Source organism: Vigna umbellata, chromosome 3 (genome assembly GCF_029865625.1).
Source record: "Vigna umbellata cultivar VRB3 chromosome 3, Vumbellata_1.0, whole genome shotgun sequence".
In the NCBI taxonomy this organism is placed as follows: domain Eukaryota; kingdom Viridiplantae; phylum Streptophyta; class Magnoliopsida; order Fabales; family Fabaceae; genus Vigna; species Vigna umbellata.
This window is the reverse complement of record NC_142167.1, coordinates 50,668,872-50,813,050: the sequence shown is the minus strand read 5'-3', so window position 1 is coordinate 50,813,050 and position 144,179 is coordinate 50,668,872. Positions and strand designations below refer to the sequence as shown.

General features: G+C 31.4%; 11 protein-coding genes and 3 pseudogenes across 16 annotated transcripts; 6 read left to right on the top strand and 8 right to left on the bottom strand.

Moving 5' to 3' along the window:
* Positions 1-12,192: 12,192 nt before the first annotated feature.
* On the top strand, positions 12,193-13,620 carry LOC148202876 (2-oxoglutarate-dependent dioxygenase DAO-like; annotated as a pseudogene). The gene is made up of 3 exons (XR_015784820.1): positions 12,193-12,613; positions 12,712-13,028; positions 13,123-13,620. The product of XR_015784820.1 is annotated as a 2-oxoglutarate-dependent dioxygenase DAO-like (transcript).
* A 5,129-nt stretch (positions 13,621-18,749) lies between these two features.
* LOC148202875 (putative peroxygenase 4) lies at positions 18,750-21,869 on the bottom strand. Its single transcript, XM_088110379.1, has 6 exons — positions 21,797-21,869; positions 20,467-20,571; positions 19,779-19,864; positions 19,595-19,689; positions 19,282-19,407; positions 18,750-19,108 (listed from the first exon to the last, which is right to left on the bottom strand). Exons 1-6 carry the CDS (start codon positions 21,834-21,836, stop codon positions 18,961-18,963), a joined length of 600 nt encoding a protein of 199 aa, XP_087966505.1. The 5' UTR covers positions 21,837-21,869; the 3' UTR covers positions 18,750-18,960.
* Positions 21,870-27,111: 5,242 nt separating this feature from the next.
* On the top strand, positions 27,112-29,339 carry LOC124844656 (large ribosomal subunit protein uL10). The gene is made up of 5 exons (XM_088110980.1): positions 27,112-27,569; positions 27,706-27,774; positions 28,254-28,352; positions 28,565-28,957; positions 29,040-29,339. The coding sequence occupies exons 1-5, from the start codon at positions 27,312-27,314 to the stop codon at positions 29,181-29,183; spliced, it is 963 nt and encodes a 320-aa protein (XP_087967106.1). The 5' UTR covers positions 27,112-27,311; the 3' UTR covers positions 29,184-29,339.
* A 143-nt stretch (positions 29,340-29,482) lies between these two features.
* Positions 29,483-33,385, bottom strand: LOC148202874 (putative peroxygenase 4). Its single transcript, XM_088110981.1, has 6 exons — positions 33,099-33,385; positions 32,872-32,976; positions 31,942-32,027; positions 30,335-30,429; positions 30,060-30,185; positions 29,483-29,863 (listed from the first exon to the last, which is right to left on the bottom strand). The coding sequence occupies exons 1-6, from the start codon at positions 33,142-33,144 to the stop codon at positions 29,716-29,718; spliced, it is 606 nt and encodes a 201-aa protein (XP_087967107.1). The 5' UTR covers positions 33,145-33,385; the 3' UTR covers positions 29,483-29,715.
* A 10,073-nt stretch (positions 33,386-43,458) lies between these two features.
* LOC148202873 (ubiquitin-conjugating enzyme E2 variant 1B-like) lies at positions 43,459-48,100 on the bottom strand. Its single transcript, XM_088110979.1, has 5 exons — positions 47,933-48,100; positions 46,393-46,532; positions 44,936-45,061; positions 44,656-44,782; positions 43,459-43,742 (listed from the first exon to the last, which is right to left on the bottom strand). The coding sequence occupies exons 1-5, from the start codon at positions 47,958-47,960 to the stop codon at positions 43,684-43,686; spliced, it is 480 nt and encodes a 159-aa protein (XP_087967105.1). The 5' UTR covers positions 47,961-48,100; the 3' UTR covers positions 43,459-43,683.
* A 5,329-nt stretch (positions 48,101-53,429) lies between these two features.
* Positions 53,430-54,191, top strand: LOC148202872 (putative methyltransferase At1g29790 pseudogene; annotated as a pseudogene).
* A 1,492-nt stretch (positions 54,192-55,683) lies between these two features.
* On the top strand, positions 55,684-59,205 carry LOC148202871 (1-aminocyclopropane-1-carboxylate oxidase homolog 4-like). The gene is made up of 3 exons (XM_088110978.1): positions 55,684-56,253; positions 58,152-58,526; positions 58,846-59,205. The coding sequence occupies exons 1-3, from the start codon at positions 55,693-55,695 to the stop codon at positions 59,095-59,097; spliced, it is 1,188 nt and encodes a 395-aa protein (XP_087967104.1). The 5' UTR covers positions 55,684-55,692; the 3' UTR covers positions 59,098-59,205.
* A 3,114-nt stretch (positions 59,206-62,319) lies between these two features.
* LOC148202870 (uncharacterized) lies at positions 62,320-66,985 on the bottom strand. 2 transcript variants are annotated; one of them, XM_088110977.1, is made up of 6 exons: positions 66,554-66,985; positions 64,269-64,386; positions 63,792-64,129; positions 63,559-63,690; positions 63,190-63,288; positions 62,320-63,084 (listed from the first exon to the last, which is right to left on the bottom strand). In XM_088110977.1, exons 1-6 carry the CDS (start codon positions 66,874-66,876, stop codon positions 62,574-62,576), a joined length of 1,521 nt encoding a protein of 506 aa, XP_087967103.1. In that variant the 5' UTR covers positions 66,877-66,985; the 3' UTR covers positions 62,320-62,573. The 2 variants fall into 2 exon arrangements, with proteins under 2 accessions (XP_087967103.1, XP_087967102.1); XM_088110976.1 differs by having other exon boundaries at positions 62,320-63,288.
* A 4,487-nt stretch (positions 66,986-71,472) lies between these two features.
* LOC148202869 (nudix hydrolase 18, mitochondrial-like) lies at positions 71,473-73,826 on the top strand. The gene is made up of 5 exons (XM_088110059.1): positions 71,473-71,604; positions 72,035-72,140; positions 72,609-72,692; positions 72,866-72,994; positions 73,722-73,826. The coding sequence occupies exons 1-5, from the start codon at positions 71,531-71,533 to the stop codon at positions 73,824-73,826; spliced, it is 498 nt and encodes a 165-aa protein (XP_087966185.1). The 5' UTR covers positions 71,473-71,530.
* A 6,836-nt stretch (positions 73,827-80,662) lies between these two features.
* On the bottom strand, positions 80,663-82,823 carry LOC124824258 (tolB protein-like protein). The gene has a single exon (XM_047296671.2). The coding sequence runs from the start codon at positions 82,753-82,755 to the stop codon at positions 80,788-80,790; it is 1,968 nt and encodes a 655-aa protein (XP_047152627.2). The 5' UTR covers positions 82,756-82,823; the 3' UTR covers positions 80,663-80,787.
* An 8,672-nt stretch (positions 82,824-91,495) lies between these two features.
* Positions 91,496-92,690, bottom strand: LOC124824238 (putative calcium-binding protein CML25 pseudogene; annotated as a pseudogene).
* Positions 92,691-95,258: 2,568 nt separating this feature from the next.
* LOC124824228 (ankyrin repeat-containing protein At2g01680-like) lies at positions 95,259-99,161 on the top strand. The gene is made up of 3 exons (XM_047296642.2): positions 95,259-95,797; positions 96,845-97,254; positions 98,096-99,161. Exons 1-3 carry the CDS (start codon positions 95,491-95,493, stop codon positions 98,963-98,965), a joined length of 1,587 nt encoding a protein of 528 aa, XP_047152598.1. The 5' UTR covers positions 95,259-95,490; the 3' UTR covers positions 98,966-99,161.
* A 3,217-nt stretch (positions 99,162-102,378) lies between these two features.
* LOC124824220 (protein VAC14 homolog) lies at positions 102,379-118,207 on the bottom strand. 2 transcript variants are annotated; one of them, XM_047296628.2, is made up of 20 exons: positions 117,744-118,201; positions 117,502-117,615; positions 117,339-117,404; positions 116,437-116,526; positions 116,235-116,354; positions 116,041-116,069; positions 115,754-115,896; positions 115,570-115,664; positions 115,156-115,242; positions 114,905-115,012; positions 114,661-114,752; positions 114,458-114,539; positions 113,054-113,119; positions 111,065-111,180; positions 110,827-110,947; positions 109,733-109,894; positions 109,450-109,578; positions 105,674-105,742; positions 102,954-103,247; positions 102,379-102,756 (listed from the first exon to the last, which is right to left on the bottom strand). In XM_047296628.2, the coding sequence occupies exons 1-20, from the start codon at positions 117,831-117,833 to the stop codon at positions 102,658-102,660; spliced, it is 2,172 nt and encodes a 723-aa protein (XP_047152584.2). In that variant the 5' UTR covers positions 117,834-118,201; the 3' UTR covers positions 102,379-102,657. The 2 variants fall into 2 exon arrangements, with proteins under 2 accessions (XP_047152584.2, XP_087967101.1); XM_088110975.1 differs by lacking the exon at positions 102,379-102,756 and adding an exon at positions 105,863-105,912 and having other exon boundaries at positions 103,110-103,247; positions 117,744-118,207.
* Positions 118,208-123,270: 5,063 nt separating this feature from the next.
* On the bottom strand, positions 123,271-127,671 carry LOC124824202 (methyltransferase). 3 transcript variants are annotated; one of them, XM_088108405.1, is made up of 10 exons: positions 127,481-127,671; positions 126,789-126,964; positions 126,645-126,710; positions 126,219-126,554; positions 125,680-125,932; positions 125,478-125,535; positions 124,235-124,348; positions 124,027-124,158; positions 123,775-123,913; positions 123,271-123,659 (listed from the first exon to the last, which is right to left on the bottom strand). In XM_088108405.1, exons 2-10 carry the CDS (start codon positions 126,863-126,865, stop codon positions 123,434-123,436), a joined length of 1,401 nt encoding a protein of 466 aa, XP_087964531.1. In that variant the 5' UTR covers positions 126,866-126,964; positions 127,481-127,671; the 3' UTR covers positions 123,271-123,433. The 3 variants fall into 3 exon arrangements, with proteins under 3 accessions (XP_087964531.1, XP_047152572.1, XP_087964532.1); XM_047296616.2 differs by having other exon boundaries at positions 124,262-124,348; positions 127,481-127,669; XM_088108406.1 differs by lacking the exon at positions 124,027-124,158 and having other exon boundaries at positions 124,262-124,348.
* Between the last annotated feature and the right edge of the window lie 16,508 nt (positions 127,672-144,179).

Below are 144,179 nucleotides of genomic sequence, written 5' to 3'. Positions count from 1 at the left end.
TATATATATATATAAATTACGAGAGTTATGGGCGAAGGACCCTCCACGTGCCTAAGAGTACTTTTCTTCCTCTCTTCATAATTTAAGTAATAAATATCGGAGGTTTTATATTAACTGTATATGAACTTAATTTATAGTATATAAAAGTAAATAATATTATTCCATTATTTTGTGAAAATAAAATAGACTCAAACTTATTTTTTAATATAATATCATAATATTTTAACGAAATTTGTTAAATTTATTGTATCACCTATTATTCAATTATTTACAAATATCTAATATTATATACAAGATATTCATATCTCTACATATAAAATGATATTAAGAATCTAACAGAATTTAAAAATAAAAGTAATTTATAAATAAGAAAAAATTTTACCTTATTAATCTTATAAAAATAAGATATACTTAAATTTACATTTGAACTAACAGTGATCTTAAATTGTTTTAAAAGCATAATAATAACTTGTTTTAACTAACTTTTGAAATAGGTAATATGGTATTATTTTGACAGACACAACACATCCATCTATCACTAAACTGCATTGAATTTGTTATCATCTTTAGGTACTGACATAATGAAAGATATGAATGCACTTTGTTAGGTTTGTCACGACAAATTCAAAGAAAACGTGTTCAAGTTCTCGTTCCGCTTCTGCCACAAAATTATTGTATTTTTTCGTAAAAAGATAAAAAATTATCAGATAGTTGAGTTTACAAAATATTTATAAAGATAAAATAATAATATCACATGTTTCATAATGATTTTGTCGATTTTAATTTTCTTTTTTCTAATATTACTTACCATATATGCAATTGTTCCACTTTTTCTTAAGCAGAAAGATAAGATATAAAATTTTCTTTAAATTATTTTTCATTATCTCTCTAATATATTTTTAAAATATATTGATTTTAACATATATAAATAATTTTAATAGATTTTAACATATTATAAAACCAATTTATAATATATAAATGGATGCAAACATCACTTTACAAGTTAGTTTTGTGGAATTGAATTAGACTTAAAGTTTATTTCTTAACATGATATCAGAATTATGGTTAGAGTATATCCTAACGAGATTTGTGTGAACATGTTGTTTCATCTACTATCACGCCGAACCACTTATTCATGTTTAATCTCACATTCAAAATTATATTTATACCTTAGTGTAAAAAAGTATGTTGAAAGTTTTTTATTGATTAAAATTAAAATTAATTTATAATATATAAAATGAATGCAAATCTCCAATTCTATAAAGTTAAGTCAGTAATAATAGTTTATATTAATAATATTAGACAAGAATTCGTAATCGGAATTTTATTGTAAGAAAGAATGCCGAAAGTTGTGGCGTTTCCCTGTTTGGTTGGCCCAAAAGAGGAAATTTATAGAACATGTGATGCGAACTTGGTAAGACGACAAGCAACTAATTATTAAGCTATATATCATTTCAGTTAGGCTGTTGAATTGAAAGACCAAACAACGTTTTAGCTGGCATTAATCTAACAATTTTTTTCCTTTTATTTTTTTCTTTGTAAAAGAATAAAAATGAATGTTTTTTTTTTAAGTTAAAATTGTTTCAGCAAAAGTTAATGGTTGGAAGTTCTTATGTGAATTTTCTGACTTTTAAATTTTAAATTTATACATAAAGTAGTTTTAACTTATAAATATTTTTACTTTTTAGTTCTCTTTTTTAAAATTTCTTATAATTTGTCTAAATGTGTTCTTAATAGTAAAAAATCAATTATACATTTTTTAATTACGGAAATATATATTATTTATCGCTATAGTAATTTGTAAAAGTAATATATAACATCTTAATTTACGACTCTCACCATGTTATATTATTTTTAAGATAATTGTGTAATTTTTATTGAAATAACTTTATGAGACTTTCCCTTTTATCAATGTTTACAAGATAAAAGCAAAATACTTTTAACTCAAAATCTTATTATTTTTTAGTACTTTTGATTTGATATAGGATTTTTGAAGTTTTTAAGGAACTTTTTGGGATTTTGTTTAGTTCTTAACATTGCAAAGAAAATTTAGACAAAGCGGTGGTCTTATTTTCTTTTTTACATCAAATTTAAGTTGTAATTGAAGTTGAGGTATGTATTTTGTAAATACGGTGTAGTAGTTCATTTGTTTGAAGATTAAAAACCGCATAAGTGATTACAGTTGCGAGATCTTCAAGTCTTAATTAATTGATTTCTTTAATAGAGTAAATTGGTTTTTTGTTTCTTTCTTTGGTCAGTTTCATTTTTTTCTACATGCTAGCCTTCTTTGTTTTGCATGTTAAGTTTGAGTCTTCTATAATACTATATGTTTATCAGTGGTCATAACAATATATCTTGATAATGATTTCGTTGTTTGTGGACACAATTAGTGTCTTTTAATATGTGAAAGTTGGGGTTCTTTAGGATCGCTTGGTCCTAGTAGGTAAGGGAAGATAAAGATTTCTTTATTTTCGAATTAAGAAGTATGAATTGTGGTTGCTAGGCTATAAGGTTGATGTTCGATTGATTTTGTTATAATTTGAAACAGTTCTTATTTAGTGATAATTATGTTTTGATAAATGTGTGTGGCTAATTGATGCATGATACTATGAATGATTATGAATTGGTACTTGTATGATCTTTTGACTGCATCTATTTTGGAATGTAAATTGTATAAAAATGATGTGATATTGGGAAGTAGATAATAGGCTAAGTTATAGATTGATTTTTGGTTAAGTGTAAAAATTTTGGTATATTACATTGTTTCGGGTGTAGGGTTGATGATCGTCATAAAATTCTCCTTCACTCTTTCTCCTGTTTAGCTTTGGTTACCTTAAACACTTTTTAGTTAATTTCCTTCTGCTTTCTTGATGTTCGAACTCCAAACCATACAGGCGGGTACCTGTCAAAGGCATTGATGCTCAAATTAGTAATCTAACGGATCGGGGTCACAGTAAAATCTCAAATTCACAATAAATTCAATCACTTACCTTCTCCTTTGACTTTATTTATATGTGTTCGGATGAACTTATGATTAGCAAGATCATAATCACAACCCATCATCTTAATAAGCAAAACTTACCAATAAACTTGATTATATGTTATTCTTAAGGTTGTTTAAGACTACTATAGCGGTCTAGCTTTACTGCTTTCGTAGTCGACCGTTCACTTATGTGGAGACCATACAACCATACAATACATACATATTTTAAGTATAACTTCTTGAATTGAGTTTGAGCGATTAAGTGTGGGTTGTATCAACAGTGACTAAGTGTAAGCAAAAAGAAATATTGATATAATAATTATTTATAGAAAAAACTTTTGATTGTTATTATAATTGGTTGTTATGATGTATATGATTTTTGTTATTCTAAACTTTGTTTATGATTTGTTAATTATGTTGAAGTTTAGGTTAAATAATTTGAATTAGAAGTTGATTTATAAAGCGTGGTTTAGCCCAATGTATTGATAATTAATAGTGTGTTAATTTTGATTGAGATGTTATGTCTTATTTTATTTTTATATACTACTATAATAATATTTTAAAACAAGTATTAAGATATTTAAAAAGAAAATTTGATAACCAATTTTTGAACATAATTTAAAATTAATTGTGTGGTGGGTGAATGATAGAATTAATATGAAGAAATTGTTAAATTATTAAAGCTAAGAAAATGTAAGGGTTTAAAAAGAGAAAAAGAATATGTGGTTTGTATGTGTATTATTTACCAGAGTGTAGCCTGGAAGGCTTAGTACAGAACAGAAATGAGAATTTCAAGAAAGAGTCGATGGGAAGCATCTCCCTCCTTTAATTATTAAAATAAATTTATTAATTAATTTTAAATTAAAAAAGAAAATTTAGAAAAAATATGTTAAATAATTTTCGAAATCTGTTAAGATATGTTAAAGGTTTCCGAAAAACATTTAACATATTTTCTAAAATTTTATTTTTTAATTTAAAGTTTAATAAATAATTAATTTATTTTAATATTTTAATATAATTCTTTTTAATTTAACATATTTTTAAATCACTTTTATTATAAAATTTTAAAAAATTTTAAATTATTTTAAGATAATTTAATGTTATTATTTTAATAATTATTATGAAAATTATAATAATAATAATAATACCAAAAATAATTATAAAAATAATAGTAATAATAATCTAAAATCTGATTTAATATATTTTAATATAATAAATCATATTAAAATAAATTAATTATTTATTGATTTTAAATTAAAAAATAAAATTTAAAAAGATATACTTAAACGGTTTTGGTAATCGTTTAATTTAAATTTGAACAAATCAATTATTTATTTAAGTTTAAATTAAAAACAAAATTTAGAAAAATATGTTAAATCGTTAACGAACCGTTTTAATATATTTTTTTATTTTTTTAAATTTAAAATTAATAAGTAATTGATTTATTTTAATATTTTAATATGTTAAAATATATTAAATCAGTTTTTATATTATTACTATTATTTTTATTTTATTATTATTACAATTGAAATAATAATATTAAAATAATAACATATATTAAAATAAACTAAATATTTTTAAATTTTATAACAAAAGTAATTTTAAAAAATTGTTAAAATTTAAAATTTCAATTAAAATATTAAAATAAATTAATTATTTATTAAATTTTAAATTAAAAAATAAAATTTAAAAAATATGGTAAACAGATTTAAAAATCCATTAAAATAACCTTCAACTATTTTTGAAAATGGTTCAAGCTTTCCATGATTTTCAAAAACAATTCAAATATTTTCCATTCAAGCCAAAAAAAACTGTTGTGAATTTTTAATGTATATTTTTACAAAAATTATTAAAAAACAAAATCAGATTTATTCTTAGAAATCGAATTGTATAATATCTCTTCGCAAAAAATATTAATGAAAAAGTTAAATTCGATTTTCGAAAAACCAAATTTTAATTTCTTACAAAACCATACTGTCTAGGTAAATATTATTCAAAGTGTTATATTTTTGTAAATTAAAATAAAACTATAATATGTAAAAGAAAAATTACCAATCACATGCTGCATCCATAAGCAAAAGTAAACTAAAAAGACAGATGGGTAACAGAAAGAAGAAAGACGAAAGAATAGGACTACTTTTGACCAACAGGTGCTGGAGATATGGCTCAGCAAATTATGCCTATAAAGAAATTTAAAGTAAATTTTTTTTTTTCATTTGAACATATTTGAACGAGAATAATCGAAAAAATTTATAAAAATTAATATAGATTTAATTGAAGTGATAAACTATTCAAATAAACAATAAAAAAATTTATTCTTAAATCTCTTAAATTTTTTCAATTATTCTATCTCAAATCTATTCTTATAATCAAATTAAATTAATATGTAGATAATGTTGATCAATAATTGTGCTCGGCAGATTACATGTTGGACGAGTATTACAACTATATGCGTCAGAAAAGAGTAATCATTAAGATGCTAATGTAGGTCCATCATGTTTTCATCTGTTTTATATAATGTTTGTTTTGTGAATTTGTGAGCTGTTTATAGTTCGTATACATTTTTTAATAATTTTATTTTTATTTAATCAAATTAGTAAAATTAATAATTTCTATAAATTTATTTCTTAAAATAATTTTTAAATATAACTTTATTAAAAATATAAATGATTTTTAAGTGAATTGAAACAAGGAAAAGAAAGAGTAAATGAGTAAACTATTTTTGGATGAATTGAGTAGGAATGAATTTGGTGAATTAAAGAAGAAATGTAAATAAGTAAGTTGTTTAGAAAAAACAAACATGATTTGTTGGGTTGATATTGTTAGATTTTAGAAATTTGAATTAATGCAAGTTCTATGGGTGATGAATATTTATATCTTTATTTAAAGTTTAATTTTGAATTATTAATTGATATATTAACTTTAAAGATTTATTTAAATAGGTTTGGTATTAATTAGGTTTATTGAACTTTTGAGATAAAATTATCTTTTAAAAGTGTTTTTTTAGTTATAAAAATATTTTGTTTATTTGTTTATTGATGCAACTAAATTATATTTTGGTTTATTCAAAATCAGTCTCAAATAGAAACATGTGTAATCAATATATTTCTAAATTGATAGCGTTGTTATGGATGGATCAAATTATTACTACTAAACAATAGTAACCTTAGTATTATTAAGTTGAGTATAAAAAAGAATTAATAAGAGTAAAGTAATTCAAAGTCGTCTTCCAACAAACACGAAATTGATTTCAACAAATTAGTTTTAATAAAAAAAGATTAATTTGTAACATTCCTTTTTTTATGTCACAAGTAATTATAAGAAAAAATTTAATTTATTATAATGCCAAATAAAGGAAAACTTATTCCAATCTTGTAACTTTCAAATAAAATTTCAAAATAACTACTTCAAATTAAATGGAAATGTTTAAAAGTAAAACAATAAGAATTCTCTCAGTTGTTCTATTCATCAATTTGTGCATCTATAATAACATTAGCTCCCATATAACAATACGAGTTATACAATCATTGCAACACACAACAAATAATAAGAGTGAGCTACCAGAAAAATACATCCAACCAAAGAGTATAAACAATATCCAATATACATCAAACTAATGCAATTAACAAATCACACCACCTAGATTAGCTCAATCAGATGTCACACCTGGAATGTACCAATACCAACTACTTAGAACCCATGTGTCGTTCTAACCTTACCATACAAAACTTGTTCACCAAAACAAAACGTATTCACCAAAGTAGGATAGTTCAAGTCATCATCCATCGTAATTTCGGTCCTATCTTCCCAATTCCTCAAAGACTTGTGAGTAAAAACTTCGTTGCTGATCACAACAGACACTATACTCAACTCGAACTGAAAACCTACGAGTGAGACATCCATCTATTTCTACTCCCTCAGAAGAGGAAGGTGCAGTCGAACCTCTATCCTTTCCACTATCCTTTATAGGGGAAGAGACCCTTTTTCTACTGCCTCTTACAAGCAAATAAGACATTTTCGGTCTACTAAGTACGATAAGGAAGATCCCACACATAATCTGTATTTCACTCTCAAACGGCAAACATACATAGTAACATAACAACCTCCCCATCAACCCATGCTAACCCAACTCCAGCTACTACAACACACTAGCCTTACTTGGATCTCGAACAGTCCCTCCCTAAAATGCCAACCAACACTTACAATTTAACCAAAACAGTTAGGTTTCAATCACTAACCGAGCATCATTTTCACATAATTTACAAGGCAAACTATTGTCGTTGTGTTGATGCTAAGAACACATCAAAGCAGCACCTATACAAGTCTAATAACAAATTAGAAAACATTAAGACACTTGCTGTCAAACACCTGTCCCCAGATCTGGTCAAACTCACTCATTCCCCAACCGCCAAATGCAAACAACATTAAGCCACTGCTCTATATATATTAGTAACCTAAACCCATTTGTTCCAACACTTAAAACTGACATGTCATATTCATCATAACACTTAAAATAGAACCAAAAGCACTTCGGATAAATTTTTACCACCAACAGATTTAATTACATGTTTCACATGTTACTATTTTATTAGCCAACATAAATCATATATTAATGTGAATGAAATTATTGTTCGTTTCCAATGATTGCTCCACACTAACCTCTAGAATGAATGAAGAATGATGTCTTAATTTGCATTTTGAGGCTAATATTGTTTTGTTTATTCATCCCAAATTAATAGTTTACTTAGACGTCATTTCTTATTCAGTTATAGACAATAGTTAAACATTCCAAACCTACTTTTTCTTTATTTGTTATCATAGAATCATAAAAGGAAGGCTTTCACACTTATATCGCATTGTTTCTTGCATAAAACATTCGTGTTATACAGTAAAGGCGTATGGGAAACTATACATACATGAGTATGAGTGTTGGTGTTTGCGTTTCGTTTTAGACTTGCTACCTTTTTATTTTATTAGAGGTTCAATAGTTTCCCACTTTATTTGGGCGTAAAACATTCGTTCCATATAACGTGCTCTTTCAAGTAATTTATAAGTTGTAGTCACTAGTACAATCAAGGCATACCGCCTCGGTCATTTTCACTTATAGACACCGGTTCTACGACCGGTGCATATTCAGACGAAGTAAAAAGAATGGATTTTTTGGCTCGCTTATGAACCGAATCAAAATGATTCAGATTTTGACTCGGTTCACAAACAACCGAGGCAGTAAAGTTTTTTAATTTTTTTATTTTCAACCGACATCAGTGTTGTTATGTTTGTTTATTCTCTTTGTGGTTAAACTTATTTCTCTTTTCTGCAATTTTTTTCAACCATGTCTTTGGACAAAATTACGTTGACAAACAAACTCAGATGTCTAAGAAAGGGGAACAGGAAGCAGAGAGAGCAGACGGGAGATCCAAACCAAAATCAGAGATCCAAACCAAAAACAAAAAATTAGAGATCTATTTCGCCATCCACCTGCAAAGAAACAGAACCAAAAACCAAAAAACGCAGAAAAGGGTTTCCGCCATTGCAGCCGCTGTCGCGGGCTGTCTCGCCGCACCGTCGCGGGCTCCCGCCGCACCGTCACGGGTTCTCGCCGCACCGTCGCGATCTCCCTCGCCGCGCCGTCGAGATCTCTCTCGCCTCGCCGCGCCGTCGGAGCTCTCTCGCCTCGCCGCACCGTCGCGAGCTGTCTCGCCTTGCCGCACCGCACCGTCTCGTCACCGTCACCGCCTCGTCTCGTCAGATCTCGTCTCGTCTCGCCTCGCCACACCGTCGCCGCACCGTCCTGGGGATGCAGAGGGAGAAGTCATCTGGTGAGAGAATGATGGAGTTGAGGGAGAGGGGACTGGAGAATGGGAGGGGTTGCAGGAGAGGAGGGAGGGGATGAGGGAAAGTGAAACGTGAAATGGGAAATGAATAGGGTTTGAATAATGGAAAGCCTGGCTCACTGAAAAGGTGCAACACGTTACGCCTCGGTTCTGTTATTAACCGAGGTCGTAGCTCTCTGTCAGATGGAAACCCTGCTTTAGTGTAGGTCCTTGCGCCTCGGTCCTGCATCAACCGAAGCAGTATCAGATCCTTATGCCTCGGTCCTCCATCAGCCGGTGTCGTAAACTTTTTATGCCTCGGTTCTTTGTATACCCAAAGCATATAACTTCATCTTAATTTCCAAACTGCCACCGCGTCTTTAAATGCTTCGGTTTTTACAAAACCGCGGCATATATCACGAGTTAAAAAGGTGTTTTTTTACTAGTGAGTATAACTTTATTTGTTTTTTAGCTTTCCAAATTGCAACGTACATTTATAAGAAATTTATCATAGCCTTGGATAATTATTTTGTCTGTGTTATCTAGTCAACGTTTTTTACTAGTATAAAAAAGTTTTGACGTATATTATTTTTTATCTTTAACATCTGAAAAAACTTAACCTTATAAAAAAGGTTTTGATGTTTTTTATTTAGTCAATGTTTTTTACTAGTATATGAAGGTTTTGACGTATATTATTTTTGACCTTTACGTTAATGTTATAGTGGAATTGATGTGGAAAGGAAAAAAAACCTTGAATGGCATCTAAAATTGTCATTTTTTGTTATTAATTGACGTCATAAATGATCATTTTTCAACGCTAATTAACGATGAAAATAGTTATTTTCTGACATTAATTGACGTCAGAAATGGTCATTTTTAGATGTTAATTAACGTTTTTTTTTGCTATTTTTCGACGTGAATTATCTCCTTTATTTTTTTTAATAAATAGTGATTCATTTTTATAACTTTACAAAACTTTAAAAGTAGAAAATCAGCCCATGTAGATTAGTTTTGTCATTTCATATATCCAGAACTCATTTTCAAATTTGTATGATTTATAAATTTTTTGTTTTGATAGCTATGATTATTGTTTTTGGTTGAAATGTTTTTTTACCACCCCTCAAAACCCATGAGCCCTTACTTTGACTCTGTATGAAGTTTAAAAATTATTTGAAAAATCAATTAAAAAAGGTCTCTTTCTATTTTTCATCAGTTTATTTTATTTTTTCCAAACTTTGAAAAAATATTTCACATACTTAGACTTTGAATTTTGATATAAAATTTTTTTGGGGTCTTGTCATCATATTTTGGTTCTTTGAACAAATTTTCAAGTCATTTGGAGTTGTTTTGAATATACTCTCAGTTTTACCCTAAATTTGGGATGTATACGATGTATGAACAACAAACAAGTTCAAAAATATCAATATCAACAATATGAACAAGTTCAACCAATTTATAGCCCATAAAAAACGAAAATGGAAACGAGACCAACATTCTTGAAGGTGAGTTCGCCAAAATAAAGTGTTGTCGCTAATAAAGTAGAATGGATCTATGCTCCAAAGAGTACCTATGCACAAAATCAACCGGTCAAAATGAAAGAAAATCATAGGTAAAGTAGTTAATCAACATGCATTTGTGTAAAATGAAAAAAGATTACATTGAGTAGATGCGCAAAGATAAAGTAAATAAATTTTCAATCTTCCGTCCAAATTTTTAATGAATTCACTAACATACAATGTCTGAAAAGTGATATTCCGATGTGTTATAGCTTTTTGACGTTTGACACTAGGGCTTTCGACGTCATACTTGAGTACACACTAGTGCAAAAACAACATATAATGTCATGCGTTCAACGTCTAACCATTAAATAGCCAACGTTAAAAATGACCGATGACATTGTTGTAAATAAATGCATTTATTAGACGTCGATAGAATTGTAATTCGACATCAATTTATTATATTGGGTAAATTTTACGAAAATGTTTGTCACCAAGATGAAAATGTATTTACGTATGACGTTGAATTCCCTAGAATTAGACGTCAAAAAGATATAAAACATCGAATGTCCCAGTGTTAAATGTTAAAAGGTTAGTGAATTCAACAAAAAATTGAGTTGGAGATTGAAAATTCATTCATTCTATCTTAGCGTGCGATACTTTCTTCTCTGCTCAAACTTTTTATAACGAAGTTTGACGATCATCACATGTAATTTTTCTTTCATTTGTTACAAATGCATGTTAATTAACTACTTTATGTATGATTTTCGTTTGTTTTGACCGATTATATTCGTGTTCTTGTCTGTCATAGACGCATTCTGTTTTCTCTCTTACCGGTGGCATTACTTTATTTCGACGAAGCCACCTTTTGAAGGTTAGTTTTCGTTTTCGTTTTGAAGAACTTATTTGTTGAACTTGTTTGTTATTTTTTTTTTGTTGAACTTGGGTATTGTTGTTGTTTGGTTGAACTAGTTTGTTGTTGTTTGATTGAACTTGTTTGTTGTTTGTTATTTGTTATTGTTGTTTGTTGTTGATACTACACGTTCATAGTTCATGCTTTATAAAATATCAAAAACTGAATTTTGTTGTTTTTCTACTTTTTAGGTCTCGGAGAGTTATAAAAAAATATCACAATTAATTGAAAAAAACAAAAAAAAAATGATTAAGGTCGAATATTGACAAAATTCGACGTTAATTTGCTTAACGTTGAATTGTTTTATGTTCGACGTCAATTTAACGTCTCCCGATATGATGTCGACTTCGAATTCAACGTAAAAGCCCGAAAAACAACAACCTTATACGGTGTTTTCACCAAAAATTTTTGTGAAGTTTAACGTTAGAAATTGAGAATTTCGTCGTTTAATGAACATATGATTTCGGAAAATTATAAATTTTGACATCTAAATTGAATATCTATTAATAAAAATGTCATCAGTCATTTTTAATGTTTTTCTTTCTCACGTTAATCGTGAGACATTGAACTTTTACTTTGCACTGGTCTCATTTAAAAACTTTAATATTGGTAGCTTATGTGTCCAAAATTCACTTGAAATATATATAATGAACTAGATGGTAAAATAGTTAGAAAGAGAGGTCATTCAAATAAACCATAAGAAAACAAAGCCTTTATTTTCTTATAAAAGAAAAAAAAATTAGAACACTGTTAGCAGGAAACAAAAAAGGCTACTTTAATCTAATATTCGATAAGTAACAGATGAGCAACCAATGATTTTTTAGCAGGTCGAGTAACATTATCCTATCCGACCCAACCTATTACCATCTCTAATTATCATATTCATTTTTTTCAAAATTTAAATTTAAGTGAATTATTAAATTTACATTAGGGCACAATATATGTCTTGAAATTTACAAAACCTTAACAATAACAAGATACTTTTACCGAGGCAAGACACATTCTTCACTATATATACCAGTGAGTTAACTAATTCTTCACAAAAACTGAGAGTGATATCCAAGGCAGAGATGGAGGCTACTGTTCCTGTGGTGGATTTTCAGAAGCTTTCAGAAGGAGAGGAGTGGAAGAAGCTAAGAGAAGCATGTGAGAAATGTGGTATTTTCAGGGTCATCAACCACCCTATTCCAGAAACACTCATGAAAGAGATGAAATCAGCAGTCAAATTCTTGCATGATCTTCCTTCAGAGATAAAAATGCGCAACAAATCCATAATTCCTGACAGTGGTTATATTCCACCGCTTCCATCAAGTCCTCTATATGAGGCCATGGCGATATATGACTTTCATAAATCACCACAGGCACTTGAAGATTTCCTCTCCCAGCTCAATTTACCACCCCATCACAGGTTCCTTTCTTCAACCTCTCTCTTTATCTCATCCCATTTATGAAACTAACTAATTAAGTGCGTGAAAAGAAGATTTTTCAAATTTGTTTGCATGACAGGAAAATAGTAAAAGCTTATGGGAAAGCAATTCATGACTTGGCATCAACTATGGCAGAAAAGATGGGCAAGTGTTTGGGTATAGAGGATGTTGATTTCAAGGACTGGCCTTTCCTTTTAAGAAGTATTAAATACAATTTCAGCCCAGAAAATATAGGTGAAATGGGAGTAATGTTGCACTCAGATACAGGATTTATCACTCTACTTCAAGACTGATGAAAGTGTCAGTGGTCTTGAGCTGTTGGATGATTCTGGCTTATTTAAAGCAGTGACTCCCAAATCAGGGTCCTTCCTCTGTATTGTTGGAGATGTTGGACATGTGAGCATATATAGATTAACAAGTTTATATTTTGTTTCTTTTGAATTACATTAATATGCATAGTCTTGAAAATAAATATACCTTTTTGTGACAGGTTTGGAGCAATGAAAAATTTTGGAATGCGAGGCATCGTGTAATTTGCAAGGAAACATGTAGTCGTTATTCGTTTGGTGTATTTATGTTAGCAGCAAGGGATGGTATTGTTGAGGCGCATCCAAAGTTGGCGGAACTTAACGATGGTCCACGGTATCGACCATTTAAGTATGAAGATTTAAGGAAGTTCAGAATCCTCACAGGAAAGAGAAATGCTGAAGTTCTTCATCAATATCGCATTGCTTAGTCCTTTCTCTGCACGCAAACACATCAAACAACACCAATTTTCCATGCAAGTCTCAAAATGCTGTGATTCTATCATTGTTGTTTTGCGTTACTGTTGAACTTGTTAAATATCAGAATGAAATAAAGTTCTGATCAATTATGCTATGATTGATATCCATTGAAATAAATTCATTATAAACATCGATGTTACAGACGTTGATTGATGTGGAAAATAACAAAATTTCCATGAATGATTAAGGATGAGATTTGCGTATGATGGCATGATGCTTTTATTAACAACAAAATAGGGAATGCGTTTACGTCTGAAAGAAAAAGGAGTTTTAACTTAAACAACTTAATGTTTTTTGAAAAAGTAGAATTGCTTAAAAAGGAAATTATTGTTCGTTTCCAATGATTGCTCCACACTAACCTCTAGAATGAATGAAGAATGATGTCTTAATTTGCATTTTGAGGCTAATTGTTTTGTTTATTCATCCCAAATTAATAGTTTACTTAGACGTCATTTCTTATTCAGTTATAGACAATAGTTAAACATTCCAAACCTACTTTTTCTTTATTTGTTATCATAGAATCGTAAAAGGAAGGCTTTCACACTTATATCGCATTGTTTCTTGCATAAAACATTCGTGTTATATAGTAAAGGCGTATGGGAAACTTCACATACATGAGTATGAGTGTCGGTGTTTGCGTTTCGTTTTAGAATTGCTACCTTTTTATTTTATTAGAGGTTCAATAAAAAAAACTTTCCCACTTTATTTGGGGCTAAAATATTCGTATCATGTAACGTGCTCTTTCACGTAATTTATCAGTTGTAGTATAACTTTATTTTTTAGCTTTCTAAATTGCAACGTACATTTTATAAGAAAATTATGATAGCCTTCGATAATTCTTATGTCTATATGTTAGTTGTCTACAAATATAAAAGAGGGCTTTGATATATGTTAATTTCGAATGTTTATGATAAAAGTATATGATGAGGTTCTTCTAAAGACAAAGATTGTGGTTGCATGCTCTGCTATTCTCCAACAATATAGGGAACAGAAATGAGATCCAAAAGCTAAGGTTTTTCCTAACCCTTTCAAAATAAAAGAAACAAATGACGTAGAAAAAAACTTCTCTTTGTTTTTGTATTGTTACTACCTTCCAACTTTCAATTGCTCTCCTTTTGTTGTTTGGAGCTAAAGAAATATGCAAGCTACCAGTTTCATAGCAGGGATTCTCAGGTTCACATTTGCAATTCATGATTCAAATCTAGTAAATTTACAGTTTGTTTGGACTATATAACGTTTAATCCTGCAAAATAATGTATCTTGATTTAGCCTATGATATCTTCATCTCTTATCATTTAAATGTTTCTCACCCATTTCCTAACTTATTGGATAAGTTATGTCACGTCTTACACTATTTATGTCTATTACTCATTAAACGTATTTCCTATAACGTGGATGAATTGTAATAATTCTTCGACATTATAGTTCGACATTGTAATAATTGACATTATAGTTCTTATATTGTATATATATCGAATGAACTTCAAGTAACAAACTTAAACATTTTTTTTATATTTCAAATTGCACACATAATTTAAAAAAAAAAAACTTCAAAACACTACAATAATTCTCTTCAATTCGAAAACAAATGTCAACGTAAATCTATATATAATTCATAATACATAATACAAATTTCAAAATAAAATGAAAATCACAAATTTATATTAAATTAATTTGTACATGGTGTAATAAACCCTACACCCTAAACCCTAAACCCTAAACAATAAACCATAAACCCTAAACCTTAAATCTTAAACCCTAATCCTAAACCATAAACATTAAACCCTAATCCTAAACCCTAAACCCTAAACCATAAACCCTAAACATTAAACCATAAACCCTAAACCTAAATCATAAACCCTAAATCTAAACCCTAAATCCTAAAAGACTTGTTATTTAACTCATGTAATTGTTATTGAATTTTTTTTTTCGCAAATTTCTTTAAAAGTCTTGTATGAAAAACTTTCGGTAAGATGTTAGGATAAAAAATACATAAAAGTCAATATACTAAAAGAATATCGTTTTAGAGATTATAGAAAAGAAAACAACATTCACACTTAAAAAGAATGATTTTCAGAAACAATTTCCAAAGGATATGGATATTGTAACATCCTAAAAAAATATAGCATAAAACTATATACAAGTGTCAACATTTAACAATATAATAGAACAATTACTTACTGTATTAATAAAATTAAACTTACAGTTATTACAAAATAACCATAAAATTTAAAATTTTACATAAACTTCTTATACAACTACCAAACTAGATTCATATAATCGAACGGTTATATTTACAAAACAAAATAATGACCGAACGGTTTCACTAAAACTATTTACACTAATAACCTATTCACTAATGACCGAACGGTTTCACTAATAACCTATTCAGCAGGAGTCTCGCCGTCCAGCTCTTGTTCTAAAGTAAACTCTTCCCCTTCTGCTCACATCCAAAAAGGATGATCATCGCAATAGAAAAAATCGAACGGTAACATGGATAAAACAGAAAAATAAGGGTAAGCTACTACAATTTAATTGAACATGCATACATACAATTCATTCAAGTACAAACAATACAAAGCCGAACACTATAGCATACCAAAATCAATGTAAATAGACATATACGAATTTAACCCTATAATACATGCATAAACCGAACACCTGACTTGACCATCCGGATTGTATGAATACGTAGCTTGAGGTCGTTCATGCACTCGGGTGGTGTAGTAACTGGAAAACCATTAGTTGTCACCCGAGGTTAGTCCGTTATAACTCACCCAAGAACCTATGGGCTAGGACCTCCTGTCATTCTCACACAATGCATTACCCATCTCTACTCGAGAATTAGTAATCATCATAATATCAGGATGAACTCCGTGAATTTTACTATCCGTATTCATACTTTACCACATTACACTGAGACATTCCTCCTTGGAATTCTCTTCCACATTACTTGAAATATCAACTTTTACTTTAATATCATTAAGATTTTCCATACACATTAGATCCATACAATTATCTCAAATAATCAGAGTCACACTTTGAAAATATCATTTTAATATCAATATTTCATTCAGAGCAGAAGACCGAATGGTAACTACAAAAATCCCTGAATACTACCGAACAGAAACTCACCAACTTACGAAACCAAACACTAGAACTAAGACCGAACCTTTATAATTAATTGAACTATTGATGTAAAACCGAACGATATTTCACTATTCACAAATCATGACCCAACGATATTCCACTATCCCCAAAACAAGACCGAACGGTATTTCACTAATCAAAGATGAGAAATAGCTAACTACTAGAAACAACCAAATTACTACTACGAAACCGAACGACATAACCTAAGACGAATACTTACAACTTAATCTGAACACTTATAATTACTCCTACAAACTATTCATCAAACCTAATACTTTTAAAGAAACCGAACGTTAAGACATTATGGCTGAATTATACAAAAACTTGTATCCGATTATAAACGAACGTATTTTAAGCTTATTACAAGTACGAGGTCTACTAATACTATTATATGAACTATCACTAACCAAAATACCTAATCCAATAAGAGTGATCGTAAAGACATAATCATTAACACTTGATATATCAATCACTCCCTAAAAATCGAGCGGTCATGCACTAGTAAGGCTAAAATGCTAATTCTATTGATAACTTATTAACTGGCCATGACCAAATGGTCGAGACCGAACACACAGCTTTTCTGCATGATTCTGCAGGATCCCTACAGACTTATACAAAACCACCAAAACCCATGAATGTAACACTTTATACGAACATATTCAAATCATCAAATCATCAAATCATTCAATCTCACACATACACAGAATCATCACACCAACCATCAAATTGAATAGTTTCCCTTACCTCTTACCAGACCGAGCCGCTCATAGTACAGAATCTGCCCACCACCAAACCCGCAAAGCCAATATTCACTGTTTGAGGAAAACAGAACACCCAAAGAACCAGAAATGTGATCAGATTTGAAGAAGAAGACGAAGATAAACACATGCAAACAAAAACTTAGTTTGCATGTACCAGAAACTAGATTTTTCTTAGAAGTAGAAAGACCTACTAGCTCAAACCACAACTTGATCGTTTGAAAGGAGAACCCTTGCCACCAGCAACCCTCACACACGTTCTGATGAATGATCAGATGAAGGAAAACGTGAGAATCAATGGAGGAAAAGATGATAGTTTAGAGAGAAGTTAGAGATAAGGAGGAGAAAGTGAGGTTTCAGAAAGTTGGGGAAGAAAATGCATGCAGAAAGTGGCACCAGATTTAAAATTTTTACTTAAGTACTACCGTCAAAACCGATCGGTCCACTCTGCTGCTCACACCTGTCTTCCACTTTCTGAAGCTCTGAATTCCCACCCTTCCACCTGGCTTCCACTTTCTCTACAACATTTAAGGGTTCTGAGGGCATGTGACACTCGGGCACTAACGAGGGCGGGGAGTGATCGCCGATGCAAGAGACACAAACAAAGAGTGGCTCCTGGCAGGCTTCTAGTGGGAGGGACACATGGAAGAATCGAACATACACTGGAATGAGAGGGATCTAGAGACTGTATAGGTATGTGACTATACAGTTGAAGGATAGCTTAAAGGAATTGATTTGGCTACTCATATCACCATAATGCATTTGTTTTTCGGTAGCCTAACCCATAACAACTCCATGGTTAAGCGTCCTTAGCCTGGAGTAATTTAGGGATGTGTGACCTTCTGAAAATTTTTCTTTGGAAAGCCTCGTGTTGATGTGTGGGGACAGTCAATATTCTCTGTAAGTTGCCGGGACGTTACAGGCATACCAACAATTAATTATTTTATTTTTATGAAATTTTATAATTATTGAGAAAAGAAATATCAAAAGTTAACAAATTCGTAGCCTATTATATCTTTTAGGATAATGTTTTTACGACTAACTTGTTCCGGGGATGGTCTTGTAATGGTTGACAATAAGATAAAGTTCGCAATTTATATTTTAGAAAAAATTAATCTCTTCATAGGAAAATGGTTGTTTAATTAAAAAAATAAAATAAATAAATGCTATAGTGACATTACTTTTAATCAATTGATTATAGATGTTAATTACTTTAATTAGAAGTTCAATAATACTAAGAAAATTTCCTTGTTATTTTATTATATACACATCACAACAATTAATTTAATCTTAACATATATATATATATATATATATATATATATATATATATATATATATATATATATATATATATATATATATATATATATATATACACACATACCAAAAGACAAAAAACTTTGCTTTTTTTCACCACAAATTCCAAATATATATGGATATGACAGATGACATATATACATATAACTTGAACAAATACATCAAATGATAAACTAAATTCGAAATAAATAAAAACATTTTATGACCCTATATTCTTAAAAATCAACTTCACCACCATGAACAAATCCTTACTTTTACACATTATTGTGTCTATATATAATAGAAAAAGAAAATTATCACCAACAAAAGAATGAATCACTTTTTTGTGTGTGTAGAATGTTCCTTTTTCAACATTTCAAACAAGCTTCCATCATAAACACCTCGGATTGTTTCCTTTTGTAGTAAACCACTCTTGTCTTTGGCAACTTTGTAAAGGATCTTCCATTCTACCAAGCCACCAATCCTTTGATATACATGTTAATATTCTTTTATTAGAAAATAATAATAATAATAATAATTAAATATGTTTTTCAGTCAGAAATAAAAGACAATCTTTTGTAATTGTTGGAGATAAAAAATATATAACCCTAATAATAATGAACGGTCAAAATGTTAAATTAAAAGAGAAATTTATACCTTCCTTTGATATCTTTGGGTTCTCTATTTGCTTGTATCATCTGCATTAGCTCATCATATGTGAGGGCATTTGGTTGTGTATGTGCATGTTTGGTGAAAATGTCTTCAAATTTTGAAGGAAGAAACCTAAAACGTCATAAATTAACGATAATACGTGGAAAAATAAAAAACACGTTAATAGATAAGTTTCTTGATAAATAAATTTTAAATTTAATTCAATTTTACAAAATCATTTATAAAATAAAGTTTGTATTTATTTATCTTTAATCGATGTATATAAAATGTGAAATAGTATATGATTATAAATACCCACCTTCCTTCAGTATCATAGACTCCAGTGTCACTGCCATGTTTGCCCAAATGGATGTTCTTAATTTCAATTGGAAAAAGTAAAGATGGAAATTTTCCCTAAAAAAAAAAAACCTTTTTAAGGACTTTATTCATAAACATAAAAATTTAAGAAAATAAAAAATATTTTAAGGAATAAAGAGAAGTACTGGACGAGTAGTTTGACTAAGACCCAAATTGATGAACAGAGAAAGTCCAACCGACGAAAATATTCCATTTCCAATTTCACGTAACCCTGCATTTAATCATAAATAAAAACTTCTACACTGAAATGCTCGCACAATGACAAAATAATATTCTTTTCAATCAAACATGAGATGCATGTACCTAGTTCACATTTATTGAAAATTAATTAATTTGTTAATAATGTTAAATTTATATGAAATTACTATTTTTTATATTTTTCTCAAATAATTAATGCATCAAAATAATCATTTATAACAATAATAAAGAAATTACTTTGTCATTCTCTATTCAGCTTAGTAATTTAATCCTTATATTTACATTTATTATTCATTTTGATATTTATATATTTTTAAATAAAAAAAAGTTAATTTGTCTCTTACTTATTAATACTCTTATCTATCAAGATGGAAATGTAATAAGTAAAATAAAAGAGAGGGAATGTTTGGAGAAGTCTAGACTCACTATACATAATCACATTTGTATTAATATGAATTTAACAAAATAAATCTAATGATTTTTTAAAATTAAATAAAAGATAAACTGAGGGAAAAATTAAAAAAAAACCAAATGAACCCCTAAAATATTAGGAAAGAAAAGGTATTAAAAATTAGAATATATATAATGATGGTAATCATGAGTGAGGAAAGTAACCTTGAAAAGTTTCCCATGGATAAATGACACCATCGTGATTCTTGTCAAAGAAAGCAGCATGCTTCTGCAAAACGTTTTCGTGAAGTGGAATTGGTTTCTCACCACCTATTTAAAAAACACAACATAACTTATATGAATATTTTATGAAAATAAATATTCTTTTCATGGCATATATAACATTGGAGTGTCATTTATAAGTAATTATTTTTTAAGTACAGATGACAATATTAAATGTTGAAAAGTTATTTTGTGAATTAAATGAATTGTTAACAAATATTTGATAATTAGGTAAAAAATAACAAATTTAAATTTTAAAGGGATGAAAATCAAAGAAAATATTTTCTAGCATCTAAACTAAAAATGGTCTTAATTTATAGACTTTATAAATTTGGTTTAATCCTTTATACATCCCTATTTATGTACGAATGTCTCAATTGGGTCCTCGTTTTTTAAAGTGTATCAAAATGGTCCTTAATTTTGAAAATTCATATCAATTGAGTCCTTTCCGTTAAGTTGGCTGGACGGCGTTAAAAAAATTCATGAGTGGATGCTGAGATGACGAACGGACGCTCGTCCACCAGCGGACGAACGCTCGTCCATCAGCGAACGAACGCTCGTCGACCACCGAACGAACGCTCGTCGACCACCGAACGAACGGTCGTCCAGTGTGGAACGAACGGTCGTCCAGCAGTAAGAGGTCGACGAGCGTTCGTTTTCTGGTGGACGAGCGTTCGTTCTCTGGTGGACGAGCGTTCGTTCGCTGGTGAACGAGCGTTCGTTCGTCATCTCAGCATCCACTCATGAATTTTTTTAACGCCGTCCAGCCAACTTAACGGAAAGGACTCAATTGATATGAATTTTCAAAATTAAGGACCATTTTGATACACTTTAAAAAACGAGGACCCAATTGAGACATTCGTACATAGGGATGTACTAAAGGATTAAACCTATAAATTTTAAGTTTAATAACTTTTTTTGTTTTCTGTTATAAGATTTTTGTTTTCAATTTCGTCGTACTGTTTTAAATGTTCATCGTTTGATCTTAAATAAATGTTAATGTAATATTTTCTATCAAATTTGTTATAACTTCTTATAAAAGTGATGATATTTATTATTTGTATTACATATCAAAAATTTATTTTACTAGTGAAACAAATGACGTTACCATTAATGTAATATATTAAACCGGAACCAACTTATTAAAACCATTCAAAATAATAAATAAAGAGCTAAAGAAGTTATTAAATATAAATTTTGCAAGAGTAAATAAAAGCAGAAATATAAGAAAGAAAATATTTAATTTAAAAATATAGAGAATAGCATTGCATACCCCTTTGTTTTGTGTTTTCTAAGGAAGGAGACGAATCCATGTGATAGGAAAATTGGAAGAAAATAAGAGCTTTGATTTCTTGGTTTGAGTTATAAGTATTTGAGATGGTTAAATTCATATTTATATGTATATGCTAAAAATGGGGTGTGTTTGGCTTAGCGTGTAGGAAATGATCACCAACTTAGACACAACCCATTTGGAAAAGACATTTATTATTAATTTTATAAGTCAAACAAACATTGCTTCATCTTAAAAACACTTATCCTCTTTTGCAGGTAGGAACAAAAAAAGGTGACTGATCAATTCAAATAAACCACAAAAATCACCCTAAAAGAATAAAAAATTGATCAAATTAGTTATAAACATGGTTAATAAAAATTTAATAAATCCCAAGTTTAATAAAAAAAATTAAATTTACGTTTTAATTTATAACATTAAAAATTATGATATTATATTTCAGTATTATTTTATATGCTTTTATTATTAAAATGATTTTATTTATAACCGGTTTAATTTTAAAAATGTTATTACATATTTACCTCTAACATCATGTCAAAGCTAACAACACAAAACTAAACTAAAGCTAACTGGAAAATATTTGCCAATACTTTTTATTATTATTATTACTATAATTGGATATCACTTTTATTGGTGTTTTTATTATTTATTATAAATAACAGTAATAATCATTCTTTTCCTCCACGTTATCTATCTCCTTAAGTATGGGAAAATTTGGCGTGCACACAATGGTTATTATGAAGTCAATGGTTAAAACTTTCAAAGTGGTTTGCATATTTTTCATTCAGGCTTAAACATTATTTTGATTTTGATTTTAGTTTATTTTTTATTGTGGTATTCATTTTTTCTACATGTTGAATATGATTTTTATTTTGATAAATTTTGTTTATTTTGATTTTTTTTAGTGATATTCTATAATTTGTCAACGAAAGAGTGTAGGTACTGATTGAATGAGTTGTGCGGTTTTTGTTTATGTCTCATCATGCACTCTATGACTTGGAAATGTATGTTTATTGTATTTTGAAACCAAATTTGTCTATGTAGTGTAGGTTTGTATTAAGGCCTAATTAGTATAGGGTTATTCCTTAAGTTAGACATTCAAACCATGTGGAAAGTATGTGTCATGTGTCATGTTTCATTGGAGAGAATTTAGTTTTAGTAGTGATTATATGACACTCTAGGAATGAATATGATTTTGCTTTGTGAGTGACCACATATCCTCCCCTCATTGGAGAGGATTTATGGACACTTGTCCATTCCTTAAAAGGCCTCATTTTCGGCCAATGAGTGCAAATGTGGGAGATCATACTTTTAGAGTTTTTAGGATACACTATTGCCTATATATAGAGGTGTATCCTTTCTTGTAATAATCTTTGATGTTGAGTAAAGTTATGTTGCCCATTTTTGGCTATACTACTCATCTTAATATCAAAACTAGAGTAATCCATGAGGCCCCTCTAGTCACCTTTCTCTTTGTGTTGGTCTAACATCTCTTAGAGCATCATTAAACACCACCTTCATCACCATAAAACAACAAAAACTATGAGCTTAGCTCCCTTGTCCATCAAAGCTTTTCGCACTCATCATCCATTCACTCACCTTTGTGGCTTTTCTTCTAGTTTTGGCTCAACCTAACTAGGAGATCGTCGTCATTGTTGTTAACAAAACAAACAACACATGTTATTGAAAACAAATCTTCAACATAAGAGAATAATATAAAAGGAAACATTTCATTAGCAATTCATAAACAACTTTATTAATGAAACTCAAATCTACATTAATTATATAAACTCTACGTGGATCTAATATAGTAAAGATATTCAAACAAATTAAATATCGAAAGACATATTCTGGAAACTCGTATTAACCATATTTTACCAAAGACTAACATCTAATCCAATCTAAAAATTTGGATTTTCAAGCGAACCCAAGAATATAAGACCAATGCAAGTTCATTATAGTCCATACCATACATCCATATTAGTTGTGGTGTGTAAAAACTTCATCTACTTCTCACCACTTGATATCTCAGTCTTTAAGACTTAAGTTATGAGTGAAACAAGGGGATTTTTGTTACAATATAGGTGTTAATACTTAATTTTTCAATCAAAAAATAATTCACATATGACCTTACATATATGACCACAAATTCATATAAGTTTCATCATTCTCATGTCAATTTCAAATCATCACACATTCCATTTATAAATCTTATTACAATGAAAACTTATAAAACATTCACTTGCTCAACGAAATTTTTGCTCGATCAATGAATTAATTAAGCTCATGTTGAAATTCACTCAGTTTGAATTCTATTGCTTAGCCAAAAGACTTAGCATAACAAGTAAATTTTGGCTCACTAAGCAAAAATTATGCTTGTCCAGCGAATGACCAATAAGAGATTTTATAAACACAATTTTATTAACCAAGAATATGACTCACCCAACGATTCTAAACACTAAAAAAAGAAAAAGGAGATAATGGGGAGAGGTAGTGACATAAAAAAGTATAATATTTAATGGTCAAGTATTAATGCTATAAACAATAATAACAAAAGCTTTACCCTAAGACTTTTTAGGAAATGATGTCCTAATAATGAGAAAGAGGCTAATATTAACTATATGCCTATGTTTTCTTTTAATAAAGTCATTTTGGTGATGTGTGTGGATAAATGAGCCTATGTCTAATAATGTGAGTGTTGAGATATTTTGTAAGACATAAGAATTACTTAACATTATCCATTTGAATGACTTTTAATTTGTGATGATTTTGATGTTCAACAAATGTTTTAAAAATGATGAAAATTGTTGAAACTTGAGATTTAGAATGAAGAAGATAGATCCACATAAATTTATAACAAGCATATATAAAAGTTATGTAATATTTTGCACCGCTAGTACTAGGCATAGGGTAGGACCCAAATGTCAATGTAAACCAAATATAAAGGAGTATTATCAGATTTGGAAAAGGGAAGCTTGTTCATTTTTGCTTGAACACAAATATCACAAAAGATATTAGAAATAACATTATCAATTTTTGCAACATGAATATAGTTTTCTTTCAACACTTTTTAAACAGTATGATAGGAAACATGTCCAAGGCGGGAATGTCATAAAGAAACTATACAATTTACAGAAGTGTGATTAACATTCAAAGTGAGAGAAGAGCGGAAAGGGTAAAAAACATATAATCCATCTTTTAGGAAGCATTTAAGCATGATCTACTTTTTGTCCTGAGTTTTAACATAGTAGACATTAGAATGAAATTCAAAATACACATGATTGTCTTAGGCAAATTTGGAAACACTGATTAAATTTTTTGAAATGAGGAACATGCACAAGGTTTTTAAAAAGAACTATTTATTTTAGGTAGGTTGTGAAAAATAGTAGAACCAATAAGAGAAATAGATATACCTGTTCCATTACCTAGAGTGACCAAGTGATTTTCAATGTAGGAACACTTAGTTGTAACATTATTAGAGTTGTGAGTTATATGGTGTGTAACACCAATATCTGGATACAAAAGATGATAATTTAGAGTGGAGAGTGTTCCCAGAATAGAAGGAGTATAATCATGAATTTTCAACGAATAAAGTTGAGATTGGTTAGCAAAAATGAAAGGTTGAAAGTCATGTTCAAATCTATGCCAACAATTTGTGGAATTATCACCAAGCTTGTTGCAAATTTGACATTGCTACCAAGAACTTCTTAGAGCATTCTTGGTGTTGTTGAAATGTTGATTAATGACAAATGACTTATTTTGGTTTGTAAGATTACGAAACTTTGTTTCTACAGTTGTTGTTGGAACTTAAGATGACAATGTTGTTGATAACAACAAAAATCAATGGTTTTGCATTTTTCAAGACGCTTTTCATGGGACAAGAGCAAGGCCTCTATTTCTACAATGGTGTAGGGATTTGGGCGGGTGAAAATAAAAGTGACGAAATTGTCAGTCTTCTGAAAGATTATCAAGAATTGCTTCAACATGGACTTTTATGAAGATAAGAGATCCAATGGCTACTAGAGAGTCAACAATCTTGATATCAAAAAGATAAGTAGCAACGTTTCTATATTTTTTAGGTATTCTAAGCCTAATCTTTAAAGATTTTATCTAAGCTTTAGATTAAGATGCATGGTAAACATGTAGCTTGTTCCAGATTTGGGAAGTAATAGTGAGGCTAACCATTTGAGTGAGAACATACATGTCTATAGAAGCAAGAAGCCAAACAACCAAGAGTTGATTTTGTTGCTCATATTGGAGATAAGCGATATTAACTATGTTGTGAAGAACATCATCAGGATTAAGGTATTTGGGTGGACTATCTTGACCATATAAGAATTTGAAAATTTGTAATCCTTTAATCGTGGCAAACACCTATTGCAACCATAGCAAGAAATCTTCAATGGTAAGTTTAAAGGAGATGAATGTGTTGAAAGTGTGAAGGTGGTAGGAGAAGGGATTAGTAGTGGTTTCATAATTGTTAATATAAGAAGAATTTTCAGAAATCATGAAAATAGCTATGATGATCATGTGAAGAAAAGAAATAGAGAGAGAGGGGGAAGAATACAAAATAACTATGAAAAGTATTTTGCAAAAAATTGTTAAGCTAAGAAAAAACACAAATATATGAAAAAAATAGGAGAAAAAAATAAGATAATAAATTTCTTTGTGTCGTGTTATCATACACTTTATATAGTAAAAGGAGTAAAATATTGTCTCTTGTAATCCTGCACTATTATTATTGTCACCATCGATATTGCATGTTTGATCTCCTTTTGTTATTAAAGTTATTGATAGAAAAAAAAAGAATGAAACGTGTTTGATGGAAATCTTGTTTTAAGAAGTTTGTTATGAAATGTATCATACATAATTTTAAAAACTTGTATTGAAAATCTTGTTCCAAAAATTCAGTTTTGAAACTCATTTCATCAAAGTTTGCTTTGGAAACCTTACCTTAAAAAGATTATTCCAAACATCACGTGATGTATTTCAAAACATTTGTTCCAAAATACACTGCGGTATGTTCTTGAAAACGCTGTCCCAAAAATTCTAAAAGGTTTGTTCCTGCATATTTCGAGAGCAGTTACTCCAAAAGTCACCTTTATAAAAAATAAAATGGTCATTTTCAAAATAGAGAATTGCATTTAGAAATTACGGAGATGACGAAAGAAAAATCCCAGCAAAATAAATACTCGAAGCCTATTGGGCCTTTATATGAGCCGTCGGATTTTTGCACGAAATGATCCCAACCGTGGGATTTAGGTTTCTCAAAAACCCTAATCTAATAAATCCACCCGCCCCTCTGTTGTCGTTATTTCGCTTCCGTTCCTTCCTCTCCCACTCTTCTGCACCTCACCTCAACGAAGCAGAGGTTAAAGCGACGGCACCGTTTTGCTGTCCGCCTTGACTGAGCCAGAGCCCCGTCTTGGCCCTCGTTTTTGCCGCGCCGAACTTCCGGTCACAGACATCGTCGTCGTAATCACAATCATCATCATCAATGGCACCGAAACAAACCAAGGCAGAGAAGAAGATCGCTTACGATGGTAAGTTGTGCCAGCTTCTGGAAGAGTACGGCCAGATCCTCGTGGTGAACGCCGACAACGTGGGATCCAACCAGCTCCAGAACATTCGCAAGGGTCTCCGCGGTGACTCTATCGTACTCATGGGGAAGAACACCATGATGAAGCGCTCCGTCAGGATGCACGCTGAGAAGACCGGCAACAATGTCTATCTCAGCCTCATTCCTCTCCTTGTCGTGAGTTTCCCTTCCTCCTCAAACTGTTTAAGCTTTCGCCCTTGTGTTGTGTATATGCTTGTTGTGTTCTTTCAATCAATTTCAGTTTAGGTTTTGAATTGTTTGGCTGAGAGAACGTGTTTTTGCGTTAAATTAGGGCAATGTTGGATTGATTTTCACCAAGGGTGACCTTAAGGAGGTCAGTGAGGAGGTGGCCAAGTACAAGGTAAACTCATATTTTTGCTTCTGTATTTTTTTTTTGTATTTTATGTTATTATACTTATTTTATTGCATTCGGTATTTAATAATGTTTTTTTCTGTTTTTTTTTTATATAAAAGTGATCCTTTTTAATTAGATGATCATATTGCTAGTTTAGGGATTGGGTGAGTCTCTTTAGGCTGAAAAATGAGTGACCTAAAACAGTACTATTAAAGTAAATGATACTGATTACTCTGCTCCTAATTACTCTGCGATTGCAAGTTGCGAATCACAAGTTTGATTTTTGTACAATTTAAATGCATAAGGTTGGATTTATTTATCCAAATATGTTGGTTACGACTGGAGGAATTGGTCATTACGCTTGGTTGTGTTCTTTTGTATTTACAAATGATTACTTTTAGTTTTCTATTTCTCAATTGTGTCAATGTTAACCATGCACTTCAATTGAATGTTCATTAAAACTGTGCTGTATTTAATTTGCACAGGTCGGAGCTCCTGCCCGTGTTGGTTTGGTTGCCCCAATTGATGTCGTTGTTCCTCCTGGCAACACCGGTCTCGATCCATCTCAGACCTCTTTCTTCCAGGTTGGTATTGTTTTATAAACTATTTTTATAATGTAGAATTATGGTGAAAGTGCTAAAAAACCTTCACTTGTATACAACCAAAGTTATCTTTGAAGCTTTTTATTTAAAAAGACTGAGTAATCAATATTATTCTAAATACAGGTTTCACAAACTTATCCGGGAGTTAGCTTTGGTTAAAATATTAATGTTTAAGCGTATTCTCTTTATTTTAGGTGCTTAACATTCCAACCAAGATTAACAAAGGTACTGTGGAAATCATTACCCCTGTTGAACTCATTAGGAAGGGAGAAAAGGTTGGATCTTCTGAAGCTGCTTTGCTTGCCAAGCTTGGCATTAGGCCTTTCTCTTATGGGCTTGTGGTCCTTTCTGTTTATGATAATGGCTCTGTGTTTAGTCCCGAGGTCCTTGATCTCACTGAGGATGACCTCCTTGAGAAATTTGCTGCCGGTGTCTCCATGGTTACTTCTCTTTCGTTGGCTATCTCATACCCAACACTTGCGGCTGCACCACATATGTTTGTGAATGCCTACAAGAATGTTCTTGCAGTTGCGGTTGAGACAGATTATTCTTTCCCTGAGGCCGACAAGGTCAAGGAATATCTGAAGGTAATAATGTTCTTGACATTGTTATTATCTGAAGCTATGCTATCCTCATCGTTTTATTTATGATTTTTTATTTTAAATGCAGGACCCAAGTAAATTTGCTGTAGCTGCTGTTGCTGCTCCTGCTGCTGCTTCTGGGGCTCCAGCTGCTGCAGCTAAGGAAGAGGAAAAGAAGGAAGAGCCCGCAGAAGAATCTGATGATGACATGGGTTTTAGTCTGTTTGACTAATTATGTAATGCTCGTTGAGGTTGCTTTTCAGGTTTTTCCCATTTTGTTAGAATTAAGGAGTTGGTCTTTCGATTTAGTTATAGTTTGCTGTTTTTCCTTTTCAGTTTAAATTGTACTTCGGCTTTTAACTATAAAATTTCACAGTTTTAATGTTTAGCATATCTGTGCATCGTTGCTATTTTAAATTTCCATACCTGCTATTTTAAAATTTGGCTCTTAGTTGTTAAGTTTGAGTTGAAAAAATATTAGAATTTATAAATAATTTCTCTTCTATTATTATCAACCAAATACAGGAGAGATTGATGAAATAAATTATATACTTTTAAAATCATACAATGAAATTAGCATTAACTCAACAAATTTTGAAGGAATGAAAGCATATTGAATATTTTACAGTAAACACAACTTATTCCTAAAGTGAATATACTGTAAATTAGTACAGTACACTTCTATGGCACTCAGCAGACATTCAGAAAGGAATCGTATAGTTCGTATGAATCTATAAAAGAAAACGAATCTCTGGGTATTATGTTCATTTCTTTTTCTTCTGTGAATGTTCTCTTTCCATTTTTTCAAACAAGCTTCCATCGTAAACAGCTTGAATAGTCTCTCTGTGTAGTAAACCATTACTGTCTTTGCAGAGAACATAAAGGGCTTTCCACTCGGAGAAGCTGGCAAGCCTACACCAAATTGTAACAAATAATGTAATTTAAACGTTTATTGTATTTACCTAGTTGTAAAGGGTTCAACTTGATTACAGGTTGCATGATATTTTTTGGTCATTTAGAGTATGTTGAACAGTGGGTTATTAATATACTGTTTTTATAAATGAAAAGTTTATTGGATACCAAAAGAAGAAGAAAATAATTTTTATACCATCCGCTATAGTCCTTGGGTTCTCTATTTGCCTTGAGCATCTCTCTCAATTCATCAGATGTTAGAGCATCTGGGTGTGTTCGTGCATGCTTCCTGAAAATTTCCTCAAATTTTGAAGGAACAAACCTAAAAAACACAACCTCCACTTAGTAATTTCAAAAGTTTATAGGCAGTAAAATCAACATTTCTTTTGCTGTTTTCTGAATAGATACTTAAATAAGAATTGAAATAATATCAACTTTTTTTTTTGTGTAGAAAGCTTAAAAAATATGCACCTTCCTTCACTATCATAGACACTAGAATCACTTCCATGTTTTGCTTTCTGAATGTTTTTAACTTCAATTGGTAGCAGTGGAGAAGGAAATTTGCCCTACAACCAACTTAATGTCACTAAATTGTACCACAAATAAAGAAACTTATCAAAATCAATATTCAAACATAAAACCATTAATATAATAAAAATTATTTATAATTACATGAAAAATAAATTCATTTAAAATTATCCCAATATGATTTTCTTTCATTAAATCTTTATTATTTCTTTTTCATTCATAAAATTCTTATTGGAGACACTATTAAATACACAGTTGAATATCACCAAAACCAAATACTTATTGATACAACAAACAGTCTCTTGTATTTATAGTTTTCTTTTTTCCTCATCTAAAACAGATTACACAACTATTCAATGTTTTTTTATCATTTAAAAGTATAATTTGATTATTAAAAACCCGTGTTAAATAATTAAAATTTATTTCTAAATCATTTACTTTTTTCGTATATATAATAAATTTTCTATGTTTTTTGGAGAAAGCTTTCAAACGAAGCATATTCCATGGAATTAGAAAAAGATCATTAGCATCAGCATCAAGATAAAGTATAATTGATTGCGCCTTTACAGAAATAAAGTTTTATTCTACACGTACTTGAAAAAAATAAATATATTATCAATGACACGTTTATAAATTAATGATGCACGTATTCTTAAAATATAAATATTGTTTCTAAACTATTTATCTTAATTTATTAAAATATAAATCCTTATTCTCTGGTACATGTGATAGGAAAATTGTTTTCAAAATAAAATTTAATTATAATTTTGGTTTCTCTTTATCATTTTGAATTCTACTATCCGCGAATACGATCTGAAGTGTTTGTTAGTTTTTTTTTTCTCTTCTTTTAATTTTGTCTTTAAAAAATTTAATTAGATTTCAAGTATTTGATAAATTTAAATATTTTTAATATTATTTTTATTAATTTTTTTGATTGATTTTGTATTCAAAGTTTTTATTTTTTTAATTAAGTAAAATAATTGTTATTTTATTTATCATCTTATTTATTTGTCTTTAAAAATATGAGATTTTATTTGATTGATATCAAATTATGTTTTTGTTAATATAAATTAATAAATAAAAAATGTATTGTTCTAATTGAAAATATGGTAAATATCAATAAATATACTAGAAATTTTTTTCAATCACCATAAGTCATGATGAGGAAGTCATCAAATCATTGAAAAACATGACACCTTATTATTCAAGACATTTTAATTAGAGGAATGAAAATTACTAAACCCTAATATTGTTTTTATATTAATTATAAAACTAAATATTTATATATGCGAATAAATAAAAAATGAAAAAAATAACATAATAATTATAAAAAAAAAGAATAATAATTTAATTAAAAACACAAAAGTTTAAATATTTAATAAATTAAAAAAATTAAGAAAAACTCAATTAAAAATATCTAAACTTATCACAAAATTAAAATTTAATTAAATATTTAACTAAAGGATTAAAATTAGTATATTAGATATTTTAATGAGGAAACCTTAAATATCACCAAAAATTAATGAGAAAATTAAAATTTGAGAAAATACCGGGCGAGTTTTACTACTGAGACCAGCATTGATGAAAATAGCTGCAGCTGATGATAATAAATAGCCACAACCTATTGCACGAAATCCTGCAATTAAATCAAATTCACCAAAACTAAATTATATCCACTTATTTTTTAATTAACAAATACTATACTGGGTAGAAATAGTATTTTAATCTCTTTTTTTTTTTTACATTTGTAAATTGGTTTTTGTGTCAATATATCAGCACCTTTTAAAATCATTGTAAACATGATTTATTTATAAGAGTTTGTTATTATGAATAAGATTTATTAAAATATAGATTCATAAACTGTTCAAAACTAAATAACTTTTATATTTACAAACTTCAAATAAAAAATAATGTTTGTATTCATAGTTTCGTTACAGATTTTCAATTATAATACATTATTTTACGACAAGGATTCAATATTTTGAGCATGGAAATAAAAATAGTTTGATAGATCTAACAAATCTTATTAAAATAAATAAGGAAAACTGTAATAGTGTCTTAGAAATTAAATTCTAAGCTGAACATGTAAAATGATCATTGCGTTGATAAAAGATTACTTGGTTATAAGGAAATGAATGAAGATAATAATAGATGAGATAAATAACGACTTGACTTCAAACTTTTAAATATGTTTCTAAATTTTTATTCAGAATTTTTATATATTTTTATTTTAAAAACTTAAAAAAAATGAAAGGATAATTTTTTTTTAACCTAATTATTTAGATATTTTCTATTTCCAACCTATTTTATTGTAGCATTTGTTTACCTTTAAAATTTAATAATTAATATTTAATGATAAAAAAATCTGTTCTGAAAGCTTAACAGACAAGAGGTTGTATCTCATACATGGGTTAGATCTAAACAGCATTTAGTTTCATGAAAATATAGCAAAAATGCAAAAAGAAAACAAATTTAAAAACCTTGAAAAGTTTCCCATGGGTAAATGATTCCATCGTTGTTTCTGTCAAAGAACTCAACGTGCTTTTGCAGAACATTCTGATCGTGTGGTATTGGTTTCTCATCAACTGCACATTAAACTCATGAATCATTTGAAAAAAGTTGGCACAAACAAAAACACATGGTAATCAGCCATAGAAAAATGGAGCTAACATGAACGAAACAACAAAAAGCTAAGTTTTTTTGATACCCTTTGGATTGTTGTTATGATCTGTGGAAGAAGATAAGGTAGCCATGGTTGTTTGATGAAAGGGAAGAGTAAGGAAAAGTAGTAAAATGAGTATGAACAATGAGGAAGAAGAAAGAATAAAAAGAGAAAGAAATTAACAAGTTTTTGAAGATGAAGATGAGATAATGAACAAATTCCGTGTGTGAAGTCTGTTTTATAAGTTTTGGGAAAAGAACTTTTGGTTGGGAGAGAAAGCAAGATGAGATTCCTTCATCTTCTTCACACGTAATCACTTTTAGGTTTATTAAGTTCTCTAATTGATGAGTCTTAGTCCAAAATCTCAATATTTCAAATGTGAAAATTAAGTATGAATAGATAACGATGACAAAAAGGAGTACTTTGAAATCAATGAAAGGAGAATTTTTTGGTTAATTGCAAAAAGTGATGTGTGAAACGCATCAATAAATTGAGTTTTGTTGAAAAGAGTAGAAAACTTTCTTAAAATGTATATTTTCTTTTCTAGGTGATGAGATATGCGTGTTCTTATTACTCTTAATTAATGTGTTACTATGCAAAAAAATTAACAATAATAAAAAACAAGTGATACGTGGTTTAAAATTTAAGCATACGTGATTGGAAGGTAGGGTGGGTGACGTGATGTACTAAACATGTTTAACATTTATTTATGATAATAAATAGATAATTTATATGATTATCATATACATAATATTTATCCCAATTCACAATTTATTATTTTTAAGTCTATAATAATCAATAATTCGAAAAAAACTCTTACTTTTTAGTTTTATATTGACCTTTTTGCCTTTAGTTATTCGTGAAAAGCATTATTAAAGTTTTAGTTTTCACATTGCTTATTTTACCTTTCAACTTTACATTCTATTTTTTTAAAATGAATATTCTATTTTAATATACAACGTTAAATTGAAAAAAATAAAAATAAAACTTCTGAAAAGAGAAAATATTAAAGTTAATCATTTGTTTGTTTTTGGATGTGGATACGCGAGAAAAGAGAGGAGAAAATATGATTCTTTGAATTAAAAGAAAGATAATGAAAAATAAAGAAAAATAAGATTTTTTTTATAAAAGTTAATAAGTGATTTGATGACTTTAATAAATTAAAAAAATGTTCTATATGATAAAATTATATGATTATTATTTTAGCCTTGATTATAAAAATAATTTATACACCTTTCTTTTTATCCAAAGCAGATATTTTTTTTCTTTTTGAAACGCATATGTGGTCCTTCTTCCTCCTCCATGAAAGCTTCTTCTCTCTCCATTCACGTCGCATCACTGCTGGAGGCATCACCAAAACCGTTGCCGCAGACGTTTGTTTCTTCCTCCAAACCACATAAATAAACCACATTCTTCCTAAACAAAAATAGAGGAGAATCGATTCTCCCCATTCAATTTTCCAAAAATATCATCCGCTCTTCTTCATGGAACACAAAAGCAGAAAGGACAAATCGGTAATTATATTTGGAATGAGCTGACTCTCCTCTCAAAATCTCCTAACTTCACTCACTTGCATTTCCATCTCTCCTACGACACTCAACTGAAAACAAACACATGCTAAACAGATTTGTATCAGTCGAACTAAGACCTTGTTCACTTGAGTGGATTTGAGGGAGAGTAATTGAGGGGATTTGAGAGGATTTGAAAATAAATTTTTTTGTTGTTTATTTGAGTCAATTTGGAGGTAAGTGACAATGAATTTGGAAGTAAAGATTGTGAGAATTCGTGTAGGATTTGATTGACGTGACAGATTAAAAAAATTTACTTCCAAATCCAATCTCATTTACCTCCAAATTCATTCAAATAATCAACAAAAAAAATTATTTTTAAATCCTCTCAAATCCCCTCAATTACTCTCCCTCAAATCCACTCAAGTGAACAAGGCCTAAGGAACGATTGTATATATGTTTAAAATAAATTTTATTTTGACTTGAAAAAGAAAAAGAAATGATACTTTTTAACACACGTAACTTTTTCTCAATCTACACAACCCTTCTTTACCTTTTACTTTTTTATTTTAAATTATAAAAATTCACTCTTTTAAAACTATTTTATACTTTTTAGACGTGTCAAATGAATATTAATGTATGTCATGTTATTTTTACTCTTTAAAAAAATACTATCTATGTTATTAAGAAAACACTGATACATTGACACGCCTAAGTATCAATGACATTTATTTGACAGTCATTTTTAAGAAGTTTTACATTTTTTCTTTCAAAATTATCTTATCACCCTTAATGAATATTTAAAAAATTGGGATCAGTCCATGTCATTTGAATGTAAAAAGAAATGAGCGTGTCAAAATATTTATTTTGTTGTTGAAATATTGTGTAAATCTGACATTTGTCAAGGTACTTTGTAGATAAGAATTTTGATTTTTTTCTCTTTTTTGGATGATATATATATTATATGAAATGTACCAATCTTAATCAATGTGCTTGGCTCCCACAAACCCTATAAATTTTCAATTTATTTTTAAACATTATATTGCTATTTCTTTTTATCTTATACGTAAGTTATTTTTAAATTTTATAATCAGTATATTTAAACCTTCGATAAAGTTTCTCATAAGAAAAAACATATGATAGGTGTAATTTGATGAAAGTGTGTATAAAAGAAATGAAAAGCCAGAATTTAAAATGTTATATTGGCATGTGGATAAAATGTGTTGTTGCTTGAAGCAATTTACATGAATATAGAAACATGGTTTTCGTAATTAAGGTCACACGAAATGAATTTGGGTGGAAAGTGTCATCTTCATCATTACTAGACGGTTCTTTATCAACATAGCACTCTTCATTTTATTCCCAATATAGCATATCTCAAGATATCAAACTTCATTATTCATGGAATTTGGTGGCTGCCAGTTTTGTCTTTGGACAGGTAAGTAAGTTGGAATTTGGTTGTGGGAATTCAACCACACTTTTAAATTTTTATTTTTTATAAAAAATGGAAATTTAAATATAATAATAATAATAATTAATTAACATATAAATAAAGGCTATTCTATTAAAGGCTAGAGAATCATTAAAGCTATTCTATTAATATCAAGGATCCCAACATTTGTCAACTTACGTTAAGTTCAAAAACACGTTCAATACGATGTGTTGTCTACTCTAATTTTTCTCAATGTTTAATCTATAACTTTTTTCATAAGGGGGATTATTCTTGTTTTGTTAAAACGTAAACTCAAAATATTTCATATGATTACTAACTCGTAATTTTTAAATATTTAAATAAGTGGCATAAAGTTAACGTTTTACTAACTCGTAGTTTATATTGGACAAGCATGGTCTAAGAGCACATAGTTCCTATGATATAATATACAAATCTTGGAACGGTTTTAATATAGCATGGTTCAAGGAATTATTATACAACATTTATATACTCTCTCCCTTGAGGCCGTGGAATTCAATTAATATTGGCAAGTTCATCATCATTCCAAGATTCACAGAATTATTAAGCATATGAGGACCATACTATTCGGCAATCATGGTAAGTCTTTCATACAACATAGCATTCATCTCACAGAATAGGTATGATACAACGAGACACAAGCCAGAAAATAGCATCGTCATATCGCAATCACAACATGATCAGATCACACACACAGACTGAAAGTTTCAAGGTAAGCATACAAGTTCTATACAGAGTAAAATAGATGGTTTAGCTCCCTACATCTATTCCAGCAAAGATCTGTAAGTTCAGGGTGCTCTAAAGTCCACTGCTTATGATGTCGGATGTTTTTCTACGATGGCCTATGATGTCTTCAAAAGAAGAGACCTATTGATGCAACTTCTTCATAGTCTTGAAGAAATTTCAATATGAAGCCAAAACAAATATCTGATTCTACGGTGTAAAGGAGGAGACATACTGTGTGTGGGGGAAGGAGAACTTGTTTTATTCAAAAAGGAAGAAATGATAAGTTTGGACGTCTTTGTTTTACGTCAATAATGATGAAAGTGATAGTGTCTTCGTCTGAACATTCTCTACATACTTGGCCATCCAAACTTAGAAAAATCAAGTTTTCAGAAACTTAAACAAGTGACAAAATAATAAAAAGAAAATGGATGCAAACGTGAATCTTAGAAGAGAAAGTGCTAGTACACGTAAAAGTAAATTCTAACTTCAGAAAGTTTGTTTTCTAACCTATTCCACATCTAAAGCTAAAAAATAATTCAGAGCTACCTTACTAGTTTAACTTTGATTCAGAAAATAAATGGGTTGTAACCAATGATTTAGCTGCTGTAAATTTTGCTAGCACTGAGAGATAATGTATACACAGTCCAAATCAGTTTATAAAAAAACTGTACTAAGTGCTCTCTAATTTCAGTTGGCAAGATTATTATTATTATTTCAAGTTTTCACAATATCATCAATTAAATGAGAACCCTAAAATTTGGTAACCGTGGTAAATCTTTCATATAATATGCACCCAACAGAAAATACAAGATTCAACAAGAAATACTTATAACCAAGATATACATTATACATACATTATAGGTGAAAGAAGAAATTATATTAATCGCAATTATTTAAGGTTTTACAAAGAGCAGGAGGATCCCTTTCTTGGAGACATCAAATGCCTCAACAACTCATGTTTTGTGAAGTATTTGATGTCTGGGGTATTGATTTCATGGATCCTTCCCCGTCTCTTTTGGTTTCTCCTATATTCTCTTAGTTGTTGATTATGCTTCAAAATAGATGGAAGCAAAAGTCATTAAAACTAATGATGCGAGTTGTTGTCGATTTTGTTAGATCTCGCGTATTTTGCAAGTTTGGAGTGCCCAAAGCCATTATTAATGATCAAGGCACCCATTTTTGTAATAGATCCATACAGGCTTTGCTCAAGAAGTATAGGGTTGTGCACAAAGTCTCTACACCATATCACCCCAAACTAATGGACAGACCGAGATTTCAAACAGGGAAATCAAGAGAATTTTAGAGAAGATTGTTCACCCCAACAGAAAATATTGGAGTAACAGGTTGGATAATGCTCTTTGGACGCATAGGAATACCTATGGGTGATTTCTCCCTATTGGGTTGTTTTTGGAAAGGCATGTCATTTACCTGTATAGATAGAGCATCGAGCCTACTAGGCTCTGTAGACTTGCAACTTCTCTATGGATCAAGCTGTAGAGGAAAGGAAGTTGCAACTAAATGAACTTGATGAGATTCGTCTTGTAGCCTATGAGAACTCTAAGTTCTACAAGGAGAAAACCAAGAAGTTCCATGACAGCTTGATAGTTAGAAAGGACTTCGTGGTTGGGCAGAGAGTATTGTTATACAATTTTAGGCTCAGACTCATGGGTGGTAAGTTACGTTCAAAGTGGATTGAACCTTTTTGTTGTTACTAATGTTTATCCTTATGATATAGTTGAAATCAAAAGTGAATCCATAGACAAAAACTTCAAAGTTAATAGGCACCGGTTGAAGCCTTTCCTCAACACTCCTTCCTTGCTGGATACAGTTGTGGAGGAGACTTCTCTGCTCGATCCCACTTCTCTTCCCCCTTATTGCACTTGTCCAAATCTTTTGATTATTCTGATTACTCTAATCTTCTATTTATGACACATTGGGACAATGTGTAGTTTAAATGTGGGGCGAGACTATTCTTTGTTTAGGTTTTTCTAGGTTGTTTTTTGTTATTTTAAGCTTGTGTCTGGTGTATAGTTTTACATGCTTCTATTGATTTTTGGGTTTTGTTTAGGTTGTAGGCTCTTACTTCACTCTTGGATAGGATTTGATTGATATCGTATGGTTTGAAAACCATGCTTTTCTCTACTTGGAAAGATGATTGAGGTTAAAGAGGTCGATTTAATTGTGACAGAAATGCTTTGTGTGAGCATTTGAGCAACTTTATGTTCTTTCTTGTGTGTGTTATATCTCTTGATTGCTTGCACATGTGCCTTGGCTTGACTCTTTTTGATGATTCTTGACTGATATGCATGTTTGGAAGTGATAAAGACACTTTTGTTCTTGAGCCTCTAGCCAAATAAACCTACCTTGATATAATCATTTGATAATCCCTTTGAACCTATGTTTTTTCCCTTTTCTTTGTTTTGAAGCTCAAAAATTAGCCTTAAGTGAAAAACCATGATCACCTTAACCTTATGAATTTTTGGAGCTTTAGAATTGTTTTGGGAATAAGTGTGGAGGTGTGTGTGCGTTCATTGGATTCTTATGAATTGGCTAGTTGGTTTTCTTGGTTCCTCTTATTATTTGTTATGTAAATACGTTATGTATCTTATCTCTTGTTGTATGATTGAAGAAAAAAAAGACAAGGCAAGAAAAGAAAAATAAAAAATGAATGGTGGAGTCAAGAAGAGGATTGAAATTAGAGGTTTTGGGTGTGCTTGTATTGTATTTTCACTTGTTTCTCATTGCTCCTTTATTCCTTTTGGTTTGTAGATTCTCATCTATATTTTATCCTCCCTTGTCCTTGGCCCCATTAAAACCCTGAAAAGACCTTTTGATCTGAACATGCATATGTTTTGAATGTTGATTTTAGAGGCTTGCCAATTCTATTTGTTGTTTTCTTTCTTAAGTGTATTGAGTTGAAATTGTTTACCCTAGACACTTGAGGGATACAGTGATACAGTGCATTGTGAGGTTTTGTTGCTTTTGATTCACCTCTTAAGCTGATTGATTATTTTGTCATGTCTTGAAATGCTTGGATGATTTCCATGAGTATCTGGTTTCTCTGACTCTTTGTGTGTTTGATGTTGTCTACTCATTTTCTTTTTTCAATATTCATTGAGGATTGTGTAAATCTTTTTTTTTACTTGTATGTCTTTTTGTTTCTGTTTCCTTATGTTGTGTCACTCTCTTGATATCTTTCGAATTGTTTCTTGATCTGCTTCTTGATTTTGTCCAAAAGTGCAAAAGACTAAGTGTGGTCTAATTTGATGAATCATTATTTTCTCCTATTTACTAATCTTTTTATAGTAGACTTAATTATTGAATTGTGCTTAACTATCTATTATTGTCTCAATTTTCCTATTTGGGTTTAATTTGACTAGTAATTCATATTTTAATTAATTTGAATTTTCTAAGCTTAATTATTTCCATTATTATTTTCAAGGCAGTTTTAGAATTTTATTCTAGACTTCAAAAGGATTTGTCACGTCATTTGCCACGTCAACACAACATCATTCTCCACCTCAACAATTTTTTTATTTCTTTTGTATTTTATTTCATTGTAATTTTGGGTCAGATTTATGACTTGGGCCCATTTTTAGAATGGAGAGGGCAAACTTGCCGAGGTTTTTGGACCCATGCAGCCTGAATTTAAAACTTTCCTCTGGGAAAAGAGAGGAGGTCTAAGGCTTTTGTTCTCATTTTTCCTCTCTTTCTGAGTCATTTTTGCTTTTCTTATTTTCAGACCTCCATTGTTGATCAATGAATTACAGTTTGTGTTCTTCTGTGTGTTGCAATTCATTTTAATGGAAAGTTAAATCTGTTGGGTTGGTAACTAGGAATATTTTAATGTTTCCTTGAGATTAATGTACCATTATTTTTGTGCTCCTCTTTCCTCTGCATCATATTTAATCTCGTTGTGTGCGTTACAAATTGGTTCATGCTTAGTGGTCTAATTTGTATACATTTAAAGTTGCATTTACTTAATTTGTGGTGCAGAAGTGATTAAATATGTGTGTGCATTTGCTTAATTTGCAATCATGAAAACCATATTAATCTCCGCTTAGTTGATTGATTCGTGTTGGATTGGGGGTGAGAGGAGCGAATGATTTATTATTAATTCGATATTGGAGGCATTGCAATCTAACTGGTAGTAAACTTGTTCTTAATCATTGTTTAATATACATTATTTGCTCAGTTTATTTTAATTCGTATAATCTGCTCAAACCCTCCCACTACGTGTTCGATCCTTTGACAGAGAGAATTGATCTTTGGAAGACGACCTAGGAGTCACTTCCTGGTACTACACTTAATTGCATTTATTTAACCGAGTATGGCATCAGGATCTTCTCAAGAGGCTTTGGTCACACTCTAGGTTCAAAGAAGTGATAACATTATGTCCTCTTATTATGGCAGTAGGTTTTCTACTTCGAATTTGAATGCATGTGTTTAGCTACATTATGGTTGATAGGCTTTTGTGGGTATGTAAAATTTGTTTAGGAGTGGCTTTATGATGGAATCCTCTCCTAGCATTAAGCACGCAAGAAGAAGCTCTAAAACAGATGCACAGCGGAATGAGATTTGGTGCAGTGAAATGGATGCATAGAAGGTGTTTGATGAAAGTTTGGATGAAGATGTGGTGTGTGTATGATGCCTCCAAGCTCAGAAGGCCTTCCTACTAAGGAAGGAAGCTAGAGGAGAGTGAGAGAATTCGGAATTCTCAGGTGACTGAAGAGTATAAAAGGATGGAACAAATTCTACAGTATTTCATTACACTCCAAAGTGAAAATTTACAAAGACCAAGCACCTATATTTATAGTTACAGGAGGTCTCAATGTCTGACCCATTTTCCCTCCCAAATTCAAATAATAATCAGCTAGGTAGGTCAGCTAGCTAAGCACAGAATTCACGCTGCCTCACAAGATCTGCCAAACCTTCACATGGAAAGTGTCACTCGCGCGGCTGGGCTTCAGCGGGTTTCGGCTAGGCGCAGATAAAATCCAGAAGGCATTTTCTTTTGTATTTCCAATCCGGAAGGCAACTAGAATCTTGCCTGCTTTTTTCTCTTTTGTTTCCTTTGATCAAAGGTGTTCTTGGCTAGTTAGTCAATGATCTCGTAGCCTTATTGGACCCTACAAAACAACATATAAACATATTAGAAGAGAATCCTTCCAAGACTTAGAGAAAGAAAATCTAGAAAGCCTTTAAAAGTTCTTTTTTAACTTCCCTTTCTTAGCCTTAGCTTGAGTTGATACTCCTTTGAATGAAAATCCCTAAATGAGTTTCATCACTTTATGAAAGGGATATCAAGGATAACATATTGTTGATAAGGAAAAAAAAACCTACAAACTGTACTTCAATAAATGTATTTTTTTTTCTTTCTAAAAAGTTAAATCTATAACAACACAAAACCTACACCTTTTATTTTGAATTGTCCAATTTCAAATACCAATAAATAGCACAATTTGAAAGAAAAATATATATTAAAACGAATGAATGTAAAACTTTTTTTCTTTTTTCTTTAATGGTGCTTTTCAAACTACATCTTAAAACTTACTATACAATTATGTTCAATACAATGGGTTCTACCAACACTCTTTGAAAGCGATGGAGCATCCATTGTCACCCGTTACCAAAAGAAAACAATGGGATCCCAATAACAGCAATTGCTTCCTCCACCCATCAATTTCTACCTGCATTCCATCATCTTTTGGAATTCTTTTTTCACCCTTGATTGTTTTATAGGAAAGTTATCTCCTTCAAGGTGAACAGGTTTGCCGTATGTTTGTGTGGGTTTTCCGGGAAAGTTTGGTGAAGGTGTTGGTGATTTGCAAAACTAAGAGTTAGGTATATAAAAGTGTATTTTGTGGGGCATAATGGGTGAACCTGTGAAGGTAAGGTCCCTGAAAAGTAAAATCTAGAAATAAGCCTCCGGAACATGTAATTCAGGATAGGTATGAAAGGTGACAAATAACTTTTCGGATTTCCATTTCTGGAAGAGTAAAGTGTTCTGGAAAATTTATTCCGGAAGTATTGAGGGACCATGACTTAAGGAAAACAAAATCCACAATGTATTGTTGATATGATATGTGTTTCGGACAAGTTCCAGATTAAATATGGTGTGAATTCCGAGAACCAAAATTCGAAAGCATAAATATGCTTTTCGGAAAGGTCATTCCAGAAGTGTGGAATTTTCATTCCGGAAGCAACGAAATGCCATAATTAGCTTTTCGAATATATCTTTAGCACGATGTTTAGATTTTAAAATAAATTCTACTTAGAATATACCATGCAACATTTTTAATGTTTTAATTCGGTTTCCTTGTTGTATTCCTTTTCAGAACAGTTTATTTTATGACGAATACAAAATTCTAACGTTGCACCACTTAATTAAAAATCATGACATACTACCACATCATATGTGCCAACTAATGTTTAATACGCGAGACATTTTATCAAGTTTTGTAAAGAAATGGAATTTAAGATCAAAGTGTAGGTTAAAAGATCAGTCATTTCGGGGTTTAAAATGTTTTCTGTTGGGTAATATATTTATCTCATGTGAAAGCACCTGAACCTAACATAACCAATACAGGTGAAAAACATAATTTAACCAAACATTCAACTTCGAAATTGGTATTTGATGATAAGTCAAATGTTATCTCGTAAAGACAGAAGTATACATATATGGGTTCACACAAGCAAAGACAAAAAAAAAGGATTTTAAACTGCGAAATTAGAGTCCGCTGTATAAACAGCCTCAGTACAATAAAAGGATTCACAAGACCTGCTATGATAGTCACTACTATATCTTGGAATTGTTCCAAATGGTCCATAATTACATTATAAATGCATTATGCATGCGTCCGTGAACGTGGATCATCTATTGAATATAGTTATTTACATTATTATTCTTGGATTCTCCACTGAATTACACAATACAACATCTCACCACCAGACCCTTTTGATCAATTCTAGCTTCTTCATTACCTACATTCATAAAATAACCATTCAGTATGCTCAAGGGCATTAAAGATTCGTCACAAAAATAAATGATCCAACAGCTAACCTACAAAGGTAAGCTAGTGCCGACATCTGATCAAAATTGCTTATAAACTAGTAAGAACAGGCAAGGTAAAATGGAAAAAATAAATGGAGATACGAAAAAATATATCTTCAGGAGGGGAAGTTACTCCATTCCCAGCTTCAATGATAAGCTCACAAAAATTCTCAGATTTCAAAGATCTATATTTGTAAACGAGATTTTTTTTTATCAGCAAAAACAAATATATTAAACAAGGACAATAGGGTTGTCTCAACCTATGCATAAAGTAATATATACAAAAAAGGAAAAATAAAAGGCAGCAATATTTGCAAACGAGTGATATTTTATGTACCAAATATATAATTTACTTCCTCAATTTAATTAAGATGAACCGAGATTCAAGAAAAAAAAATAATGTGGGGATTATAATTACAAATATAACACTATTTCATCTTCAAGCTTTTAACAAAGACACAACAAACAAAAGCACTTCCTAAGATTACTTGGAGAAAGAACTAGCCAAAATCTAACAAATTTAGATTCTAACTTTGTTGTAAGTGATTTGGCATCTTCATATTTCACAATCACCGACTTCCTTATTACAAGTTCAAAAAAGTTAATTCTGTCAACAATCTCTGATGCTTAACTTTCAATCACTAACCAAAAGACGAAGTAAACTTATATATATTTTGGCTACAACTTTAGACTATGACAAGACACACAAATAATGAAAGCACATATTGACAAGTAAACCAAACAGATTATAGATCCTACTAACAATTATGAAAGATATCTATCAATATAGCAATTTATAAAATATATAAACAAATAGCAACAATAAAAATATGATAGATGCACCTTCAGGAGGCTGAGTTAGCTTCCGATTTTGGGCTGACATCATTTCTTTCTTCAATTGCAACAAAATGTCTTCCATTGTTCGCTCACGTTTCCAATTGGCAAGCATAGGAAACAAATGTGGCTCAACCTGGTAATTTGGTGATTAATGAGTTCAATTTCAATCACGCCAGAGTAACATGTCATGTTAATCCTAAAACTCCAGTCCAGTGAGTGTAGTGAGTTCAATTTCAATTTAGTGATTAACGAGCTCAATTCCAATTACGCAAAAATTGTCTCTTACCACTCCACTTTCTTGATTGACACATGTCATGTTAATCCTTGTTTGAAATCGAACAGATGGAGGATTGTCTGGATAATCCTTGCCACAAAACAATTTCAACTGGTAGATTCGTCCTTCATGAACAGTCTGGTAAAATGATATGACAGGAGAAACAAGCCATATCAATATATTATTTGATAGATGCAAGTCTCAGTTTTGCTTACCAGCTACAAAGTGAAATGCGTTATTTAAAAATTAAAAATAATCGGTGAACACAATAGGAAATGGAGTAAAAATAAGATGAGATGAAAGAAAATGGGATTTAATTATTTAGAAATAATTTATTATTCATTTAATTTCTATCATCATAAAACCAATTATTTCACTACACATTTGCATGTTACTTGAAGTGAAACAAACGCAACCAAAGCCTTTTATTACAGGTAGGTTGACAACTTGAATCAAATGATACCGTTGTGTTCTGTCAAAACCAATCCTCCCTAGAGTCCAATCCTTATAACGGTTTCAACTCATTTTCTAGTCTTCACCCTCTAATTATTGGGCTATTCTTCATTGATGTTGTCACATCTACACTCCATCTTTTCCGTGACAATCATCTTGGCAACAAAGTACCAACTCCGGCACAATGCTGACATGGACTCTAAAACAGGTTTAATGTCTAAAATATAGGACACGCCACCACCAATAATATACATACATAACACACACACACACATATACTCACTTTCATTACTCATGCTCAAATTGTGTAGAAAAAATGTCTAAGATGTGTTGAAGTGTCTGAGCATAAAATGAAAATTTAATTGTAACACGAGTATCTAACACTTGCCGAATACTTATTGGACACTTGTCACAAACATGTCTAACAATAAATGTATCAAACACATCAATGTTATGATATCATTAATGTAGAAAACCTTATCCAATAAGAAAAGGCTTCTGTTGTCATATGTATAAAGCTCACTCCAACCCTAAACCTTGAAATTCTTCTTTTTGGTTCATTGACGAGTCCATTTTTTTTAAACATGTGTATGTACCATCTGGCCACTAAAAATAGCAGCCAACCAAAAAATATGTACAAAATAGAAAACACATTCATTCCATACACCTATTGAGTAGCACGACATCAATCAACTAAAAGGGAGCTGGTTTTACTGAAATATCTATATAATTGAGCTATTAGTTATACTAGTGGAACCTTTATTTGTGACTTGTCATCCAACATTTCAATCCATATGACCTTTTTGCATGTCTGAAGAACATATATATCAGTTTACAGATTATTGATCTATAATATTTTACTGAAAAATGTTCAACAACTCCCAGTTTCCCACTGAAGTTCAAAGTATTTACTTAGTCTAAGAAACAGATAAGGACGTTAGTTGGGGTTCCAAGTGTCAAAAATAACTAATAAAAGAAAAAGACAGTATTATTCCAGAAAAGCAGAGACAGCTTACACCAGGAGGGCCAATAATAGTCCCTGTCCAAGACTGCATGTATATGTCATCAGCATCATCCATTCCATAGCTAACAGTTCCATCCCCGATTCCCTTTTCACCTCTCTCAAGCTCTTCCAATAATCTGAAATTCCTAGGAACTGCAGAGGACCAAATAATTTAAGAGTAAATTTCAAATCTAAGTTCTACTAAGTTCATCAAAACTGCTTAAATGAAATAGTTACAAGAGAAATGCAAGAAACAACTTTCTAACACAGTTCTAAACACACTCTGTTCTATTTGGGAAATTCTATTCCATATCACAAAATTTTGAGGGTACCATGTCTATTTCATGAATCTCTCTCGTGATATAGTAGTTTTCAACAAATGTTAACCAATGAGAGAGTGTTAGAAAGAGTGTGTAACTAGAACTCCTCATAGTTGTGATGACAGATGAAGGCAGGCGTTAACAATTGATAAATTACATTATCATAGAAAAATTATAAAGGGGGATTTTATAAGAAATTTTAAAGGAAAAATACAATTTGAAAGAGTACGAACCAATATAGGAAATAAAAAACACTTTCCAGGTTCTCAACAACAATTAAAATTGTCACTCACAAGCAATGCGTACACGCATGTTGTGATAAACGTAAGATGACTTAAAACATAAATTAACTCCACAATACTCTGTATGACAAGGAGGATGCCATAATCATTGTACCACCACAGCATAATTTAAATTTGTCCAATAAGTCGATAAAACATAATTCCACCACTATATTACTATATTCATAACTTCACAAAAAGAGAAATACATAAACAGATGGCAGCACAAGAACTTCAGCTGCGATAGGTAGCAAAAGTAAAAACAAAGAACCACAATTGAGCTACAACATCAAGGGTTTTGTGGTCTCCGCAACCCTGTTGCAGCCACCTCGGCCCCAATATCAAGGAATACAAATTCAAAATTTGAAAAGAAAAAATCACAACTGCAACCGCAAGCACCATTTTGAAACCCCGCATGGACTGCCCACAGCAACTCAATTGCCACGTGCAGCAAGCTTTATACTAGCATAGCAGACACAACATTGGCTAAAAATTCCACCAATTACAAAATCTTGAAGTAAAAATCTGTGTAACTCCCTTTTCATTTATTTCAGAATTGGTTATAAAATGTGGTGACTATTTTCCGGAGAAAAATGAAAGAAAGGAATCACCCCCTCTCCAATCACCATAACAATAAATAAAAAGCCAATAACCATACACCTCCAAAATAAAAAGTCATTTATAAGTTACGGTTGTTTTGTAACCAACTCATCATAACCCAACACAAGCACCCAATTCAAAACTTAACAAATTTCTAAAGTGAAACCCAATCAAAAAAAAAAGAACGCAACTAGAAACAGTGGAGTATGGCCAGAGCAAGCACAAAGGCTCCTTCCTCAATTAGGTAACCACAAGATCAGAAACAATATGAAGAGTCCGAAAGCAATTAAGGATTGTAAAATTGAAGAATTGGAAAGGCAAATAACGATTGGGAAAAGGAATGAGTGCTCACCGACGACGCTGGATCCTTCAGAACCCATCACGATTGTGCGAAATTGGAAGACAGAAAACGGGTAGGGTTTGTTTGGAGAATCGATAGAGAGAAGAAAGAAAGGCACCGAGTTTTATATATTTGGTGATGTTCCAGTTAGTTGTACTCCAATCCAACTACTGTAGAGGCTGGGAATATTTGTACATTTAACCTAACATAGTTTCCACTTAAAAGGGGAAAAATGTTTTTCTAAATTTTATTTTATTCCTTTCGAATAAACATATTCTATGTCTTCATAAAAAAATGTATAAATAACTTAATTTTTTAAATTTTGATTATGTCTAAAATACTAATTTAGTTTCTTATTTTCGTTAAATATATTTTATTTTATTTTATTTTTTTTAATCAAAGTTTTAATTTTTGTTCATTTTTGTCAATTTAGTTTTTTTTGGTAATGTCCTTTAAACATAATAGTATAGTGGTTAAGGTGATCCAGTTCATCTGACATTACTTAACGTTTCTCAAAAAAACAGAATTTATTATCTTCACTTTAGATGATAGATGGTTTAAGATTAACATTCTTACATTTTTTTTTATTGATCCAAGCTTGGATGCAACTACTTTTGGATGTTTAAATAAACTTACTTTCATCAAATGATTATTCTTAATGTGTATGTTTAATGAAAGTTTATTTTCTTCAACGTAGATCGCCTGTCCATATTAATGAAAATCTATTTTCTTCCAAATTATTTCATCTTACCTTCAAGTGCCTCCAAAGTCTATCAAACGAAACCCTTAGTAGAATTTGCTATTTTACTACATTACACGGAATGTTAGGTTCTTCTATCTTGTATGAAATACTTTATTGCAATGGTAGAAATTTACAAATGTTACAAATAACACCTGGATTACCAAACCAGTAAGGGTTTCCTGAAACTTCATGGTACCTAGTCCTATAATTCTACTTTTAATGCGTTAAAAGATAAATGAAGTTTTAGTTCAACTTGTACCACAGTACGAACATCATTAAAAATTCAATCAACTTCTAACTCCATGTGATCTTCTTGTTCCTATTCAGACTTTGAGGAATCCAAGTCCTCCTAGATACTCATGAGTAACTTTTTCTTATCCTTTATGGGATAGACAACCTTCTTCTCACTCAGACTTAAAAGTGATCTGACTTCTTGCACTTGTAGCAAACGATAGATCCTTCCTTTCATTTCTCCTTTCACATGGATTGGATTTTTCCTCGACATGAATGATAATTCATCTTCTTCTTCCTTTTCCATAGAGTCTTCTTTAGTGTTTGACTCTTGTAAGGATTTCTCGACCTTCAAGGATTTTATGAGTGTCCTCATAGTTGGATTTTGAACTTTAAGGACAATACTCTTTTCTTTTCTCAGAACTCCGTCCCACTGAAGCTCTAGCTCATGGATTTTTAGGCCAACAAGATCCTCTTAACTCATACCATCAAGATTTTTTTAGGTTTTTAGAGCAATAACTTTTTGTCTCCATTGCCTGGGAAGGTTGTGAAGAATTTTGTCAATATTATCAAAATTTTCGTAAACCTTACCTAACGATCTTTTTTTGTTTAAGATAGTTTGAAACCTATTAAACATAGCTTGGATGTTTTCGTTGTCCAGCATGGAGAATAACTTGTATTGTTGGGTTAACAAGCTTAGTTTGTTTCTTTTTACTTCACTCGAGCCTTCATATATGACGATCAAGGTGTTCCACATTTCTTTGGCTCCATTGAAGGCATAGACTTTCCTGTATTATTCTTTTGAAAGAGCACACATTAGTGAAATTTTAGCTTTAGAGTTTAAGAGATACCTTTGCTTTTGGTCGTCTAACTAATTACTTTTGAGTAGTGCTTCACCCTTCTCGTCAAGAGGAATATAGTTCCCATTTCTAACCACGTCCCACATATCTATATGGCATGACTCAAAGAAAGTAATCATTCATTACTTGCAGTAATTGGACTTCTCTCCCTTGAACAAGGGAGGGCGATTGACTGTGTATCCTTCATTTTTCATTTGGATCTTTTCCTTCATTCCGACTAAGGATTAACCCTAAAGGTTAACTATGATACCAACTAAAACACAGGAAAACACTAGAGGGAGGGGGGGTTGAATAGTGTTTTAAAACATTTGTTCAAAACAACGTTTAATGACTTTAGCATAGGTTAGACGATCTGCTATAGTTGTTAGACACTTGTGTGTTTTAAAGGAGCGTTTAAGAAAACGTTTAAAATGAAAAACAATAACATATGATTTTTTATACCGGTTTGCTCCAACCTGAGCTACATTTAATTCTCTCTTAAGACCTCTTAAGGGGTTCTACTAATCTTTAAAAAGATTACACGAGTTTCACCCCTTCTGGTATACAATAAGTATTATCAATCACTCCTGGATTCCCTACAATGGAAGAAGATTGATGAAACATTTCCAAAATTTGGTGCAGAGCCAAGAAACTTAAGACTTGCACTTACTACCGATGACATGAATCCTTATGGCAACTTAAGTAGCAAACATAGTTCATGGCTAATTTTGTTGATGATTTACAATCTATCTCCTTTGTCGTGCATAAAGAGAAAATATATAATGTTGTTTGTGATGATATTGAGTCCTAGACAATCTAAAAATGAAATTGATGTGTATATGAAACCATTAATTGATGACTTGAAAATGTTGTGGGAAGAGGTCGTCTAGGTCTTCAGTTCATATTCAGAAAAAAAAACTTTCATTTGCGTACAATGTTGATTTTCACTAACTTGAAATCCTTTTTTCAATAGTTGTAAGTATACATTTTTTTCATATCAATTCATTATGATATTAATATATTAACTTATGTTTCAAATTTAATTAGAGAGTTGGGTAGACCTAGAGGATAGCAAATTGAAATAATCTATCCAAAGATTAGCATTCAATGATCTTTAATTTATTAATTTTTGTGTGTAAAATTTAGACAATTATATTTGACTATTTTCTTTGTCATGTTTGGTGTAACAAGCAGTCAAAATCCTGAGCATACATGTATTACATAATGTCATGGATTAAGACCATCATCCAAGCAAAAATTAGAGATGACTGGACTGAGGTAATAATATCTTTGAAATCTTACAAATCACATTTAACTTTGAACATTAGAATGCAAATAATAGTCAAGTTTTCATGTTTTTGCAATGGTTCAACAATCTATCTCCATTAACAGAGACCACAATGAAATTAGGCTACAATAATAATTAGTTTCAATTATGTGTTTTGATATTTACAGTTTTAGTTTTCAGTTTCATTTGTCATAACTAAATTTTAGTTATAGTTTCAATTGTGAAAATATGAATTTTACATATGAAATGCCAAAACTGGTTTTATCCCTTTTCAGGTTTGATAAATTTGTAAAAATAATCTTCTATAAAAAGACTAAAAGAACGTGGGAAAATATGCTTTTACAAAATCTTATATCTTTTCCGATTTTCTCAAACATCTAATTGTTTTTAAATTTTATTTACATCTTAAAAGTATTAGATTATCATATTTTTATATTATAAATGCAGTTCTTTAATTTCTAAAAATATTATACTTATATTCCTTATAGAAATGTCAGTGTAATAGTTAAAAAAAGAAATTAGAAAATAAATTTAATTTTAAAATTTTCAATTTTGTCACTGCAATTTTGTTTACTCTACAACATCTCAAAGTTCAGTAAAAATTAAAACGTAATGTGAGTCACCAAATTTAAAAAGAAAATGTTTAAGCCATTAATATATTTTTATTACATATGGTTTTTTTAATTTTGATTCTTATAAAAAAAGTTAATAATAATTTAGTTACTAGTTTTCTGAATAATTTTGGCCTAATATCAATATATTATTTAATTACTAATTTAAACACACGACGTGGTGATTAGCCATTATTTACTCATATTATATATAAAAGTTCATCATACATATAACGTGTTAAAACTTATTTTTAAAAACTGAATAATCAGAAAATAAAAGGTAATTTTATCATAAAAAAGTAAATTTTTTCATAACTCAATTGACAAGACTTTTTTTATATAACTTCTTTAAAATTATCTTTTTATTTTTAGCTTTATATAAATTAACTTTAATTTATAAAATATTTGATTTCATTCTTTTCGTGTAAGTTCTTTTAAAAAAATTCGTCCAAACAGACTTAATATAGTAGGATAAAAAATTGATATAAAAATGTAACTATAATTAAATATTTTCACGAAATTAAATAAATTAAATGAATTTAAACTATACTTTAATATGTTTTAGACAAAGATGAGACCGCTGCTCTGGCGTAACGTGTGGGAACTTCCGAATTGAACTGTCTGGTTCAGAGGCTGCCACGTCAATACAAAACAAAAACAAACAGTGTTCTTGCCTTTCACGACTTATTGTTTATAGTTTTAACGAAATTGATTATTCGTTCAGCTTCAATATAATTAATTTAAAAATTTTGAGTTAAACTTAAATTTTATTTCTTAACTACTGAAAAAATATTTATATAAAAATTTATTTTCAAAAGACTATTCGACGAAAATTAAGTCAGAATGAGATCTTAATATATATAAAAGAGTAATTATAAGTTTCAGTGCCGATGAAATACATACATATTTATAGAGTCTCGAGGCTCTATGTGATTTATGTAGTAAAGACATGTTTATAGTATTTACAAATAGTTTGTTAATACTATTATTTTTAATTTTTATAAAATATATATTAAAATGTATTAACTTATTACAACATTTACGTAATATTTTTTAATAAAAAAATTAATAAAATATGTGAGTGTTATTTTATTAAATAAGTGAATTTATATTTAAAAAGAAAAATAGAAATTTAATTTAATTAGTCCAATTTACTCTTGTGAACGATTTTATTTTTATGTTTTTGAAATATCAACGATGCATTCATATTTAAGTGTATTATTTATATTAAGTTTACTATTATTAAAATAACACATATATTTAAATACTTTCTATAATAATAATGTGCTGTTATACTAAAAGTATGTAGAACACTAAGTGAAAAATTGTATTCTGGAACGAAGATATATCTCCTTTGGTCAGTTATAAATTCTTTGAAGATGAATTCTGGTGGCGATGTGTAAGTATTAAATAATAACTTATTTGTAGTAGTTTTCTTTATAATTAAATTAGTACGAATACTTATTATTAGTAATAACATAATTATGAGTAAGGAGTAGAAATTATATTTCTTTGTTAAATAGTTATATTTATATGTATTTGGGTATTCGTAAATGGGTTAGGTATAGGGATCACAACAGGTTGGGACAGACATTGATAGTGTGATATCCTAAGTCGATTCGCATGCAAAAAACGTACATGTTATTCATCCTGTTACTTGTCGGATATTTACATAAGAAAAATCCTCGGTTCTTTTTTTCAACTCACGGACACTCATTGGATACCCGTTTTCAACCCGCAAATATTTAAAAAAAAATATTTTATGATTTTTATAAAAAGGTCCTGCTTCGATTATTTTATGCCACTCACTCCTCGCCGTTGCTGCTTCTCCCAAACGCCACAGAAACCCGTTTCCCCAAATTCCCTCCTGGGAAACTCCTTCCCCTTCTTCCTCCCTCGACAACGCCGCCGTTTGGAACCAAATCCTTTGATTGCCTCAACGGGCAAAACCCTAACCTCTCGACTTTGAACCCTCACACAATGTTTCCAAGTTCAATTCTTACAAAAGCAACTTGGATCTCCTGATTCACTAGTTGTTCTAGATCGCTAAGGCGGCAAAGCCGGTTCTCCAGCTCGGCCTCGATATAGGCGGCGACACCGGATCATTTGTCGCCGCCATGAAACTAAGAAACGTGACGATGGCGACCACAACGATGAACGTTGCGGTGTCGAACAACAAGGTCATGGAGCTGTGGGGACTAATGTTGCTGCACCTGCCGCTATTCGATGGAGTGGTGGATCTAGTGTGGTGTGGGCGTGCCATGAACCGTGGATCTCAGTGACAGTGTTGTAGTTTCTACTGTTTGATGCTGATAGGGTGCTGAGGGGTGGATGGTACCTTTGGGTGGATAACTTTTTCAGCAAATAGGTGGATCTTGAGACTATTGCAAGGCAGAGAGAGTGAATGAGAAAAAAATAGTGAGATTTAGGGTTTGCTTTTTCTTTAACGGCAAAGAGAGAATAAGTAATAAAACTGGGACAAAATTGTAATTTTATTTTTCAAACGGGTAACGAGAGTATCTGCAAGTACGGATAGTATGATACCCGAACTCGACCTGTTAACAACCGAGTATTAAAATATCTATTACTCACTACTCCCGAATATTTCTTACTCACAGATACTAAATATCTGAAACAGATTTTACATATTTAATTACCCGATAATCACTAGAGAAAACCTATTTTTTCTTACCTAGACACTTTCAACTTTATTCAACTTATTTTACTTATTATGTACTTAATTTGGTTCTATTATTTAAGATAGTTAAGTAATACTAATGTTTCCAAAAGTTCACGAGTGCATAGATATTTTTACAAGGGTATCATTTAGGCATTCTCATATGAAATTATGTTCTATTGATTTTGATATTTCTAAAATTATATTCTATTTTGTTAGTTTATTCAATTGGGTTTTTTATTTTTTAAAGCTCTAATCTAAAAGTCTCATATGAATGGGATTAGGACATTATTTAGATGGGACTACTTTTAATATTAATTTATCTCAACTTTTCATATCAATATATATATATATATATATATATATATATATATATATATATATATATATATTGTTTCAAGCTATACTATTAGTTATTAAATTTTATATATATTATTGCAATATTTAAAAAAATAATTTTATATTTATAAACTTTTATATATGCTTATTATTATATATAAATCATAACTTTAATATAAATATTAATAAAATATTTAACATTACTAATATATCATTTATGTCACTTATGTATACATATAAAATTATGTATTTTGTTATAAATTTATTATATTTAAATCAATACTTTTATATTATATTTATTATTATTTTATTAAATAAATATATAGTTATTGATTATAATTTATTTATTTATTTTTATAATTTTTTTAAAAAGTAAAATTTATAATACTTAATAAAATAATATGTAATATACTGTGATAAATTTTTAAACACCACAAAAGAACTATGAAGTCTAGTTAAAATATAAAAATACTAAATCAATTCTAATAAAATTCACATTTTTTTTTTATAATTACTAAATTATATATATTGATTATTAAAAAGGATAAATAATTGATAAAATTTAAGTATAAATTTAAATCATATATTATAGAAAAAAGAAAATAAAAAGTGAAAAGGATTTTAAAGTAAAAAATGAAAAAAAAATTACTTAAATTAAAAGTCTAAACTCATTCACAAAATTCGCGTCTCTTGCCAAAAGAGTTCTAAATTATACTTTTATTTAAACCACCTAAAATAACATTAAGAATTCGATTTTCAAAAATCTAAATTTTGAACATAATAAAAATCGTGTTGTAAATATAATGTTTATTGTGTTATTTCTGAAATTAAAAATGATTTCTGTGTCATTAATAAAAAATTCCCGTTAACAGATTATTTTAATTACATGAAATTTTCATTTAATATTTTATTTTTGAGTTGTGTAAATAAGAAATATAATCAGAATAAAAATATGCCCGGAATTAGTCAAGTTTCTTGACTTATCTAAAATAGTACTATTTTTGTTATTTTATATATTGTCACCGCTTGAGAAAACTGCACTTCAATGTTGTCATTTCATTGTTCACTGAATTTGAACATCCTAGAAACAAGCAGACCCTTCACCCATTCCTATTCTCGCTTCCCTATGTCATCGCCGGTGGCCACCGCGGTCAGCGCCGCCGCGCCCTACGATCGCGCGAAAGCGGTGAAGGAGTTCGACGAAACCAAGGTCGGAGTCAAAGGTTTGATCGATTCGGGAATCAAGCTCATCCCCCCTATCTTCGTTCACCCGCCAGAAACCCTAGCGGAGCTGAAGCGCGGGGCAGAACCCGGTTCCGCTCCAGAAATTCCTACGGTGGACCTGGCCGCCGTGCAGGAGTCGCGTGCCGCCGTGGTCGAGCAGATCCGGCAGGCGGCGAGCACGGTGGGGTTCTTCCAGGTGGTCAACCACGGCGTCCCGGAAGAGTTACTCCGGCGAACTCTAGCGGCGGTGAAGGCGTTCCACGAGCAGCCCGCGGAAAAGAGGGTGCCGGTGTACCGTAGGGAGATCGGGAAGGGTGTATCGTACATTTCAAACGTGGATCTCTTCCAATCAAAAGCTGCCAGCTGGCGCGACACAATCCAGGTAAGTAACATAATTTTACAATCTTAAATTATATACGCATTGAATTTTAATGTTTACGGGAGTTTTTAGCTCAGATTCCAAAAACGAAAACCCTTCTAATCATAATTCACCACACGTAACAAATTAATGATAATTATCTTAAACATTATATTAAGACTATTTTTATTAGTTAGCAATATATATGGTATCTTCATCGCTATCCCGCTAAGTTACGTAATACAAAAGTATTAGGACTTGTGTTCCTTGGGCCACTTGGTTGAAATTATGTTTTTTTATTCATAAAATAAATCATGTTGAGGGAAGAATAGTACAACAAGGAATTTCGGTGATAATTAAATAATTTTTATTAATATTAACAAAATTAGGTTATCGGTTATGAAACACAATGTTAGAATCATGCAATTTTTAATAGGCTAAATTACAATTTATTTTTTTAATTGTTTGTTTGTGATTTTAGTCTCTTTATTTTGTATTTAATCTTCCGTCGGTAAAAACTTTCAAATTTGTTCTAATTTAAAATTTATATATGTTTTATTTTGGGCCCTAAGTTTAATATATTTATTTAAAGTTCACTAAGAACTGTCATAATCTATTTAATTAAAATATAAAAAAAAAAGTGTATACAATTGAATTAAAGTTACAAAGTTTTTAGGAAACGAGAACTATGTCACAAAAAAAAAATTGTGAGACCGAAATCACGTATGAAAACTTTAACCTTTTTACAAGCTTGAAAGAACTCGTTGATATTCGGTGTTTCGTTATTATAACTTTTTGTCTAAAACATTTAAACAGGGGATAGCCACCCAAACTATTTTCTTTTTAAAATTTAAATAAATTTTATAATTTTTTGGAAAACCGTAAAATTTGTGGGGATATGAAAATAAATTAATTGCAGGCCTAATATCATTTTTGTTCCCAATTTTTGTTCATTATATTCGATTTAGTTCTAATTTTTTTTGGTTCAATGTAGTCCTAAAGATCGTAAGTTGTGTTCAATTTAGTCCTTTTTAAAAAACGGCTAACTGTACAGCCATGCAATCAATGACACATCACCCTTAACACATCATCATCATCTCCTACATCCAGAAACCTTAATTTGCCCCTAAACAAAAATCCTAGCCACCACATAACCCTAACCGTCGTCGCCACGCTCACGGTTAGCCACCATTTTCACACCTCCATCATCTTCTCCATCCAGCAACCACCCAGAAACACCACCCATGTCCACCTACTAACACCTTCATTGGTATCACCCGTGCATCCAAAAACAACCACTACGGAACCCATTATTGCAAATCAAATGAACCCAAAACAAAAGCACAAATTCATGGAAAAAATCAAGAAAGGACCACTCCTAATCGTGATCACCAAGACCAACATCCTTCAAAAGAACAAATTAAATACATACTCCAGAAGAAAATTTCAAGTTCAAAAACCCTAACATTCCTCCCAATTTGAACCCTCATTCCCCACTTCGTAAAACCCAGAACAAAATCCCTAACCACTTGCAAAACAGAGAAGAATCCAGAATTCCCCAAATCACTGATGTTCTTCCCAATCCTGCAGATTTTCCTCCTAAACCACGATCAACACTTCAGACCTCAAAACCCTTAATTTAATTTTCAAAAAGAAAAATCCTAATATCAGGAATAGAATTTCAAAAATAATAAATTCACCTTACTGTCCCTTAAAGACTCCACCTTAAGAGCTAAATGACATTTTACTCTTTGATTGCACATTTGAACATTTGGTCGTTAAAAATTTAAATATCTTTTAAAAAAAAGACTTAATTAAACATAAATTACTGATATTTAAAAAAAAATATATTAAGCCTTAATGTAACGAAATCATTGCACGAAAGTAATGAAAAATTGTGAGTTTTGATTTTTATTTTGCAGATTAGGATGGGCCCCACAGCAGCTGACTCTAGCGAGATTCCCGAGGTGTGCAGAGAAGATTTGCTGGAATGGGATAAGGAAGTGGTGCGTGTTTCACGTGTGTTGTACGAGTTGCTGAGTGAGGGGCTGGGATTGGGTGCGGAGAAGCTCAATGAGATGGGTTTGTGGGAAGGAAGAGTTATGGTGGGGCATTATTACCCGTTTTGCCCTCAGCCTGATCTAACGGTGGGACTTAATTCGCATGCCGACCCAGGGGCTCTTACGGTGTTGCTGCAGGACCACATTGGGGGGTTGCAGGTTGAGACGGAACAGGGGTGGATCCATGTCAAGCCTCAGCCCGAAGCCCTGGTTATTAACATTGGAGATTTCCTTCAGGTATCGTAATAATAATAATAATTAATAACAATAACAATAGTATATTAAATAATTATTAAGTATATTAATATTTATTAAACCATCTTTTTAATTATGTATATATTTTAACTTGATTATAATAAAATCTTAGTATGTTTATAGGAGATAAATATATTTCGGTTTATTAATCTTGAGTGTAATAATTTTTTTTGATGTAGTTTGAAATCTTATCTATTATTACAAAATCACTGTAAGAAATTTGTTTATTAAATTTGAAGGTGTAGAAGGTTATATATATATGCAGGGATTCCTTTCTCTGATATTCGTGATTTTGTGTCAGATAATTTCTAACGAAGCATACAAGAGTGCTCATCATCGAGTGTTAGCCAATCATTCTGATGAGGCAAGAGTGTCAGTTGCTGTTTTCCTGAACCCAAGTGATAGGGAGAGAGTTTTTGGACCATTGCCGGAGCTGACATCAGAAGAGAAACCAGCCCTTTATAGGGACTTCACCTTCAATGAATTTATGACCAGGTTCTTCAAGAAAGAGTTGGATGGTAAATCATTGACCAATTTCTTCAGGAAGTCATGAACACACACACCTACCACCCTATTTCTGTTTATATATGTCAATGTTATAAACTTTTTAACTACTTATTTCAAAAGGTTCATTAATCTGATATGATGCTGTTTTATGCTATATATTTGTTTCTGAATTAAAGGTTAAACGTGGTTGATGAATTGAACCATAGTTCTTTCTCCCTCAGTTCACCATATATAATCTTTTCTTGTTCACTTGGTACCTAGGTCTCTTAGTCTCCTTATGTCTTAGCCTTTCAGCTTTTTGGCCTCTTGGTCTCTCATCTTCTCAACCTCTCAGCCCTTTGGTCTCTTGGCCTCTTATTATAAATACATCCTCAACCTCACGACACTCTCTCATCCCACATGTAAGAGAAATCGATTGACGCTTAATATAATTAAATAGGATTAGGCACAAAACAAAGTCTAAATCACGATATCTTGGACTCTCCTTAACCACCTAAAGGGAAAAAATCCAAGGTAAAGGATGAGTTTTTCTCTAAACTAGATACTCGTCCAAGAACAAACTATTGATACAATACGAACTGAAACGTTGAAGTATCCTTACATTCACCTCACCACCCAAAACTAACAACTGAGACTGAAAAGACGAAAACTAGTTGTCCGAAGGCAAAGACAAAGACGATGGAAAAAATCACATCTGTTGGTTTTATAAAGTCTATTTGGCCTTGTAAGAACAAATATAATTTAATTTAAAAATAAAAGTTTTTAAAACACATGAATCACATTTTTGAAATAAGTTTTCTAAAACAAAATTTTCACAATTTTTTTGAATGAGTTTTTCATAAATTTTTAACAAGTTTTCCATAATATTTGTTTTAGAATGAGTTTTTCAGAATGAGATTTTGTTTGCAATACATTCTATTGAATATAGTGAAAAATTATATACTGGATTAATCTTTCTCTTGTGTTGAATATACATATAGGATACTCTATTTATAATAGAAAAATATGGGCTGAGTTCAAAAAATAAATAAGAAATAATAACTAATTAACTAAAGATAAAAGATAAAGATAAGATAAAAATAATATATCAAACACTCCTCCTTAAGCTGGTACATATCGTATGTATCAAGTTTGTTACAATTGTAAGTCCCCGAAAAGACTTAGTGAAAATATTTGCTAACTGATCACTTGAATTAATGAACTCAGTCTTGATATCTCTAGATACAATCTTTTTTCTAATGAAATGACATTCAATCTCAATGTGTTTGGTCTTGTCATGAAAGACATTATTAGAACTAATATGAAGAGCAACTTGATTGTCACATATAAGCGTCAATTAAGTGATATCTCCACATTGTAACTCTCTAAAAAATTACTTATGCCAAACAAATTCACATGGGATTGAGGCTATAGCTCTATATTATGCTTCTGCACTAGATCTTGTCACAACACTCTATTTCTTGTTTTTCCTAGAGATCAAGTTACCATCAATGGAGACACAATATCCGGATGTAGACCTTCTATAGAAAGAGATCTTACCTAATCAACATCTGAATAACAAACCACTTTTGTATGGTTGTTAGAACCATATAACATCCTCTTTTAGATCCTTTAATGTATTTTAATATATGGATAACTCCATTCCAATGATCTTCAACCAGGGAATTAAGGAATTTGCTTACCACACTAACGACAAAAAAAATGTCAAGAGGAGTAATTGTAAGATAATTCAATTTTTCAACTAGTTTTCTATATTTCTCTAAGGTCTGACATAGGCTTCCCCTATTTTAGTAGAAGTTTAGTCTTAGGATCTATGAGTGTGTCAACATATTTTGAATTCATCAACCCAATTTCCTTCAAAATATCTAATGCATACTTCCTTTGAGATATAACAATACCATTGTTACATTGTGCAACCTCAATACCCAAGAAATATCTAAGTTTGTCAAGATCTTTGATCTGAAAATGGTTGCAAAGACATTATTTTATCTGAGAGATGCCATATCTATCACAACTGGTAAGAACGATGTCATTAACATATACTATCAAGTAGACACATTCAACACTTAAGTGATGATAAAAGACTGAATGATTTGCTTCACACCGAGTCATACCAAATTGTTAAACAATGTTACTAAATTTTCTAAACCAGGTCCTAGGAGACTGTTTTAGGCCATATTAGAATTTGCGAAGACAACATGATTTTTGAAGTAGTTGTTAAACGCTCGAAATTGTAAATGATTTTAAACAATAAATTCTTTTCACGTGCTATTAAGAGTATTCACTATAGTGTTTATAAGAACTTTCTTTTAATGAATAATCGTTTAGTATGGGAAGCTCTTGTATTCAAAACTAAGATGCAACTGTAGGTTTTACAAGAGAAGCATTGAGACAAAAGTAAACAATAAATGCACAGATACTTTTATATTGGTCCACTCCAACTAAGCTACGTCCAGTCTCCTCTATCTTTAAAGGGTTCCACTATAATCTTCAACAAGATTACAACTAAATATTCTCAACACTCTTGATATCCCTAGGCACTCTTGATATCCCCTTATACTCTGCCTAGTTGAGTTTAACCCACTCTTGGATGTGCAGTATTCTTCATCACTCCTAGTATCCATAATCAATGAATAACTCTTGGTACCCTAGTATCCTCTCATACGCTGTCTAGATTTTCTTAACTCGCCTGAGTTATACAACAAGTGTTTTAATTCTCTTCAGAGTTGCAATAAACTAATTGGTTACAAGTTGTTTAGACGATTACTCTCTTTCGTCTTGAATCTTGTGTCTTCACACGATACTTACTCGCAAATTCGTCTTTCAAAATCTCTTTCAAAAGTAAATCATCTAAAACAAACACAACCTAAGAAAGAAAAGAGTACTAACAATTTTAAATTCTTAATTTTTAAGTAAAATTTGAAATTTTATAATTTTAAATAATCAAATTTATCTCATAAATTTTTAAAATGTCAATATTTTGAAAAGAAAAATTCTATTCACATCATATATTTTATGATAAAACATTTCAAATTTTTTATAAAATTAAATTACCTTTTAAAACTTTTCAGTAATTCAAGTATAAAAAATAAATCTAACATTCTAATTGTATATAAATGTTTTTATGTGGAAACAGTTTCAGCCATATTGATTCTCATCAAAGGTAAGGATAATTTATAATACAACTCAATCTGAACTTAATATTTCTACTTGCATTTATCATCAAAGGTCCAGAAGGTATTTATAACCCTTATTTACAAAAGATTAGTTTGAAAATACTGAAAAACAGCAATAAACCCTAATCATAACTCCGTAAAAAGTTATTACAATCAACATATCCTTACAGCACAAAAATTATAAAGAGCCTCTCAAATATTTTACATATTTTCTGGAACTTAAAACTTTCATGCTTCTCTCAAATATAAAAACATATGATTAAAGCCCTCTTTCTAAACGAATAACTAAAGTGTATGTCATTGTCATCGAGTGTATGTCATTGTCATCGATTACTATTCTAGAATCCTACCTTTCAACCTTCCCTTTTCCGAACCATTCGTCCATTTCTTCATCATCAGCACTCTGATGATTGGCAGAACAAAACTCATCATCAGTACTGTGGTTATCTGAAGAACAAAACTCATCATCATCAGTTTCACTTTGCCACGGAGGCCTTCTCCACTGATTTGGCAACTCAGTCTTGTGTTCTTCTCTCCTTTGTACCTCAGACAGCTGAGTCTTACCTCCAACAATAGGAAAATCTATAAATTCAGAAGGGTCAATAGATTTATTTACGAGCTTGTGATTTTCACTCTTGTCCTCTACAAATCTCCACATATGTGAACCTATGTTCCTATTCTTTCTTTCACCACTTCTATTACCCTGATGTGCACCAGAACCAAATTTGCCAATCTTATGGTGATCTATGTCTTCTTGCTGAGGTTGAAGAGAATAATTTGAAGCCCTTGATACAATAGGCCGTCTGTGGTCACATTTCAGGCAAACCATGTTTCTTCTGAAATTGATGTAATTGCACCTACATAAACAGGAACCAGTCAGTTCAATAGCAAGTAAATAAAAAAAACTGTTCATTTGGAACATTAACTGAAACAAAATAACAGTAAGGTTAAAAGGAGCCCACGAGTCACATTCCCATTCACCAGGATTAAGGTGACGATTGGAAGCCCTCTCTTTGCATTGCAAACATCTTGTATTCTTTGCAAAATTGAGGAAATTGCATCTGCGAAATCCCAAATTGATTTTAATTTTAAATTGAATACCAGTGCTAAACAAACCTACATGATACTAGAATTTGGATTATCTAATGATTTTTTTTTTTGTGTTTTCTTATACTGTGCCTTTAAAATACATCGATGTAAACGTATTTTAATGTTTTAAAATATATTAAAAATCTTTTTAATATACCAACAGCAATGTATTTTAAAATGCACAGCACAGGACAACACAAAAAAACTCAACAAAGAAACTGGACTCTATTAACAGTCATTACATATTGCATATCCAGTCTCCCTTCTTCAAAGGTAAGTGATTGTTATCCTGCTTCAATTGCCTGATTTTTTCCTCAAAGAGGCAGTCACAGCGCAAGCACCTGATGTTTCTAGCAAAGTTCATGAAGTCGCATCTGCCCAATGAAAGATGAAAAGGGAAACATAAACAAGTGCAACAGAAACTTGTATATGATTTAATACAATGAATAATTAGTAGATGGAAACAAAGCTCTACTTCGGGCAAAGCCAGTCCCCTTGCTTCATCATTGCAACATCTATTTTGCCCTTGCCTAGCTGATTGGAATGAACATGTCCCGTGACAACCTCTGTGCTGTCTGGAAAATTAGAATTTTCCTCTTTGGTACTGTGCTCTACTATTTCTTTCAGCAGTCTTCTCACAGAATCTTCTACCCTTTTAGTAAGACACGGTTTGTTATCCACTGAACCAGTAATTGGGTCAAGGCCATAGGTCAATATAATACGCATAACATCCACTGTTCTCCCACCTTCATCTTCACGTGCCTTCACGAATGCCCTTTCACAGTCCCCCCTCAAATTGCAGGAACTGCATACCTAATTGAAGCACGGGAACATAAAAATTATAGTTATTGGTTAAATGTAATGAATCTGTTTTGGATATAGAAAAGAAAGACATTTGTAAAGTATACCACAAATAAAAGCAAATGATAGTAGAAATTAAGTCATTACTTACACTTCCCTCATCAATACCCACATATGCTCTGAGACGCTTTCCTGAGTTGACCACTTTCCTATCTAAGCTCGGACATCCAAGTGCCACAGTAACTCCTATATCTTTTCGTGACAGGAATCTGAGTAAAACCATTAGAAAAATAAGTTCATGTGAAAATTCTTTTCCACTACAAAAAGAAGGAATTAAAAACAAAATCTTGTGCATGTATTAATATAGCCACATAAACGGTAAGAAAACTTTATTGACTCTAATCTATAGCATGGAACTAACATTTACTCTCTCTCTTACATTATACAACTTACAAACTTAATTCCAGATATGAGGTCTCCATCTGCAGCTATGTAATTCTAAACCATGCTCATAGATACCTAGCATGGTTGGAAGAAAACCCTCTCATCTTTTCTCATGTCCTAAACCAACTCATTTAGACGTGGCGTTATCCTCTGACTCCTTTAAACAGATTCCTGTATCTGATATTATAATGTTTTTTGAAACATTTCCCATAGCATCAAATATCTAACACAAAAAAAATTAAAATCATGCCTAGGTTCATATTCATTTGGATGTTCTAAATGACATTGTAGTGCTCCTCAACAATAAATTTCCACATGTTTGTCAAACAAAAATAAAAAATATCAATTTTGCAATGCAGTTTTCTGCAGTAAGAAAAACTAACTACCACATCAATTTCATTCATTACCTACTTCTACATGATTTCTTGTTCTCATATTATGTTTTTTGTTCAATCAGGATGGAAACCTAGCATTCAGGAAAAAGTACACCTTCATAGCATTAACGATAACCAATTTTATCCTCAGAGCATCCTAACCTTGCATGTCTTTTTTCCTCCTTTAACTCACATACACATCCAGCACCAACTGAAATTTTCAAGAATTCGGTGTGACAATGGTTCAATACACGTTAGCTCACTCAGTCCCCTTCTGCACTCCCAGTTCTTATGCACCAAAAGAAATAGTAACATTATAGCGATGAAGGTTATTTAAAGTGTGATCAGAATGGGGAAAGTCCAATTTGTTATCACGACAACAAAAACCTTATTCAACCAGTTGAAATCTGCCACATGAATTGACTACTATACCATTAAACTCGGTTACAGACCAAGTTACGAGATTTGTTAACTGAAACTAATTAGTTAGCATCAGTAATAAGTATCATCTTATAAGTTCATTTATCTTATCGAATATGACCAAGGTCACCCCATTCATATATAACACTATTAAACTATGTTTTACAATAACTGGCAAAACAGAATTAGGCAGATATATGATATATTTATTATTAGAGAGGAATCATTAATAGTGTTAGATTTATCAATTTCCCCTCAACACTACCTAACAAAATAACCAGATCTTAGGCAGCTCACCACCACATAGCCTCCACCCAATAACGAAAATATTATTAGACAGTCACTGCATATTGTGTATCAAACTATACAGAACTAAAGCTTGTGTGTCATAAGCAGGTTTTGAACGAGTACAAACCAATATAGGAAATAACAAACACTTTCTAGGTTCTCAACAGCAATTAAACTTGTCACTCACAAGCAATGCGTGCACGGATGTTGTGATAAACCTAAGATGACTTAAAACATAAACTAACTCCAGAATACTGTGTATGACTAGGAGGATGCATAATCATTGTACCATCAAAGCATAATTTAAATTTGTCCAGTAAGTTGACCAAACATAATTCCACCACTAAATTATTATATTCATAACTTCCCAAAAAGAAAAATACATAAACAGACGGCAGCACAAGAACTTCAGCTGTGATAAGTAGCAAAAGTAAAAACAGAGAATCACAATTGAGCTAGAACATCAAGGCTTTTGTGGCCTCCGCAATCCTATTGCAGCCAACTCAGCCCCAATATCAAGGATTACAAATTCAAAATTTGCAAAAATCAAAAATCACAACTGCAAGCACCATTAAAAACCCCGCATGGACTGCCCACAGCAACTCAAATGCCACGTGCAGCTAGTTTTATACTAGTAGCATAACAGACACCGCATAGGATAACAATTCCACCAATTACAAAATCTTAGCAGTATACAGTCTGTCAGAATTTTAAACTCAAACACCTTGCATGCATAACCTAAATATCACAGCCAAACTTTTCCCAAACATAACAATATAATTAAACACCCCAACTAAAAATAGAGATTATATTACATTTTTTGTTTTGTTTTGTGAAACCCTCCAGCATCCTTATTAGTTAGCATTATCCAAATTATAATAAACAATCAACCCAAAGACCACTGCTTTACCTTAAAATATGAAAGTGGTCTCTACCGAAATTGAGGCACGCGGTTCTAATGGCATTGCAATCTTTGGCGCCCAAAGCAGTGTTGCGAAACACGTTTCCCTCATCGTGAAGAAAGTGTCCCTTGTGGAGCAACCATTTGATGAGTTGGACCCATTCGGGCCAAGGATGCGAAATCTGAAGCGAGGGATCTTCTTCGATTGTCCTTCTCCTCTCAGGGTTTTCCTCCACGCAGGTGCCACTGTGAAACAGCGAAGAAGGTGAGGAGCAGAGCAACGTGGGACCCGAACGTCGGCTACAACAACGTTTCCAAAGGTTTCGGAGCATACTATGGTTCTCACACTCACACCAGCTTCACTTTGGTTCCATATACTCTTCCAAAACTTGGGTTGTATCCTAACCGTCAAAATAGGTTCAAACACAGTTGGTGAATCCGGTCATCACGGAACCGGATTAGTTAAAAAAAAAATGTAAAAATTTTGATATGAGCCGATCTTAACCCGACTTGCTAAAAATCATCCGTGGTCACCAACCCACTTATTATTTTTATTGAAATCAAATTAATTAAATTAATGGCTTAAATGCTTACTTCGTTCTCGTGTTGGTGAATTTCTATTTAGTACTCAATCTTAAAAATTAAGACATTGAGTCTCTATTTTATGAAAAGTGTATTCATATATTTTTCATATTTTTTGTTATTGAAATCAAATTAAGTAAATTAATTATTCAAAACGCACAACATTTACTTTGTAATAGAGTTTTTTGTGCTGCGTTGTGCTTTTATTTTATGATTAATAGCTTAGAATATATAACAATAGAGTTCTTTTGTTTCATTTTCTTTTATATCAATTGGTCCAATTATTACTATTTCAATTTGATCGATCAAAGTAACATGTTATAAGAATCTCATAAAAAAGGGTGAAAAAAAGTTGAGTGAGCCAATGAGCCAACCCGTGATGGATCGGGTCGGATTATCCGTTTTGACAGCTCTAATTCTAACTATCACATTTTAAAAAGGTTTAATATTTTGTCCATTTAATATATGCATTTTATACTTGTCTTTTCTATAATTTTTCTTTTCCGTAATAGTAAATTTTACTATTTTAATTCGGAAAATCTCTTTCTAATAATTTCTTTTACAACTCTTTTATAGAAGAATAAAATAATAACACTTATTGTTAAAAAATTATTAAAAAAAATTGTTAAAATATGATTGTCGTTTTAATTCTACTGTTACTATTCTTTATCAAATAATAATATGATGCGCGAAATGTGCTACTATTTGAGTTAGGAAATTTCCTCCTCATAGAAAATGTATAAATATTAGTGATAAAGAATCTATAAATAGTAGAAAGTGACCTTCGTAGACCTTATATAATTGTAATTGTAATTAAGTTTTAGTCTTAGTTCATTTTAGGGTTTAAATGTATTAGTGTTCATCTAAACTTAGGTTTAAGATTTTTCAAACACATTACAAACTCTTACAGCTGGCATCAATTTAGTGTTGACAACATGAAATTATATCAACACTTATTCAACAGTAATATATAATTTCAAAAATTTAAATTGAGAAAAAACATATAAATTAAAGTACAGAATCATACTCTTACATATCAAAATTAACACAAGTGAGTTCTGCCCATATGATAAAAACCAAGAACATAAAACATTGAAAGTAAATTGTTAATCAGTACAAAAACACAAATGTTCTTTAAAATTGAAAGTTTATTTTATAACGGTGATGTGTTGTTCTATAACAACTACCATTACATGAAACACTAAATGATTGAATTGATTAAATGAAGTAATCCTTATCCCTACAAATTTCATATTGGATTTGTTATGATCGTGTTTATGATTATTATTATTATTGATTATAAAATAAATTTGGACTAATCATAAAATAACACATAAATAATGTTAAAATATTAAAAAAAATGTTATCTTTCAAATTCTTGTTCATCAGATATGTTTAATTTTCCTCCTCGTCATGGATTTCAAACTTAAAGAAAAAATGCCGTAATTTTCCTTATAATTTCATCATAGTTTCTGTATTGGAGATTCAAAATTAATTATTAGTCCTTTGATACTTTTAAGAAATGTAATTTTAATTTTAAAATAGTAAAAAATCGTTACTAAATGCTGAGTTTAACTGTAAAAGTGATTAACGTTACATATTTGAAACAGAAAAAAATAGAGGACTGATTAATCAATTTGAAAATACAGAATCCAAAGTTAAGTTTGACCAACAAAGTAGAAGAAATATAAACATATTTTTCCTAATTAGAACTTACTTGTTTTTTTTGAAGATTAAGAAATATATTTAAGTTTTTATATATATATATATATATATATTCAAAGGAAAAATCTACTGTTATTAAATGGGAAAAAGATGCTTGTAGACAAAGTTTAGATGAACTGCACGGCATGTGAACACAGAGGTCAAAATGTGTAATGGGCAAAGATATGTATAAGCTTAGTTATATACCTAATTATTTTAACATTATGCTTTATTTTATCTATGAATGAAATATGAGCAGTGAATAACAAAGAATGAAGGAATAACAAAGAGGAAAGATTAAATTTCCATTTTTTGTGAAAAGAGAAAAAAGATAAAACTTATTTATATATTAACTAAAATGCAATTTCTAATATACCATATTTTCCTAGTATACAACTATTTTTCTTTAAATTATATTATAAAAAATCATTCCAACAATATGAAAAGAAAATGTTAATTTTTTATGGTGGGAAAACATGAAAATAACTTTTCTCTTTCTTTCCCTAATTTTCAACCTAATTATGAACATTTATTGCTTTATTGCTTGCTTGTATCTTGTCTCTTTCCTTCTTATTTCATTTCCTTCAACTCTAACTACATCTAAATCAACAAGGGACTAGTTATTATTCGGATTTATTTGGATTTGGTATTTAAAATTAATGTCAACTAATCCAACTTAACTCAATTTTCAAACCAAAAATAATTGATAACTCTATTAAACAGCCCAAGGTTGTTGTTGAGTTATGCAAATTGACTGCTTCTAAAGATTTGAAAACCAAAAAATAAAAAGTAAAAATTAAAGTGACAAAAAAATTCGAGCTGTTAAATAAAAATCAAAGCATTAATAAGTTTATCATACCATGTGTTAACCCAACAATACATATAAATCATTTGGGAAAATCACTTTCTCCCTTAAGAAGAGACTGCTAATGTAGTTCTTCTTACTTTTAGTTTAAATGTATATAATAACAATATATACCAAAAATATTTAAAAAGAAAAACATCACTCCATTATTCCTTGTTAATAAATTTAAGGATACTACCCTCTTCTATGATTTATAATAATATTGATAAAATTTACACTTCTATTTCATTTTATCTATATAATTCTTATATAAAGTTAATTAGATAAATTTCACCGCATCTTTTACGACGTCGGTGGCTTGTAAACTGGCGTAATTTTTACATTATCGATAAACAATAAATATATATATATATATATATATATATATATATATATATATAATATATTTGTTTATTTATTTATTTATTGCATAAGTATTAATGTTGATCAAATGGTCTTTAATTGATAGTTTATATGTGAAGAAGATCCGATTGGTTACTATCAAAATTAACTAATCATTCACTTAATCTAAACATGTTAGTAATAGGTTTAAAGGATTGGATCATAATTAAATCAACCCTAATTAAAAGTTGATAAAAAAATTTATAAATACAAATTAAATATATTATTTTTGAGATTAGGATTGCATTTATTATAGGATTAATTGTTTAACCGATGAAACACAAATTGACTTGCATAAATTGATAATTTGTCAAAAATTATTTGTTGTAGTTAAATAATCTAGATTGTCTTGATCGTTTCAATAGACTAAAGCTAACCTTATAACAGTCCGATAACATTTTTCAGAAGCATTTTAACTTTAATCACGAACTTTTTAACTTTAACGGGATCCATTGGTACGTAAAATTGGATTAAGTTTAAATTTTAATTTTAATATAGTATAAAATTAATATAAATAAGATTTGTTGGATGTATGAAAAGTTAGTTTTATTTCAATTTAAGATGTCTAGTTCTCAGCATGTTACAAGACATTTAGTTCTCGTTGTGTGAGAATAACACAAATATCAGATTATAATTTGATTTATGAAGCTAAGTTAAAATTAAATTTCACACACACACAGACATATATATATACTATCATATATATATATATATATATATATATATATATATATATATATATATATATATATATATATATAAATTCTTAGTTTTAGAAGAAAATGATCAGAAAATTGTTCATCCAAACAAAAAGGAATTAATCAGATGTTCTAGAGGGTCTATACAAAATTCAGAAACCATGCAAATGAATGGTAATGCATGAAGCATTCCAAAAAGTCAACTAACTCATATTGACTCTCCCCCTCTCTCTCTCTCTATCATACTTGTATTATAAACGGACTCGGTAGCTAAGACTTCAATCCTTCACATTCTTCTTCGGCAAGCTGATTGACTCGGCAAAGCATCAAACCCAACATCCATTAATAAATTCCAAATCAACCTTATATTATAATAATATTTAATAACTTATATCTCTCTATTATTACTTATTATTTATTTTATTTTTAGTCAATTTTCTTTCTCCGTCCATCTCATCCATCCAACCATATGCGACAATTACGCGCTTTATAAACGATTCCACAAGCAGCCTTACCCTTACCCAAATATATATATATATATATATATATATATACACACAAACCCTTTAATCCTTCGTCTCATTGCTTCACTCTTCAATCTATCATACATACACATAACATATATAGAGAGAGTTACTCGTACCTATCATAATTGTTCTTATTATATAATAGATCCGAAAGTGATAGATATTCTGTCTTTCGCTTTGTCAAGGTTTCTGAAAGTGGAAATATTGAAGTTAGGTGTGTCTGAGAAGGATGGCTTGCTTGGTATCTCGAACGGGAAGGGAGATGCAGAGGTACAACAGTAGTGGTGGCAGACAAATTGTGGGGTGAGTTCATCGTTTCGATTCAGGCTCCCATGTTTTGGATGTCTGTTTCTTAGTTTTCGGTTTGTTTCTGATGATGTTGTTCTGTCATGGCTTCATTTGAAGTTTGCATGTGTTTGGTAAGTTTCTCTCTCTTTTCCTGAAAAGGAAAGGTGAAAGGGAATGAAGCATGATCAAGCTTTTGGAAGAAAAAACGAAAAGGGTGGTTTTTTATGAGCGAAAGCTAAAAAAGTTTAGGTTTTTCTTCAAGAGTTTAGAGGTTTAATTAACAAATGAATATATGCATGATACTCTTTTTTCTTCTTGGTGACATTGCATTTTGGATAAGTTTGGTTTATTTGTTGGCTTTTGTTTTTCTTATGTTATCAACTTAATTATAGTCTCTTCTTAATTGTGTTGTTGCTTACTTTTGGCTTTCGATGTACTTGTGCAGTTGCATACCTTACAGATATAAAGAAGACATTGATGGCAATCTGAGCAATGAATTGGAGGTGCTTGTGGTTAGTTCACAAAAAGGCCAAACGTTAATGTTCCCAAAGGTACTTTTTTGTCGTTTCTTCGACATCTATACAAATAGATCTGAATGTTTCAGAAACCAAACATAACATCTGAACAGAAAAAAAAAACAATTTAATCGTTTAAGGTTATATTTTGTTACTTCTAATATTAAGAGTTGAGTACATACTAATGATTTTTTTCAAAAGATATTAAATTGACAAGGGATATTTTTGTAAGAAGTTGAAGAAAGATTATGATGATGATTTAGATAAAAGTTATTTTTTGAAATTCTAATGCATATATTTTCAAATTCTAAAGCATACACTTATGAGAAAAGGATTGTTACTTTAAAAGTAGAGGGGTTTTTTGTGTGTGTGTGTGTGTTTCTTCAACTGGGCAGTGATTTTTCTTCACATGCATGAATAAAATTGGTGTGTACTATAATTGCCTCATCTTAATTAATTCAAGTATAGTAATATTAATTAACATGTGTTATTTGTGCATTTTAGGGAGGATGGGAACTCGATGAATCTATAGAAGAAGCAGCTTACAGGGAGTCCTTAGAAGAAGCAGGAGTTACTGGAATAGTTGAGGTACTTTTGAATATATTAGAGATATTTAAATATTTTTTTTCATGATTTAATTTATGAAAATTCTTTGAAAAAAATAAATTTTTATTTTTTTATATAAAGTGAAATTAGTTTCTTCTGTTAGATGAAATAATTGTAGGCGAAATCTGAAAATTTGGTTTGATTTCACATGGCAGCATGAATTGGGTCAATGGAACTTCGTTAGCAAAAGACATGGCACATACTATGAAGGTCACATGTTTCCTTTGTTAGTCAAAGAAGAACTTGACTTGTGGCCTGAGAAGGATCTTAGAAGAAGAACATGGGTATGTCCAACAGTTATTATTAAATATTATGTTATTGAATTGGTCCATTCATTTTCAAAGAATATATATAATACTGAAACACTTAGTTTAATACACTCATCATATGCTTGCATCATTTTCTAAGATGTTAATTTAGTTTCTTGGAGAATGAGTCACTTTCTAAAATGTGTATTATATATAGCTTATTAAATATATTACAAGAAAATCTACTTTTTAAATTTATCACTATTACAGTGAATTCGGATATTTAAATTAGTCAGTAATATTAGTTATCAAAACTTTAATTATTAAAATAATTTATTTTTAAATTAGCCTCTAATAGTAACTAATTTAAAAATTAATTTATTAAATAATTAAAATATTGTGATAGTTAATTTTAATATCAATTTTGAAACTAATTCATTATAATGATTAATTTAAAAATAAATTTAAAAATCATTTTAATTTTTAGTTTATAAATAAATTGATCACTATAATAACTAATTATGTTATGTCATTAAAATCTTTTAATAATAAAACATTCTCTTATTAAAAAAAACATGCATGATGACAATTACACATACCAATTAAAATTAAGTGGTGGCATCATATTAAAAAAATCGTGAACAATGATTGAAACATAATTAAGATTGCACCTAGGAAAAATTAAACGTACAATATTAATGATTCTTTAAATTACAGTTAAGCTTTCTTACTAATTCTGTTTTTGTTATGATCGTTTATGCAGATGTGCGTTGATGAAGCTCGAGAAGTTTGTCATCATTGGTGGATGAAGGAAGCATTAGACATCCTTGTTGAACGACTCAGTTTACAGAAAAATAGGAACATTTAACATAATTATCAGTTCATAATGTTTTTTGTATTTCAAACTTGAGAATAATCTAATAGAAATGAGAAAGTCAAATATATTATAATAAAACATCTAAAAATTTATTATCTTAACATGAGATCAATCAAATTTTAGTTTAGATAATTTTTTATATGTTTTACTTATTTATTTATTATCATATTTGACTATGAAAGTTTTCAAAGGCTAAACTAACTTATCTTGGCGCCAACCAAAACTCATGCAATGATTGATGAAACACGAAAACGTCAAATTCTTCAAACATTATGTCAACGTTATGCCATAATATCATTGGTAGAACGCCACCTATATTTTTTAACAACTTCATACTTTGGTCAGTATGATATTTCTTATATTTATTAAAGTTTATTGGAATGTAATTAATGTAGATCCATATATGCTTTCAAAACTTTAAAATTTGCTAAAAGAAAATAAATTATCCTTTTATTAAAATAACTCATTTATTGGTTCTTGTTTATTGTTGTGAAATTTATTTTAATTTCAAATCTCGTGAAATTTAATAGCAATTATTGTCTTAATATAAGTTTTAATTTAATTTTTTTTTGGAGATCCTTTTTCATTCAAATATCATGATTACTTTTTCTCCAAGGATCTTAAGAATTAAGTTAATGGTTCATATTTATTGTCAATTATTGTAAAACGCGTCTTAATCTTATAATTCTGGACAAGGACAACAGAAATGTTCTAAGAATATTTTTATTAACCACCATTTGAGGCAATTATAATATTTAAAATTTTGTCACGCTTTTTTTTTTTCAAAGTATCTCAATGAATTAAAAATATTATAAGCATTCAATTTACATCAATTAATCTAAAACTTTTAAACATGAATGATAAAAGATATTAATATGATTTTTCATCATTTAATCATAAGTAAAATTAAATCAATTTTATAATATTGAATTAAGATTTAAAAATTTATTTTTTAAAATGATATCAAAATCATGTTATAAATTTATTATAACAAGATTTATTGAGACTACTATATATTATCATTATCACACTCACAAGTGCGGTCAAAATGGGTTGTAATCCGCGAGTCAACTTGGCCCACTATAGGTTTGAGCTTGGTTGGATTTGAAAAAATGTAACTTTTTTATGCGGGTTAGTTTTCAACCCAGCTCACCGGGTTGAACCCGTGGTGAGCCGGGTTGGCTCACCAACCCACATAATTTAATTTAATTATTTATTATTTTGTGTTTCAATTTTATTAATTAGCATTTTTCTTTATTATATTGGAGATGGCAGTAATGCAGAAGATGACATCCGTAGGACACAATGCTGGATCGACATCGTTGGTGGGAAGAAAAAGGGACGAGTGTACGGTGCAGGACAACTTGCTGCAAACTATATAGCATCGAGAGGAGGTACTCTGAAGCACCAACCTTCTTCTTCCACCACTACTCCTGACGAGGTCGTTCTCCGCTTCACGCAGGCACTGGAGCAACGTGACCAGGAAATCACTGATTTGAGAGCAGAGTTTACAAACTTTAAGGCCTTGGTCATGAGAGTGTTGCTTGGTACTTCACAGGATGAATTCAATATCCCTCCGACCCAGCCACAACCCTCCTCGTCACCTGGTGTCCCTTAGCAGCCCACATCAGTCCAACCCTCATCAGTCCAACCCTCATCAGTCCAACCCACACCAGTCCAGCCATCTATACAGGAGCAGGATGATGAAGATCATTCTAATGATAACTATGTATATTATTAGTTTCATTTTGTTATTAGTTGTTATAGAAACATTTGGATATTACAACATTTGGAGTTTACATCATTTGGATGTTAGATCAGTTGGATGATTTGAATGTTAAAACATCATTATGTTACATTGTTATGTTATTAATATAAATACATGTTCTATGGATTAATGGATGTTCTATGAATTTTGATCAATGATTGCATTATTCAGATGCACATTATGCAAGTCTGTATGTGCTTGAAAACTGTTATGCAGGTTTGTTTGTGAACAGTTTGGTTTCATAAGAAATACAATTATGCATTAGATCTGCCAACAACTTACCGAAGGCTTTTGGCCTTCGGTAATTACCCACGTTAGGTTATTACCGAAGGCTTCCGCCCTTCGGTAATTACCGAAGGCTTTGTCTTTCGAAAATTACCGAAGGCTAGTGGCCCTCGGTAATTACCGAAGGCTTTTGGCCCTCGGTAATTACCGAAAGGCGGAAGCCCTCGATAAATGTTAGCGACAAGAGATTTACCGAGGACTCTTTAGCCGTCGATAAGCCGTTTGTAATTACCTTTTACCGACGGTTTTGGGCTGTTTTCGAGGACTTCTGGCTTTCAGTAATGTCCATCTTTTTTGTTGTGTACAAAGGTTTAACTTGTCAAAGTCTAAAAGACTAAAAACTCAGGCCAAAACTCAGTTCACAACTTTAGTTTTAATAGATCCAACGACGGAAAGAAAAAAAAAAAGAAAACTCAGTTCACAACTTTAGTTTTAATAGATCCAACGACGGAAAGAAAAAAAAAAGAATATTTTAACTGTGATATTTGTGTAAGAGATTATACTTAATATATGTTTCGATTTTTTAACTCTTAAAAAGTACATTTTTGTTTATAAAGTCCATTATGCTCAGTAAGTAGATGTATATAAGAATGAGATAAATTTTCATGTATCTGGAAAATTATGATTCGTATCCACCCGAATCTGACTCCTACACAAAGGAAGATTCTTTGAAATTCTTAAACATCAAATTGTCAAAGGGTATCCCATTATGAATTCTGAATTCAATTTGTGAATTCTTCAAAGGTAATCTTCATCAATTGGATCCTTCTTATTTAGGAAAGTTCCAAGAATACACAGTTTTTGGTGGGAATCTTGGTTAGGGTTCCTGAGTCAAAGTACATACACAGGGCTTGAAATTTAGAACCCTTCAAATTGTAGATTTTTTTAGTCTGACAATTAAACCTGCAAATTAAATGAGTTCTATAGGTAGGTTTCATGGATATTTTACAGTTTGATCAATTCTCTTTTCGAAATCGAAAGAAGCATTTTTATTAGCTATTACAATAAATTGCTACAAATATTTTTATTTCTGATAGTTTCTTTAACCGCTACAATTTTTTAGTTATATACATTTAATTGTTTTGTTTTTCAAGTTTGATTTTTTGTTAGTAACTTTCCCTATTCTTGTTTTCTTCACATTTTTCGAAGCAGAAAATGGTCGAAGCTTAGAACGAAGAATTCTGCTAAAGCACGAGAATCAATATGGAACTCTCAAATTCAGAAGAAACCACAGTTCATAGACGTCGAAATCCAAGTTCACATTGACATTTTGATTTTTTGTTTCTTCTTTTTAACATGTTTGAGTCTTTCATTCTTGATTTACTTACGTATACTCAAGTCAATAGTTAAGAGTCAAAAAGTGGTTAAAATATAATTAATGTGAAAAGTAAAAGTCAAAATTTAAATACAGTTATATTTATAGGAATATTTTAATAATTATAAGTCTTTATTTGAATAGATTTGAATATGAACTCATTGATTCAATAATTATTTTGTGGTGATGTGTAATTTGTTTTTGTTAAGTTATGTGTTTTGTCAATGTCTATGACAAGCACAATTAAATCTTGGTAGACAACACCAAGTTTTAGTAGATAACACTTAGTTTTTAGTCTATAAATAGAGGTATCATCACTCTTGTATTCTCATTTTGAGATTAGTAATAAAATGTTGCCAAAATATTGAGTCATTCTCTTAGTCTCTAAAGTCTTTAAAGTCAAGGTTAAAACATTTCATATGGTCTCATCTGGTCACTTTCCTCTAAGAGTTGACCTAATATCTTTAAGGGCACCACCAAACACTATCCTATCATCACTAAATCACTAAAATCGTGTGCATCCTTCCCCGTTTACACCATTGTTTTTGCACTTTCATCATCACCATAACATCTCTTCATGCTTTGGCTCAACCTAGCTTGAGGAGGTTACTATCAAAACGTGTGGTCACTACTTGTGGAAAATCTTCTCCATTCTTAGGGTGACATGTGATCACTAACTATGAAAACTATTTTCCAACGAGGGCATGATATATGATTATACTCACATATGTGGGATGTCTCACACTCTTGTCCACCAAGCTAGGTTAAAAACTTTGACCACTTGGTCATCATCTATTATGGACGTACACCTGGGTAAACATTAACCTTTGTTGACTTAAGTGGTTTAAAAAATCTACACTACTTAGCCCAAAATACAAGGCCCAAATTAAATCATACACTACCTGACCTATAATACAAAGTCCAAATAAATTTTAGATTACTTGATACAAAATATAAAACCCAAAATTATTCCTACTCTAAAAGCCTCATGATGACTCAAGAGAAAGAGTCTAAACTCATCTTTTGCGTATGACTTCAATTCTTCTAAAAAAAATATTTAGCCATATATAACTATAATGGGTATGCCATCAAACAGTATAGAGTACCTTCACTTTTACTTTTATTTTTAGAGACTAAAAGTTCCTAGTATAACTTATTTGTCTTACACACTTGTAGTGGTTTGGGCTTCTAAATTTTCCATGATTTCCTAGATTCTTGTACCTTGTATCGTATTATTATTATTATTATCATTCTTCAATATGTATAAAGGAACATACTTTACATATTGGTGGTTATCAAATAATGCCACTCACTTTAAAACTACACACTTCTCTTGTGTTGTTTCTCATGATAAAGTTTTCCTTCAACATTAGCCATCCCTAACCTTGTCTCTATTTATTGTTTTGTTATATAGATTATCTTGTAAATTGATTTACAAAGTGGAATTATGTTTATTTAGGACAAAACTTAAAACATTTAATTATGATTTTATGTTTATCTTAATTATTAATACTGTTTTTATCATCTTAAAAAAATAATTTTAAATAAAATAGATAATTTAATTATTTATTATAAAATTAGTAAACAAAATAATAATTGAAAAGATAAAATAAATTTAAATAATTTGTCACGCTTCTAAAGTTTTAATAAGTGTTGTTAAATGATAATAAAATATAATACATTTTATAAAAAAATTAATTGTTTCAATATAATAAAAGATTATAAAAGAATAATTTTATAGTAGTTTTTTACTCATAGAATTTTTATTATTTTCTAATAAAAAGTATCAGTAGTTAAAACATTTCTATCATAAATTATTTTTGACATATATAGCTTTGATAATTATTTTAATTATCTAAAATTTCATTTGACGATTTTTAGTCGTTAAAATTTATAATTTTAAGTGACATTATTATCGTACTCTTTTGTGGTGTACGTATTTAAACCATGTAAATATATCCTAATCAATCCGTTGAAGAAAAAATTCTTCCACGGACATGCTACATCCGTTAACGGATGTGGCGACATCCGTTGCCTTTTTTTGTTTTTTAGTTTTTAATTTTTTAATTTTTTTTGTTTTAAATTAATATATAAATATTATTTAATTATTTTAAGATTATTACTTAATTATTTATAAATTAATTTTATTTTATTTAATAAAATAATTATTATTAATTTTAATTTATGTATTATTATTTAAATAATAATTAAAAAATTTATTATAAATATATTAAAACGGATGTGCCACATGTGGCGACATCCGTTACTTTTTTTGTTTTCTAGTTTAGTTTTTTTATTTTTTTTGTTTTAAATTAATATATAAATATAATTTAATTATTTTAAAATTATTACTTAATTATTTATAAATTAATTTTATTTTATTTAATAAAATAATTATTATTACTTTTAATTTATGTATTATTATTTAAATAATAATTAAAAAATTTGTTATAAATATATTAAAACGGATGGTGAGATTAATAGAGCTTTTTCAAATTAATAAAAGAAAAAAGACCTTTACAATCTCTGCAAAAATCAGTCATACCAATAATAGACACATCTTTCAAATAATTTATGCAACAGAGACTGAAAAACATAATTGATTATTGTGTTGGAAAGAGTTACATAATTATTATAGGTATATACATAATTATGTTGCTTTTGAACGTAATAATTGTGTTTATGAATAATTGATTATCTCCTGTCATCGTGCAACATCAACACAATTATACATGAGTTATGCACAGCATGGTGTTAGAATCTTCTGTCACGTCACATTACTATTTTGACAACATTTTAACATCATGCATGTCATTTTGTGATTGGTTCAAAAATATTTTCGTAGATATTTTTAGAATCTAGATACAAACCTTTCTGACGCTTGAATCATGAGCTCCACTTGTTCCTTCCGCTTAGACTGCTCGGCTTCCACAGTTTAACACTCGGTTGACTTCTGTCTAGGCCGTTCGGTTACTTCAGTCTTGGCCGATCGGTTGTCTTCGTGTTCTAAGGGAAGGTTCCTGCAAAAGATACTCAGAAGCTCAAGTTAGGCGTGTGATTTGAAGAGCCTCGGCTCTTGGTTATTGATAAACAACTTATCAATATCTTTAATTAGATATTCTTGATTATTTTATCATTTGTTGGAGTATTAGGCCAATAACTTAAACGCTGACCCAATTGCAACCCAATCTTTAACCTAGTTGACTGTAGCGGATGAACCAGACAGTCTTGAGTGGATGGACCGAACAATGCCGAATGTTAACCATTCGATCTCCACTAAATACGATACAAAAAGTATTTCACAATAATAATAATTATAAACACTAATATAAACCAATCACAAAATAACACGTAAATAATATTAAAATATTATAAAAAAATTATTATCACTAGAACTTATAAATTATGGTTGTCCAAGGTCAAAGTTATTCGCATTCAAAGATGATCTTGCATGTTGAATTCAAAGCAAGGACATACAGGTAAATTCCTCATTGCGACACGTTAAAAAAGAAATCCAAATTTATTTCCCATGACATGAAACATTAGCACTACAATACAGTACAACAGTGGTGAACACAAAGAAATCAAAGGTCACACGTTATCCAAAGTGGTTCTGCAAACTCACCCTTCAATTTATCCCAATCTTCATCATCACCGTCACTTTCACCACACAGAACTAACTCCGCATGGTGCCACGTGGGCGTTCCATTCTCATAGGCATTACACGTCAGCCTCCTCAACCCACTCCCATCCACTTTCACCACGTACAGATCCCCATACGGCTGAAACTGGTTCGGCAACCCAATCGGCTCCGCCGTCACGCTACCCAAGTTCGCTGTGAACACCAGCCATTCTCCGTCGCCACTGAAGCACACGTGATTCAACCTCTCCCTCTCACCCTCCACCCCTTTCGCCACCTCCACCCTCCGCAACCCACTCCCATCCGGCCTCACCAAATAAATCCCAAACACCTCACTGTTCTCCGGCTCATGCCTGTTCGACGAGAACGCTATCCAATCCCCTTTCGGTGACCAGCACGGCATCGTATCGATCCACGGCCCCTCCGTCAACCTCCGTAACCCGCCGTTGAACTCCCCCTCAACGCCATCAACTATGTACAAATTCTTGTTCCCCGACCTCCCTGACCGGAACACCACACTCTTTCCGTCAGGGGAGCACGAGGGAAACGCGTTGTTCCCTGTCTCCTCTCTCGTGAGCATCGTTAGTTTGAACGGAACCTCTTCACGGTCGTTTGTTAAATGAGCCGGGTCGAATTCAATACGACCGATTTGAACCGTTTTGGAAACGGACTCGAAGATTGGACCTATGGAGGTGTATATCACGTTCTTTTCCGTTGGGCTCCACGCGTTGTGGAAGCACGTTCGCCCTTTGAGTAAAGTCCAGCGATTAGAACCGTTTGATCTAATGATTTTAACTCCGCCCGTAACATCGAAGCTGTGATTGAAAGCGATGAAATCGCCGTCAGGGGAGAAGCTAGGAAACGAACCGTTAAGTCTGAGTAACTGTAAATCGTGAACCGGAGAGAGAACTTTATCGAGGTGCGGGTAGCTTGACTCGCCCTGAGTTGACTCGCCTCTGAATCGGTGGTACCCGAGTTGGCGAGAGTCCAACGAGACGAACGGGTTGTAGTGGTGGAAAGTAGGATTTATATCTTCAGTGATTCGTTGGAACATTTGCGATTCGGTATCGAAAATCTCGACGTGCCGGAAGCCGGTCTCTTTCCGGCGAGTTGCGACTGCTATTCGCTTCCCGTCGTGGAAAGCTGCCGGAGTAAAACAGTGCAACCCCGGTGGCGTCACGCGAATCGGCGAGTTCGAGTTTTCCGATACAGATATATCATCTGAATCGGTTAAATTGACGCGGAAGATGCTCCACCATCCATCTTCGGCGATTTTGTGGAAGAAAATCGTTGAATCTCCCGACCACGTTGGCCAGCTCCCACGTTCGCTCACAGTGACTCGTCTTCCAGGGTCGGCCTCGGGGAAAACCACAATCTCCGTTTGGAGTTCGCGGAAATCGTTGTTCTGCCACCGGCGAGAGCGGTAAGATGCGACAGCAAGGAATTTCCCAGTGAGGGATAAGGCGGGACTGTAGTCCACCTCGCCGATCGGGGTGAGTCTCGTGACTGTGGGGATGGCGCCCTCCTCGACGGCGGAGGAGTAAACGGCGCTCCAGCTGGTAAAAACGTCATCGCGATGGTCGTGCGTGGAAACGAAGTAGAGCTTTCCGTTTCTAAAAATGGGGCGATCGAGGAAAAGGGCGTTGGGGAGAAATAACAGAGGTTGGGGTTTATTATCGGGTCGGGTAACATAGAAACGGGGCGACCCAGTTCGTTCGGAGACGAAGATGACGTTGTTTTGGGGACTGATGAATTGGCCGTTAAAATTAATTGAAAGACCATCAGTGAGGCGGTGGTCTGTGGCGGCGTGGGGTGGAGGGAGGTGGTGGTGAAGGTCAACGGTGAAAACGTCGAAACCGTATTGGGTCCTTCCGACGGTGTTGAACACGACGGTTCCTGCAGGTGGCAACATTGTGTGAGTGAGTGAGAGTGAAGATGAGTGTGGAGTGAAGTGGATGAGGATGCTGTTGTGGTTTGTTGAAGTTTGGCTTCGGTATTTAAAAGTGTTAATCTTGGACTTTTTTGCGTCTGCAATTACGTAGGATTCTCAACATCCTACCCATCTTTGATATTAGTTTTTTTTTTAAATAAAAAATACAAAAGTAGGCAAATTTGATAAAAAGTTATAGAAATAGACAAATTTTGAAAAAGTTATAAAGATAGGTAAGTTTTGCATTCTTTTACACGATTTTAAATTTTAAATAAAGAAGTTATATATTTTTTTATTGATTTTTGTTTTTTAATCCGTAATCAATTTTAAAATAATCAAAGTTTCAACGATTTCTAATTAATTTAATAGACTATATAAGTTTAAGTAAAACACGTATTGTAATCGAACTTATCTTATGAAGTATAAAAATGGATATTTTGAGCATACGAAGAATTTGATGGAGTATGTGAAGAGTTTGACAGAGCAATTTATATATATATATATATATATATATATATATATATATATATATATATATATATATATATATATATATATATATATATATATATATATATAAATTTAATTAGAAGTTGTGTACCTTTAGACAACTTCCAAATGAAATTCATGCACTTTCTTAACAACTTCCAAGTTTAAGTTGTGAATGATTTTCAATTACGATAAATTAATTAAGAAGATTGCGGGGAGAGTATACAACTTTTTCATTTAAAGTTGTCTTACCCTCGTATGACTTACTTATTTTCATATATATTTTTAAAAAAATTACCTACTTTTATAATTTTGACATTAAATTTACTATTTTAATAAAAAAATCTTAATTTCAACTTGGAATAAGAAAATATTCAAATAAAATTGCGTCTTCTTAATCTTATTCTTACTTTAATCTATCTTAATACATTCCTTATTTGAGTTATTTTTCACTTTTAAATGTTTCATTTTGTAAACAAAAATTAAACTATGGATGATGAATAAACATTTCATCTATTTCCTTATTTTTACCAAAAATAAAGTTTTCTTTTATCTATACACAATTATGGATAAATCTAAATAACGAACAAATATATACACAATTTTGGATCAATAGTAAATAGCCAATAAGAAAAGCCAGAAAAGAATAATGGAACTAATCTCATCGTTCACACGTGGTCCATATGGTTGAACGCATCCTTTTAGTTATAAAAAATTTAAATTAAAATAAAATAATCACTATACTTTTAAATACAAAAAATGTGTTTTAGTTTTGTCTTTCATCAAATTTGAAATTAACCATTTATGAGTAAATTTTGGTTTTAGTTTTGTAGAATAATTTTCTTTTATTTTGATCTTCTAAAATTTGAAATTATTATATGATGTTGTTGAAAATATTTTAAAATAAAAATATATATAAATATTTAAGAAGGGATGTGAAATATTTTTAGGTATCAAATGTTGACACAGCATAAGATATAATTATCAAGTCTTGTATTGGACACTTAATCTTATTGTTAATGACTGTAATTAGTAACTACAGGAAGTATTTTAAATTTTTTTATGCAATGTGTAATTCTAAATTATTATTTTTAGTTTAAATATAATAAAATAAATAAATAATTACGTACTATTCTCTTAGTAATTTTATTTATTTATAGATTATATTTGAAACATTATTTTCACAAAAGAAATATCTCTTACTTAATTTCAAATTATCTTTCGTGTGTGTGTACACACACACACTATATATATATATATATATATATATATATATATATATATATATATATATATATATATATATATATATATATATATATATTTATCTTCTTTATCTTATCTTTAAATTAAATGTTACTATTTTCTTCAAAATAAATTAATAGTTGAAAATATATCATAATTAAAGTTACTTTCTTTGCAAATTAGTGTTTCAGTTCATATTTAAAGATAAATTTATAAAAAAAAAACTTATTGTGATAAAAATTACTACTTTATTAGTTATCATCTATCTTCTATAAATTAAAATACTGATTTAAATTTGGTTCTGAAACTTAAAACTTTTGGAATCTGCCAAGGTTAAACCAAAGCTTCTTTAAAAAAAATCATGGAAACTAAAATTAAAATTTTATAATTTTTACCTAACTAAAAATATATTTAAATCATAAAATAATGATCCTCTTGCGTACTTATATGTTTATTATAAGAAGCAGGAAATAAAGCACAATGAGGGATGGGAGTCGGTATGCTTTTTATTTTGATATTGAGTATGCTTTTTGGTTAATCATGACTTGTTATACAAATTAAAACATCCTAAATGAAAGATATATTTAAGTTGTATTTTAACAAAACAAAGGTAAATAATACAATTGATTAACAATCATTAATATAATAATAATACTAATAATAATTACAATAATAATAATAATAATAATAATTATTATTATTATTACCTAAGTTGAAAATTAACATTTGAATAAATAATTGAGTAAACAATTTCTAATTATTTGTATAATTAATAATGATTATCAACATATTAACAATAAATAAACTTAAACTTTTCTTTTTTTTGTTCTTATTTAAATTTTCTCTTGAGTGAGTTTTGAGGAGATGTAGTAGTGAAAGTGAGAATGTGAAACAGAGAGATTCCTTATGAGATTAGAGAAGAGAGTCAAGATTTTTATTATTTTAAATTTTCTCTTGAGTGAGTTTTTCTTGACTAACACGTCTTTAATGGGTGCTTGTTAACTTGCTTTATAGTCGCAAAAAGACTAACAAACGAAGAAAATCCTCCTAATGTAGAATAGTGAAAAGACTCAAAATCAATCCGTGGACATATTAAGCTTTATTTTTGTATACTTAACCTTGTTAAGAAAATGCAATGAGGAAAAAGAAAAAAAATAATGAATGAATGAATGACTCTATGTAAAACTTAAATTCATGCACGGTAAAAAATATCATAGTAAATGCAGAATCTTAAATGCCTATAACAATGTATTCTATTATGCAATACATGTATAAATTTTCTTTTTAGACAATGTAGAGGACAGATGTTGAATTATGAATTTGAAATGCAAAACATATAGCGAACCTAGGTTAAGCTATCAAATGAACTAATTAAGTGCAGGATGCTAATCCTAGGATTGATGATGAAAGATGGATGATGCTCTATATTAACACACCACTGGAACCTAACAGCTTATTGACTTTACAAATGTGAATGCGAAATGCAGATTGAAATTATTTTATTATGCAATAAGAATTTTAAGTGATGAATGCAATGCAAATGCATGGGATGAGGTGAACTAGGATGCTTAAAATGCATAATTCAAATTAGTAAAAACATAATGTAAAACAGACTGCCACGATATTGGGTTATGAACATTGTAACATGGATGTTATGTATGTAACTAGCCTAGATTACCTTGCTAAAGGAAGGAACGAAGCTAGAATGCAGAGTGAATGAAGGAACATGATGCAAACCTAAAAGTCACAAATTTTGTAGCATCTTTTACCGGTATCAAAACAGCTTATCAGATTTTACCGTGCTCACGCAGATGCAGTGATTGGAACAAGCTTTAAATGATAAGAAAAGATGGAAAATGCAACCTAAATAAGCATGCACGCAAAACTCAAATTAAAAGTTTTTTAAATACACTCCAACCATCACAACATTATGATGCAAAATTTAGCAAGACTGCATAACTACACTAAGGTATGTACAATGTATGTACTTAGATTGGCAAATCAAAGTAAAACAACTCTTTGAAAGTCAGTATGTGAGAGTGAGGAGAGAAAAGTCACCATATCCATTTTGAGTTTCAAAGAAAATACCATTGGTGGACCTTCCTTGTAAGAGAAAGAAGACTCTTTAACTTTCCGCAAGTCACCTATTGGAATGACTTGAATAGTGCCATGAGAAGAAGGCACATTCCCTCATACTATCATAGGGAACTAATGGACAAACTCCAAAGGCTCCAACAAAGAGACATGAGCATAAAAAGCTATAGGCAAAAGATAGAGCTCTACATGATGAAGGTGAGATTTAGAGAGAAGGAAGAGACCACCGTTTCTAGGTTTCTAAGTGGTCTCAACCTTGAAATTAGAGATAAAGTGAAATTGTTGTCCTACCAAGACTTAAATGACTTGGTACAAATTTGCATTAAGGTAAAGCAACAACTTTTGAGAAAAGGTTTGAAAACTATCCACTCTAGTTGTAATGTCAAGAGAGACATCAAGAAGGAGGGAAAACAAGTGAAAAAAGAGGAACCCCCTAGGAAGTTTGAGAAACCAAAAGAGGGATCAACATCCTCTAAGAGCACAAGTGGCATTAAGTGTTTTATGTGTCTAGGGAGAGGACATATTGCATCTCAATGCCCCACAAAAAGAACAATCATCTTAAGGGGTGTTTAGTAGTGAGAGTGAGAAAAAGAGTGTACAAGTGAGAGTGAGGAAGAAAGTGAAGGAAAAGATTCCTTTTGCTTGTGAGGGAGATCTTCTTATGATAAGAAAAATTCTCAAGAACCAATCTCATCCTCAAACCCTAACCCAAAGAAAGAACATCTTTCATACAAGATGTAAAATTTCCAATAAAACATGTTCTCTCATTGTGGATAGTGGGTCGTGTTACAATTGTTGTAGCACAAGGTTGGTAGAAAAGTTGAGCCTTACTATCAAACCCCACCCAAGACCTTATAAGCTTCAATGGCTCAATGAAGGAGGGGATTTAAGAGTAAACCAACAAATGGAGGTCAAGCTTGGTATAGGGAACTATAAAGATAAAATAATTTGTGAGATTACCAATGAGAAAATCATGCATAATGGCCTTACCAATGAGATTACCCTCCACCATAAGGAAAATAAGTTCATCCTCCATCCCTTACCTCCTTCCAAGGTGTTTGAGGTTAAAAAAACAAATGAAAAAGAAGAGCGATGAGGAAAAATAAGAGAGCCCATAGAAAAACAAAATTGAGACACTTAAGCTTCATTCCCCACCCTTCATTTTCGCACTCAGAGACCAAGAGTGGTGCTAATACTCATGTGTAATCGTATGAAGATTCTAGTAGAACCCTCTGTGGAGGAGACTAGACGTAGCTCAGTTGGAGCGAACCACTATAAAAACACTTATGCAATTATCTCTTCTCTTATCCAAACGATCCTCTTACAAAAACCTGCACCTGTGCTTTACCTCTAAACACAAGAATCTTCCAAGCTAAAACATTTAATTTTCATAAAGGAAGTTCTTACAAAACACTGCATGATATATATTTTGAATAGCATGTCAAAAACCATTATCGTTTATTCATATTTATCAAGTTGAGCGTCTAAGTTTTTAAAAGAAAATTCCAAAGCTCGATAACGTGCTATGTCTGAAGGATTGTAAAAAAATTTTCATTAAGATTATTCAACCCTCCTCCCCCTTCTAGTAATTTTCAGGTATTTCATCGATAGCGTTTACGGGCATGCTATAACAAAGTACAACATTATTTGGAAACAAAGAAAGTGCCTCACACTTTTTTGTCAACAATACTCTCTGAAGATCATACCAATCTTGATTCAAATCAAATAGCGTGTATCATGTTGAATTTTGTAAGGACCAGCCCATCAATTACGATAAAAAGTTTGATTGCAGAGCTCAAAACTTATTTTAGGTATTTGTGTACTATAGAAAAGCATGGATAGCAAAACAAAAAGCGCTTGCAATGAAGTGTGGTGATTAGAAAAAATCATATAATGAACTTCTAAGGTAGTTACAAGCTGCCTAAGACACTAATCAAAGGACAATTTTCCAATGCACTGGTTCTCCTGTTAATGTTGATGGAGTCAGGAACACATCTTGCTATATTCTCGAATAAGTTTTTTGGTCGTTCGAAACATTCATTGAAGGCTTCAAATATTGTAAGCTCATTAAGTTGGTGGAAATTTTTAATAGGTAAATATCATGCAACGTTGTTCCCTGAATTTTATTAAAGGTATTTCATTTCTTTTTGTGTTTAAACTCTTAGATCCTTGGAAGTGTGACATCTTTCAATTTTTGCTTAATTTCATTATCTATTTCCGTTTTCTTGTTTTAAACAATTTTACAAATTTCTTGTTTATTAGCATTCCAACCTAGATAGATTCGTAAAACAAATCCATGCTTCTGGATTCACATCACTTAGATCACTTTCAAGCAAATTGTCTCCCTTGTCTATTTGTGCATATTCTCATATACTGCTAATGGAATTTATTAATCATATTTGCAACCTCAACAACATAAATAAGGCTTATCAAGTCCAATTTCATCCCCTACGAAATGAAGATTATTGGTTTATGTTTACTTGTCCAAATTTCATACTGTTTCGGTTACATTTGTCTACGGTCGGTCGTCCTTCGTTGCTATGCTCCGATCAACCAACTCTTCAAGTAATCTTTCCCGATTGGTGGTTGACTTGTAGAAGACACTCTGACGCTCAAGTCAGATATGTTTCATAAAGAGGTCTATATTTTATTAGTATAGAAGAAGATGATTGTACCTGACATCAGTTGTATTATTTATAGAGTTTGTGTCAGTCAAGTCCATTGATTAGTTATCAGTGCAGTATATTTGTAGAGCGTAAGGTAATCTTACCTATTAATACCTGATAATTGACCATGAATGACCATTAACTCCGATCGGTATATTTCATACAGTACAAAACCCCCCAAGTCCGAGCAAGCTCTTTATTAAAAGAGGTGCGTAGGGATTATTATGAACTTTAGAAGAGATCGCTCACGTTGTATTTAGAGAGTCTATCTTCGATGTTTTAAGTCTTCATTGCTCTATGTACCGAGTGGCGAACTCTAGGAGTTCTCTTTGGATTTGTTCCTTAGACTGAACAGAAAATGCTAAGAGTTCTCTTTGAAACTATTTCCTCTGCAAGAGATTTTCACTCCAAAAAATATGCTTTTAAATAAAGTAAACGCTTCAATATTTATTTTTATAATGAAAAAGCATTGGAACCTGACAAAGCTGAACCTGTTGAGTAGTTGACTGATAAGAGTTGTTTTTCGAACTTCCTGCGTTGAGCGGGGATTTCTGAAGCCATTTTTCTGACTTTTCCCCGAGCGGCTTGAGGCATGGTCATTTTTCTGACTTCCTGCATTGAGCGAGGATTTCTGAAGCCATTTTTCTGACTTCCCCCCGAGCGGTCTTGAGGCAGGAGTCATTTTTCTGAATTCCTGCGTTGAGCGGGATTTTTGAAGCCATTTTTCTAACTTCCCCCGAGCGGCTTGAGGCAGGAGTCATTTTTCTGACTTCCTGCTTTGAGCGGAGATTTCTGAAGCCATTTTTCTGACTTCCCCCCGAGCGGTCCTGAGGCAGGAGTCATTTTTCTGACTTCCTGCGTTGAGCGGGGATTTCTGAAGCCATTTTTCTGACTTCCCCCGAGCGGAGGCAGGAGTCATTTTTCTGACTTCCTGCGTTGAGCGGAGATTTCTGAAGCCATTTTTCTGACTTCCCCCGAGCGGAGGCAGGAGTCATTTTTCTGAGTTCTTGCGTTGAGCGGAGATTTCTGAAGTCATTTTTCTGACTTCCCCCGAGAGGCAGGAGTCATTTTTCCGAGTTCTTGCGTTGAGCGGGGATTCTGAAGCCATTTTTCTGACTTTCCCCCGAGCGGTCCTGAGGCAGGAGTCATTTTTTTGACTTGCGTTGAGCGGAGATTTCTGAAGCCATTTTTTCTGACTTCCCCCGAGCGGAGGCAAAAGTCATTTTTCTGACTTCCTACGTTGAGCGGGGATTTCTGAAGCCATTTTTCTAACTTCCCCCTTGCGGTCTTGAGACAGGAGTCATTTTTCTGACTTCCTGCGTTGAGTGGGGATTCCTGAAGTCATTTTTCTGAGTTCCCCTGAGCAACGATTACAACCTGACCAAGTTGAGGTCTGAACCTTCCTGTACATAATATTTTATAATTTAAAATTAAGAGTCGTTAGAACCTTACAAGGTTGAACGCAGCTCTGAACCATCATGTGCATAATATTTATAAGTTAAGAGTTGGTAGAAATTAAGAGTTGGTAGAACCTGACGCACAGCTTTGTACCTTCGTGTGGAGGATATTTTTACTCACAAAAATATGAATTAAATAAATATAATAATTTGTAAATTATAATGAAAACTGGAGCGCGCGTCTGGTTCTTCGTGGCTTCATGGGGATGCCGCTCGGCCCCACGGTGGGCGCCAAAATGTTTCGGTTACATTTGTCTGGGGTCGGTGTCCTTCGTTGCCATGCTCCGATCGACCCACATTTCAAGTAATCTTTCCCGATTGATGGTTGACTCCGACGCTAAAGTCAGATATGTTTCATAGGTCTATATTATAGAGTTTGTGCAGTCAAGTCCATTCATTAGTTATCAATTTAGAGAATCAAACCCAATAATCAATAATTAATACAGTATATTTATAGAGCGATCTGACCTATTAATACTTAATAATTACCCATAAATAACCATTAACTATGATAATATATTTCATATGGTAAATATACTAAATCCTATATTAGGTCGAGAAGATCAACTACTACTCAAATTCATATTCATTTTAAGTAGTAGTTGGTACATATTCATACAGAAGATTATTACATCAACCCATTTCGAATACACCCAAAAAAATGTTTTATTATCGCAATGAAAAGGAATAACTTTTACACATCTATATTGTTCATTATTTTGTATTATTAATTTACTCAGGAAAATAAATCGAGTTTAAAATATTGAAAGAGGAAGGAAACAGCATATAATAATGATACCATAAAATCGAATCACTTACACCTCTTTGATTTCCCCCGAAATAAATTGATGAATAAAAAACAAAAAAAAGACAACTAAGGAAACACGCGCACCCACCCACACGCATCTATCCACGTTGATTTGTCGAGGGAAAAAGAAAGAAAGAAGCGAACGAACAGAAACAAAATTTTGAGACCAAAAGTTTTGAACAAAAAAAAAACCTTTTTTGATTCGATGGGTCGATTATGTTCATTCATTTATGTGTTCCCTGTCATCATGATCTTAAACTCCTCGAAATTTATCATGCCGTTGCCGTCACCGTCGACGCCGGCGATCATTCTGCGGCACTCGTCGATGGAGCACTCATCGCCGAGGCTCGCCATGACCATGTGGAGCTCCTCCGCGGTGATGGAGCCGTTGCCGTCGATGTCGAAAATGGAGAAAGCTTCTTTGAGATTCTCAAGGACCTCGTCGGAGTCCACACCCTTGGTGTTTAACTCGATGAACTCCTGCAAATTGATGTGCCCATCGCCGTCGCAATCAACGTCTTGGATCATTCTGAAAACCTCCTCTTCGGTGGCATGTTGGCCGAGGCACTTCATCATGGACCCCAGTTCCGACGACGAGATTCTCCCGTCCCCGTTTGCATCGAACTTTCTGAAGACATATTCCAACTCCACCGTGATGGGGGCACGTGAATGATTTTGCAGCAGTGACAATGATGACGGTGGTTGCGGTAGCGGCGATGAAAGCAGTGACATGGATAACGATGATTTGGACGATGACGATGACGACTTTGACAAGGTTGTCTTGGGCAGTTTTTTCTTCTTGCCGAAGAGAGATCTGAGGCCCATGATGTTTTTTTTTGGACGCGTGGTGGAAACAAACGTCGAAGAAAATCAGAGAAAGAACTCCTTCTTGTGCAGAGAGGAGAAACTGTGAATGTTATTATTGGAAAGCAAAGAGGAGTGGCTAGTGTTTGTTTTTCTATATTAACAACCATTTATGCGTCAATCCAGCTTTTTCAGGAACAGGGTTGTTAGGTCAACACTACGTTTATCATCGTTATTTCTTCTAGCGTCATCATTTTTTACCTCTTTTTTTATTTTTTTTTATTTCAAACATTTTAAATATTCATTCTTTTCTTCTTTTATATCTAAATAAATAGTTTTCCTAATTTGGATAATACCCTAAAAGTATATTTTCAACTGGGTAGCAGTTAGGGAAGTCTCAAAGTATATATAATTTCTGTTCATTCATTCCTCACTCTAATTTTAGTATCTCAAGTGGAGATTAATTATTTCTGATTTTTGTTTAGCTTTATTATAAATTTGATATTTTAAACTTAGCTTTTGTTTAAAATTTTTCTTATGTTAAATGTTTAACTTTGTTTTTTTTTTAATTTTTAACATTTAGAAGTTAGAAACAAAAAGACAATTATAAAAAAAATTAATATTCAATAAAAAAATGTTATTTAAAGTACGTAAATTTATAAAGTAAATAAAGCATAATTAAGTTTTTCTTTTCTGATACAACATTAAATTCTTTCTTTTATATATTTTAACAAAGGCTTCCTTTGGGTTACAATGAAATTGGTGGTCAATTCTTATTACGTTTTACTTCTAAATGCTGTTATGATTATTTGTAAGAAAATTAATTTCAGTTACAATCAATAAAATTAAAGTTAAAAGAATTAATGTAATTTTAAATGTAATGACTGAAAACATAAAAAAGTTAAAAAATAAGCGTAACATAATTAGCTACTTGTCTAAATCTTATTTTTTTTCCTTTCACTTCAAAAATGTCCAATTTTATGAGGATTTTTCTTTTTACATTACGGACTATTTTAATTTCATTTAAATACATTTGAAAACCGTTGTGAAAAACAACACCGATAATAATTACCAGTGATATTTTAAAAAATTACTACTACTTTTTAAAGTTTTCAAAATCATTGACATTTGCAGAGGTGAAACCATTGGTAATTACTGAGATTTTCAAAACTTATAGGGATTTTTACAAAATCATCGATAGTTACTGAAAGTTTCCAAATCTTTCGATACTTCCAGGAATTTTCACAAAATCATTGGTATTGGAAATCATTTTTTTTATGTTACAAAAATTATTTAATTACCATAAAAAATCTTTAATATCATCTTTATAATATATATGTATACAATAATAATGAAATATGATCTGATTACAAAGAATATAATCTATATATGATATATGTATACAGTAATAATGAAAATAATAAAACATTACAAAGAATATGATCTATATATGCTATATGTATACAATAATAATGCAAATAATAAAAAAATTCAAACAATTATCAACCTAAGTGGCACGTGACAATAGAATTGATTTTTGAGAAATGAGTGACGTATTTCAAGAACATACAAGTCTGCTGCAATTAAAGCTTGAAGGGCAATCTTCTGAGCCACTTCTCTCTGCTACACAACTTCCTGCCAAGCAAAAACAAAGTTTTATTCGACCAGGCAATAATATTTAGAAAATATTTTTTAATAATATTTTAATACTATTTATGTCATATTATTGATCTAAAATTATTTTATAATCAATAATAATAATTATAAACGTCAATATAAATTAATCACAAGTGTTAAAGTGTTAAAATATTATCAAATTGTCAAATTATCATTATTCTAAATCAAAAGTAAAAAAAATAAATATAATTTATTCTACTTTAAACTCTCCAAAGTTAACATTACTTACTCCGTCTGTTTCTCACGTTTAATCATCATTTCAACAAGATTTGGTTCATATAGATATTTATGTGATTCATTTAAATATGTATAATTAGATTTCAGAATTGAAATTAGAAAATAGATGCACTAGGCTTTAGAATGCTTTGAAGAAGGAATGGAACATAGCCTCACGCTTCTTTAATTCTGAAGTAGAATGCAAGCTTAATCAAGCCATCAAAGATAAACATCTTGACAAATCTCTCACACCTAAATTAGATTCAAAAAACAGATTTAGAATCAGATTTGCAACACAAGTTTACTACAAGTTTTCTTTGGTTCTATCCTATTATCTTATCATACTTCAGGAGCTGATTTCTTATTCAGAATTCAAAGATGAAGGGTGTCATTCTTTTCATTAACATACTGGAAAACACATATACCATCAAGGAAAGAAAATAGAATAAAATTAAATTAAGTTATTTTAATAAAAGAAAATATTTTTGTTTTAAATAAATGATTTGAATACGAGGAATCTTTAACTAAAAATAATAATATATATAATTTTATTAATAACTATTATAATGAATTATGATTTTATATATCTTACTACTAAATATTAATAAAATAGTATAGTTCAAAATGAAATTTAAAATATTTAAGTATTTATAAATATTAAAATATAAATTCAGAATGAGTGAGATATTTATAAAACTCTAATCTATTATTGACCACAATTATCTTTTTTGTTCAATTTTATTTATCTAAGATAATCCAATTTATAATAAGAAAAAGTATGCTCAAATTTATTTAGGATTTTTTCTGTCCAGCCAGCCTTACTGGTAGGTTTCGTGGAAAATGGACAGTGAAAGCAGCTTAGTGAAGAAGCAAATGCAATTTTGATGAAGCGAATAGCCAGAAGAGGACAAGGAAGATAGACATTGATAATGGAGGATGAATGTGCTTACTATATAAACAAAAAAACACTCACAGTCACATGCATTTTCTGTGCAACACGACCCCACCATTCCACCACCAAACAAATAAATACCAAATAATACTAAAAATCCGTGTCTTTGCCAACTTCTCGTCTCTTCAAAACTTAGATACTCCCTCTTCTCTTCTCTTCTCTTCTTCATTCAAGTTTGCTTCTTTATCTAAATCTATCTATTTTGGTTCACCCCATAAAGTGCAACACATCACAACGCAACGAGGTTGAGAAGAAGTGAAAGTTGAATCCTGGGTGGTGCAGGTGGAGGAGGAGGAGGAGGAGTATATTATGGACACCAAGGCGATGACTTTCATAACCCACCAAGCCATTTTCAACGCGGTTCGATGTGGGGACCTTCAAGGGCTGAAGGAACAGCTGAAGAATTGCAAGGGTGAGGGCACGTCAGAAGGGGTGATTTCGGAGTTGATGACTATGCAGAACGATGCAGGGGAAACTTTGTTGTATATAGCTGCTGAGATTGGTCATCGTGAGGTGTTCAGCTTCTTGCTTGGTTTGTGTGACTTGGAGGTGCTGAAGATCAGGGCCAACTCTGACATGAACGCCTTTCACGTCGCTGCCAAACGTGGCCATCTGGGTAGGTTTTTCCTTCTGGTTCTTTAGTTTCGATTTCTACCTTTTGGCTTTTAAATTGGGTTTGTGTCATTTCTTGGATTTGGTTATGGATTTTGCTGTTGAAGGATTGTTGAATCAATTCACTGTAAACCCTTTTAAAAAAGAATGAGATTGGTAGTTTTGTTAGATGGTATCAATGCATTTAGCTCTCTTGGTTCGCAGCTTTTGATGTTAGAGGGAATTCAAAAGGGTTGAAATCTATAGTTTGTATTTTGATAAATCTGTGAACAGCACCCTAATCCCAATATGATAGCACTTATTCCCAATAATCAATTTTGATTGGGGAATTTTCTGAACAAACATGGTAATTGTAGCCTTCTAATGTAAAGATTCCCAGGGATGAAAAATAAGTACATCACTAGCATCAGCCTAGGGCTTCATAAAGGTTTTGTCAGACTTATTTATCCAAAATAAGGCAAACCATTCTCAAATGTTGCGAATTGGAGTGTTTAAGAATTGGCTTTTCAGCTTCCATACATAACGTCATGGTATACACCCTCCAGACCTCATATTCCACCTTCTAGGATCCATTTTTTCTTTCTTTCCTTTTTCAACATATCAACTTGAAATATCAAATATTATACTAGAACTATGAATTGCTACATATATGCCTTATTTGATATTGATTTTATTTTCTCTTTTGTTATACTTTTAAATTGATCAAGTTCACCATGAGTGTCATTGGTCAAATTATAGCACATCCTCTAAAATTTCAGGATAGTATCTGTAGTGTGTTACTAAACGTTTTACCACTATCAAATTCCTCGCTACAATTTCTGTTATAGTATTTATAGGTCCTAAAATGGAAAGAAAACCTATGTTGGGAGGTCTCCATCTTTGACACTGAGATTAGTGTCTCATTTATGAGTGCAAGGTACTGAGGGAAACAAAAAAAAAGTACAAAAATTGAGACAAAGGGAGAATTATCACATTGCAATTTACTTCCCTGCCATGTTGATGAAAATAAGGATTTCAATTCTGATATATTTGAGTCTGAATCTTTGTCCAGATATTGTAAAAGACATTTTGAGTACCTGGCCTGAGGTTTGTAAGATATGCAACTCCTCTAACACTAGTGCCCTATATTTGGCTGCTGTTCAAGATCATTTGGATGTAGTGAATGCAATATTGGATGTTGATGTGAGTTCAATGATGATAGTAAGGAAAAATGGCAAAACTGCACTACATAATGCTGCTAGGTATGGCATCCTTCGCATTGTAAACGCACTGATTACCCGTGATTCTGGAATAGTCTGCATCAAAGATAAAAAGGGTCAAACTGCACTGCATATGGCTGTGAAAGGACAAAGTACTTCAGTGGTGGAAGAGATATTACAAGCAGACCTTACGATATTAAATGAACGAGATAAGAAGGGAAACACTGCTCTTCACATGGCTACCAGGAAAGTGCGTTCACAGGTCAGTTGAACCATAGCTGATTTCCATTATTCCAAGCTTTCTTCAGTTTTAGTATAAATTGGTCCGTCCAATCTTGCGTTGTTATGATTATGTTAGCTTCTTAGTTTTCTTGACCATAAACAATATGAGGTCGCAGTGCTGTCTTGCACACTATGTATTCTTGCATTTGGTCATTATTCTTGAGCATAAATGCTCAGTTTGACGTATGCTGATATTTGTCGGTATCAAGCATTTTTCAAACCGTAAACTACCTGATACTTGTATTCAAAATTTGTTTATACCTTTTAAAGTGATTGTTGGTGCTTCAGCTAGCAATAGCCGGACATATATTCTTGATGCCCTGAACTCAGGAATGCTAACAGTGATATGTTGCAAAATCTAGTTCAAGGAGAAGCAGTTCAAACATATATTGATAACTCAGTCATAGATGACTCGGAAAGGGATTTTAACCCTGTGATGATGTAAAATAGTAAAACAGTAACAATAAAATAGCACCACATTCCCAATCTTGGATTTTCAGGAATGATCTATGCAAACTCGTTTGTGTATCTCCAAATTGTCTTTGTGCATGTTTTGTTAAGTGTTCAACGCTTTTGGACCCAAGTCAAACAGAAATCTGTAGCTTCTACATCACTTATTTGTATTTGGTGCAATTTGTTCGACAACTGTGTACATAACACAACCAAATACGCAGTTCATGTTATCCAAAATGAGGTTCATATTTGCACTGTTATAATAGACAAAATACATGTACAGCTGTTCTTCCTCTCAAAATTGTAGCCTGCCTCTCTTGCAATGAATTTGTGCTGTCTCCACTGACACATGGTTCTTCTTATTTCAGATTGTGAGCTTTTTGTTAACCTACACAGCTATAGATGTCAATGCCATCAATAATCAGAAGGAAACAGCCTTGGATTTGGCAGATAAACTGCCATATGGAGATTCAGCTTTGGAAATCAAGGAGGCCCTTACAGAATGTGGTGCCAAGCATGCCAGGCATATTGGGAAAGTGAATGAAGCCATGGAACTAAAAAGAGCTGTGAGTGATATCAAACATGAGGTGCAATCACAGCTTATACAGAATGAAAAGACTCGCAGACGAGTTTCCAGTATTGCCAAGGAATTGAAGAAAATTCATAGAGAGGCAGTTCAGAACACCATCAATTCTGTCACAGTAGTATCTGTTCTCTTTGGCTCAATAGCATTCATGGGCTTGTTCAGCTTACCTGGTCAATACCGAAAGAAGCAACCGGAGGCAGGAGAGGCAAACATAGCCCATGATGTTGCCTTCAGTGCTTTCTGCCTATTGAATGCAACAGCTCTTTTCATTTCTCTTGCAGTTGTTGTTGTTCAAATCACTTTGGTGGCTTGGGATACAAGGGCTCAAAGGCAGGTTGTGTCAGTGATTAATAAGCTAATGTGGGCTGCATGTGCTTGCACTTGTGGGGCATTTCTTGCTATATGCTTTGTGGTGGTTGGAGATGAAACATGGCTGGCTATAAGTGTCACCGTTTTAGGAGCACCAATTCTACTTGGCACTCTAGCATACTTGTGCTACTTTGTTTTTAGGCGACGTTTTGGACTCCGTGGTGATTCTCAGAGACTAGTCAAGAGACCAAGTGGAAGCAAATCTTTCTCATGGTCTTACTCAGTAAACATATCAGATGCGGAGGAATATGATTCTGATCATGAGAAGATATATGCTCTGTGAGTGAGTTTGTTAACTTAGTTGATATCCTTCCACCCATGTGGAAAGTGAAATGTTAACTCACTAGGATTCAGCTAGCAAGCCTTACACAAGAATATCAGTTGGATATGCTAATACATGAGACTGATTATCAGAAGTCGGCTGTAGATTTATGTACATGGAAATAAAAATATAAAAAGAAAGTTCGGTTTAAGGCTTACATCCAGCTCTGGATTTTTTATAATGGTTTGCCTGCTCCATAATTTGGTTTGTGTTAGATTCTAATTTGTTGACTTATGACGCATTATGCATAATTGTGTGACGTTTCTCTGCTATAAAGTTGATATGGACAGAAAGTTGTTTAGAACCTTAATCTGGTAATTCTGTGTCTTAAAATTTCGTTGGACAAGAAGGCTATCACTTGTACACACACGCACGCATATATATCATGTCAAAAATCTAAATTAAAGGTTAAGATTTATATAATTCACATTTTAATAAAGGGTAGTTAAGGTTTTTAGTTCTTATTGAATAATGATTCTTGCATATAGAATACCGAGAAACTTATCTCCGAGTGAAATCCCATGATCCTCAAAAAATGTTACAGGCCTTTGAATATATGGTTAACATTATATTATATAAGGGTATAATAAATCTTTAGTTAGGAATGATATTTTGCTCGCTATTGAAACTTGTTATAACAATCATGGTTGATTGAACATAACCTTTAGAGGAATATTGCTAATTCTCTATAATGTATCAAGGTTAAGAGAGAAGTGTTCCTTCATTGATCAACATGGTGGGATATGATTTGATGTCATCCGGATACAAGGAAACTTTGGGGATGCACAACTTTTAAAGTGGCATTCTTCATATTTCAACTTAAAGTCAAAATTTACTAACCAAAAGTCAAGTTTTACAAAAATTGGATACTAAATTAAATTCCTATCTAAACCTTGATTTCCATTCTACAAAATCCTTGAAATTCTATTAAATATGGACTAAATATCTAGCTTATATATTTTATATCTTAAGTCCATCATAAACCCCTCAAAAATTTGGTTAAGAGAACGAAAAGTAGAGTTCGAAATGGAAGAAAAGTTAGAAGGGGCTAACTAAAATTAAAAATAGATATTAGGTTAGCTCAAAATTGTTTTGGACAAATCAAATATAAGCTTAAAGACAGAACTAAAATTGTAATTAATTACTGTTTAAAAAGAAACTGGATATCGAAAATTTGTGGATTAGTCACTTGGAATCGAAATCCAATATCAATGCGTTAATCTTTTTGCATGACTATTATTATTAAAAAGATAACACAATTTAGGACCCAAACACAATTTATTGATCATATTTGTTGCTATATTCAGGCCAAATCATAAAGTCAAGTCAGTATCAAAAGTAAATCAGTGAACAATGATAATCTCAGCAATTATGCAAGTTGGATGATAGAGAAAATGCTTTTACATACTGTGCCCCACTTGAATTGCTGGGGAATGAATTAACCTAAAGAATTGCTACAAAAGAAGCAAACATTCATGGTTTAAATACATCTTTCCTGACTATATAATGAAGAATTGGAATGTTACTTAAACCAATCAGCGGAAGATGAAAACAGAGTATGTGTTGGTGTAATTCCTGAAAAGGTAGAACCTTTAGATGTTGTTGAGTGAGAGGTCACTAGGCGCTAAGATAAACTCATTGGGCGAGCTTTGGCTGACTCATCTCCCTTGTTCCAAGTGAGGATCAAATGTAATCGTCCATTCTTTATGGCATCCTCCCATCCTGATTGAACCTTCTTGGTCATACTCCTAGTACAAGGTACATTGGTTAGACCCAAGTTATCATCTCCTCCCTCTTGAGAACCATTTGTCCTCAATATGGAGATTGACTTTATTCATTGGAAAAAACCATTCTTGGGTGGCTTTATTTGTTTCAGTGTACACATGAACAAAAAGTGCATACCTATGGTGAGACTTATTAGCTTTGGCATACAAAATACAAATTCAAAAGTTAAACAACTATGATACCACTTGATGAAGAATTGGAATTTTCATTTGAATCAAACACGCGATGATTAATGCAACGGAAGATGAAAACAGAGTAAGTATTGATGTATAATAAGTGAAATAAGATCAATGGTGGTGTAATTCCAGGAAGGGTGCTGCTCCCTCTATCACCAAGTGCTCCTGCATCTCATCACTATTTATTTTTATTCCAAAAATAATCTAATCTATTTTCTTTTATTCCAAAAATACTCTACACCTCATTATTATATTTAACAATCTTTCTCTTTCTCTCTCCACATTAATGGAGCATTCACATGGCTCAGATTTAAACTTCATATATTGTAAAATTTTATTTACACTGGTCAATATTTTTTTTTTCTTAAACTTACTTAATAAATGGTAAAATTTTATTCTAAATTTCTAGAAAAATGTTTATATATATGTGTGTTTTTTTTTACATTTAATATCTATAATTTTTAACATTATATTATGTTTTAACTTACCAACATGTTTGACTCAAATAACTTGAATAAAGTATTTAATTTATTAGATAAATAATATAAAAATATTATTAAATACTTAAAATATCAAAGAAAAGTTATTTGTTAAATATTTGGAATTTATTTAATTTTTTCATCATTATAAAGTTAGTATATAATAATAATAATATATTATTTACTATTAATATTATTATGTTTATTATTTTGTATTTGCATCTAATTTTTAAGTTTATAAAATGAAAGTGGTAAAAACACTAATATTAAAATTTCTTCTGAATATTGAAATTTCTTCTAAATTTTATATTTTACAATATATCACAAGTTTAAATCTAAGTCATATAAATGCTCCATTAATGCAGAAAGAGGAAGAAAAATATTATTGAGGATAGTGGAAAAGTGTAAAGTATTTTTGGAATAAAAGAAAATAGTGAGAAGATGTAGAATTTTTTTGGAATAAAAGAAAATAGTAGAGAAATGCAAAACACTTAGGGTGTGGAGGGAGCAACACCCTTTCGACAAGGATAAAAATAAGACTTTCTTTTGAATGTTCAACTATTTCCTGAAAAGGTAGAACCTATCTAGGAAAAATGAGCTAGAGAAGGTTTATTGCTTAAACCCATACTCCTAGTAAAAGGTTTATTGGTTAAACCCAAATCATCCATACATATCAACAAAAGACTAAATCAAATCATAATATAAAAATAAATACAAATTTTATATCTTCAATCAAGTTTATAAAATTAAATTAAACTTAAAATTTACTGCTTTTAAGATTTCTCAAATACAAAATTGTATTTGTTCACCCAGATTAGAGACTTGATGTCATGAAATTAAACAAAAGTATATGACTATATATACAGTACACTTTACCTAATTGTGCAGTTTCTTCGTGAAAGTAGCTAATTCCTTATTTTGTTTGATAAGCAGGTAGATAATTTATTTTACTGTATAAATCATCTCCCTCTAGCCCACGTGGTTATAATTAAAAAAAATAACAGAACCACGTGGGTATCATGTTGTACAAAAGTCAAAAGAATAGCCAAGGAAAAAAGCCCAGGCTTATCTTGAATCATAAACACCCAATTTTACAGATCATGTTCTAGAACAGTTTTACTATGATTTACAATTTTACAGATCATAACCGAACCCCTTCAAAGTACACATACTCTCTAGACAAGACTCAATGAGCAGAAGCAAAATATTAAAATTATAAGCGTAGCTTCCCTAGACCTCTCTTAAATGATCTTGAAGGAACATTACGTTCAACAGACTGGGCTCTTATTGGTTCTTCCTCTCTTTTTGGCTCCTGCATAACAGCTCAAATAATGACAAACATGATACACGAAGGAAAATATACTATGTCAAGAGATTATAAAGCAGGCACCATCGCCTCTTCACCGTCATTTCCAATATTCTCTTTCTTCTATGAATTTTTACATAACTTAAGTGAAACAAGAAAACAAAAAGAGCAAAATCAATAGGCAGAATGAAGAGGTCAGCAACCTTTGTCGATGAAGTGGAAATATTGCGTGACTTTGCCCGTGTTTTGGCAAGCACACGATGCTGGCGCTGCATTTGCTGAAATTGTTGTAGCCTTGCAGCAAAATTTATTCCATTACGTGAGCTCCCACCATCTTCGGCTACAACAACACCATCCTCAATGGTTCGAAATCCATCAGGCACGCTATGAAATTGGTAGGGATCCCCAGAAGATGTTCTCTTCAATTGCTCACCACTATTTGAATACGATGGCACGGCTTTTAAACGAGTTTTTAGTATCTTAAAGGCGGAACTTTGCTGCAAAATAGTATTGAAAGAGTTAATATATAAACATCAAAGCATGTACTCCAGAAAATCATCTAGTCTAAGCGACAATACAATATCTTCAACAATAGTCATCATAAAAATCACAATTCTTACGATATCTTCAACAATAGTAGTCATCATAAAAATCATAATTCTTACCAACATGACAAACATCTCTATGAAAAAATGCTACTGACACAAAAGATACTACCTTTATTAATTTACATTTTCTCAAACATTAAAATATGAAATGTGCAAATTTGAAAATAAGGAAATAAAGTACAATATCTTCAATCTCCTTTGATACTTTAGCATTAAGGACACTCAAACTGGTGAATGAATATCAATCCCTCTTGTTGACAACAAGCTTCTACCTGAGTAATTCCGATTCACGTCTTGTGTATTATTCATGAAAACATCATTACAATATATAGACTCCAGTTTGGCTTTTCATCTCCAAGCTTTAAACTCTACTATCAAGACACAATTATTACAAAAACACAACACACTAACGACAATAAAACTCCTGACCTTTGCACTCCAATTGTAAACACACAAAACCCCAAACACATTTATTACCCATAAAACAGCCCATTTAAGTTTATTCCAACACCTCTCAGATTGTCTATAAGTTCCTGGAATATAATAGTAGGAAGCCCCTTAGTAGAATATCAATCACTTGGAATCTGAAAGGAACATGACTTTTAACAATAATACACTTGTCTAGCTTCTCTCTAACAAAATGTTCGATGTTTCGTGTTTTGCTACATTATGTTGAACTAGATTGTGTGCAATGATTGACTTATTATCACAAAATAACTTCACAGGGATCTCAAATTTAATTAAGATCACCAAGAATGATCCCCATCCATAGCCCTTCACATGTCTTATGCCATAGGTTGACACTCAACTTCAACACAAGATAGTGATTATCTTTTGCACTCCAGCAAGTCACCAAATTTTCTGCCAAAAACATTTCCTAGATGCGATTAACCAACATATGTCTTAAGAAAATAGAATTTAAGTCTAACTCAATCTCACAAAACTGACTTGTTAAGGTGAGATTTACAACAATTATGTATCATTATTTGATCATATCTCTAGTCAATGATATGCAAAGACTAATAAATACCAAGCACTTAGGCCCACCCTCAAAGGCTAAACAGTTAAGGGAGGAAAACCAACCATTTAAATACTCTAGCTAGCATCTCATACTACTCGATGTGACACTTAGGCACCTCATAATACCCAAATTCCTATCCAGTACCTTGTGTTTTACCAAAACTCCTGCTAGCATGCAACAAAATCCTTCTTCAAAAATGTTATAATAAAACAGAGGCATAGGTTGAATCCCTAATGTGTGTAAAGCACACAGGGCTATGCATTTATCAATAAGAAACACAAAGAGATGTGCCTAAGCCGGTTACATATAACTAAAAAGAAGGTTGCACTCAATCCAACATCTCTTGTGCAAAAGGATAAAACATTTAGTTATTTCTTATTTCCAAAACCAAAGAATACCACACCCAGGTCATTATAGGCGAATCTTCACTGTTCCACCCCTCAAATTTTGGGTGATTTGGGAGAGAACCCCCTCCATCAATATGACTAAACCTCAAATGTCCTTAAGAATTTTTTTGAATGTATTGGCCTTCGCCCCACTATAGATAATTACAAACATATGGACCCACCACATAGTGAAAATCATTAGGATGCAACAGTCAACCATTACTGAGAAACATAGCATACCCAAAAACACAACTAAAAACAAAGTCACAAAAGTTGTAGATCGAGGACAAATTTGGAACTGAACTACTTGACACCAGCCCTTTGAATGGAATAGATGGTGTGCAACCCTATAAATGTGGTCAATGGCAAGTGGGACCTGCAGGAAGTAGGCACATGACCTAAACACTGGGAGTAGAAGTGGCCTGTTCATTTAAGTCTGCACCCACAAAACAAATATGCACTGAAAACAGTCTGCTAGTATACCCATCTTAAACAGGTCTCGTTTTTTGCAAACTGCAACCATGGTGTGCAAATCTTCTTTTCCCAATTAAAATGTAATTACTAAACATATTCAAGTGTCCAAAAAATTTTGTTTAAATCCAACCAACATCCAAGATATGACAAAGCTCTCCAAGATCAAGCTCAGCTACCAAGTTGAAAAAAGATACTGTCTTTTATTAATTTGCATCACAAGAATGACATTTTTATCAGTCATCCTATTATCAAGGAACAAAATCCGTATGCTTGGAAAAAAAGAAATTGAAATAAGCAAAAAAAAAATACAGTTAAAATACAGTATCTCTTTGGATCCTCCAAGATACTATGTTTAGAAGGATATTTGAACACATCCTATATATACAAGGAAACTACAACTTCTCAACAGGTAAGAGAAATATTTGCAGAGATACCTGAGGAAGCAACATCAGAAGACCATACAATGCCTTGAATAACCAAATATATCTTCCAGGTTCAAGAAGCTGCAAAACAATGACTTCAGAGCATGAGAGAAACCATTTAAAACATAATTATCCCTTACCAGAATCTCATGCAAGAGAAAATTAATCATATCAAACAGGGAGGAAATGAAAGACTTTTACACGAGGAAGAGCACATGAATAGATAAGGTGCCTCTGTCAATAAAGGACACCTACAAAGGGATTGAGAACCATATTAAAAATTCCTATATACGATTTTATGTTTATAGAAACAACCAGGCTTTCAAATTACAACAACTGATGTATTATATTTTTCCTTCCCTTAAAGGGGAACCAAACACTAAGTGAAAGGGTTCCACATCACAAAAAATGCTATATGGACAACATTCCAATATCCATTGTGATAAGTTATTAGAGTGGCGAATAGCATGGTAAATAAACTCCAAAAATGGGATCTGTAATTAAAATTTGATAAATAAAACAGCAAGGCTCCTTTTGAGTATGCACCCTTTGGTATTCAATCCATAATATTTAGGAGTTACAATTACCATATTTTATATGGAATGCTCAACATACAGGATAAACAGTGTGAGATAAATTATGAGTACTGCCCATTTAGGGAACTCATCCTAATAATATGCTAACTTTCACCTTTCAAGTTAAAAACAAAAACTTACCGCATCAGATGTAATATTATGGATGATAAATGCCAACGGAGGTTTGATACAAACAAAAACCATTTAGTATTTGGAGTGTCATAAGATAAATGAAACCTAATGAAAAACCATCAGGTATTGGAATAACATAATTGTTTAAATTTTAACAAAAAAATAATAATAAACATATTCCACCATTCAACAACTCCGTGTTATTAGAGATATAGAATCTATCCGTTTAGATAAGTTTAATCAGTTGCTCAGTTTGTCAGCCAGTTGTTCTGTCTGTTATGTTATACTATGTAACTGATACTTGTACTCTCAGTTTACCAATCTTATGAACAATTGATTCTATGTCTGCATTCTCTCCTCTATCTGAAACTTTTCTCAGTTTCTATTACATATCTATCATATTTTACCAGATCAAGTACAAAATATATGTGTTAGAATTATTGTATTTGTATTTAGATGTGAAAATGGTATTGTATTGAATGAAATGATTCTCTTACCTATTACACCCCTTCACTTAATCCTATACCTATTACGTTTCCAAGACACTGCAAGTCACATGTATATGGATGTAGTCCCTGCAGTTTTGTAGATTTCAGCTACTACTGTTGATCCCGTCACCCAGCCATCATTGATGAGGATTTAGTGTAGTCCCTGCAGTTTTGTAGCTCTTAGCTTTCAGCTACCACTGTTGATCCCGTCACTCATCCATCATTGATTGGAGAATCAGTCCTTGCAGTTTGTCATTGGCCACCAATGCTTTCCTTCATCCACTTTTGAGGATGAAGTTTCACAAGCTGCTGTTGTCCATCTATGTTTGCCTCACACTCTTGAAGACAAATCATCTAGTTCAACACCGAGTTCATCTATTCCAAGCTTAGTACATACAATATGTATGCTCTAGCTTGAGGGGGAGTGTTAGAATTATTGTATTTGTATTTAGATGTGAGTTGTGAGTGTGCTGTATGTGAGTGTGTGTGAGGTGTGTACCACTCACTTACTCCTATAAGTATAGGATTAAGTGAAGGGGTGTAATAGGTAAGAGAATCATTTCATTCAATACAATACCATTTTCACATGGTATCAGAGCAGGTTCTCTGATCTACCTCTAGGGTCTCTACTGTCTGCCGGCGGCCGGCCGCCATGGCCGCCGGCAGCCCCTACAGTTTCCGGTGACAGCCCTCAAATTCCATTTTCTCTTCTTCTCTGCGCACCCGTTCAGACCGAGTGTGCCACTGCTGTCGCCGCCACTTTCCGCTGCCATCGCTGCTGACTCCGTCGCCACCGCCGCCGCCGCTGCCGCCGCCGCCGCCGGCCACCGTCACAGTTTCGACGGGTGACCATCGGATCTGGACCGTCTCCTTGAGCGACGGCCAACCCTACCGGAGACAGGACCAGAATCCTCCGAACGCGCCGCCACGGAGCTCTTCTTTCCGGCCAGTCCGCCGCCGGCCGTCACCGTTTCGACCGGTGACCAGCAGATCTGGAGCGTCTCCTCGAGCGACGGCCAACCCCGCCAGAGACAACACCAGATTCCTCTCAACGCGCCTCCACGCGGCTCCTCTTTCCGGTAGATCTCGGACGCGTATAGCCACGCGCCGCCTTGTCGCCGGCCACCGTCACCGTTCCGACCAGCGACCACTGGATCTGGCTCGCCTCTTCACGCGACGACCAACCCCACCGGTGCCGGCGTCCGAAACCTCCGCACCAGCTGTCACGCGCCGCTTCTTCTCGGCCAGTCTCGGCCGCGTGTTCTGCACGCGCCGCCTTCCCGGTGCCGGAGTTTCCCCGCGACACCTCCATAGCCGTCGTCGGAGCTCCCTCTCTTTGTTTCGACCATCAGAGCAGCCGTTGCTGCCATCTTCGTCTCTGCCGTTGGTGTCCAGGCGCCGTTTTGCAACTGTCCGACGCCGTGTGCCGCTGACCAGGCGCCGTTTGCCACTGTCCAGTCATTGTTTGCCGCTGTCCGCGCCGTCTGCTGCTGTCCAGGTGCCGTTTCCGCTGTCCGCGCGGTCTGTCGCTGTCCGCGCGGTATGCCGCTGTCCACGCGCCGTTTTTCTGCTTTCCGATACCGTTTGTCGCTGTCCAGGCCCCTTTTGACCACTGTCCAGCCACTATTGACCGCTGTCCAGGTGCCGTTTCCGCTGTCCAGCGCCGTTTTGTCGTTGTCCAAGCGAAGTTTGCCGATGTTCTTGCACTATTTGCTGCTGTTCGGCACAGCCGCGGTTCGGTGCTAGAGTTAGCCCGATCTTCTTGCACAGTTTGCCGCTGTTCGGTGCTAGAGTTAGCCCGATCTTCTTGTGATACACTGCTACGTATCACCACTTGGGAGTTGTCCAGCAAAGAATTTTGGACCTCCAATTTGGATCTTTGATGCCTTTGTTTCAGTATTATAGCTTAATATTTTGTTTCTATTTTTAGTGGTCCAGCAACTGTGATATTCCACATTTCCGCCGTTCACACTAAGGGGGAGTACGTTTCCAAGACACTGCAAGTCACATGTATATGGATGTAGTCCCTGCAGTTTTGTAGATTTCAGCTACTACTGTTGATCCCGTCACCCAGCCATCATTGATGAGGATTTAGTGTAGTCCCTGCAGTTTTGTAGCTCTTAGCTTTCAGCTACCACTGTTGATCCCGTCACTCATCCATCATTGATTGGAGAATCAGTCCTTGCAGTTTGTCATTGGCCACCAATGCTTTCCTTCATCCACTTTTGAAGTTGAAGTTTCACAAGCTGCTGTTGTCCATCTATGTTTGCCTCACACTCTTGAAGACAAATCATCTAGTTCAACACCGAGTTCATCTATTCCAAGCTTAGTACATACAATATGTATGCTCTAGCTTGAGGGGGAGTGTTAGAATTATTGTATTTGTATTTAGATGTGAGTTGTGAGTGTGCTGTATGTGAGTGTGTGTGAGGTGTGTACACTGCACTTCTCTCCTCTAGTCTAGAACTTTAGTCAGGGTTTATATTACATAATCTATTCATATTTTACCAGATCAAGTACAAAATATATGTTATTCCAAGAATTAAAAGATACAAAATATACGAAACATGCATTGAATGTATTGAATATGCACCTGCAATCGAAGATAGGCAAAGATAGGAGTTTCCATCAAGCGGATCAATTTATCCAGTTGGACCAAAAGTTTGACATTAATATCCTCCTCCACCAGTGACTGAATCACAGTACTGGCATGTTGGTAGGTCTGTTCAGGAAGACAACTTTTATTTTACTAAAATGTTATATAGTATCAACAAAACGAAACTGTTTACAATGAGTGTGTGAGGCACTTGTGCATTTGCTAGAGAAAGAAAGAAACTTGGAGGGCATATAATCAGAATCTCATTAGAGAGACCTACCTGAGCTAAAAAGCATAGACTTATAATTGCCATTGGAGAATGACACCAGGAGGCATACAGAGCATCATATAGGTCCTTCCCGGAAGGAGTTACAAGTGATTGCTTCAAAAGATCTCGAATCTCAGATAATTCTGATGATGTAAGTAAGATCAAATTCAAAGCCTGAAATATTTTAGAAAGGGGAAAAATAAATGCAGATGAATACTGCTTCATTACATGGGACAGTTTACCTTCAGACTAAAGAAAAGGAAAAAGAAATACAATGGAACAAAAAAGGAAACAAGCAACAAAAATTAATAATATTGAAAATAGCATCCAAAAACTGTTCATCCCAACACCATCTAGGAAGTTAACCTTAACATAAGTTATTAACTTCAATTCCATAAAATAGATTGAAGCCAACATTGCACATTTTTGGAAATAAATAAAACAAAAACATTTTCCAGCCAAATAGCATAAGCTTTGATCTTTGAAATCTCAAGATTAAAATTCCATTACAAAACAATGTTATTTTAAAAAGTAAAATCCATCCATTTAGTACTCCAAAGTTGAGTCACCATATTACTTTTTTTAAAATTTGGGTCAGTAATTCAGTCACTAAAAATCAAAATTACCAAAATATTAGACCTCAACATTTTGTTGTCAATTTAGAGCTTCAAAGATCTAATCTGTCACCCAACTAATCCCATGAGATCTAAAATGTCATCATATTGGTCATTATGGAGGACTAAAGTGGTTCAAAACAAGAATATTAAAGGAAAAAACTAAAACGTCACCATATCAGTCTTTATGGATGATTAAAGCAGTGTTAAAAAAATATCTGAGGGATTGAGTAACAACTTGAAGTTTTGGGGATTAATTTTGCAACCAAGAAAATCCTTTAGAAACTTATCTGATTTGTTGAAGGTTTACTATGGTGACAGACAACTTTGGAGGATCAAATTAAGGGTATTGTCTATTAAGCATGAATGCTCAGTAAATCCACATTTTCCATCAGTGAGATGTGTAAGACTGAATAAAATCAAACGAATTTCACAATAAAAACAAAGAAAATACACTGCAGGTAGTGTTTAGCACTTGGAAAAGTCACAAACCTGAACCATAATTGATGCAAATTCCAAATCAGATTCTCCTTCTAATATTGCAGAAAGTTCCCGGTAGACTCTCTCAGCATTCAAAAGAACACAAAGGCGACGAATTATCAAAGCACCCCGCCTGGAATTTATAATATAAAATTACAAAATTTAATGAATGAAAAAGTGGATATTAGTAGTAAGAACGTATTTTAGGAAATTATAACTAGAATTCGTAGGATAAAAGAAAATAGCTTACTTCTCCAAAAGGGAATTATCTAGTTGGAAACTGTGCACTAGAAAAGCAACAAGCTGCCGGAAATGGAGGGGATCTCTTGCAATGCATGCATGAACATCAAGAACTAGAAGCACAACCTATTTAATATTACCGAAGTGAAATGAATCAAGGACAATTCAAATGAATTATTAATTTCCCAAATTACACAAATAACATACAAGGTAAAGTCTAAAGTTACAACTTTTTTTTATCCAGTCAAAACTCAAGCAATCTTTTAAAGATCAAACAAAAGATAGAAAGAACCTGACAATGTTCAAACTATTGGTCAGATCAACTCCAAGTAATTACTCAATTGGTTTAACCATAAATTTGCGGTTAGATCATGATCAAACTATGGTTGAACTAGATAATATTCAAACCATACACATAGCTGATTCGATCTCAACCAGTTTAACTGGATGATTTGATAAAAAATTTAAAATATTGTTTAACAGTCAAGACAGCACATACTAGATATTTATATATACGGCCTTCCGAGGAAAACCAAGTATACACTTTATTTTCACGCACAACTTTTTCAGTTAAAAAAAATCACTTCAGAGTATTTGTAAGGACATCTTGCTAGAAGTTACTGCTCCTAATCAGCAATTATGCAGCAGAGTTGTAACTGACAAGCTTCCCATATGAAAAAGTGAAAAATAAAATTTGAATTTTAAAGCAACAGTGTTTTGCACTCATCCTTCTGACGTTCTCCAATTTTATTTTATAATCATCCACATTCTCTCTTTCTAGAAAAATGTATATCTTAGACAAATGATGATACACAATGGCCTAGTACTAGACATGAGAACCATTGGAGGATGGAAAGGGAAAGGGCAACTGCCAGCTTTTAATCATTATCTAGGTAACTGAAGCATTACCAAACATCATGTTTTCCCATTATAATATGGCTTGCAGTGCCATATGATAATTTACTCCTTCCTCCAGTAGGGTATGTGCTGAATGGTCTTGTTCATTTTGTCTGAGAATGTACTGTGATGAGAAGCTAAAAAGGGATTTGAAGTCTCCCCAACCAAAAAAGAAAAAACTGCCCAATCTCTTTTGTCTGAGTAAGATAGAATGAACCCCCTGTGATTTTCTCAAATTACACTTTCACCTCCTGCTTTTTTCACCATTACAATGACCTCCCTTATTAGGGGTTGCAACAGTATGATTCTAAAACTTAAGGAGGTGCGTGTATAATGCAAAAGGTAGAGAAATATAATTGTTTAAAACAAAGGGGATACTTTTGTAGATTTTAAAAATAAAAACTAGGATCTCAGTTTAATTTGAGAAAATCTCAAAGTATGCCAATATAATTTACTCTAGAACAAATTGTAATGTTTTGACCCGTAAATAATACTCTCCCCAGCCCTTAATATGAAAAAAGAACAAATACTTAATCCATCAAGAATAACGAAATTGGTTTAGTTAATTTACTCTAAAAATGCACACAACTAAATGGTTTTAAGTAGTCGTCATAATTACTAACACTATACATAACTTGAGATATAATTTCTCCCATCAATGAATACACCCACTTGCATAGGTTTAGGGTTTAGGGAAAGACTTGGTGTTTTACTAATAGAGCTCACAATAAATTAGGGATATAAAAGGAGTTTAACTATTAATACACCTGAAAGTGAGTCTATTTTCTTACAATTGGGACCAAAAATGCACTATTTTGTTTCTTATGTATATAAAGGGCTTGAGAGATCATAAGAGAACAGAAATCCTAGGTCACACCACACACCTGAGTTAGGGTGGTTAGCAACTTAGCATCTCAACTAATTGTGATTGGTCAAGTTGAAATGATATATGCACACTATAACTTATCTATGTTGGTTAACACTATAAAGGTACAGTTAGAAACACAACTTCATTAGACATTTTCACAAAGATTACAAGAAATCAATTTTATGATTTGATGAAAAAGAAATAGAAACAAAAAAGTTATCACCAGGACGCTACCTTATCAGAAGAATCTGAAAGTGCTTTGAGTAGGGTATCAAATATGTCATTCAGAAATATCAAAACCTGATTCAGACAACGAAAGCCAATAGTGAGCACAGACATAACAGAATAACACAATTAAAACATTTCACACAAATTGAAAAAGTAATAATTCAAAAGGGGAGATGTCAATGAGGAATATTTTTTACACGAACAGGAAAAGATTGTGAAACTAGAAGGCGCAGGTACTGCAAGGGACATACATGGACAAGGATACAACACAAAATGGAGACAAAATTTTATAAAAACAATGCAGGTCATGGCAATATATAATATGCATAAAATTAGCAGTTTTGTTGGCATCAGTCCTTATAACTGATTTCAGCAATTACAGGTGGATGGTTTCTCTTTGGAGGAAAATAATTTTTAATTTAGTATATCTACTATAAAAAATATTTTATTGTCCAACAAACAACTTTCCATCTGCAATTGCTTCAAATTAGCAAAGGGATAAGGTTAACAAAACCATAAACGTAATTAAAATTAACATAAAATAAAATTCTTAACACAAGAGGATTTATTCTAAAAATGAACTTGAATTATTCTAAACATAATTAATTAACTGTTACAATTTATCTTAATATTGTAGTATTTCAATTTCTATTGGAATAAGAGTTGTAAAAACTAAAAGTGATAAGAGTTGTAAAATGCAGGTAAAGATGTTTTGAGTCTCCATGCCATGCCCAACATGATTACATGTTTGAAAAATGGATAATATATCATGGCCAATATTTAGATGTATAGTGCTTTCATAACACCAAAAAATAAGTTCGCCTCATACGTATTTGTGTGTTGCAGTGCAATAAGAAAAAATATGTCAAGTGTCCAACACAAATACATGTTTGACGCACGGACAACACAACATAGCTACTATTTAGAACTATCATGCTTTCACAGCCCAAAAAATAAGTTGGTACAAACTGTATTTGTGTTTTTTGAGTGATTGCTGTAGTTATAAAAATAAGAAACTGATCCAATATAATCAAGAATATCTTGATTATACATGTATTACTGATTCCTTTTTATCAAATATAAATAAAGCCCTCGTGCTATCTTGTAATACAGTCTTAGCTCTATGTTTCTCTGTTTCTTAGAGTTTAAGAGTGATAATCAAAGAAAAAAGTAAGAGTGCCATAAATGGGATGTAAGATGTGCGGCAAGGCACCCTAGACCCTAAACCCTAATAATGGTAGAAGACATAAACAACACAATGTTTCTAAAGATTCCTGAAATATCCAAACAGGTGTGGAATCGAGATCTATAACAAAGATTCCAAATAAGCATATTAAGAGACTAGATTCATTCCATATAATAATAGTATCCTCAAAATATAACAATAAAAGCTGAATTCAATCAAATCACCTCACTACGGTGTCTGGATAAAAGGGTCGACATCCAGTGCAAAGCTTCAATTCGAGTAGCCTCCCATTCACTAGATAGTTGCCTAACCAGTCAAATCATTTCCAAAATCATTCTCCGGAATAAACATTGCAAAATAGAGTCGGCTAAACTAAACAGGCCCTCAATCATAATTGAAAAGCAGCAATTTTCAGAAAAAACTACACCTCCTAGCAATGGACAGGATTGCTCCTACATCAAATGCGTCAGCTGGATCAGCCTTGATTCCACGTAGCTCTTCATTGGTTTCACGAGCAACCTTATACATAAGCCACAAAAGAGTTCTAAATCCTTGCTTTCCAATGCAGGCAACACCAAAATTAAACATCATACAAAACAGAGAATAAAAAAGGTAAATTACCAAAAAAAATGGTAAAGACAGGGAAAGAGTGAAAACTCCAGTAAGCCTACCACTCTAATTTTCTCTTCTTTATCAGATATGCACGGCAAAATGGCTCCAAGAATGTCAGCATAATATGGAACAAGCTGATCTCCACCAAGTTTAACAAACTCATTTATCTGTTAAAACAAGAAAGCACAGTTTAAGGAAAATAATAATGAACAACAATTCATAATAACTTTGACAAGATGTCAACACTAAACAAAAGTTTGATTACAATAAAAACTTGTTAAACAAGCCAAAACATTGCAACACAACTCACCCACGTGATAGCTGTTAACCTAGTAAATTCATCTGGAGAACCTGCCCTTTGTACCAGTATTTCAGCCATTCGACCATAATCTACAGACTTTAAGAGTACCACTGCTTGAGTCAGAAAATGACAAATAAACAAAACATGTTGCTTTTGTTTCAATATATTAGGTGAAAATGGTGCACACTTGTACAACACAGGAAGAAGTGAGCAAATAGATGAAACCTAAAAAATGCAAGGATGGGGGGAAAGACAATCAACATGAATGAAACCTAAACAATGGAAAACATATAAAAGCAGAAAATGGCAGTAGTAAACCCTAACCAGGAAACTAAAAGCAGAAAAACAGGGCCCAAAGCAAAGAATTGCGATCTGAATATATTCAAATGAAAAGGAAAAAAGATACATTGTCAGAAGCCTTACTGGTGAATTTTTAATCTCTTGAAGAAACTCCGAAAGAGCTGAATCAGCCTGCTGACGTATTTCATGACTTGAATCACTCAGCATATTAAACAAACCTGAGATGTTGATGAAGATTAACTAGTTTACATGGAGTTTGTCAAGAGAATAAAAATGTAAAAAATGATTCTTCAACCAATAGACTTACCATCAAGAAAATCAGGAAGAAAGCCCAGCATGTCAATATCTGGGACACTGTCCAAGACAGTAATCCATCCAACCAAAAACTGACGAACATATGGATTCAAAACATTCATGCGCTCCCTCAGCAATGGTATAAATTCTTCAATACTGATAATCAAGAGATTAAAATGGGGGAGCATGAAGCATTACAAATCAGTCAGAAATCTAGGTATTCATGGCTCTTTCGAAATTTAAAACCCAACAGGATACAGTCGTGCAGAAAAACATACAGCACAGATGTAAGATGTGCACCTGAACTGATCACTTTCAGTCACAATATCCTGTTTGAATAAAGTAGCATTTAATCATTAGTTGATCAAAAGGAACAGTAATTCAAATCATTATTAGATCAATAATACATATTCAGAAAACATATGATATGCGCAGCTATGCACTCGAGTAAATATGCCAAAGGATTGTTCAAGTTCAGGAGAAGTTTATTATACCTTTACAAGTCGGTCTAAGAGATGTGCAGCACTTTGTACATTGGCATCTGAGTCTGCAGAAAGCTTGCATAAGGCATCAAAGATCTGGTTGAAGAATATAATAAAATCTCCTCTCACAACCTAGCATCAAAACGTGATGACATTGGAGAATTGTACATTACAGTATTGACGGTTTATATAGGTAAGCAGAATTGATCCCCACCTTTGCTATGTTGTATAATGCTTCACAAGCATAATAACGAACTCTGCTATCTTGATCGGCAAAGGAATTCAATACAGGAGGTACAATTAGCTGTCAAAAATGTATACACACATCAATTTCATCATTCTAGTTTAAATAATAACTTTTGGTTTATTAAACCTCATCCTAAAATTTTGACCCATGGGAAGATTAGCTTAAACATAAAAAAGAGAACTAGCATTCAAAAGTAATTAGCATGTTTCATGTCAATAACTACAGTGAAGCTACACCTATTATATTTCATTCAGTGACATGCTTGAAATTGCAGTTTCATAGTGCTGTGGTTTTCAAAGTGCCTAGTGCTACAGATGCTAGAAAAATCCCGACTAAAGAATGTTTAAAACTACTGCAAAAGGTCATCATATCTGCTTATGAATTACAGGACAAATAGTTTTGATGAATATTATTGCATATATCCAAAATTACTGGTATAGATATACATCTAAAATGTAAACACCTTCGAAGCTGAAAAGTTAGTAACTTTATGCCATATATAGCAAATTTGAAAACGGTATCCCCTAGAGAGCTTCTGATTCATAGGTCTGAACTGATGAAAATACATACAGTTCTGACATAACTTATCAAGTCAAAGTAAGTAACAAGTATCTTATTTTTATTTCAACCATTGGCAGAAAATAAAACCATTACCTTTTAATAAATTACCCATACCCATAATACCAAGATAAAATCAAATTAATCCAAAATTAAAGAGCATCAAAAGGTTATTTGAGAAATCCTTAATCCCATGTTATAGGAAATAATCCCAACCAGTGAACAGTACCAAGCTTCTAAGGTACACCACCCAAAATGAAATTTGAGTAATTTAATATGACAAAAATAGCAAGTGATGGGCATCCCCTTACCTCGAGATGCTGAGCAGCTTCAATTGTCAACCCAACAGTGGCAGCAGCTAAGCTTATCAACCCTCCCTTCAATAAATTAAATTTAAAAAAAAAATGCTCAAGTTATTAAATTCAAGCTAGAATTAACCCAAATTAAAGATTAAAAAAACATAATTAGCACTACCTTACGGTGATTTGCCTGTGGCGAATAAGTGAATTCAGTAGTCAACAAACTGATCACAGCAACTATCCTATCATGATCCCCAGCAGAAGCAAGCTGCTTCACTATCCCCTCAACCTATAATAATAATAATAGTAATAACACAAAACCCTTTAAAATCATCAATGTACTCAAAACTCACGAAATTGAAAACAGGAGGGAAAAAAAAGAACAAAAGTCACGATTTTTTTTTAACAGAAAACAACCTCCAGTGCTGCATTCTTGCGCTTCTCGTAGAGCTTGTCGGCGAGGTTACGAAGCACGGCGGGCGGAATCACCGAGAGAGCTTCGGCCATGGCAACACCTTCGCAATCGAAATTCGAAGAACAATTTGAGAATCAAATTCGTTTGCGGATCTTCTCCTGCTCCAATCTGAACATCCTCACTTCTTTTCCCTTACGAAACGGAAATCAAAAAGTGCAAATAAAAAATGGCAAGGTTTTCAAGGAGTTTCATTGGCGTGGAAATGCGATTGAGTGGGAAAACTGAAAATCGGATCTGAGAAAAACGTAAATGGAAATTAAAATTATAATTGACACTGAAACCTATAATTCTCTTTCACTTTCCTTTGGTAGTTTTCGGTAACCTTTTTTGCATAGTTCACGTTTTTGTGACATTGAAATTAATGAGCAGTGAGTAACTTAGAGGGGTTGTTCGTGATGGTCGAATATGATGAAAGAGGAAAAATCACGGAAATATCCTTAATTTGTGGGTACTGGTATAAAATTTCAGTTTATTTATTTATATTTTTTAAATAATTTCCAAACTTTATCAGTTTAAATTTTGGGTGGAGAAAGATATGTAAATTTTTGTAAACTCCTCCTCACAGTCATTTTTGCGGAATAAAAAACTGGAGCTTTTTATTTTATTCGATATTTTAAATATATTGATAACATTAAATTTAAACTAAAAAATAATATTTTAAATCAGAAGGCAAAAGAAAACTAATTTATTTTAAAATTAAAGAACAAAGTGATTATAAAAAAATATGAAGAAAGATAAAATTTTGTTTATAATGTATAGTTTACATTTTACAATAAATAAATATGATACAAATGTTCTGATTCTATGTCTTGAAAAAATCTATAAAATTCATTTTTTTCATACAAAACTTTTTCACCTAAAAATTAAAACCTTTTCTACTGATTACTCAAACCTAAGTATTAGATTTGGTACTTTTAAACAAAGTATTAGTTATGGATAAAAAATAATAATATAACCGCAAAGAAATACTTCCCTTAAATGTGGACAGTTAAAGTTCTTTATGAAATAGTTATACAGAAAATTGAAATTTCATACCTATAACATAATTACAAAAATAAATTAATTTAAATTCTAAACTTTTACATGCATATATTTTATATATATCGATCACCTTCTTTTAATAGCTCATTAAATTATATAATTTTAATAAAATACAGAAATAATCTGATATATTATTGTCTGCTTTGATAAGTATTGTGATCATAGATGTAATTCCAACTATCGAAACAGATTTGCAAACAGGAAATCAACGTAATTTAACATGTAAAATGATACCAAAATTTTAAAACTTTTTTTAGTATTTGTATAAAGATTTGTAAAAAAAATGAGAAAAATATAATCAGTACGACTAAAGGATATGATAGGTCCAAAACAAACTTAAGACCTTTTATTTATAATTATATTTTTTAGCCTTTTCTTATATAAGATTTTCATTAAATTGTCATAATTAATTTTACTTAATTTTTTTGTAATTTCAACTCGCTTTCATTGTTTATTTCATTAAAAAATTCATCTTGATTATTCATAAAAAAAACTAAACATTAACCTAACTAATAATTATGTGATTCAATTCAAGCAAAAAGTTATAATTACTAAGGAAACTTATAAATCAAATTGAAAAAATGTTAAAAGATAAGATTATCTAACAACTCTTATTTTGAAGTTTAAACAATAGTGTCCAACGAAATAACATCTATTAAAATGAAAATAACATCTATTAAAATGAATGGTCAAACATTACTCTAAAGAGACTAATGAACGTCCAACATATTAAATACATGTACAAATAATATTCTTATATCTGTTGTCTTCTCTTTATTTGTGCAAACTATAAAAAGGATAAAGTTTTATTCAAAATTCTATCATAAGAACATTAATATATAGAAGACATTCTAGGAATGTTTCCTCAATGTTTTCTCTTTGATGTATCCGTACAAACAGCACGTTTTCCTATACAAATATAATCGCGAGAAGAGAAAATAATAACTATAATTATTATCTCTTACTCTTACGGAGTCTTTTTTTTTTCTTTCTCTCAAGCTTATATTGTCCAACTCTTCTTCAAAGAGAAAATATTTATTACAAGTTTTCAAATATTCTTTGTATTGAAAATGTATCATTTTCAAGAGAGTTATCATTTGTATTTGTCTTATAAAAACACTTTATTGGTTTTGTAAATTCAGAAGTAAATTAAAATATTTGTTTCTTTAATTTACTTTAAGTTAAAATATGTATTCAATTGGACTAGTATAAAACTAGGAGTGGTGAAATTTGTTTGTAATCTTTTTTAAAAATTAATGGAATCCCTTGAGAGAGTTTAACAAGAGAGAACAAGAAATAACTCGAAGTTTGAAATGAACCCGTACAAAAAATTAAGTTTATATGTCTCCACACCATTTTAATCCCTGCAATAAAATCTAACACTTATTTGCAAAAAAAAGTTTTAAACTATACTCAAACCTTCACTTTCTAGAATTTAACTATGTTTATAAAAACAAATAGAATAAAACCAACATCAACACAAATAGAAAAAAAACAAAAAAAAATATTAGTACACACAGACTCATGATATTCAAGGAATTGAATATGCCAAAACCATTTTCAAAAGAACAACTCTAAAATAGAAGAAAACAGGGATTGAAAAATAGTGAAATAAATCGATGAGAAGTCTCAAAAGAAAAAAAATATAAATTGAAATATTTATAAGAGAATAAAATTAACTAATTATTTTATTTTTCCTAAACAAATTTATAATTTATAAAAAATAGGTTTCAACTCCTTAAATATCATTTTTAATATCAATAAAAATTAAGAGACACCGGTAATAATTTAATTAAATTTTATTCTCAAACATAAAATTATAATTAGTTTAATATACAGGTATATTTGTAAAAAAAATTAATCTTTTCTTTTCTTAAATATACTTTTATTATTAATTTAATAAAGATATATTAGTACTAAAAAAACTTGAAGCATTTACATAATTTTAAAATTAATATTATAGAAGAAAATAAATGGGTTACATACTCTTAGATATGTTATTTGTAGCTTAAAACACCAAATAGAAGTGGTATAAGTTGGTAAGAGTGTCTAAAATACGTCAGTTTAGGGTGGGAGGGTATAAATTCTATAAAATTGGTGTTCTGCAGAGTTATGTAAAGTGACTGGGCGGACAGGGCTCGTTGGGCGAGTATTTAAAGGTTCTGAAAATGAGTTTCATTGATTAAGCGAGCCAACTTGTTAGACTTGTGAAACTCATTATTTTTGCTCTCGTTGGGCGAGTGGAGGCTGCTCGTTAGGTGAGCCTGTACTCGCTAGGAACCCAATTTCTAGAGCTGGGCGAGTGAGTCTAAGTCTGATTGGTTGTTTTAACTTCTTTTCTCTTTAGTGCATGGTGTTAAATGATATGATTGTTTATGTTAAGATCAGTGGTATGGTTTGGAACATGTGATTGGATGGATGTGAGGTTTCTAAGAGTTTTAAGGAGAATTCTTAATGTATCAAAGTGTTCTTGGTATGAATGTAGGGAACTCATTTTTGGGGGTTATCTTGAGACTCTAATGATCCTTCATTCTCAACTATAGAGGACTGATACATGTGGTGGAAGTAGCAAAATGTTTTAGTCTATGTGCTTCTGGTCTGGTCTAAGACGTGGTACATACTAATCTTGTGAGTATGGTAGGGTGAAACTCATTGACAATGTCTCTACAGAGTAATAGAAGCCACCACAAATGCATGACCGGTCATAACTCGACATTCATACCATATCCAGATAGTCTAATCTAAGTCTTTTGGCATGATTAATATGTTTGGTTTGCTTTATATGAAATATGATGTGTGCATGAAATGTTAATATATTATTATTGATTTTGTATTAATAGTTTACCTTGTTTGTTTGTTCTTGGTTTGGGTGTTGTTGTGTATTCATTTTTTTAATTATGATCAACTGGTTGGTGTGAGTAAAGAGTGATGATGTTTCTTTAAAGCAAGTGTTGAAGGGAGATGCATCAAATGTTTAGTTTCTTTTAAAACATATCTTTTGGTTATGGGTATTTGTATAAAGTTTGATTTTTATATTTATGTTAGATAATTGTAATAAAACTTTATATTTCACTGTTAACATTTTTATAGTTTTATTTTATTAATAATGTGATAAGTCTTGTATAAAGTATTAACACTATTTAAAATGGAATGTCAGAAATATAATCAATAATGGTTTTTTATACGTAGGTAATTTGATTATTTTATAAATTTATGGCTTATTTAGTTTTAATTTTCTCATAAACTTTTAACTGAATCGTAATAAACTTTTATGATATATTTAGTACTCAGTAAATTTGGGTTTTTTAATTCAGTTTTTACTATTAAATTTTTTTGTTGACAGGTGATATAGCAATTAAGTGGCTAATGTAGTTATTATTTTGTTCTGTCATTTTAGCCCGTTGTCACATCATGTTATTTTATTATTTTATAATTTATAATTTTATAAATTATGATTTGATAGTTTTTGATTTTATAATTTTATAATTTTAAAAGTTTATAATTTATAATTTATACTTTTGTAATTTTATGATTTTATAATTATATAATCATTTATATTTTCACAGCTTTATAATTTAATAATTTAATGTATAATTTCAACTCCACCCTTGTTTATAATTATAAAATTATGATTTTATGAATTTAATCCAAAATTAAAAATATATCATACTTTTATATTTCATTATGAAAAACATAACATCATAAAACCTTATCAAAAAAATATCTGGTCTGTTGTAAGATTGCAAAACAAAGGTGGAGTTGAAATTGTGAGTAAAAATATAAAATTATAATTATAAAAATATAAAATTTGTTATAAAATTATAAAGTTATAAAATTCTAAAATTCTAAAATTACAAATTATAAAATAATAAAATAGCATATTACAATAATTGAACAAGGTGATATGACAAAATAACCACTTAACTTTTTACTACCTTTACCACTTAAAAACCACATCACCCCATTAATAAAAAAAATTAACAAGCGAAAATTCAATTCAAAAGTATAAATTTATAAAATACTCAATATACCATAAAAATTTATTATTAAAAGTTTCCAAAACTTATGAGAAAGTTAAAACATACGCAAGTCTAATTTTATTTGTTAAAACAATTTTTCATTTTTATTAATTAAATCATTTACAAACTTTTATAAATTTTTTCTCATCTCTTACCATCTTTCCTATAATCCAAAAACAACGTCAGTTTCATCTCTTTTTTTCCTTCTAATATACTCATTTCTACTCCTCCAAATCTATTATCCGATCCAAACACAAAGGTTAACTTCAAATTATGCATTCTGATTCTTCAAACCAGATTTTTTTTAAGTTGTCTTATCTAAAATATGTAATCCGAAAACAATTTCATACATTCTAAACAGTGTTTTTGGGAAAGTGTATCAATTTTGTTATTTCACTGTAACTACTAATTGTACCAAGCAATTGTCATTGAATAATTCAATCAGAATCCCTAAGACAGTAAGTTGTCATGTTGTGCTCATTTTACTGTATAAAAAAGAACAGGAATGTTTGAAGCTAACAAAAATATTGACGCCAGGGATAAATGCAGAACAAGATAATGAAATAAACATTTCATAATAAATTTGAAGATCTAGCTAATAGCAAATGATTTTCAGGAGAAATGCTAGATGGAACAAATTTGACAAGCTTTGCATCTAATCCATGCTCTCTTAACCACATCAACCTGCCCATGTCAATAATCCACTTGCACTTAAATCCCAATGCTGCTCGTCTATCTGCTTGCATGTCTGAAAGAATTTTTTCAACTCCGTCAACATATCCATCACCTTGTTCCTTTCTGCAGCCAAAACACAACTTTTGATATACCAGCTTCTATAACTGTTTTAAATTTTTTTTATCGGTAACAAAAAAATTTATGCTCAATTTAATGAATAAAGAATTGGAAGGGTTACATGAATTGCAAATGTGATATACAATTGGTTGTATCAGGAAGATCGGAATCATGATTAGCATCTACTGCCCAGCTGGTAAACCATGTAATGGCATGGAATTCTTCTTTTGTCAACCCCAGATCAAGAAAAAACCTTTTATCTGCAAGGTTATAATTTCAGTCACCAAGTAACCAAAATTTATCATCACATCCACAAAGAGGTTTAAATATACAAACTACAGTATTCACTACCAAGCCAGAATAAAGTGATTACTTGTATAGTGTTTCCATTGGCAAAGATGGTGACAACATGTTGCTATAGCTAAACCTCCAAACTTACTGTTAGCAGGGTGCTGTTCAGTACTATATTTTCTATACTCAGGAAAGCAGCATCTCAAAGTTAAATCTGAAAGAAAGTTGCATAACTATTTATGTTTTCATCAAATAAACAATCACCTAACATTTTACGGTCAGGGCAACACCTATCAAACAAAATTGCCAAAAGTCACCTGTTGCAGCTCCACATAGATGTTTACCAATGGCCAGAAATGGAACTCCTTGCAAGGACTCAACGGCATTCAACTCTAGATCTTCAACTGTAAAAGTTAGGTGTTATAATTTTCTTGGATACAAAATTATAGATAAAAAGTAGCTGCAATACAGAATTATGAATAGGCCGAAGAAGATATATGAATACAGAAATTTCTATCAAGAGATTAGAAAACCTTTAAAATGATTACAACTTAAAAATGACAAAACCTCATTGGTTAAAGAAACAAAATCTAAATAATTCAATATGCACATGCCATGGTCATAATAAAATATAAAGTGCATCGAAATTCAGTATAGTACACGAAAATTATATATTGTTTATTGTGTTAGATATATTATTTTTATTCAGTATAGTTAGTTTATTATTATTCCTTATTTGTATTTTGAGTTTAGCTCATACTTTTTCTATTATAGATATATTATCTTATGTGTATATTCAACACAAGGAGATTAACCTTATATATAGCTTTTACTATATTCAACAGGATGAAAAGCATGAGGCGTAATAAAACAATGAAGAACTTAGATTAACATAAAAGCACTGAGAATGCACAAAAGTCTTCAGAAGAAATGCTGGCTGTAAAGTTATTATACCAGAAGAATATAAAAGTAGCTAAATTATCATATGCTGATAACATGGTCTGATATGCCCTTGGCCTAAAATTATATTACTAGGAGCAAAATGAGAAAACTTTTTAAATGGAGCAGCTCTTGGGTATTTGTATATGAAAAGGGGTTCTTTGTGACTTACAAAAAAAGGGGAACAAAGAAAAAAACACTTCTTGTTATGTCTGACCATTCTTAAAATACCCCAACACAGAAGACAGCGAGACTTTATGTGCTTAGGACTGTGAAAACAAATATGCTTAGTTGATTTCCATAAATATCGCATCTTCTGTATTGTTTTTCTTTTAAGAGTTTTAAAAATGAATGCATGATAATGGTGTAGAGCAGGGTAGAAACAGAGAGTAAGAGAGTTCATTTTGAAACATTTGTTTACGCTCAATTAAGATTAAATTTAAAAATACAAATCCTGTAATCCACAAATTTTTCATATTTAGTTGAAATACGTAATATGATTTCTTCGGTAAAGATATCTAAGCAGGCAAACTAAACCACTATAAGTACAATTTCAGAAAATATCTTCTACAACCAGAGTTTTGAGACTCTTACTGTCTATTCTCAAGCGCTCTAACTTCAAACTCTCATTCTGCCGCAGTGATCGATCGGCCTGGCAATAGCATTGGCATGATGTAAATAAACACGTCAAAGATCACTATAAATTCAAACATCTCCAAACATTGTCATGCTTTAGAACTTGTTGGAAATAGGAGGCATTTAATGATTATCACTTTTCCAAGTAGCTTAAGCTTACCTTCAACTTGTATGCCTTTCGCTCAACTAGAAAGACTCGTTGGATTCCATAACAATCTGCGAGCATTTGTGTCAAATACCCTCTACCAGCACCAAACTCAATCACTGCAGGGACATCCTCCTCTTTCTTCTCATCTGGTTCCCCACACTCAGAAGGTTTCCTTCCATGAGAATTCTTCAGTAACCCAAAGTTTTCCAAATTTCCCACAATAGATGCCTGCTGCATTATATGTTTCTCTTGAAATGGCAATTTCCTGCAACAACTCAAATTATTCAATTTTCTCCCTTCTAGTTTGGGTTTTAATCAACGTCCCCACTTGTTATTTGACTTTGTAACCTCAAATATTCAGTTTCATCAGCAGGAATGATGGATAGAAGTAAGCTTTATAATGAAGGAAGTACAGACGAGGGGCTTTGGTGATGAAGAAACTAATCTCGGGGAAAAGTAACAAATAGGAGTCCCCGAGAAAATTATTTTACAACTCATAAGGTGATCAGAATTTGACATTAAATAAATTCAGAGGATTCACTAATAGCTACCTATCTTCAACTCCTCTTTTAATCCATAGGCTGCAGACCTCTGGCATTTGAACTGAGTCCTGAATATCTTTACACAAAGACTCATGAATAAATTCAATCTTTTCAATCAACTTGCAAAATTCAGGCACACTCATTCCATGAAGAGCATTCCTCTTCATTTCGGAAGAAACTGTCTTTATTGGCAAACTTGAATCATCAACCCCAGATGTTTCCTCCTCTCCATCAGAACCAGCATTGATACCCTTTTGATAGAAAGGTTGGACAGATAAGGACTGAGTCTGTTTCAGCAATGGACACCGCTTAACATGCCCTTTGAGATTTTGCTCAAGCACCGAGCTACCAAATGTTGAAAAAGAGCTAAAAAAATTAGAAGCGTCAACATAAGTTGATACACAGAAGAAAGCATGAGAGAGAGAGAGCAAATACTGGGATGGATCTATGGGGCATGGGATCCACTGGCCTTCGGACCTTGAGTTGTGATTTCCACAGAATCTGAGCTCATAGAATTAAAGGGTAAGTGAGTAAGTTAAATGAATCAAATTCGATAGAAACAAAGAGTGTGACACTTACAAGGAACCATTGAGAGGACAATTTGCACAAAATCTGTTCTTGTTAGGAAGCCAGAAGTTGCAGCGCTTGGTCCTCATAGTACCTTCCTTTAACTTATTAATTCAATCAAAACCTTAAAGAAAGGCTTGAATTACGGTTTTAAGAAGCACTGCTCATATCTTAGGAGACTGCATCACCTGCATAACGAAGAAAAGAACCACAAATAAAAAAGAAGAAGAAACGTCTGCATTCAATAATACACATATCCAATGCCACCTTCACTACAACGCATATAACTATGAGTTTGTTTGGGTCAACTTTTCCGCAAGAACTCTTGAGAGAACAAAGTTAGGAAGAAAATAAAATAAAAGTACGTTTTCACATAAACTAAAATTAATTCATACACAAATTAAAGTTATAAATTTAGAGAAAATATAACATAGAGTTTTTACTAAGAAAATTTCAAATTTTCTTCTTACCCTAACAAGGATTCTACAAGAGATGAAATCCATCTTCGCTGCAAAAACTGCTTCCATTGCAGGGCAGTTTTTCAAAATTTTCATACTTAATGTGGTACTTGAAATGTAATGTAATGCATAAAGAAAAAACTCATTACTTATACATAACCTAACGAATGTACCCATTCATTTGAAGTTTTCAATTTGCAAAGAAGTAAAACGAGATAAAAGAGAATCGAAGCTTCGATCACACACCGGAAACGCTGAAGCCATCGACGATAGGAGCTATGCTTCGACTCTGTTTCTTCTTTCCCTATTCCAAACAACAAAGAAAGCTCTGGGCAAATTCGCTGTTAGAGGAGACGACGCCGTTTCTACACAGAAAATTGTGACGACAGGTTAACCTTCGTATGGGAAAGAAGACAGTACGTGTTTCACAAAATTAAACTATCAAAGGCTTAAATTATTTTTTTATTTTCATTTTTATTAATCTCTCTTCCTTTCCCTAGTTTTATAACCATTTTAGGAATTCTTTTTAAACTGTTTTTTTATAATATATCTTTTACGTCTTTCTTATCTTTCCTGGTTTTTTACATATATTTTGTAGTATTTACTATCCATAATCATAAGAAGCATAAGAGTCCTTCTCAATCACTGTAAGAACAATAACATTTAATAAAACGTTAATTATTTTATAGTTTTTCTTTATAATTTTTTTTTTACATTTTGTCTTTTCATGTTTTGTGTAAAAGTAGAAAAATATAGTCTTTACGTGAGAATTGTTATATTAAAAATTCATTATTGAATACCATATATATATAGATAGATTTATTAATTTATGTAATCTTATGTACTAAATTTTTAATTTGACAAAAATAAATATATTATGGATTATAAGTTTTAAAGTTAAAAATGTTTGAATAAATTTTTATTTTTTATCTTAAGTTAAAAATAAAAATTATTAAAATATAATATGTAACACATAGAGCGAGACCAATAGATCTCAAATTCCATAATAGATTAAGGCCAAGGGGTTGATATCGGGTTGAGAAAGATAACGAGTACAATCATATATCACAAGAACGAATGGAACAAACATTAATTACAACAATGAGCCAATTAGATGAACTGACTTTTGAGAGCTCCAACTGAACATCAAAAAAATCATGCCAAGTACGAAGACTCTAGGATGGAACCAATGAATATGGGCACTTCAAGACATTCAACACTAATACTTAGAAATATTCACGTGAAAAAACCAAACGCTTATGAATGCTTAGCTTATTTGAGTTTAGTATCAAGAAATCCAAATGTCAGTCAAAGACTGAACACTATAGTGAGCGAACCCTAGAGGGCTTGAACGAACGCTCTTATTATGAAGTTTAGCTTAAGAAGATAGAATGAGTGCTTGGTGTAAGACCAAACACTTGTTTGGGACGAACACTTGGTATGAGACCAAATGCTACTAAACTTAAAGAGAAGAGGCTTGATAATTATACTTAGATACTATTGGGATAATGTTTAAGAAAATCTACAATATACAATTACATACATATATATATATATATATATATATATATATATATATACACACACACACACACACTTAAGTTTATAACAGAATACCAAGACATAACTATGCTTGACCGAACGCTCAAGCACGGTATTTAAAAATGCAAACGCTCGTCCTCAACTAGGATTCTTCCCAAATGAAGAATCCACTTCTAATCAAGTTTACTAGAAATATCGTACGGTCAATGACCGTTCAGTGACGAACATACCCTTTCATAGGGAAATTTCTTACCAGAATTATTTATATTCCAACTCATTTCTTAACATATAGTTTCATAACTTTATATATTCATATCAAAATAAATTTTCATATTTCATACATCCAAACATAGAAATTTCATATATTTCATGCATCATAACATATCTCAATCATTTTTCATATCTAATCAAGTCAAAGAACGTTCATACAACACATAATCATACAAATTAAATTAATAAGCTTCCCTTACCTCTGAGCGTGAACGAACGTCCTAGAGGCAGAATTACGGTTCACCTGACTAAAATTCCTTCTACCCTTACGTTCAACAATCCTTCAAACTAAACCAAACAACAGAAAACCCACAATGGCTCAAACAAGACGAAACCATGCAACCAGAACTTGGTGTGCATGTACCAGATAACAAACGGTTAACGAGAAGAAAACTTACCAGTTCAAAACCCGAAACCGTTCGGTTCAATCTGAAGATCTGGACGCCGGAAGTGCTTCTACGGTGCCTGAACGGTGATTGGAGAAGAGAAAGGGTGAGTTTCGGTAGAGAGAAGGGAGAACTTTTTAGAGAGAAGAAGGAGAAAATGAAAGATCAGAGTTTTGGAGAAGAAGGTGCATGCAGAGAGAGTGTGACGTAGACTTCCAAAAACTCAGTTTTGCTTAAAACGCACGTCCGCTCATCTGCTGACACCTGCATTCCACTATCTGATTTTCGGATCCTCGTTGTTTGACACCTGACGTCCGCTCAGAGGAGTTTTGGGTGCGTTTTTAATGGTTCTGACATAATATGTTTAAAGTATGTCTTTTTTATGAATAAGAATATTTTTATTAATTAAAATTTGGTACAATTTACCTAAATTAACAAATTTAATATAAATATATTTATTTATTTGGTTTAATATTACTTGATTAAACAATTATGTTTCTTGATAATAGGATAGCTTTAAAAAAAGAAAAAAAATCTTTTTGAAAATAAGTTTCTTGTTAAGTCAACTATCTAAAAATGTAATAATATTTTTTAGTTCTCAAATAATGTAAATATTTGTAAAATAAATATATTTTATTAATCAAAAGATAAGATAAAATCTAGGAGGTTGTTAAATAAGAAACTTTAATTAACATGGATATAAAAATTGAGATTAAGTGTTAAATTGAAAACTATTATTCTTATTATTATAAATTATATATTTTTAAAAGTGAAGCGGAAGTTTACCAGAGTTTAATACTTCTTATTAAGTCAATCCATTTAAAAATGTAATAATATCTTTTAGTTCTCAAATAAAAATATTTATAAAATAATTTTATTTGATTATTAACAGATAAGATAAAATCTAGGAGCTTGTTAAATAAGAAAACCTAAATTAAAATAGATACAAAAATTAAAGATTACGTGTGAAATTAAGAAACTATACTTCTTGTTATTATTGTTATTACCGAGGACGGGCAACCGACCGGAAAGGTTTGAATAAGGCCGAGCGGGTGGAAGCAAGACTAATATGTCCGATCGGGTGTTCTGGTCTGATAAGTCCGATCGGACATGTTAGGCTCAACGTATCCGATCGGACAGATGTATGAAATTATGGACTGGAGACATCAGTTGAATGCTCATGAATGTGTAGTTAATGAGGTAACGGTGAGTATTTAAAGTGTGCATTGAAAGCAAGGTAAATTAATGGGAAATATTCTCTGAAATCATATAAATAGCAGTCAAAGGAGAAGGTAAACTCTCTGTTCATCTGATAATTATAGACTTGCAAGAGCCCATTCTGACTTGAGCGTTGGAGTGTTTGCTGCAGGTCAACCCATTTGTGGGAGGAAGAGGCGCAAGAAGAGCAGGACCGATCGGAGAAGGAGGAGTGTTTCCGGACGGAGGTAGCAGGAACTTTCCCCGGTCCCATTCAGCAGAAACAATTATAAATTTGAATTTTTTAGATTTCCCACCTCCTTTTAAATCTATTAGAGACTCTCTCACCGTAGTTAATCATATTTTCTTCATTTTCTCTTCCTAAAGTTTAATTTGGAGGGATAAAAAGTTGTGATTTAAGTATTTGATCGTGATTAGTGTCCTGGTATTTGATTTGATTCGATAATTTTTCTTGAGAATCTATTTTTGTTGAATGCGTCTCAAGATGATGACTATTACAAGGGCAATGTTCCTCAAACTCTGATTGCTTTCATGGTGGATCAATATCTATATTGCAATCAATTCTCCCAAACACGGGCCATCTTTCGCAACGAAGCTTCCACACTCTTTGTCAATTTATCCATAAACGAGGTTACTCGCGATAATCTTTCATTCTTTTTGTTGTTATTTTTTTTTAATTTGACAAATGAATTGGGGTTCTTATAACCATTTTAGGAATTATTTTTAAACTATTTTTTTTTATTTTCATATTGATTAATCTCCCCTCCTTTCCCTAGTTTTATAACCATTTTAGGAATTATTTTTAAACTATTTTTTCATAATATATCTTTTACGTCTTTCTTATCTTTCCTGGTTTTTTACATATATTCCATAGTATTTATTGTCCATAATCATAAGAAGCATAAGAGTCCTTCTGAATCACTGTAAGAACAATAACATTTAATAAAACGTAAATTATTTAATAGTTATTTCTTAATAAATACTTTTAATTTGATCTTTTCATGTTTTGTGTAAAAATAGAATAATCTGGTATTTATGTAAGAATTGTTATATTAAAAATTTATTATTGAATATATATATATATATATATATATATATATATATATATATATATATATTTAATCAGTTTAATGTTTTTTAGTTAAACTATATCAGATATATTTTTTTTTTCAATTTTTTTATTCAATCGTAGATATTTTGTTCCTTGATAAGAGGATTGGCTAGAAAAAGAGAAAAAACATCTTTTTAAAATTAAGCTTCATTATTTTTCAAAAGAATTTAAAAAAATTTCTTACCTTTGATTAGAATTATAAATGTTATTTTACTAAAATTTATTCAAATGTTTTGATGTATGTTTTCACTCAAAATATTCATGAGTATACACTCATAATATTTAATAAAACTATAATATTTATATATTTTCAGTAAAATACGTAATTATTGATTATAAAGACTTTTTAAAAGTTATAATGAAGTTAATCAAAGGTAATTTTTACTTTTAGATTTTTTAACTTTTGAAATAAATATAAAAAAAATGATAACGTTTAATTTCAAAAAGATTTTTTTTTTTTAGCCATCATATTATCAAAATGATTGAAAAAAAAACTGAAAAAAAGCAAAAAAAAAAAATACAAAATCCCTAGAAGGATATTTGAACAGATCTTATTAACTACAACTTCTCAACAGGTAAAATAAATGTTTAAAGTTGCAAAACAATGCCTAGGTTCAGGAAGCTACAAAATAATTACTTAAGCATGAGAGAATCCATTTAAAACATAATTATCTATTACCAGAATCTCATATGTTGTAACATCCCAATTTAAATCAATTTTTCTGTGTTGAAAGCCCTAAAAAAGAGTAACATAAAACATTGTCAGGTCTTTAATTTATTAATGTTAAAAAAAAATTAAATTATATTATTTTAATATTTTTATAATGTTTTTTAAATTGTATACTTTTGAAAGTGTACTATTTTAAACGCAAAGTAGTGGAAGTTTACCAGAGTTTAATAATTCTTGTTAAGTCAATCTATTTAAAAATGTAATAATATCTTTTTAGTTATGAAAATAATGTAAATATTTGTAAAATAATTTTATTTGACTACTTAAAAGATAAGATAAAATCTAGGAGGTTGTTAAATAAGGAAACTTTAATTGAAATGGAAATAAAATTGAGGATTACGTGAAATTCAGAAACTATTATTCTTATTGTTATAAATTGTATATTTTTAAAAGTGTACTATTTTAAAAGCGAAGCAGCAGAAGTTTACCAGAGTTTAATACTTCTTATTGAGTCAATCTATTTAAAAATTAATAATATCTTTTAGTTCTCAAATGTAAATATTTGTAATATAATTTTATTTGATTACTTAACAGATGATAAGATAAAATCTAGGAGGTTGTTAAATAAGGAAACTTTAATTAAAATAGATATAAATATTAAAGATTACGTGTAAAATTGAGAAATCATTGTTCTTATTCTTATAAATTTGAATTTTTCTAGATTTCCCTCTCCTTTTAAATCTGTTAGATTCTCTCTTACAGTAGTACTCTTCATTTTCTCTTCCTAAAGTTTCATTTAGAAGGTTCATTTTCTCTTCTAAAAGTTCATTTAGAAGGATAAAAAGTTGTGATTTGAGTGTTTGATCGTGATTCTGATACTTTTCTGGTATTTGATTGGATTTGGTAGTTTTTCTTGGGAATCGATTTTTGTTGAACGAGGATGACTTGTGCGAGGGGTAATGTTCCAGAGTCTTTGATTGCCTTCATTGTGGATCGATATCTATATCGCAATCAATTCTCCCAAACGCGGACTTCTTTTCGCAACGAAGCTTCAACACTCTTTGTCGATTCACCCGTAAACGAGGTTACTCACATTAATCTTTCAGTCTTTTTGTTGTTATTTTTTTTTTAATTTTGACAAATGAAATGGGGTTCTTAATTTTTTCACATTTCTCATCAATTCTTGACTTTTTTGTGTCAAAGATTTGCTGACGTCAATTCTTGATTTTTTGGTGTCAAAGAATTTGCTTAGTTTGGAGGGGATTGTGGATCAGTACATATTTACGAAGAAACAAAACATATTGTTGCATAAACAAAACGTCATGTTGATGGAAGAGAAACACAAAACACAGATGTTGTTGCAAGACCTACAAAATGTTTTGGACAGTTTCAATGCAAGATCATCACACTTGTCTAATGTTGCAAGCATAATACAAAATTATGCGGGTCTTCCTTCAATGCAAAATAATAGAAATCTTCCAGGAAATCTAATGCAAAATTCTAATAGAAATATTCCAGGTAAACATTTTGGTTAGTTAATAAATTCAATATGGGTTTGTTGATTTGTTTAGTTTCATTTGAATTATTTCCATCTTTAACCTATTGTATTTTTTCTACTTGTTTTAGTTGTGTCTACGGTCACCGATTTCCCTATGCAAAACACAATGTCAGTGACACCTACACTCATGGACAATATAAACCTGTCATCACCTAGGATCACAATGTTTCAACAAAAGAGAAAAGATACGTCAACAATAGATGGTTGTAAAGTTGCAAAGAAACCGCGTGGTAGACCATCTGGTAGGAAAAATCAAGTCCAAGGTATATAATTCTTTATTCTTCTGCAAAAAGTATTCACAATTTTCAGAAGCAATCAATTACGTTCTTACATACTTTATCCTCGTATCTAGGTATAAACACATTGCTACCATCTCCTAGTAACAAAGTAGATTCTAGATCTTCTTCAGTAACAACTCAGTCATTGGTAGGGAATTATGCTCACAAGGGATCACCAATTTCAACTAATTCAGTTTTTGGAACACTCCCCGTATCCAGTCAATGTGATACACACTTGCCCTTACCTTATCATATATCCCAGTCCAGTGAGATTTGTCCTGCTGCAGCAAGTAATGGAGAGGCCACTGTCCCTGGTTACAACCTAATTTCAACCAATAAAGTCATGGTTCAACCTGTAAAACAAACGGTTTACACAGAAGACAATCAGGTTATTTCTCCCATTGAACCACAGAGTGATCAAACAAATAAGGCGGGCACCAACAAGACAAGTACAGGAGGGACATTGGACAAGCCACTTCTGAATGACATTCCTACTTCTGAGTCTGACAAGGACATAGACATTTGGGCAAACCTTGATTTTTCAAATATAGAATCAGATGGCTGGTCCAAAATTGATTTTTCAAACTTCTCTGAAGTAAACGACTCATTCACTGAATGTTAAAAGATATAAAAATTGTGAATCAAAATGTTTTTGACCAACCAGCTTAGGTGTATGCTTTAATTTGAAATATTTTGTAATTTAGTGTTTTCATCTCACATTCTTTTGACATAGTGGAGCTGCACTCGCTCTTAATATGGGATTTGCAGTTTTCAATAAGAACATGTCAAATGTAAACCATCCATTTACTTTTTCCAATTCAGGTCACTATTCTTTTGTTCAATAGTTTGATCTAATACTTCTAACTAATAATAACACATGAATCATGCAGTGCATTTATGTTTAATTTGTATTATTATAAGCTAAAAATGTATATAAGTAAAGAAAAAAAGTAGATGTATATTAAATAAAAATAAAGTAATTAAAAAGTAAACCACTAAAAGTATGAACTTTGTAAACATAAAAAAATAACAAAATTAAAATTAAACATAATTTTACATTCAAAACATGGTTACCTTGAAGATATAAAAGGTTTACCATAATTTCTTTCAGAGTTGCAACATGTATTATGAAATAATGCTATTTTGACATTTAATAAATTCATATAAACTCTAAAAACAGATTGTGAAGTGGTTATTTTAGTGTGAAAAAATCATCTTCGTTAATTATGATCTAAGATTTTTCTTCCATTTTCCATATATCCAAGTACTAATTTATTCTTCGATGCTTATTGGTTCCTACAGCACTAAAAGATAATTTAATAAATAATAAAATTTATTTGAATTTACTGGGAGATTGTATTTGTACTATTGTTTTTCTCATTAATCGGATTCCTAGCCCCATTATAGATGATAAATTTCGATATGAAATTCTTTATAATAAAGTGCTTGCTTATTCTGATTTTATGGTTTTCGATACCTTGTGATATGCTTCTAATCTTCTTTCTTACAGACATAAATTTAGTACTAGGGCTATTGTTGTTGTGTTTATAGGTCATCCTGTTAATTATAAAGGTTATAAACTTCTTGGTTGAAACACTAATTTTTCTGTTTTCTGTTAAGAGCAAACATAGTTGGTTTGGGGATTTTGATAAATCCCGCTTCTTCTTTTCAGTTTTACAGGAACCCTATATATCTAGGGTTCCTCATCTTTTCTTTGCAACATACAGAAATAACATACACTATCTTTTACATACCTCCTTCATCTTTCTTCTTCTTCTTCCTCTGGTTCTCTGGATCTCTCTTTCTCTCTTCTTTCTCTCTGCATCATCGCTCTATCATTTGCTTCATTATGTTATTTGAAAGATATGTTTTACATTTGGGAATTTAGGATTTTGTTAGTTGTTGAAGTTTGTGAATCAGTTGCTGACCTTTTTTGGACGGGTGATGCGGTTAGAGAAAGCTGAAAAGGCAGCTCATATTATGATATGCTCTATAATTTGATTTTGTATTGAAAACTTAACTTTATGAGTTAAATTTTAGTGTAATTAACAATGCAGTTCACAGTTTACACTATAGTTTAGTTCAATTAAGTAGAATTCATGTTTGGTAGGATAAAAAGTAGTTCAGAGTTCAGTTCATCTGAACTACTTTCTAGTTTAGTTCAATTTAATTAAACTATTTTTGGGTTCAGTACAGTTTTTAACAATATAGTTTAATACAATTTAGTTTGTCCAGCCCTAGAGGACATATTAACCTTCGTAAGCAAAAAAAGATGGTGTGCTTCACAAAATTAAACTATCAAAGGCTTAATTTTTTATTTATTTTCATATTGATTAATCTCCCCTCCTCTCCCTAGTTTTATAACCATTTTAGGAATTATTTTTAAACTATTTTTTAATAATATATCTTTTACGTCTTTCTTATCTTTCCTGGTTTTTTACATATATTCCATAGTATTTATTGTCCATAATCATAAGAAGCATAAGAGTCCTTCTGAATCACTGTAAGAACAATAACATTTAATAAAACGTAAATTATTTAATAGTTATTTCTTAATAAATACTTTTAATTTGATCTTTTCATGTTTTGTGTAAAAATAGAATAATCTGGTATTTATGTAAGAATTGTTATATTAAAAATTTATTATTGAATATATATATATATATATATATATATATATATATATATATATATTTAATCAGTTTAATGTTATTTAGTTAAACTATATCAGATATAATTTTTTTTTTCAATTTTTTTATTCAATCGTAGATATTTTGTTCCTTGATAAGAGGATTGGCTAGAAAAAGAGAAAAAACATCTTTTTAAAATTAAGCTTCATTATTTTTCAAAAGAATTTAAAAAAAATTCTTACCTTTGATTAGAATTATAAATGTTATTTTACTAAAATTTATTCAAATGTTTTGATGTATGTTTTCACCCAAAATATTCATGAGTATACACTCATAATATTTAATAAAACTATAATATTTATATATTTTCAGTAAAATACGTAATTATTGATTATAAAGACTTTTTAAAAGTTATAATGAAGTTAATCAAAGGTAATTTTTACTTTTAGATTTTTTAACTTTTGAAATAAATATAAAAAAAATGATAACGTTTAATTTCAAAAAGATTTTTTTTTTAGCCATCATATTATCAAAATGATTGAAAAAAAAACTGAAAAAAAGCAAAAAAAAAAATACAAAATCCCTAGAAGGATATTTGAACAGATCTTATTAACTACAACTTCTCAACAGGTAAAAGAAATGTTTAAAGTTGCAAAACAATGCCTAGGTTCAGGAAGCTACAAAATAATTACTTAAGCATGAGAGAATCCATTTAAAACATAATTATCTATTACCAGAATCTCATATGTTGTAACATCCCAATTTAAATCAATTTTTCTGTGTTGAAAGCCCTAAAAAAGAGTAACATAAAACATTGTCAGGCCTTTAATTTATTAATGTTAAAAAAAAAATTATATTATATTATTTTAATATTTTTATAATGTTTTTTAAATTGTATACTTTTGAAAGTGTACTATTTTAAACGCAAAGTAGTGGAAGTTTACCAGAGTTTAATAATTCTTGTTAAGTCAATCTATTTAAAAATGTAATAATATCTTTTTAGTTATGAAAATAATGTAAATATTTGTAAAATAATTTTATTTGACTACTTAAAAGATAAGATAAAATCTAGGAGGTTGTTAAATAAGGAAACTTTAATTGAAATGGAAATAAAATTGAGGATTACGTGAAATTGAGAAACTATTATTCTTATTGTTATAAATTGTATATTTTTAAAAGTGTACTATTTTAAAAGCGAAGCAGCAGAAGTTTACCAGAGTTTAATACTTCTTATTGAGTCAATCTATTTAAAAATTAATAATATCTTTTAGTTCTCAAATGTAAATATTTGTAATATAATTTTATTTGATTACTTAACAGATGATAAGATAAAATCTAGGAGGTTGTTAAATAAGGAAACTTTAATTAAAATAGATATAAATATTAAAGATTACGTGTAAAATTGAGAAATCATTGTTCTTATTCTTATAAATTTGAATTTTTCTAGATTTCCCCCTCCTTTTAAATCTATTAGATTCTCTCTTACAGTAGTACTCTTCATTTTCTCTTCCTAAAGTTTCATTTAGAAGGTTCATTTTCTCTTCTAAAAGTTCATTTAGAAGGATAAAAAGTTGTGATTTGAGTGTTTGATCGTGATTCTGATACTTTTCTGGTATTTGATTGGATTTGGTAGTTTTTCTTGGGAATCGATTTTTGTTGAACGAGGATGACTTGTGCGAGGGGTAATGTTCCAGAGTCTTTGATTGCCTTCATTGTGGATCGATATCTATATCGCAATCAATTCTCCCAAACGCGGACTACTTTTCGCAACGAAGCTTCAACACTCTTTGTCGATTCACCCGTAAACGAGGTTACTCACATTAATCTTTCAGTCTTTTTGTTGTTATTTTTTTTTAATTTTGACAAATGAAATGGGGTTCTTAATTTTTTCACATTTCTCATCAATTCTTGACTTTTTTGTGTCAAAGATTTGCTCACGTCAATTCTTGATTTTTTGGTGTCAAAGAATTTGCTTAGTTTGGAGGGGATTGTGGATCAGTACATATTTACGAAGAAACAAAACATATTGTTGCATAAACAAAACGTCATGTTGATGGAAGAGAAACACAAAACACAGATGTTGTTGCAAGACCTACAAAATGTTTTGGACAGTTTCAATGCAAGATCATCACACTTGTCTAATGTTGCAAGCATAATACAAAATTATGCGGGTCTTCCTTCAATGCAAAATAATAGAAATCTTCCAGGAAATCTAATGCAAAATTCTAATAGAAATATTCCAGGTAAACATTTTGGTTAGTTAATAAATTCAATATGGGTTTGTTGATTTGTTTAGTATCATTTGAATTATTTCCATCTTTAACCTATTGTATTTTTTCTACTTGTTTTAGTTGTGTCTACGGTCACCGATTTCCCTATGCAAAACACAATGTCAGTGACACCTAGACTCATGGACAATATAAACCTGTCATCACCTAGGATCACAATGTTTCAACAAAAGAGAAAAGATACGTCAACAATAGATGGTTGTAAAGTTGCAAAGAAACCGCGTGGTAGACCATCTGGTAGGAAAAATCAAGTCCAAGGTATATAATTCTTTATTCTTCTGCAAAAAGTATTCACAATTTTCAGAAGCAATCAATTACGTTCTTACATACTTTATCCTCATATCTAGGTATAAACACATTGCTACCATCTCCTAGTAACAAAGTAGATTCTAGATCTTCTTCAGTAACAACTCAGTCATTGGTAGGGAATTATGCTCACAGGGGATCACCAATTTCAACTAATTCAGTTTTTGGAACACTCCCCGTATCCAGTCAATGTGATACACACTTGCCCTTACCTTATCATATATCCCAGTCCAGTGAGATTTGTCCTGCTGCAGCAAGTAATGGAGAGGTCACTGTCCCTGGTTACAACCTAATTTCAACCAATAAAGTCATGGTTCAACCTGTAAAACAAACGGTTTACACAGAAGACAATCAGGTTATTTCTCCCATTGGACCACAGAGTGATCAAACAAATAAGGCGGACACCAACAAGACAAGTACAGGAGGGACATTGGACAAGCCACTTCTGAATGACATTCCTACTTCTGAGTCTGACAAGGACATAGACATTTGGACAAACCTTGATTTTTCAAATATAGAATCAGATTGCTGGTCCAAAATTGATTTTTCAAACTTCTCTGAAGTAAACGACTCAATCACTGAATGTTAAAAGATATAAAAATTGTGAATCAAAATGTTTTTGACCAACCAGCTTAGGTGTATGCTTTAATTTGAAATATTTTGTAATTTAGTGTTTCCATCTCACATTCTTTTGAATTTACTGGGAGATTGTATCTGTACTGTTGTTTTTCTCATGAATCGGATTCCTATCCCCATTTTAGATGATAAATTTGCATATGAAATTCTTTATAATAAAGTGCTTGCTTATTCTGATTTTGTGGTTTTCGATACCTTGTGATATGCTTCCGGTCTGCTTTCTTATAGACATAAATTTAGTCCTATAGGGCTATTGTTGTTGTGTTTATAGGTTATCCTAATATTAATGTTCTCTGTTTTGACTTTATTGATCCTTAAGAGCAACCATCTTTTGTTAGGGTTTGGGGATTTTTGACAAATCCCGTTTCTTCTTTTCAGTTTTACAGAAAAACATACAGAAATAATACACACTATCTTTTACACACCCTTTCTTCTTCTTCGTCTGGTTCTCTCTTTAAAGGATATAATGAACTTAAGTCAAAGGATTTTTTTTTTGTTTTTTAACTTTTGAAATAAATATAAAAAAGAATAAAAAAGTTTAATTTCAAAAAGAATTTTTTTTTTCTTTTCATTTTTTAGCCATCCTCTTATGAAGGAACAAAATCCCTATTGAGAAAAAAAACTGAAAAAAAAAAATACAATATCTTTTTGGATCCTCCAAGATACAATGTCTACAAGGATATTTGAACAGATCTTATTCATACAAGAAAACTACAACTTCTCAACCGGTAAAAGAAATCTTTAAAGTTGCAAAACAATGCCTAGGTTCAGGAAGCTACAAAACAATGACTTAAGAATCCATTTTTTTAGATTTTTTAACTTTTGAAATAAATATAAAAAGAATAATAAAGTTTAATTTCAAAAAGAATATTTTTTTCCTTTTTTTTAGCCATCATGTTATCAAGGAACAAAATCCCTATGATTGAAAAAAAAAATACAATATCTTTTTGGATCCTCCAAGATACTATGTCTAGAAGGATATTTGAAAAGTTCTTGTTCTTTTTAAAATACAATATCTTTTCATACAAGGAAACTACAACTTCTCAACAGGTAAAAGAAATGTTTAAAGTTGTAAAACAATGCCTAGGTTCAGGAAGCTACAGAACAATGACTTTAAGCATCAGAGAATCCATTTAAAACATAATTATCTATTACCAGAATCTCATATGCTATAACATCCCAATTTAAATCAATTTTTGTGTGTTGAAAGGCCTAAAAAGAGTAACATAAAACATTGTCAGGTCTTTAATTTATCAATGTTACAAAAAATAAATTTTTAAAATTATATTATTTTAATATTTTTATAATGTTTTTTTAAATTGTATATTTTTGAAAATGTACTATTTTAAACGCCAAGTAGTGAAAGTTTAGCAGAGTTTAATAGTTCTAGTTAAGTCGGTCTATTTAAAAATGTAATAATATCTAATGTAAATATTTGTAAAATAATTTTATTTGACTACTTAAAAGATAAGATAAAATCTAGGAGGTTGTTAAATATGGAAACTTTAATTGAATATTCTTATTATTATAAATTGTATATTTTTAAAAGTGTAGTATTTTAAACGCAAGTGGCAGAAGTTTACCAGAGTTTAATACATCGAGTCAATCTATTTAAAAATAATAATATCTTTTAGTTTTCAAATGTAAATATTTGTAAAATAATTTTATTTGATTACTTAATAGATAAAATAAAATCTAGCAGGTTGTTACTAAAATAGATATAAAAATTAAAGATTACGTGTGAAATTGAGAAACTATTATTCTTATTATTATAAATTTGAATTTTTTTAGATTTCCCCCTCCTTTTAAATCTATTAGATTCTCTCTTACAGTACTCTTTATTTTCTCCTCCTAAAGTTTCATTTAGAGGGTTCATTTTGGCTTGAGGGTTCATTTTCTCTTCCGAAAGTTTCATTTAGAGGGATAAAAAGTTGTGATTTGAGTATTTGATCGTGATTCAGATACTTTTCTAGTATTTGATTGGATTTGATAGTTTTTCTTGGAAATCGATTGTTGTTGAACGCATCTAAAGATGATGACTTGTGCGAGAAGTAATGTTTTTGAGTCTCTGATTGCCTTTATTGTAGATCGATATCTATATCGCAATCAATTCTCCCAAACCCGGGCCACCTTTCGCAACGAAGCTTCGACACTCTTTGTTGATTCACCCGTAAACGAGGTTGCCGCATTAATCTTTCAATCTTTTTGTTGTTATTATTTTTCTAAATATTTTTGACAATTGAACTGAAGTTCTTAATTTTTCACTTTTCTGGTCAATTCTTGTTTTCTTGGTGTCAAAGAATTTGCTGAGTTTGGAGGGAATTGTGGATCAATATATATTTACAAAGAAACAGAACGTACTTTTGGCTAAACAAAATGTCATGTTGATGCAAGAGAAACACAAAACACAAATGTTATTGCAAGACCTACAAAATGTTTTGGATAGTTTCAATGTAAGATCATCACCCTTGTCCAATGCCGCAACCATAATACAAAATTATGAGATTCTTCCTTCAATGCAAAATAATAGAAATCTTCCAGTAAATCCAATGCAAAATTCTAATAGAAATATTCCAGGTAAACATTTTGTTTAGTTAATGAATTACAATATGGGTTTGTTGATTTTTTTTTCATTTGAATTCTTTCCATCTTTAACCTATTGATTTAATTTTTTCTACTTGTTTTAGTTGTGTCTACTGGCACCGATTTCCCTATGCAAAACACAATGTCAGTGACACCAACACTCGTGGACAATATAAACCTGTCATCACCTAGGATCACAATGTTTCAACAAAAGAGAAAAGATACTTCAATAATAGATGGTCAAAAGAGAAAAGATACCTCAACAATAGATGGTTGTAAAGTTGCAAAGAAACCGCGTGGTAGACCATCTGGTAGGAAACATCAAGTCCAAGGTATATAATTCTTTATTCTTCTGCAAAAAGTATACACAATTTTCAGATGCAATTAATTACTTTCTTACATACTTTATCCTCGTATCTAGGTATAAACACATTACTACCATCTTCTAGCAACAAAGTAGATTCTGGATCCTCTTCAGTAACAACTCAGTCATTGATAGGGAATTATGCTCTCAGGGGATCACCAATTTCAACTAATTCAGTTTCTGGAACACTCCCCATATCCAATGAATGTGATACACACTTGCCTTTACCTTATCATATATCCCAGCCCACTGAGATTTGTCCTGCTGCAGCAAGTAATGGAGAGGCCATAGTCCCTGGTTACAACCTAATTTCAACCAATAAAGTTATGGTTCAACCTGTAAAACAAACAGTTTACACAGAAGACAATCATGTTATTTCTCCTATTGAGCCACAAAGTGATCAAACAAATAAGGCGGACACCAACAAGACAAGCACAGGGACATTGGACAAGCCATTTCTGAATGACATTCCTATTTCTGAGTCTGACAAAGATATAGACATTTTGAAAAACCTTGATTTTTCAAATATAGAATCAGATGACTGGTTCAAAATTGATTTTTCAAACTTCTTTGAAGTAAATGACTCATTCACTAAATGTTAAGAGATATAGAAATTGTGAATGAAAATATTTTTGACCAACGAGCTTAAGTGTATGTTTTAATTTGAAATATTTTTGTAATTTAGTGTTTCTATCTTACATTCTTTGGACATAGTGGAGCTGCATCCTCTTAATATGGGATTTACAGCTTTCAATAAGAACATGTCATTGTAAACCATCCATTTACTTGCTTTCAAATCAGGTCACTGTTATTTTGTTCATTATATACACTATCTTTTACATACCTCCTTCCGCTTTCTTCTTCTTCTTCCTCTGCTTCTCTGGATCTCTCTTTCTCTCTGCACCATCGATCTGTCATTTGCTGATGCTGGTGCCCTGAACCATGGAAGCCCCTGCTGTGTTCTCTCTCTCCACGCGAACACCTTTTTGGTTTTTATTGATGATACCAGTTTTAAATAACTAAAGAAAAATTTTATTTTTAGAGATATTAAATTTCATCAGCATATTTTTCCTATCAATTTATTTTTCCAGTACTAGACGTAATA

Bases quoted from the DNA above. Each gene is read 5' to 3' on its own strand.
- LOC148202875 (XM_088110379.1), bottom strand. From the start codon at position 21,836: ATGGATTCGTCTCCTTCCTTAGAAAACACAAAACAAAGGG. The intron at 20,572-21,796 runs GTATGCAATGCT...TTTTTTAAATAG, and splicing joins AGAAAACACAAAACAAAGGG to GTGGTGAGAAACCAATTCCA. The intron at 19,109-19,281 runs GTATAAATTTCT...TGTATATCAAAG, and splicing joins CCCAAAGATATCAAAGGAAG to GATTGGTGGCTTGGTAGAAT.
- LOC124844656 (XM_088110980.1), top strand. From the start codon at position 27,312: ATGGCACCGAAACAAACCAAGGCAGAGAAGAAGATCGCTTACGATGGT. The intron at 27,570-27,705 runs GTGAGTTTCCCT...GCGTTAAATTAG, and splicing joins GCCTCATTCCTCTCCTTGTC to GGCAATGTTGGATTGATTTT. The intron at 28,958-29,039 runs GTAATAATGTTC...TTTTAAATGCAG, and splicing joins AGGTCAAGGAATATCTGAAG to GACCCAAGTAAATTTGCTGT.
- LOC148202874 (XM_088110981.1), bottom strand. From the start codon at position 33,144: ATGGCTACCTTATCTTCTTCCACAGATCATAACAACAATCCAAAGG. The intron at 30,430-31,941 runs GTATTTTCTCAA...AGTTGGTTGTAG, and splicing joins TCAGTAGTAAAACTCGCCCG to GGCAAATTTCCTTCTCCACT. The intron at 30,186-30,334 runs GTGCATATTTTT...TGTGTTTTTTAG, and splicing joins GTCTATGATAGTGAAGGAAG to GTTTGTTCCTTCAAAATTTG.
- LOC148202873 (XM_088110979.1), bottom strand. From the start codon at position 47,960: ATGGGTTCTGAAGGATCCAGCGTCGTCG. The intron at 45,062-46,392 runs GTAAGCTGTCTC...TCATTTTACCAG, and splicing joins CTATTATTGGCCCTCCTGGT to ACTGTTCATGAAGGACGAAT. The intron at 44,783-44,935 runs GTAAGAGACAAT...CCAAATTACCAG, and splicing joins TCAATCAAGAAAGTGGAGTG to GTTGAGCCACATTTGTTTCC.
- LOC148202871 (XM_088110978.1), top strand. From the start codon at position 55,693: ATGTTGTCATTTCATTGTTCACTGAATTTGAACATCCTAGAAACAAGC. The intron at 56,254-58,151 runs GTAAGTAACATA...TTTATTTTGCAG, and splicing joins GCTGGCGCGACACAATCCAG to ATTAGGATGGGCCCCACAGC. The intron at 58,527-58,845 runs GTATCGTAATAA...ATTTTGTGTCAG, and splicing joins ACATTGGAGATTTCCTTCAG to ATAATTTCTAACGAAGCATA.
- LOC148202870 (XM_088110976.1), bottom strand. From the start codon at position 66,876: ATGCTCCGAAACCTTTGGAAACGTTGTTGTAGCCGACGTTCGGGTCCC. The intron at 64,387-66,553 runs GTAAAGCAGTGG...GGTTTTACTCAG, and splicing joins GACCACTTTCATATTTTAAG to ATTCCTGTCACGAAAAGATA. The intron at 63,289-63,558 runs GTAATGACTGTT...GGGATTTCGCAG, and splicing joins GGAGACTGGATATGCAATAT to ATGCAATTTCCTCAATTTTG.
- LOC148202869 (XM_088110059.1), top strand. From the start codon at position 71,531: ATGGCTTGCTTGGTATCTCGAACGGGAAGGGAGATGCAGAGGTACAAC. The intron at 71,605-72,034 runs GTGAGTTCATCG...GTACTTGTGCAG, and splicing joins GGTGGCAGACAAATTGTGGG to TTGCATACCTTACAGATATA. The intron at 72,141-72,608 runs GTACTTTTTTGT...TGTGCATTTTAG, and splicing joins AAACGTTAATGTTCCCAAAG to GGAGGATGGGAACTCGATGA.
- LOC124824258 (XM_047296671.2), bottom strand. From the start codon at position 82,755: ATGTTGCCACCTGCAGGAACCGTCGTGTTCAACACCGTCGGAAGGACC.
- LOC124824228 (XM_047296642.2), top strand. From the start codon at position 95,491: ATGGACACCAAGGCGATGACTTTCATAACCCACCAAGCCATTTTCAAC. The intron at 95,798-96,844 runs GTAGGTTTTTCC...ATCTTTGTCCAG, and splicing joins TGCCAAACGTGGCCATCTGG to ATATTGTAAAAGACATTTTG. The intron at 97,255-98,095 runs GTCAGTTGAACC...TTCTTATTTCAG, and splicing joins CCAGGAAAGTGCGTTCACAG to ATTGTGAGCTTTTTGTTAAC.
- LOC124824220 (XM_047296628.2), bottom strand. From the start codon at position 117,833: ATGGCCGAAGCTCTCTCGGTGATTCCGCCCGCCGTGCTTCGTAACCTC. The intron at 117,616-117,743 runs GTTGTTTTCTGT...TTATTATTATAG, and splicing joins GCAAGAATGCAGCACTGGAG to GTTGAGGGGATAGTGAAGCA. The intron at 109,579-109,732 runs GTAGGTCTCTCT...CTTCCTGAACAG, and splicing joins GTCTATGCTTTTTAGCTCAG to ACCTACCAACATGCCAGTAC.
- LOC124824202 (XM_088108405.1), bottom strand. From the start codon at position 126,865: ATGAGGACCAAGCGCTGCAACTTCTGGCTTCCTAACAAGAACAGATTT. The intron at 125,536-125,679 runs GTAAGCTTAAGC...TGCTATTGCCAG, and splicing joins GAAAGGCATACAAGTTGAAG to GCCGATCGATCACTGCGGCA. The intron at 123,914-124,026 runs GTAATCACTTTA...ATAACCTTGCAG, and splicing joins CCAATGGAAACACTATACAA to ATAAAAGGTTTTTTCTTGAT.